The sequence below is a fragment of the Solanum lycopersicum genome, chromosome 7 (genome assembly GCF_036512215.1).
Source record: "Solanum lycopersicum chromosome 7, SLM_r2.1".
Classification (NCBI taxonomy): domain Eukaryota; kingdom Viridiplantae; phylum Streptophyta; class Magnoliopsida; order Solanales; family Solanaceae; genus Solanum; species Solanum lycopersicum.
Genome location: NC_090806.1, coordinates 8,934,902 through 9,079,080, shown reverse-complemented (window position 1 = coordinate 9,079,080; position 144,179 = coordinate 8,934,902). Strand labels below are relative to the sequence as shown.

The window sequence follows — 144,179 nt, the reverse complement described above, 5'->3', positions numbered from 1 at the left end:
TTTTTTAAGACAACACTCCTTAACTATTATATAAACCCTTTAATAAGTCCTTTAATTTAATTTTAACACATATCTATGCCCTCCAACTTTTAATAAGTATAAATAGATGATAAAATTGTATAAAATTAAATAAGTAAATATATATGTCCTATGTGACATAATATATGTGGACGCCACATAGAACATAAAATTGTCATGTAGGACGACACTTAAAAAGAATGTGTCTATTTGTTAATTTATAAAGTTTAGTATATATTTGTATAAATTAAAAGTTGAAGGACAAAAATATTAATTAAAGCCAAATTAAAAGACATATTTATTTATTACGATGGTAAACATACATTTGTGGCATTTTTTTTGTACTAGAATCTTCCTTTTAGATTGCTTAGTAGATTTGTATTTACTTTTTTTTTTGTCCTTTTTTGCTTTAATGCAATAAACAACTGATTAAGTTAAAAGCCATTTGCCAAAATATGAATTGTATATATCTATGATCTAACCATGATTTAGATAATTAATATCTAAGATATTTGCTTCAATTTTAGTAAATTCACAGTCATTCTTGCAGTCAAAGTATTCTAAAGATAAAATTTCCTTTTTCACATTTAGTCTCCATTCTGGATGTTGGTACTTGTTTTAATATTTTTATATTAGTTGTTACTTGTAATTATAAATAATTGTAGTTAAAAATTATATTTAGTTGGAAAAAAGAAATTTGTAGCAGATAATTTAATTATTTAGTATAAATTTTAAGTCGTTGCTATTTAAAATCTTACACATTTTGTGACAATTTTTTTTATTATTATTAAATCACAGATTGATTAAAGACGATAAAAATATCTGTCACAAAGTATTTATATTTTAGTGACGAAAGTAAATGTCTTAACTAAATCTAAATTTTTATTGCTAAAACTTAATATTTAACTACGAACTCTAATTTGTCAATATTGTAACAATATATTTTTTTAGATGAAATTTTTTTGAGTTCAAAAATTAATAAATTTAAGAAATTTTTTGTCATGAATTAGATACATTATTGTTGAGGAAATAATTTTTCACTCGTAACTTTAAATTCGTGACTAACACTATTTAACAAATAGCGCGAATTAATTTTTTTCGTGAAACACTTTAATGGACAAAACTTTGCGGTTTTTTTTGTTTCGTCACCAAAAGAATATGTCTCATATATTTGAGCACGAAAACTAAATTTTGTCACTAAAAACGAACAATTAGTGAAGAATTTAATGTCGTAACCGGGGTCATCAAATGGGCGGGTTGGGTCGAAATTGAGAATATTAAAATGGTTAAAAAAAAAGTCGGGTTGGGTCTTGACCCGCCCATTTTGACCCGATTAATCTCAATAATTTAACATATTGATATTTAACTTTTATAATCACAATTTTAGCTCAAGAGTCTTTTTAAAAAAATAACAAATAGATACATAAACCCTAAAAGAATGTTAAATAGATAATAATTCATACCTTAAATATAAGAACATATCTTAATAAAAAGTTTTAAAACTGGTTGAAATTGAAGATTGAATTGGGCTCAATTGAGGATTCTCTTCAAATGAGTTATGCTTGAATGGGTTGAGATTGAACCCAATTCAAATTATCTTGAGCCCAGCCCTTAAAATTCTGAGCAGATTGGACGGGTTACCTATGTTTGGGCTAATTTTTGAAACCCCTAGTCGTATTTAATAATTTCATAGCTATATATCATATTTAATTTTTTGTAGTGTGTATCCATGACTGTGGAATCTTAGAAGGTTGGGCAATCAAAGTTAGTAATCTATTCTACCATAGAATCAAACAACAAATAAGTGTGTTTGCAATAAATTTTAAAGTGATAGAAAATAAATTACAATCACAAATAAATAAGAAGAAAAGCGACTTTATTCAATACATTTATGTTCCTTCCTTGATTCTCTTCTGATAAGATTTTTATCCATGATTCGAGGATCGTTAGTGGCGTATTTCTCGAACTAGGATGATTTAGATTTGCCCTGTATATGAATATACCATTATAATTTATTATATTCAAGATCTTGTTCTCTTTAAAGAATTTCTGAGATGTATTTTAAGAGAATTCAGTATCTTTTATATAGGCATAAACTAGGGTTTAGCGTTGAATAACTTCCAAAATTCTATTTAAAAGTGATCACACCTTCTAAAGTCCCAATTCAAATTAAACACGTCCTATAGAATACTACAAAATTTCAATGTTTATAAAGTGATCCCTATAGTCATCAAAACATTTGCACAACACACAAATATAATCTACATTCATACAGGAGATAATACATTTTCCATTTATTCAGTCTCTCAGCATTCAACATATTTCCATGAAGTCATAAACACAAAGTGAATGTATCTTTTGGTCTATCTAACTGTTGCTAGATCTCCTAGTCATTGTAAATAAATACTCATGTCGTGATTTTCATATTTCTTGAGTAAGGAAATTTTACGTAAAATTATTGTGTTTTATTTACTTTAAATTTTTTATTTGTCATATTATTATTTTATTGGGAGATCTGATACAATTATCATAGGTGAACTCATAATACATTCTAACACAATCACTTTGCCATGAAAGTGCAAAGAGATTCAATAAAAATTCTAATAGATAATTAGTATTTTCTAAAATAAAGATAGAATATTTTTAAAGTAACTTGTATATTTTATTTAACGTGACAAATATGTTGTATGTAAGTAAAGCCTCAATCTGAATACAAATCTGAATATTAAGATTTGTGTTAAGATTCACGTGTTTTGGTCTGAATACACATCTGAATATTAAGATGTGATCTCTAAATCTAAACACTAAATAATTAATGTTCTTTGTTTTCAATATCTGAATGTGCTTGTGAAATTAATATTGAATTAATAAAATATCAAAATTTTATTTCAACAAAACATATCATTTTTTTAAAAAAATGTTTTAAAAGTTTTAATAATCATGATTTGGAGTACTATTTTTTCATCCAAAAACTTTGATAAACACCAATACACCAACTGTGTTCTTGACACAGTCAATATAAGAAAACTATTAATATAAAAAAAAGTATTTGAAAGGATTTATGTGCACTTACCAGTTCAAGAGGGAAAAAATAGTGTTTGATTGAGAAAAGAGAGAAAGAAATAGTTATGAGATAAAAACGCACGCTTAAAGCAGAAAAGTGATGATTTATTATTTGATAACTTATTAAATGAGTCTAGAAGTTGTTAAGAGTCTCCTACAAATCTGATTCATTCAGACCTCTTCAGACACATTAAGAAGTTTTTAAAAAAATAAAGTAAATGAACTTAATGGGCTGAATCTGAATCATTCAGATTTAGACCTAACAATCACATGTAACTTAATAGACTGAATCTGAATGATTATGATTCAGACCTCCATTAAGTGCAAACAAATGAGGCGTAAATGATTATCCTCTAACATGTTGATGATGATTTAATTATTAATAAATTTTAAATTTTACAACATACATATGGGTTGGATCTATAAACTTATCTATTTAGATTTTTATTTAATAAAAGAAAATATAAACTTCTTAAAATATAATTATTAAGTACTTGTAATTTTGGATATAAAAAGATTAATCACAAGTCTAATAAGATTTTTATGATTGTGCGAAGTGAGGACAAATTTACTACGACGAAGACATTTCACGTATCAATTTACAAGGAGTAACTGATTATAATTCACGATTCTTTTCATTTTCTACACTTAAAAGGTCGTTTGGTAGAGTGTATCAGTAAAAATAATACAGTAAAAAAATACATATATTAGTTTTGTATATTAACAATACCTTGCTTGCTACAATTTTTATGCTATGTATAGCTTGCATTAGTTAGACGCTATTGTGTATAAAGGTGTGTATTACTAAAGGGTCGTTTGGTAGAGTGTACAAGAATAATAATATGTTTTATTGCTAAAAATAGAATATCGATTCCTTAAACTAAATGAGTATACTTTCATTAATTACTTAAACTAAACGAGTATACTTACATTAATTACTATATTGAATGGGTTTCTTCAATCTTGATTAGGGATCTATTTTAATAAATGTGTTATTTTATAGATTTCTTAAATAAATTGTTATGCCCAAATTATTAAATCAGTTTATACTAGTGGCATTCTTTTTGACTAATGCTCTAAGTAATTAATAGTAATAATGAGTTATTACTATTATATAAGAATTTCTTACATAAAAGGTATCTTTGTCCTTAAATAGTCTAATTTTATGGTTATTCAGAAGAGGATTCATAATTTAAAGTTAATGAGTCCTTCATATCAATTTCTATAAAATTTTAAGTTTTTTAAAAATTATTTAAGATATATAATACAGAATTTCTCAAAGAAGTTATTGATTTCATCGGATTGATACCCTCTACTTTCTTCATATCTCATTGCGCATAAATAATACATAAATACCAACATAACCTAATACATACGTTATAAAATTGGAGCAACCCAAAATTGCATTAATTAAATATATATTATATATAGAATTTATGTTAAAATTAGTTTTACATATATAATAAAAAAAAAATAGTGGTGTCTTCATGATTTTGTACTGTCAAAATTCACTAAATAGATATGGAAAGAATAATTGTCTAGTTTAAATTTTCATAAAATTGTACTTAATTAAATTTAACTAGCACTTTAATTCATTTGATGTCAGTTTTGATTTGATTAAATTCAGAAGACCCTTTAATTCATTTAATGTCAATGTTGATGTACATAAAATTTTAGATCAAGAAAAAAAATACCCTATTTTGGAATGAAACATGTGTCATCACACTTTAAATTTACGATCGCGCACGTTTAACGAAAAAATAAGTACCTTCAAATTGAGAATACTTGAGTGACAATAGTTGTAAGATGACAATTGATATCATCCACAATCACAATTCTACCATTTTCACTATTTTCTACCTCCATTGATTTTAATTCCCAAAAACATAAATGATAACAATTGATTGCAAGGTGTTTTAGAGTATTTTCTAAAAGGGAAACACAAACTTAAACAGGTGAGCAAAATTCTTTTTTGAAGAGAACACTCCCTAACTATTATATAAAACGTTTAATAAGTCCTTTAATTTAATTTTAACACATATTTATGTCCTCCAATTTTTAATAAGTATAAATAGATACTAAAAATTGTATGAAATTAAACAAGTAAATACATATATGTCTTACGTGTCATAATACATGTGGGACGTCACATAGGACATAAAATTATCATGTAGGACGATACTTAAAAATAACATATTTATTTGTTTAATTTTATAAAATTCAGTATTTATTTATGTAAATTAAAAGTTGAAGGACAAATTAACTAAAGTCAAATCAAGGGACAAATTTATTTATTACAATGGTAACCATACATTTGTGGCATTCTTTCTGTACTATAATCTTCCTTTTGGATTGCTTTGTAGCTTTGTATTTACTTTTTTTTTATCCTTTTTTGCTCTAATGCAATAAATAACTGACTAAATTAAAAGCTATTTGCCAAATTATGATTTGTATATATCTATGATCTAACCATGATTTAGATAATTAATATCTAAGATATTTGCTTCAATTTTAGTAAATTTACAATCATTCTTGCATTCAATAGCATTCTAAAGATAAAATTTCCTTTTTCACATTTAGTCTCAATTCTAGGTGTTGGTACTTGTATTATTGTTGTCACTTGTAATTATATATAATTGTAATTAAAAAATTATATTTAGCTGTAAAAGAAATTTGTAGCAAAAAATTTAATTATTTATTATAAATTTTAAGTTGTCGTTATTGAAAATCTTACATATTTTATAACAATTTTTTTGCTATCACTAAATCACATATTGATTAGAGACGATAAAATATTTGTCAACCAATTATTTATATTATTAGTGACGAAAATAAATGTCTTAACTAATCTAAATTTTTATTGCTAAAACTTAATATTTAACTACGGGGTCTAATTTGTTGATATTGTAACAACATATTTTTGGAAGAAAATTTTTTGAGTACAAAAATCAATAAATTTAAGGCAAATTTTGTCATGAATCATATGCATTATTGGTAAGGAAATAATGATTCACTGGTAACTTTAAATTCGTTACTAACACTACATAACAAATGACGCGAGTTAATTTTTTTGTGAAAACTTTAATGGACAAAATTTTGCGAATTTTTATGTTTCGTCACCAAAATTATGTGTCTCATATATTTAATCACGAAAAGTAAATTTTATCATTAAAAATAAATAATTAGTGAAGAATTTAATGATGTATCTAACAATTTTGTAGTTATATATCATATTTGTGGTAGTGTGTATCCATGATTGTGGAGTGATAGAAGGTTGACCAATCAACATTAGTAATATATTCTACAATTGATTACCATAGAAACACACATCAACTAAGTGTATTTGCAATAAATTTTAAAGTGATAGAAACTAAACTGCAATCACAAATAAAATAAGAAGAAACATGATTTTATTCATTAAGATTGCAGTACAATTCTGTTCCTCCCTTTATTCTCCTCTCATAAGATTTATCCATTATTCGAGGGCCGTTAGTAGCGTATTTCTCGAACTGAGATGATTTAGACTTGATCTCTATATGAATATTCCATCAATTTGTGGAATACTCAATATTTTGATCTCTTTATGGAATTTTTGAGGTAACTTTTAAGAGAATTTAATGCCCGTTATATATGCATAAATTAGGGTTTAGTGTTGAGTAGCCTTCAAGAATTCTAATTTTAAAAACTGAATACACCTTCTAGAGTCTCAAATCAAATTAAACACGTCTTATAGAGTACTACAAAATTTCATTGTCCCTATATTCATAAAAACATTTGCACTAACACACAAGTAGAATCTACTTTCATACAGGAGATAACACATTTTCCATTTATTCAGTCTCTTAGCAATCAACATATTTCCATGAAAGCATAAACACAAAATGAATGTATATTTTGGTCAATGCTGGTTCTGAAATATCAACCCCTAACATCTAACTGTTGCTAAGATCTCTAAATAATTGTAGATAAATACTCACGTCGTGGTTTCATATTCCTTGAGTAAAGAGATTTCATGTAAAATTATTGTGTTTGATTTACTTTGAGTTATTATTTATTTTTCATATTATTATTTTATTGAGTGACCTGATTCAGTTATCACTGGTGAACTCATAATACATTCTAACATACTCATTTTGCCATGAAAGTTGAAAGAGCTTCAAAAAAGATCCTAATAGAATAGTTAGTATTTTTTAAAATAAAGATAAAATACTTTTAAAAATAAGTTGTATATTTTATTTAACGTGACAAATATTTTGTAGAGCAACTTGCACATATAACAAACACAAAATTCATATTTGTTTGCTATAGCAAAGTTTGCATAATTGCACTCCATAGCAAACAAAATATGTATAATTTGCCATACATATACAAAGAACCAATTGTATAATTCGTTATACATATACAAAAGAAAGCAGTTGTATATAAATAAATTATATAATTTGTGTATGTATTAAAATGAGAAAGAAAGAAAAACAAAAGAAAATTGCGCAGGGGAATTTTAATATTATATAATTATAAGAGTATAGGACAAAGATATACGTACTTTCATGTGTATATACAATTTTCTCTCGCTTTATACAAACAAAAACACAATTTATACATTTCCTTTCTGTTTGTATAAGCGATAGAGACGAGGGTGGCGAGCGAAAGAGGGAGTGTGGCGAGTGAGAGTTTGAGGGAGAGAGGTGACTGGCAAACAGTTCGCTACACGACACAATTAAATCAAAGTGTGATTAATAATATTTAATTTGATTTGTTAATTTGTCATTATATATAAAATGTTGATGATGATTTAATTGTTAATTTAATTTTTATATTTTATAAAATACATGTGGGTTGAATCTATAAACTTATTTGTTTAGTTTGTTTTTTTTTACAAAAGAAAATACAAATTTTTTAAAATATAATTAGTAAGTGTGGAGAAATGTACTACGGCAAAGACATTTTACATATCAATTTACAAGGAGTAATTGACTATAATACACACCTTTTTATTTTCTACACTTACAAGTCGTTTGGTAGAATGTATCAACAAAAATAATATATGTATTAGTTTTGTGTATGAACAATACCTTGCTTGCTACAATTTTTATGCTATGTATAGCTTGCATTAGTTAGACAATATTGTGTATAAAGGTGTGTATTACTAAGGGGTCATTTGGTAAAGTATATAAGAATAATATTAAATAGGGTAAATTAATAATGTTTGCATTAATAATGCTTGAATTAGTTATGTTTGCATTAAATTTATATAGGAGCGCAAGGCACTCCTTATAAGGTTCTAGAAAAAACTTTCAACAGACACTCCACTCAGAAAAGCAGAGCTCAGACTCAGACTCAAAGCCCTACGGGAAGAGAAGAACTCTCTTGCGAATTATACGTAAATTATTTTAATACATGGCTTGGTATGCATTAAAACAACATGTATTGCATAAAAATTATATACAAAGATACTCTACAATTATAGTGAAAAAGATGTAAAAGATATTGGAGGGACAATTGAGTCTTTAACCATGTTAATGCATTCATTTAAACCATCTCATTACTAATTGGCTAAAGTCATCTGCAGACCCTTAAAGTTGTCCGCATTTAGACACCTCAATTTAATAGTATACCTATTGAGCACCTTTACTATTTAAACATATACCTATTAAATACTTTTCAGTGAGATGACATCATGAATGTATTACAGGTCTAAGGCAACGCGTGAAGCCAGAAACTTATTTTGGCAGACCAATCAAAATGGAGATGTCAACATTAGAAAAAAATCAACTTTTTTTTCTAACAGAAAAATTTATAACTTAAACATATAAAAGAGAAATTAAAAAATTTCTGGCATCATCTTCCCCAATTTGTCTTCCCTTCTCAATTCAATATTTTCATCAGACAAATTCCTTTGCCACCATCCCTTGACATACCTCTTTCTCGTCTAATCCTTCATTCTTTTTTTTTGACTAAATATAAGAAATATTCACATTAATTTTTTACCCTAAGAAATAAATTAAATATTTGTATAGATCATTACATGCATGCAATTGACATTTCTATCTATCATTGCTATGTATAGGTTGTCACTATGTAAAAGTTTCAGTAAAAATAAGAGCAACATAACGATATACTGATATTAATCGAAAATACAACTAGATATAATAAATTTAATACTCATTTTATTCATTTTTAATTGTTATTTATTCCTAAAATATATTTTCATTTTACTTGTTATCATTTTTAACATATTAAGAAAATACAATTATCATTTTTCATATTTTTATCCTTATTATTGAATACAATTAATACTACACATCAATTAAGAGGGATTATAGTGTAATAAACATACTTATACCAATAATTATTTTCATAATAAGTATGCTATATTAAACAATAACAAATAAAAATAAACGGACAAAGTATTATTTGACTAGTAGTAATCAACCCATTAAAAGATTTATACAATTAAAAATCCTTTTTTGGTTGTTTTTTTTCCTTTAAATGTTCTTCTCTTCTTGTTTTATTCATGGGACCAACATTTCTATCTAAACGACTGAGATATATACCAACTAATGAAAAAGAAATATATTTCCAAAATAGGAAAATGAAATGATATATAGCTTTATTGGAGTCCCATTGTTTTAAAGTCAGCATTATGAAATTGTTTTTGTAAATGTATAATAATAACTTAAACATATAACATTAGTTTTACTTGTTATATTATCTATATAGATTTAGATTCCAAACAAATTAAAGATAAGTTTTTACCCAATTAATTTCTTTAATCGAATCCACTACAATCAATGGCTTCAATGTCTTTATATTTGTTAATTAAAACATATAGTCAACAAATCTAATAATAAAATTAACAAGTATTTTCTTCTTATAGTGACATATATTTTTTAAAAAATATATATCTATTGTTCTTCATGCATCATATAACAATTTTATTTATCTATAATTATTATAAAGATGGAAGTGGTTTTGCTAATTTATGTAACTATTCTTCAGAACCCTTTCTAAGGAAGATTTTAATCCATCTATTTTGAGAAATACTTAATTTTTTTAAAATAATAATTTTTTCTTTTAAAAAAATGACTTTTCTTATAAAAGTAGAAAAAATAAGTTTCGTAAGTACACACTCCAAGTTCTTTGTCTCCTCCTTACTCGTCCACCTTTTACCCTGAATCCCCACTCCTTATCTCATAGTGTTTTGCTATGCATAAACACTTTTGCGAAATTATTTTACTGCATACTTATCAGATATTATAAGAGTGATAGAATACTCTTTACGGATAAAAATACACAAATCTCGTAACAAATGCATACATTTGTATTCAAACTATTATCAATTGAAAGTTTCTTTAAATATATATTTATATGATAACATATTTTAGTGTTAACAGTTGAATTAATTTCTAGAAAGGTATTTTCAATTAAGAGTAATATTGATCGATTTCTTGTCTTTCGGAAAAAAAACAGAAGGGAATCAATGCTTTCTAATTTAAAAAGAGTGAAATTCAGTTTTATGAATTTGATTTTATTTTACATTATGACAAAAAATGTGTGATCATTTGGTAATGGCCATTGCTATTGCTCAAAGTTGTTCAACATTGAAATAAAATTATTACAATAATAATTTTAATATAACTTGCTAAAATATTCAAGATAGTAATTGAAAATGGTTACATTAAAACTAATACAATTTCTTACATATTTTTCAATACAATTAACCTCTAAAAAATTGAAAAATTTAAGTCATTATCTATTAAATTAATACTACTTTAATTAGAAAATAAATTTATTTATAAAAATTTTATTTTTAGTATTAAACTTAATTGAAAAAACAAAAATATTTTAAAAATTCATGCGGAGTAAAGCGGGTTGAAATGGCAAAGATTGTTGTGTGAACGGAGTGGGGTACGGTAAACATTTGTGCGGGTTAAGCTCAATCCACCCCACACCTACCCATCGCAAATAGTATTTGCAATCATTTTTCATCACAAATATGTATATTTTTTTAACCAAATTTTGATATCTATATAGTATGTAATTTTTTTAGGAAAGGGATGTTGCTTGACACCCCTCGGAGAAAGGTAGCTCTATCCATGCGAAATATGATAAATAACACATAATAAGAACTATAAGGGTACGACTAGTACTACGACATGCACTAATTAATAATAAGCCTATATATTCACAAAGCAAGATAACATTATACCCCTACTAACATTCTAACCTAATACACAACACTTCTTCCTATCTATGTTCTTGCTAATATTGACTTCAAGTTGACCCTAATTTTTTCCCAAGGTAGAATTAGGATTTCTAAATTTATATTTAAATTAGAGAAAAAGAAGCTAGAAGAATGAGTTATCAATAAGTTATTTATATGTATAGTTTGTTTTTTTTTTAAAAATAATATATAATACACAAAGTACACAAGAAGTTTTGGTAATCGAATGGGTATGGGGTACTATATAATGAATCTAATAGAATTACTAGAATGTAAAACTGTTAAGGGTAGTTAGGTAATTGTATAGTGAATTATTTAAACTTTTTGTTAGTCGGTTATGAGTGAATAGTGACGTGATTAGAAGTGTATAAATAAGTTTCACTGCTTCACTATAAACATACTTTTGATGCTTTTCAAATATATCTTTCATTCTCTTTTCTCTGTTATGGTTCTCCATTGATGAATAGTGCTAGCCTTTGTATATGAATTTTAACATGGTATCAGAGCATTGGTCATAATTGAATGATCATTGTATCCTGGATTATAGATCAACAATGGCAAAATTTGATCACAACCATGCTTTAGTTCATCATCCTTCAGATAATTCTGGAACTCCAATTATGCCGATGCAGTTATCAGGATTTGATAATTACTCTATGTGGAACAGGGCTATGAGGATTCAATTACTTGGAAAGAATAAACTAGGGATTATAGATGTAACCTGGAACAAAGAGGATTTTGGAGCAGATCTAGGTCATCAATGGGATCGATGTAATGCTATTGTAAGGGGATGTATCATGAGTTCAGTAACACCAGAATTACATACAGGAATTGTGTATGCTACTAGTGCAAAGGAAATTTGGGATGATCTTCGTGAACGCTTTGACAATGTAAATACTTCTCGAATTTATCAATTGCATAAAGACATAGCTAGTTTAGTGCAAGGAACTGATAATATTCCTGTTTACTTCTCAAAATTACGTAATCTTTGGGATGAATTCAACAGTATTGTTCCACCACCATGTGATTGCCCTAAATCTAAGGATTTTTGTGCTCATATTCTACGACAAAAGTTGATGCAATTTTTAATGGGGTTGAATGAGACGTATCATCAGTCGAGAAGTTAAATTTTGATAACTAAACCCACTCCCAGTTCGAACAAGGCATATGCAATGCTGGTTGAAAGAGAAAGTCAGCGAAGCCTGGGTAGTTCTTCTAGCAGTTCTGTTAATGGAGAGGGTACTGATTTAGCAGCACTTATGACTAGAAGAAGTGATAATTCTCAGTATCTTAAGGGAACATGTCAATAATTTTTGGGACAGGAGTTTCACAAAGGGAAGAAGAATTAGGATCTACAATGTAATTATTGCAAGAATAAAGGACATCTGAGAAGAAATTGTTTCAAGCTAATTGGATATCCAACTAACTGGAAATTTAAGAAGGATAACTTGAATACATCTTAGAATGCTCAAGCTGAGAATAAACATCAGAACATGTCATGTAGGATCAGAAACAAAGGAGAAATACTTGACAAAATGACAACTGAAGAAATTTCAAGGGCTCCTCATCTTACAAATGCACACATGACAACATACTGAGTATGATCAACAATGATACTTCACAACATGGTGTAATGGCTAATATGGCAAGTACGACAGGTCATAGACACACTTCTATAAAAATATAGGAGATTTTATGTGGAGAATTGATACTGGAGCAACTAATCGCAGGTCTTCTAGCTTGACCAATTTAACTGATGTGAAATTAGTTAAAACAGGCTATAATAGGAAAGTTCATTTTCCAAATGGAGGTGTTACATTAGTTACTCATACAGGAAGTAGCAGAATTACTGATACAAGAGAATTGAAAGATGTCATGTTTGTTCCTAATTTCCAATATAATTCGTTATCAGTATCACAGTTAACGAGAGAATTTCACTGTTTTGTGTCCTTCTATCCTGGATTTTTCTTATTCCGAGACCTTTTGAATGGGAAGCTGAAGGGGATAGTAAGGAACATGATGGCCTTTATTGGATGGTGTCACAGACTCAACACAAGAAGGCTCAAAATGTAGATCCAAGAGGGTCACAGTTTGTGATGATACAAGGGATATCATTTTATGACATAATAGATTAGCTCGTGCTTCAATAAAGTTGGTGAAGGAGGTTTATGATCATACAGTCGATGCTTGCAAGACTGTTATAGATAAATGTGAAATATGTCTAATGGTTAAACATACTAGAATTCTGTTTGCCAATAGTGATACTAGATCCGATAGAGCTTTTGCTTTACTGCATTTAGATGTATGGGGTCCCTATAATACTCAGACTTTTGATGGAAACAAGTATTTTCTTACAATTGTTGATATCACTTCTCAAGAATTACTTGGATTTTTTGGTTAAAGTTCAAGACTAATGTACTGGTAGTTCTCTAACAATTTTTCAGTTGGTACTTCCTCGATTTAATGCCTCAGTTCAGGGAATTAGAACAGATAATGGTGGAGAATTTGGTAACGATCAGATACAAGATCTACTTAAAGATCTAGGAATTGTGCATTATAAAACTTGTCCTAATACACCTCAGCAGAATGGTGTGGCTGAGAGGAAGCACATGTATCTACTAGAGGTTGCAAGGGCACTTAGATTTTAGAGTGGTGTTCCTCTCAAGTTCTGGGGTCATTGCATTCTTACGACAATATATATCATCAATAGACTTCCTTCTAAGGTACTTTTAAATAAATCACCTTGTGAAGTTTTCTTTCACAAAAAACATTATCTTACACATTTGAGGACCTTTGGTTGTTTATGCTATGGTAGCATTCTGCCTAAAGTTGATAAGTTTGCTTCTAGAGCAGTGAAAGCAGTTTTCATGGGATATTTCAGTGAAATTAAGGGTTACATACTATATGATCTTGCAAAACGAAAATTCTTTTTGAATAGGGATGTTATTTTTCATGAGAACCAATTTCCATTGAAAGCGGTTATTAACACAGATGTTTATACTGTGTATGATAGTTTTGCTTATCCTGATGTTTAATCTGATCCATATTCTTCTATAGCTTCTTATCCTCATCCTCCTATCACTACATCTCCACTTCCTGATCCATTACTACATGATCCTGTTGCTTCTGCTTCTACCTCCCCTAATTCAATTCATACTCCAGTCTCTCTTCCTACCAGAAAATCCACAAGAACTTCTAATCCTCCTCTATGGTTGGCTGGTTATGTCACCAAACCTATCTCCAATTCTACATTATATCCTTTATCTAACTATGTTTCTTATACAAATTTGTCATAATCTCATTAACACTATCTAGGTATTTTTTTCAGCAGTTCTTAAGCCTGCTTCCTATCAAGAGGCTATTAAAGACAACAGATGGGTTGAAGCCATGTAGTCTGAAATACAGGCTTTTCATGATAATCATACTTGGGACCTGGTGACCTTACTTCCAGGGAAAGTTCCCGTTGGATGTGGTTGGGTTTATAAGGTGATATACCGTGGTTTCACGGTATAATTAATACTTTTTCCTTAAGTTTAGTGTGTCCGAAAGCCTTTTTTGTGCTAATTTTGATATAAGTTTCTCTTTGTTTTGCGGGAAATCTGTCCAAAGCTGAATGCGGAGATTTTGAGCGAAAAATGCAGAAGAGACCACCTACGGAGCTTATGACGGTCCATCGTACCTGTGACGGTCCGTAGGTGGCAGCGTAGAGAAGCTGCTGAAGGAAGATGGGGAAGTCTGACCAAGTGTGGGATTACGAAGCTTGTGACGGTCCGTCATGGCTATGACGGTCCATCCTGCAGGTTCGTCGTGAAGATCAGAGAAGTGATCCCAGTATCCAGATTCCAAGAGTTGAAGTATTTTGAAACGAGACCCTCGACAGACCGTTGTGCTTATGACGGTCCGTCACACTTGCTGTCGAGGGGAATGAAGAAAGCAGCAGAAGAATTGCACCATGTATGAGATGACGGAGTCCACGACGGTCCATCATGACCACGACGGTCCGTCGCGTGGTCCGTCGACCCAACCGCGTTTTGGCAGATTTCCAGTAATTAGAGTCCTTGTTTAATTAGGTTTTTATTTTTTTTATAAATAGTTCGAAAAACCTCGTTTTTGAGGTTAGACTCTGTGAGATTAAACATCATATTGTGAGACTTTGTGTCTTGAGTGTTTGATTGTGAGAGATTCTTACAAGTGATTTTTTTTGGTGATTAATCAAGCAAATTTTCGGACTTTATTCTTTCTCGTTGAAGTAAGTACATGAATTCTTGTTTAACATATTTGAATATTGTGTTTATGGCTATGAGGAACTAAACTCCATAACTAGGGTTGTGGGAACCATAGGCAAATAATGAGATAAACCCTAGCTAAAATAACAATTCTAGAATCGTGTCTTGCATGTATTAATAATTCTTTTGCCTAAAAGTCTTTTTAACGGATGATCAACGTTAGAACTCGCCTTAATGCTACTTGCCGGACCAAGGAGGTAGATAATAGGAAAAGAATTATTAACGTAGATTTAGTGTATACTATCTAATAGGCTAGTATTGATTGGTACGAGGTAATAACTTAGTCAAATATCGAATACGATGCTTAATATGAGGTAAGGATAAGGGTTAGGAAAGCAACACACGTAGCCGGACCAAGGTGCGGAGTGAGATTTTCTAGATGCCGGACCAAAGATTTAGAAATACATAACTTATCACTTTGCATGCAAGATACTAGGAAAGAATTGTTATAGTTAGAATTATCAAGTTATGAACCTGTGGGGAACACATAAACCCTAGTTACTTTGATTACTTGATTAAAACCCAACATTAAAAGCTGTTAAGTGTCTCTTTCAAGTTCGTTAGTTATTTTTGCTCGTTAGGAAATACAAACCCCCCTTTTATCCTTTTACTTTTTAAGGAAGTCATCAACCGAACAATAGTAATAACAAGTTGAAGTTAAGTCTAGACTATTTTCCTCGTGGGAACGATCCCAACCTCACTAGTTGGGTTATTTACTTGACGCGACCGCTTTACTTCTCATTTGAGAAGTAAGTTTGAGCGTATCAAATTTTGGCGCCGTTGCCGGGGAATTTAGCTTTTAGATTAACTTGAACTTCTTACTATAGTTTAGTCGATATTTTCTTGATTTTACTTTGTTTTATTGTTTTTGATTTCTTTTCTGCACTATCCTCCTTGTATGCCAAATACACGGAGAGGAAGAGAACCGTTGTTTCCCTACGATCACGAGCTAGAGCGTACACTGCGAAACATGAATCGTAATTTGGGAATCAATGATGAGGATCCAAACCAGAACATCCCAGCTCCGGCTGATGTTCATGGTCAGATGTTACCCAATGCTCCGAGTGAACATAAATAGAGGGGACAGAATCCCGCTCCACGGCCCCAAGCATACTATAGAGGCTATGATAACATAGCAGATTCGGATGGGCCACTGGTTTTGCCTCCTCTACCCACAGGCCACACTTTTGTGGTAACTAGTAGTCTGATGCAAATGCTCACTGCCAGAGGTTTGTTTTCAGGGCTACCTTCTAAGGATCCACATGCCCATATAGCTAAAGTACGGGCAGTGTGTAAAAGTTGTGTGGGGAGGTCTGATTTGGATCTAGATGTAATAGGTCTCAGAGTGTTTCCTCTCTCACTAACGGGAGAGGCTGCTATGTGGTTTACTGAGCTTTCATACAACTCCATCTTCACTTGGAACCAACTACGGGATGTCTTCTTAGCACGCTACTATCTGGTATCCAAGAAATTAAACCACAAAGACAGGGTGAATAACTTTGTTGCACTACCAGGAGAATCAGTTAGTAGTTCTTGGGATAGATTCACCTCATTCTTGAGAAGTGTCCCAAATCACCGTATTAATGATGAGTCACTGAAGGAATACTTCTATCGGGGATAGGATGATAACAATAAAGCGGTGTTGGACACTATAGCAGGTGGATCTTATGGAGAATGCCCTTATGCTGAGATCGCTGAGAAATTTGAGAAAATCTCCCGTAACAACAAAGCTTGGAGTACTAGGAAGTTTGATACAGGGAGAAACACCTTCGCAGTGCAGTCCACTCACAACCCAGCCACAGATGATATTCATGAAGAAATGGTTCAGATGAGAACTGAGCTCGGGTTGGTACTAAAACATGTCACTGGGGGTGCAGAAAAGATTAATGCAGTCAACTACTTGGCTAAACCACCACCCCCTAACGGTGAATGTTACTATGAGGAGGACTCCTATGCAGTCAATGAACAAATGGGGGGTTCCGACCAAGTGCCCAAGGCTCAAATCAGGATAATTGGCGCCAAGGTCAAGGGAACCAAGGTCGGAACTAGGGTAACTACAACCGTGAGGGTCATTATGTCCGAGATGGTAACTACAACCGTGACAAAAACTTCAACAGAAGTAACTATGGTAATAGAAACGATAGGAGTGGACCCTATGTTCCTCCTCAAAATCATGAAGTTACTCCTAAGGATGGTGGATATAGTATGGCGCGAGTTGAGGATATGTTGCATAAAATGATGAGGAGGTTCGATGCTAGTGATGAGAAAAATAAAGAGTTGAGGAATGATCTAGCGGGTATTGGGCAAAAAGTTGATACCCATGCAATATCAATTAAGCAACTTGAGTTACAATTGGCCCAATTATCTGCAATTGTGAACACACGGCAACCGGGCACTCTTCCTAGAAACACTGTCCAAAATCCGAAAAATTATGGACATTGTATGGCAATTACTACTCGCGGTGGTAAGCAAACCATTGATCCACCTATGCCATCTGATGAGAATAAGGTGACAACAGAATCTGATAAAGTGGTAGAAGTTGATGCTGAATTAGAGGATAACACTGCAAAAGATGCTGAAGTTCCTAAAAAGGTAACTCCTATGCCTAGGCCACCACCCCCATTTCCTCAGAGATTAGTGAAAAAGACCGAGGATGGTAAATACCAGTGTTTTATAACAATGTTGAAGCAACTTTCTATCAAAGTCCCTTTGGTAGAAGCTTTAGAACAAATGCCCGGTTACGCCAAATTTATGAAAGATCTGGTTACAAAGAAAAGATCGGTCACTTTTGAGGATGATGATAGAATGCAGCATTGTAGTGCTATTGCTACAAGTCTCTGGTCCAAAAGAAAGAAGATCCGGGCGCATTTACTATTCCTTGTACAATCGGGCTATTACATTTTGAGAAAGCATTATGTGATCTGGGGGCAAGCATAAATCTCATGCCCCTCTCGATTTACAAGAAGTTGGGTTTGGGTGACCCAAAGCCCACTGCGATGCGGCTACTGATGGCTGATCGAACAATAAAACGACCTATAGGGATACTCCACGATGTGCTAGTAAAAGTGGAGTCATTCATTTTTCCAGCCGATTTTGTCATTCTTGATTGTGAGGTTGATTTTGAAGTGCCTATTATCCTTGGGAGGCCATTCCTAGCTACGGGAAGAGCCTTAGTAGACATGAAAAGGGGCAGATGAAATTTTGGTTGAACAGTGAGGAAGTGACCTTTAATATTTGTAGGTCCATGAGGCAGAGTGGTGAGCTCCAATCGGCATCTGCTATATCCTACAACATGGGTGAGACCTTTGAGACACAAATAGAAGAACGTCTAGGTGTCGAAGCATTAGCGGCAGTGATAATGAACTTTGATAGCGATTGCATTAAAGAGTATGAGTCATTAGTCGCGGCTCTTGACTAAGGTGATGTTCGGTTTGAACCGAAGAAATTTGAGCTTGATATGAAGAATCGCGAGTCCACACCCGCTAAACCATCTATAGAGGAAGCTCCAAAAGTTGAATTAAAAGCTCTCCCACCTCATCTTAGGTATGAATTCTTAGGAAATGGTGACACTTTGCCGGTAATCATTGCATCAGACCTAGATGAACAATAGGTTCAGAGTTTGGTGAAGGTACTAAAAAGGTTCAAAAGAGCTATTAGGTGGACCATTGCGGACATTATTGGGATCCCTCCTGGTATTTGCTCCCATAAAATCCAACTCATGCCTGATCATAAGCCGAGTATTGAGCACCAGAGACGCTTGAATTCTCCTATGCAAGAGGTTGTGAAGAAGGAAATTATCAAGTGGTTGGATGCTGGAGTAATCTATCCAATCGCCAATAGTAGTTGGGTATGCCCGGTTCAGTGTGTACCTAAGAAAGGGGGAATGACTGTGGTCCCCAACGAAAAGAATGAACTTGTTTCAATGAGACCGGTTACTGGATGGAGGGTGTGTATGGATTACCGTAAACTGAACTCATTGACTGAAAAAGACCATTTTCCTATGCCCTTCATGGATCAGATGTTGGATAGACTTGCCGGAAAAGGGTGGTATTGTTTTCTTGATGGGTATTCGGGGTATAATCAGATTTCTATTGCACTAGAAGATCAAGAGAAAACCATTTTCACTTGTCCATATGGGACTTTTGCGTTCAGAAGAATGTCGTTTGGGTTGTGCAATGTACCCGCAACCTTTCAGAGATGTATGATGTCAATATTTTCTGACATGGTGGAGGATACTATAGAGGTTTTTATGGATGATTTTTCTGTGGTTGGTGATTCATTTGAGCGATGCTTGACCAATTTATCTGAGGTTCTTAAGAGATGTGAAGACTGCAATCTGGTACTAAACTGGGAAAAGTGTAATTTCATGGTGAAAGAGGGTATTGTGTTGGGTCATCGCATTTCAGAAAAGGGCATAGAGGTTGATCGAGCTAAAGTTGAGGTAATAGAGAGACTTCCCCCGCCGATCTCTGTGAAAGGTGTGAGAAGCTTTCTTGGGCATAAAGGTTTTTATCGGAGATTCATCACAGACTTTTCAAAGATTGCACACCCATTGTGCAAATTACTGGAGAAAGAATGTAAATTTTGTTTTGATGAATCCTGTCTTAAAGCATTCGGTGAGCTAAAAGAGAAGTTAGTGTCTGCACCTATCATTATTTCTCCGGATTGGAACAGTCCATTTGAGGTAATGTGCGATGCTAGTGGGGTGGCTCTTGGTGTAGTATTGGGACAGAGAAGAAACAAAATCCTTCACCTAATTTACAATGCTAGTAAAGCCCTAAATGAAGCCCAGAAGAACTACACAGTTACTGAGCAAGAACTCCTCGCAATAGTCTTTACTTTTGAGAAATTTCGCTCCTATTTGCTAGGTACTAGAGTTATAGTGCATACTGACCATTCAGCACTGAGATATTTGATGGCGAAAAAGGATGCGAAACCAAGGCTGATTCGTTGGGTATTACTGCTGCAAGAATTTGACTTTGAAGTGCTGGATAGAAAAGGGACTGAAAATCAAGTTGCTGATCATTTGTCCCGTCTAGAGGATGAAGCTATGAGAGAGTTAGGGGATAAGACTGACATTGATGATACTTTCCCCGATGAACATGTATTGGCTGCTTCACAAGACTTGATTCCATGGTTCGCAGATTTTGCAAACTATCTGGCTAGTGATATTGTTCCATCAGACTTGTCCTTTCATCAAAGGAAAAAGTTCATGTACGATGTGAAGAAGTTCTTTTGGGATGAACCATACTTGTATAGGAGTTGTGCCGACGGGCTTATTCGGCGTTGTGTGCCAGAATGTGAAATGATGAGTGTATTGGAGGCATGCCATTCTTCACCTGTTGGCGGACATCACAGTGGTATCCGAACCGCTCACAAGATATTGCAATGTGGTTACTATTGGCCAACTCTTCATCAAGATGCTCATGGGTTTGATAAATCATGTGACAAATGTCAACGAGATGGTGGTATTTCAAGAAAGCAAGAGCTCCCTCTAAACCCCATTCTTGTGATTGAGTTATTTGATGTGTGGGGTATTGACTTTATGGGCCCTTTCGTGAGTTCTCATGGGATGAAGTACATTCTTGTAGCAGTTGATTATGTATCTAAATGGGTTGAAGCCATATCTCTCGCAAACAATGAAGGGAAGAGTGTCACTGCATTCTTGAAAAAGAATATATTCTCCCGTTTTGGCACTCCAAGGGCCATTACTAGTGATGGGGGTTCCCACTTCTGCAACAGATTGTTCAAGGGGTTATTGGAGAAATACGGTGTTCGCCATAATGTGGCCACTCCTTACCACCCTCAAACAAGTGGGCAAGTTGAGGTATCAAATCGGGAGATCAAATAGATATTGTCCAAAACAGTGAATGCTAGTAGAACAGATTGGTCAAGGAGGCTTGATGATGCTCTTTGGGCCTACCGGACAGCTTATAAGACTCCCATAGGTATGTCTCCATACCAACTTGTATATGGGAAAGCTTATCATCTTCCGGTTGAGTTAGAGCATAAAGCCATGTGGGCTATGAAGAAGTTAAAATTGGATTGGAGCGAAGCTGCAGAGCAACGGTTAAATGGGTTGAATAAACTTGATGAATTTCACTTGAAAGACTATGAAAGCTCAGCCCTATATAAAGAAAAGATGAAGAAGTATCATGACAACAAAATTGAAAAACGAGAATTTATGGTCGGGGATTTAGTGCTTCTATTCAATTCCAGATTGCGCTTGTTTCCAGGCAAACTCAAGTCCAAATGGACTGGTCCTTACACGGTTACCCAACTATTCCCTCATGGAGCAGTTGAGTTGGAAACTAAGGAGGGTGTGCGGTTCAAGGTGAATGGACAGCGCATAAAAATCTATCTAGGGCATGCTGAATCGGCGAATGAAGTGCTCGAGGCATACCATCTTGATGAAGTCTGAGTAATCAAGTGGTCCCAGTCGTGCCGCGACATTAAATCTGGCGCTTGTTGGGAGGCAACCCAATACTTATCGTCTTTTTAATAATGGTAGCATTTTTTCTATAAATGGGTTTTAAATTTGCAGGCACATCAGCAGGAAATTCTGCAGAAAACTACTCCGCAGTAGCCACTGACGGATACAACGACGAACCGTTGCACATGAAACGGACCGTCATAGGCATCCGTCACACCAGGTACGTATTTCTGTAATTTTGAATATTAGGGCACACACGACGGAACCTACGACGGGGCGTCGCACGTGCGACGGACCATCGTCGGGGAACCGTCGCGCGATTAATGAAATCTACCTGACCCGACCGGGCTGCACCCTTTTCAAAATTTGACGGTCCGTCCTGCATGACCGTCATGATGGTAAGAGACCCCTCTTCTAAGGGTCTCCCATCATTTTCTAAGTGTCCTACGACGGACTCTTATGACGGACCGTTATACCCACGACGGTCCGTCCTACTTGACCGTCATGAGGGTCAGAGACCCCACTGATAAGGGTCTCTCAACATTTTCTAAGTGTCCTACGACGGACTCTTACAATGGATCGTCGTACTCACGACGGTCGTTCCTGCTTGACCATCATGATGGTCAGAGAACCCTCCTTCAGGGTTCCTTATATATACATATACTAAGTATAACACGACGGACTGCACGACGGTCCGTCATAGTCACAACGAGCCGTCATTGGTCCCGTCGTGTAATACAGTTTCAATATTACTAACACACTATTTTCAAAGTTTAATGTCATATGAGCTTGCCTGTCTTGCTTGCCACTACTCATACTAATATTGCCCCTTTACAGGTACTATCGACTATGGCACCCAAGCAAGACCGCACTTATGCACACGGGCGATCTAAGTCTGTTGCCCCGTCTGGCCGCATGGTCATCGGCTCTGATGATGAGCGGGACCCTGAATACATGCCCCCAGGCACCTCCGCCCCTTCTCGTGCTACACGTGCTCCCAAAGCCACACCCAAGACGGTGGCGTCCGGCGTAGTCACTACCTCCCAGTCTAATGAGGAGCGCACACTAACCAGCACACCCTCTGGGTCGGCCACAAACGAGGAAGGAGCGTCTAACTCCTTACGAGTATCCTGGTCCGAGGAAGCTTCAGGATCTGCTAAGGTTCCTGCACCCGCCACTGCTGCAGCGTCGGCCGCGTCTGATGAGGCTGACAGTTCAGACTCTACATCCGGTGCACCAGCCCAGGTCCCCACCCCAGCCTCTGACCAGCCAAACCGGTGGTGCGTTGACGACCAGTTTCAAGTTTACTCCGACGCGAAGTTCTTGACCGATAAAGGAGTAATGACTCGAACACTCACCCTGAAGCGGCGGGTACTTACAGGGAGTCTCCCATCGATGCCGGAGATCCACAACCTATTCACCAGGCATCGCTTAGAGTGGACAGCCCGTCCGTTGGGATGATACAGCGAGGAGATGGTCCGAGAGTTCTACGCGTCCTACGTAGTGACTCTCCGATCACAGATCGACAGGCGGGCTGCTCCTGCTAAACAGGCCCCATTGGAGCAGGTTCTAGTCCGGGGCGTGCAGGTTGACATTTCCCTGCCCACCATCCACCGGTTCCTATATGGCGAGAGTGTAGATACTACTCGGACCCCCATCACTGCCGAGTTTGACTACCGCTGGCAGATAGTGAAGAATGGACAGTTCCTGCGAGAGCCAGCACTGAGGGAGACCACCAAGCGGTGGATGGCCCTGCACTTATCAGTCGACGGAGAGGGTGCCGATTGGGTCACCGAGCCGAAGGGGGCCATCAAGAAGGCCAACCTCACGTTCGTCGCAAAGTTCTTGTGGGTGCTCGTTCGTCACTGCCTTTCCCCCACAGCTGCTGATAACATAGTCACCTGGGATCGAGCAGTGCTAATGGCGGCGATGATAGCCGGCTTCGAGGTGGACTATGCATGGCTTCTTCAGGGAGTCATGCACGAGAGGGTATTCAAGGTCACTACCACCTACCCCTTTCCGTGCATGATTTTTGCCCTTTGCAGGTCTTCAGGTGTGCCCATATGGCACATAGATCAGTTGAGGACCCCGCCGGGTACCATTGATATCGACCTCATCAGAGACGAGGCCAATGAGTTGGCCCCACGTCGATGGCCCCATCCAGAGCTGCCACCACTATCTGATGATCTTGCGGATACGGTGCCCAGGCCCGCACAGCTACACAAGCATCCACAGACACTACCCCGGTCGAGTCTATCCCGGGTAGTAGCACAGCCCATCTACCGACACCGGCCCCGCTTGCTCGAGTCCAAAAACTGGAGGCACAAATTGCCACTCTTCTGCATCATATCCAGCCGTGGATGCAGAAGTCTATTGCTGAGTCTGAAGCGCGTATGGAGAGGCAGATGCAGCGGAAGATTGCTGAGGTTAACCAGCGCCTAGATGCCTTTGAATTGAGAGTATTAGCTCGACCAGCCCCTCCGGTAGATGTGTCGACTCTTCAGGTTGCAGTCGACAGTCTTCGTGCAGACATCGACACGATCCTAGAGGCAAGAGTGCCGGAGTCTGTCGAGCCTGCTGAGGATACTGTACTGGCGGCCCTGTTTCCTACTCCAGACATTCCCCCATCTTCCCCGAGAGAGAGTGCCAAGAGGCGGAGGGGTCGATCAGAGGATGAGGCGCGAGCAAGGAAGAAGGAGCGCCGTGAGATGTAGGCCGCGAGGAGAGCCTCCCTTGCTGAGGCGGAGGCACACCACATCAGAGCATCGCAGATAGCGGCTGGGGCGTCTAGCTCCCGCACTGTAGATACAGCAGGAGGCACTACTGAGGGTGCGGTTGTTGCTGAGGACATCACTGAGGGTGTCCAGATTGCTGAGGACACCACTGAAGGTGTCCAGATTGCAGAGGATGTGGGTTCTGGGAAACCAGACCCACCAGATTGTTGATCGACGGCGCTATGTGCCACAGGTTTGCTTCACCTACCCCTCTAATCTTTAGATTTTTTTTTGCATTGGGGACAATTGCATGCTTTTTTTATGGGGGTGGGGTAAATGGAAAGTGAGTGTTAGGGTGAAGTCTGAGTAGCCCAACTCACTATCCTCTTTTGGGGTTTTCTTGCCTGTGTTCTTTTTCCCCCAAAAGACTGACTATTTTTTCTGTTGAACCGGCACGTTATATCTTTTGTACATAGTTTAACTCTGAAGCATGATGGCTAAAATGATATCCCGATAAAACTGGAAAATGTTGCATGACTAGGCGTAGTAACTTATAATTGTGTGGCTCTAAACATGAAATAGAGTTACACCATTGCATTACCCTAAATCTTCAAGTCAAACTAGGTGTCTGATAATCTGGTATAGTGATGATATGTCAAGTGAGTGTGAGGAAAGTTGAATAGTCCACTATTGGTACTGAGCTAGAACTTGCCTGGTTAGTCCTGCTAAAAGTAAGCTGTAACAGACAATTAGGAAAGGATCATAGGCCCTTATTCAATACAGCCCATTTCTAGCCTAAATAAAAGAAACCAAATGAAAGTTATCCTTCTTTGATCCAAATAATTTGAGCTTAAAATTAGACCTTTCTTTTTCATCCCAACTGATCTTTTCTGGGAACAATATGTTGGCCCTGGTCCCTCCTTGGACATGTGCACCTCAGCTTATGCCAAAAGCATAAGTTGAGGGTGGCTAATGTATAAACAACCTTCGTTATGGCCCTGACCCGACTTTGGGTATTGTGTACCTTGACTCATGGCAAAGCCATGAGTTGAGGGTGGTTGTTTTGAGGAATGCTCTGGAAAGTGGGGTTGAAAGAACAAAAGTAAAGTGACTCAAGAACTCTTTGAAAAAAAAGAGAAATATTCAAGAATTACAAACGAGAAAAGAAAAGAGTTACTTACACAAATGAAGAAAGAAGGGAAACAACAAGGTGAAAGAATAGGAGAAACTGGGCGAGATAAAGTGATAGAAAGTGGGAAGGTTTAGCCGATATGTCAAGGAGGGCAAAAAGTCACTAAAGTATACCTAAATATACCCTACCTGACTCTGAGCCTACGTTACAAGCTAAAAAAGTCCTATCGTGATCCTAAGGGTTGTATAGCGAACTTAAGGTAGTGAAAATAAGGGCAAGCCTATGGCAATATGTATGAATGAGTGTGACTTTGTTCTGAGAGCGAGTGTTGAAATGTAATCCTTATACTCAAACTGAAATCATTGTGTGAAAAATGAGGATTTTGTTCTAAAGTGAGGATATACCGGAATTGTTAGCCTCTCGGTGAGAAATTGAAGAGGATAGGTGTTAGTGCGTGGTGAGTCTGTGTCATGTTCGAATCCCACAAAATTCAAGCCTAATAGTGATAGCATGCATAGATTTGATGAGATTAATCGGGATTGATAGCCAAATGATTGCAAAGGATAAAAACATGAATACTATTGTACAAAGATTGTGTAGTGAGTCATAGTGTGTCGCTTGAGGACAAACAACGAATTTAAGTTGAGGGTGTTGATATATCATGGTTTCACGGTATAATTAATACTTTTTCCTTAAGTTTACTGTGTCTGAAAGCCTTTTTTGTGCTAATTTTGATGTAAGTTTCTCTTTGTTTTGCAGGAAATCTGTCCAACGCTGAATGCGGAGATTTTGAGCGAAAAATGCAGAAGAGACCACCTACGGAGCTTATGACGGTCCGTCGTACCTGTGACGGTCCGTAGGTGGCAGCGTAGAGAAGCTGCTGAAGGAAGATGGGGAAGTCTGACCAAGTGTGGGATTACGAAGCTTGTGACGGTCCGTCATGGCTATGACGGTCCGTCCTGTAGGTTCGTCGTGAAGATCAGAGAAGTGATCCCAGTACCCAGATTCCAAGAGTTGAAGTATTTTGAAACGAGACCCTCGACGGACCGTTGTGCTTATGGCGGTCTGTCACACTTGCCGTCGAGGGGAATGAAGAAAGCAGAAGAAGAATTGCACCAAGTATGGGACGACGGAGTCCACGACGGTCCGTCATGACCACGATGGTCCGTCGCATGGTCCGTCGACCCAGCCGCGTTTTGGCAGATTTCTAGTAATTAGAATACTTGTTTAATTAGGTTTTTATTTTTTTTATAAATAGTTCAAAAAAACTCATTTTTGAGGTTAGACTCTGTGAGATTAAACATCATATTGTGAGACTTTGTGTCTTGAGTGTTTGATTGTGAGAGATTCTTACAAGTGATTTTTTTTGGTGATTAATCAAGCAAATTTTTGGACTTTATTCTTTCTCATTGAAGTAAGTACATGAATTCTTGTTTAACATATTTGAATATTGTGTTTATGGCTATGAGGAACTAAACTCCATAACTAGGGTTGTGGGAACCATAGGCAAATAATGAGATAAACCCTAGCTAAAATAACAATTCTAGAATCGTGTCTTGCATGTATTAATAATTCTTTTGCTTAAAAGTCTTTTTAATGGATGATCAACGTTAGAACTCGCCTTAATGCTACTTGCCGGACCAAGGAGGTAAATAATAGGAAAAGAATTATTAACGTAGATTTAGTGTATACTATCTAATAGGCTAGTATTGATTGGTACGAGGTAATAACTTAGTCAAATATCGAATACGATGCTTAATATGAGGTAAAGATAAGGGTTAGGAAAGCAACACATGTAGCCGAACCAAGGTGCGGAGTGAGATTTTCTAGATGCCGGACCAAGGATTTAGAAATACATAACTTATCACTTTGCATGCAAGATACTAGGAAAGAATTGTTATAGTTAGAATTATCAAGTTATGAACCTGTGGGGAACACATAAACCCTAGTTACTTTGATTACTTGATTAAAACCCAACATTAAAAGCTGTTAAGTGTCTCTTTCAAGTTCGTTAGTTATTTTTGCTCGTTAGGAAATACACTTTTATGCTTTTACTTTTTAAGGAAGTCATCAACCGAACAATAGTAATAACAAGTTAAAGTTAAGTCTAGACTATTTTCCTCGTGGGAACGATCCCAACCTCACTAGTTGAGTTATTTACTTGACGCGACCGCTTTACTTCTCATTTGAGAAGTAAGTTTGAGCGTATCATAAGGTCAAGCTCAAGTCAAATGGTGATGTTAAAAGGTCTAATCTCGACTTATAGAAAAGGGTTACTCTCAAAGAGAAGGTTTTGATTATCATGAGACTTTTTCCCTGTAGTCAAGATGACTACAGTAAGGACTGTTCTATCCTTGGATGCTCAACACAACCGGTTTATTCACTAGTTATATGTTTATAATGCTTTTTTACAAGGTCATTTACATGATGAGGTCTATATGCAGTTACCTGAGGGATTTTCAAGCCAGGGGGAGTCTAATGGGATGGTATGTACACTTGTAAAATCCCTCTATGGACTTAAACAAGCAACTAGACAGTGGGATTTAAAGTTGTTTGAAGAACTGTTAAACGCAAGTTTTATTCAAAGCAAGTTGGATCTTTCACTATTTATCAAGAAGCAAGGAACAAACATTGTGCTGATTTTAGTCTTTGTGGATGATAATGTTGGTAATAGGAAATATCTTGGCACTCATTGAACATAAAAAATCATCATTACACAAGGCTTTTAAGATTAAAGATATTAGTGATCTTAAAATTTTTCTTGGTATGGAGTTCAGCAGATCTGGAAAAGGTATTTTGATCAATCAAAGAAAGTACGCATTGGAGATTATTTCATAATTGGGATTAGGAAGTACAAAACCATCTTGGACACCACTAGAGATGAATATAAAGTTGACAATACATGAGTTGGATGAACTACAGGAAACTCATCAGATGAATATAAAGTTGACAATACATGAGTTGGATGAACTACAGGAAACTCGGATGATGAATTTCTTGACAATAAGGAACAATATTAAAGTTTGATAGGGAAAATGTTATACTTAACATTAACAAGGCCGGATATTGACTTCTCTATTCAGACCCTTAGCCAGTTCTTGTAGCAACCAAAGAGATCCCATTGGAAAGCAGCAATTAGAGTGATGAAATATGTTAAAAGAGAACTAGGTCTTGCTATATTATTAAGCAGTACTAGAGAAAACAAATTGAGTGTGTTATGTGATGCAGATTGGGCATCATGCCCCAATACTAGAAAGTCAGTTTCAGGTTTTTTGGTGAAGCATGGAAGTTCTTTAATATCATGGAAATCAAAGAAGCAAAAGGTTTCCAGGAGTTGAGCAGAAGCTAAATATAGAAGTATGGCCAATGTAATATCAGAAGTGGTATGGATCACAACATAGCTAAAGGAATTGGAAAATGAAGACAATGAACCAGTGATGATATTTAGTGATAGCAAAGTAGCGTTGAAAATAGCAGTCAATCCTGTGTTTCATGAGAGAACAAAACATTCAGACAAAAGATACAATAAGGGTTAATAAAGACAGAATATGTGAACTCTAAGGATCAACTCGCATATATATTAACTAAAGGTCTTCCTAGACAGCAACATGAATATTTGGTAGGCAATCTTGGTGTGTTGAATGTTTTTATACCCACCAGATTGAGGAGGAGTAATTAATCTAATGGAATTACTTGAATGTAAAACTGTTAGGGGTATTTAAGTAATTGTATAGTGAATTAGTTAGACTTCTTGTTAGTCAATTATGAGTGAATACGTGATTAGAAGTGTATAAATAAGCTTCACTACCTAACTGTAAACATACTTTTGATGCTTTTGAAATATATCTTTCATTCTCTTTTCTATGTTATGGTTCTCCATTGATGAATAGTGCTAGCCTCTGTATATGAATTTTAACAATATATGCTTGATTGTTGAAAATTATAAACCAAGAATCACTAGCATCACAGTAAATTGGACAAAACCTCAAAGAAACATATGGAAATTGAATATAGATGGTAGTCTCATACCTGGAAAAGGATTGGCTGGAATAGAAGGAATCGTTAGGGAAAAAATGGAAACATGGTCATGGCTTTTGCTAAATATACCCAATTTTCTACTAACAACTCTTGCAAATTGCAGGCAACTTTACGTGGAACTGAATGGTGCCAGGACAACTCAAATTCTTGCATAATTTTTTAGATGGATAGTCAAAATAGCAGTGAATATGATCAAGGGATTAACTCCAGTGACTTGGACTCTAAGGAAAACAGTGAGAAAAATCCAAAAGAAGATACAAAATATGAATAGCGAGATCATCCATTGCTTCAGGGAGGCAAATTGTGTAGTTGACGCTCTTGCAAGACATGCCACTACAAGGGACATGGATTATATATTCTCAAAGGAAGAAGACATGCCTGACTCAAATGTAAGACCAATGAGAATGGACACACTCAATCTTGCTTCATTTAGGTTTAAAAAAGAAAACACTCGGGATGGCACTACGAACCACCTTGAATGATAGTAATGGAAGGCTTATTCTATTTTATTGATAGAAAATGCCTTCCTTTCAGGAAACTCTCATATGAGATTCTTTACTTTCATTGAGTAAACTTCCTTTTTTTAGTGTTATTTGGGATGAGGTTTAAGCAATATGTCCCCCTCTCTCTTGTAAGTGATCTTAGTAATAAAAGGTCTATTATTGGACGTTTAAAAAAACATTTCTAAATAATTTAGTATAACATAAGTATCAACAAATATATATATATATATATATATATATATATATATATATATATATATATATATATATATACACTTGAATGTACATTTTATTTTGTAATTCATACTACCAAAAGTACTAGATCTTTTGAAATTAAATATTTAGAACATGAACTAATTGTTTAATAACAACGAAGTAGACAAGTATCATATTGGACCTATCATTTAAATTTAACAACACAAACACGACTTTGGGCCAGTAATAAATGAATTATTCCTACAAGTAAACTTTTATTTCAAACATTTTTTATTTTATTTCCTATGAGCATTTGATGTTGGTATGTAGATCTTGATTAATGTGAGATTATTCCACGTAAATTCATATAAGAAGAACAGAGCTTCCTAGGGGATTAGTTCAGGTATAGTGTAGAGAGATTCTTATACCATCACAATCCTTACGATTGATTCACACTACTCGTCCTTTCTTGACGGTTATGATTCTAAAGAAAAAGAAACCAAAATGCCAAAATAAAAAGTAGTGTCACTTTTTCGTCAAACGTTATCTTTTTTAAATGAGTCAAGGAAAAAAAGTAAAAAAGAAATTTGTGAGAAGAAGTTTCCATGTGATTGTACAGACAAGTTTCAAAGAGTAACAGTACTCAATTCAAGTTGGTGCCAAAATTTGCTTAATCAATAATAGAGAAAAAGAATGAAGAATTTCGGGATTTTCATTTCTAAGAGAGAGAGATAGAGTAACTCTTAGCCATGCAATCGTGATTGGAGCTAGGTAGGGTTAATGGATTTATCCTAATTTGTTTCAGCAAAAATAACTTACAATATTTAATTATGCAAGGTGAAAATATATGTATATAGTAATAAGTAGATAATCAACTTTCTCTTTCTCTGACTTTTTCATGTCTTTACTTCTTATTATTTGAACCTCTGCTGAAAATATTGCTTGTTGTGATGACCAAATAGAGCTGCACAAGAATAGGAAAAATTTAGTTTGATCATTTTGACGTTTTGATTCCTGTTGACCGTCGTCAACTTTTATTCCATATTATTTCAATTAGAAATTAACTCAATGGTTTGACTCACTCTCAAAACCCTTTGAGACTCATCTCGGCAAAAAATTAGACGCCTCATAAAATTATATTAAACGAAATATAATATTATTATATGGTTTGTCCAATTAGCCTACATATTTAAAAATACATAAAAATTGTATAGAGAGAATTTCTCCATAAACAAACTCTTTTAATGACTACATTGTGGATCTATTGTGTTTTTTTCCTTATGATCGAGAATTCTATTTATAGAGTTCGAAATTTTTCCTCTAAAGAAAGTATAACCAAATATGGAAGAGAACTATATTTTTTAAAAAAAATTAAAAACAATTATGGTAATGCTTTGACTTTCCTTCGGGGGAAAAGTAAAATTCGAATATGGTAAGAAAAATAAGAGCAAAACTCTAACAATTTACCCATTTTAATTGAATTTTTTTGATAAAACTCAATTTGCTTTATTCACTCAATCTTCATATATCACTGTTATTAACCATGATTAAATTGTGATATGAATTAACACTTGGAGTCATGTTCCCTAAAGTAAACAAAGGTTAACAATGCATGTATTCAATGTTATGAGCAGTATCGAGAGTAGAATTCATGCGCTAAAAGTAATATGCATTGAGTTAAAAAGTAGAGCCCAAGCCTTAAAAATTTAACACCCAAAGCAGCCACTCTCTTTCCCGTCATCATGTTGACTTAAGGGACAACCCGTTCTATGCAACTCCATCCCCACATCGCACTCAACACCATACGCATCGCTTTTCCCACCCTCTCTTTCCAACAACAACTTCAAGAGGCGATACTGCACCCTACACCCATACCAAGTGAACATGCAAGCTACCAAAACAAGGATCAGACCAACATTACCTAATAACATAGGGTGAACCTCCTAGGTAATGACTCAAATACGACTATCCCCTCCACCTGGGTAGTCCCAATCTAAGAAAAAAAATATAAATCTAGAAGAAATAAAAGTTGTCGTAGTTCTACTAAGGAAGAAGAGGACATATATGATGGAAGTTTAAGAGGACTTCAGGGTCATGATATTCAAAGAGAAATGCGTCAAGAACACATCTTTAATTGTCCCAACGATCTATCCAAAATCACAATTTGATGTAAGATTTTTTTGTAACTTTTAAATAGGAGTTACATAGTTGTGACGAATCTAACTTTGATGAATGGGAAACCCTTCAATGTGGAGAGGGGGATACAGGTGATTTGACCTACCCCGCCCCTTTAGTACAAAAGTCAACCCTCAACTGATCTAAAATCTTTAAATTTGAAACCATGTGGACGTACCATCCGCAAATAACCCATGTCATTTCAAAAGCTTGGAAGGAAAATAATAATATTCTCTGGGACATCTAACATTCATAGTACAATTTTTTTTTTTGAATGGAATAAAAATATCTTTGGAAATACTTTCTCTAGAAAAAGAAATATGTTCAAATGCATTAAAGGAAACCAAAAATCAGCAAAGTATACATCCGATAAAGACTTTGGGAAATATTTAGGTTTTTCAATCAGAAATAAAAGAAGCCCGATTAGGACCTCCAATTTATTATTGGCGTAAAACCAGTCACCTCCATGGCATCGATTCCATACTGCAATAAGCAGAAGAAGAAATCGGAAAGAAGAGCTGTAAAGAAGAAAGTCAAAGAGAAACAAGAGGCAGAGCAATCTGGACTCTTCATCACAAATGAGAAGGATTGAATTTTGTCCATCTGATTTAGTGACACCTATACATACTCATGCCATTCTAGAATACTTTGCTCACGTGATTAGCACACTGAAGAATATAAGTTTGTTAGATTAGTTATAGAGTAGGCAAATAAAGAAAGGACATGTGGATATTGAGTTTCTTTTTTTATTAGTTTTATTCTGTGTAAAACTTGTATATATGCAGGCTTGGAGATGAATGAAATTATAGAAAATTCCCAAACGTTTTCTTTTCATTCTTTCATTGTATCAGAGCAGTAGCTCAATCTAATCTATTTCTCACAGATTTACATCGTTCATTTTGATCTGTAATACAAAATGGATTAAGAAGAGGTTGTAACTCAGGTGTTGAACACGTCCAGTGTTTCAAAGACCAACACGATCGACATCAATCATCCCTATCATCTGCACTCTTCGGATTCGCCAGGAATGAATATCATCAGCTCTACCTTTGACGGGAAGGGATTTCCAGGATGGAGTAGGGCAGTGTTGATAGCACTCTCAGCCAAAAAAAAGCTTGGCTTCATCAATGAAGGATGCAAAGCTCCAGGTCTCGATACTGTAGAGTATGGCCAATGGATTTGTTGCAACGATATTGGTGATCTCATGGTTGAATTCACTTTCCGGGAAATTGGAGACAGCGTAATCTAATCCAAGACTGCCAAGGAGACCTGGGATAGCCTGGAAAGAAGATTCGAAAGATGCAACGAAGCAAAGATGTATCAACTGCAAAAAGAGGTATCAAGCTTTGTATAAGGTATGGGTGATATAGCAAATTACTTTACTAAACATAAGAGGTTGTGGGATGAATTGGATTCCCTTAGTGTCATTATATCTTGTTCTTATGTCTGTGTATGTGAGGGTAAGGGAAAGCTGGTTAAATCACTGTAACATCAGAAATTAATGCAGTTTCTGATGGTGTTGAATGACATCTACGCTCAGGCAAGAGAGAACATCCTGATGATGAGCCCTTTGCCGAGCATTGATGTTGTGTACTCTCTTTTGTTGCAAGATGAGAACCAACGAGAGTTTTATGTTAATGCAGACCCCTTAACCAACTCAGCAGCTTTTATGGCAACAACACAAGGCAAGTGGAATCACAGAAATGATAACCAAATGATGAGAGGAAATGCTCAATCACAGAAGTATGATAATGGGGAACAAAGGAATGGAAAACCAGTCCAAAGATTCAGGTCAAGGAAGTTTAAGTACAATCCTAATGTTACATACTCTGGAAAAACAGAATATGTACATGATAACTGCTACAGGTTCATTGGATACCCCAATGATTTTGAGTTCACTAAGACAAGGGAAAATCAAGGAACAGTGAAGGCAAATACAGTTGCAACAGAAGAAAAATCTAAAGCATATCAAAACACACAAGAGGATACAGCCTACAACAATTACAGCCAGTACATGAGCAAAGAATATACACAAATCTGGTGCAACAGGTTACAAAAGATGTCCTGAAGGAACATAGGGCAACACCAACGACTAGTTTTAGTGGAAATGCCATAGCTAGTACTATTGAGGAACTCAAGCTCATGTTTATCAGTTATTAATTCCTGTACATAGATTATTTATTTTAGTGCTTCTAAACATATCTGTTTTTACTCCAATTCTTTTCTGTTGCTCACTCCCCTTCCTGTGTCTTTAGCTCTGACTTTGCCTAATTCTTTCAGGATCACTGTGACTCATACAGGAAGTGTCTCTATTCTTCCAAATTTGACTCTGAAAAATGTCATGTATGTCCCTGCCTTCTATTCTTCCAAATTTGACTCTGAAAAATGTCATGTATGTCCCTGCCTTCAAGTATAATCTGATATCTGTGCATAGGTTGTCAAGTAAAATTAAATATAATGTGTTACTTACTCTTAGTGGTTGTGTGTTACAGGTTCCTTTAACGAGGAGCATTAAAGCTTTTGGTGAAGTAAATGAGGGATTGTACCTGTTGAAGTCTTCTACTATTAGCTATCAGTTTGTTTCTAATACTAATGTAGTTTCGATTCTACAAGGAAGTAGTTCCATTCCTAGTTCTTTCCTTTTTCTGCAAATGTAATCCCTCTGTTGATTTTTGGCATGTAAGGTTAGGGCATCTGTCCTTTTCTGCAATGAGAAAATTCAGTTTCATTGATTTCCCTTCTAAATCTGAACATGTTTGTGATATTTGTCCTAAAGCTAGGCAAACTAGACTCACTTTTCCAATAAGTGTTATTCATTATACAAAGCCTTTTGAATTGATTCACATTGATACTTGGGGACCGTACAAACCACCTACTTATAATGGTTTTAGATACTTTCTTACCATAGTTGATGATTATAGTAGAGGTACTTGGACTTTCTTGTTAATCTCTAATAGCAATGTTTTCCCTACTCATAAGGAGTTTCTAGCTATGATAGAGAGACAATTCCATGCCCAAGTCAAGTGCATTAGATCTGACAATGCACTGCAATTGGGAACAAGTATTCAGAAGACCGCTTTTCTTAAATCTCAAGGAATTTTGCATCAAACTTCATGTGTTGGAACTCCACAACAAAAGGTGTTGTGAAAAGGAAGCATAGACATCTATTGGAATTAGGAAGAGGACTGATGTTTCAATCTCACTTACCTATTGATTATTGGTGAGATTGCATATTAACATCTACATATTTGATTAATAGGTTGTCATCCAAGGTACTACATGGAAGAACACCATATGAAATTCTTTTTGATAAGCAACCTATCTATCAATTTTCGAGGAGCTTTGGATGTCTATGTTATGCTTCAACTCAATCTCAATAGAGAGGAAAGTTTGAACCAAGGGCAACAACTTGTGTCTTCCTAGGTTATCCACAAGGTAAAAAGGGTTACAAGTTGTTAGAGCTCAACACTAAGAAAGTTTTTGTTTCAAGGGATGTTCACTTTCATGAGCAGCAATTTCCTTTTGCCTTTGATAAATCTTATCACTCTCTTCCTCCCATTTTTCCATCTCATAATTCTACTATGGATATCCCAGAATCTGTCTCTTATCCTACATCCTCTCCACAAGCTCATGCACATCCTGATATTACATCCCCAGATACTGAGACATCCTCTCCTATCATTCCCAATGTCAGCAGTCCAACCCTTTCTTCCCTCTCTTCTTCATCTTCTCCCCACATCAATCAAGGGAGAACTCAAAGAATGCGACATAAACCTAGTTATCTAGAAGATTATTGTTGAAATAACATCCAACTGACTGATGTTACCAATGCATGTTTTGTCCACCCTAACCAGCCCACTACTTTCTCTTTAACTCTTTATCTCTTTCGAATCAGCATATGTTTCATTCTATTTCCGATGTAGTTGAGCCAAAGAAATATGCACATGCTTCTAAACATACTGGCTGGAAAGCAACAATGGATGCTGAATTAAAGGCTCTTGCATTGAATCACACTTGGGACATCCTAAAATTACCACCAGGAAAGACAACTTTGCCTTGTAAATGGGTTTACAAGGTAAAACACTGGTCAGATTGGTCTGTTGAGAGATTGATAGCTCGATTGGTAGAGAGGGTGGGTGTTCAACATGAAGGTGTTGATTTTCAGAAACATTCTCTCCGGTAATTAAAATGACAGCTATCAGGTGTCTACTCACGGTGGCTATCAAGAAAGCATGGCAGGTGCATCAATTGGATGTTAGCAATGCGTTTCTTCATGGTGAATTATAGGAAGAAGTATACATGAAGTGTCATGCAGGTCTACCCTCCATCATGCCCAACGACGTTTGTCTTCTCAGAAAGTCTTTATATGGGTTGCGACAGGCATCTAGACAATGGTATTCTAAGTTAGCTGGAGCTCTTGCTTTCAAAGGGTATACTAGTTCTATGAACGACTACCCACTATTCTTTGAGACATCTGGTTCTCTCACTCTATCATCGTTGTATATATTGATGACATCCTAATTACAGGAGAGGATATCTCAGAAATTAATCACATCATGCAGTTTCTTCATACAGAATTCAGAGTCAAGCATCTCGAAGACATTCACTATTTTTTAGGATTGGAAATCCTCCGAGAAAAACAGGGATTCATCATCAATCAACGCAAGTTTACCTTGGAGTTACTTGCTGAATTTGATTGTTCTAGTGCTGCTGTATCTTCACCGCTTGATCTATATTCCAAAATTCATGTCGATGACAGTCCCTCCATGGCTAATCCAACACTTTATCGACATTTAGTTGGGAAGCTCAACTATTTAATACACACTAGGCCTGATTTGTCTTTTGTTGTATTGACATTCAGTCAACATATGCAACATCCCTCTGAATCAGATTATCTTGCTGCGCTTCGAGTCTTGAGATACCTACGAAATGATCGAAGTCAAGGAATTTTTCTCTCCTCATATCCCACCTTTACTCTATTAGCTTTCTACGACGCCGATTGGGCCTCTTGTCGTAAAACTCGAAGATCTGTCAGTGGTTGCTTCATCACTTTTGGTGGTGCTCCCATTTCTTGGAAATCCAAGAAACAAGCTTCCATCTCCCTTTAATCCGCTGAAGCAGAGTATCGTTCTATGCACCATGTGACTGCTGAATTGGTTGGTACGTGTCCTTGCTGATCTCTCTGTTCCTCCATTCCTCCCTATCACAGTGAACTCCGATAGTAAAGCTGCCATTAGCATAGCCAAAAATCCAGTCTTTCACGAAAGGACGAAACATGTTAAGGTGGATTGTCACTTTGTGAGACAACTGCTGTCGCTGGTCTAATTACATTTCCCTTGGTTCTATCGAAGCATCAACTGGCTGATTTGTTTACCAAACCACTGTCTGGGGTTCCCAATCCCCATTTGTTGAACAAGTTGGGGGTCATTTCTTTACCCTCCAACTTGAGGGGGGTATTGGAGGGTGGACAAGCAAGGTTTGTCACTCTACTATGTATTGATGCATATTAATTAGCGATTAATATAATATACTTTATACCCATAATTAAAAAATATTACTTTGTTAAGCATGTTTGGATGAGGGTCAATGATAGAATCCTTCTTAATCTTTGAAGCTAAAACGAAGATAATATTAAAATTTAAAGATAACTACATTCAAACACTAACTAATTTTCTATATAGAGAACTCAGGGATGGATAGTACGAAAAAGGTAGTGAAATAGTACATGCTATTTTTTATATATATTAAATGGTTTTTTATTTTTCAATTGTTCTTAAAAATAAATGTTATTTTTTTATTAGTATTATTTATGTGATACTATTATTTACAAAAGTCAAACTGGATGAAAGAGTAAAATTTGAGGTAAGTATATTAATTTATATATAGGAATACGTATAACGTAAAACATTTTGGTAGATCACTTCATTTTTTTTTCATTGTAACTTTAGATCATTGTTATTTTGGACTTGACCATAATCCTTTTTGTTATTATTAATTTTAAAAAGTAGTTGTGTTGTATTGTGCTCATTTACAATGTGGTTTGTCTTTCCATTAACTTATTGTTTAGATGTGTTCTCTTACCAACATAATTTGAAATTTTAATATCAATGCCAAAATTTTGCTCACTATACTTAATTTTGTTCTTTAATTTTTAGTGTATAATTGTGGATTATCATGTTCTTTTTAACTACAATTTTCATTTTACAAATTTTACGTTTATTTTTTCAAATATTTGTACTAATAATATAACATTCACACTACTTTTTTTTATAGTATTATACATTTATTATTAATTAATACAATATTCACATGTAAACAACTGTAACGATCCGCTAGGTCGTTTTGAAAACTAGGACTAGTTTGACTCCTTTTGAAATTTTAAAGGAGTATTTTTAAACTATTAGATAACTATGAGTACCCAATTGATGAAACCTTTATTAAAAAAATAATTAGATAATAGGTTAGTGGAGTTTCACGGTTAATGATTTCTTATTTAGAAGAAAAGGAAAACGAAAAGTGGGGAGGCGAAACCTTACCACAGGCGACCAGCGAGAGGGAGAAAAATCGTAGCCTTTGTTCAGGTAAAGATATGAGATATTCATTCTTTTCAATTCAATATATAGTAATATATTGTCGGAGTGCTTGGGATTGTGTTATTATTTTATGTTATATTGATAATGGGTGATAAGAAATAATGGGTAAGTTGGTGATGATTACTAAATTATATTATATTGTTAGCAATTGGGTTAGTATTCAAAAAAATATATACATAAAAAAATCGATTGAATTCGAATAGTTAAATTGTTGCAGGTTATTGTTTTCTGGGATTTTGTCAATGATTGCCAATGATTGGAATTTGATAAATATTTTAGAAAATTGGCACTTATTTACAAATGGGTTTCTGCAAAAAAAAAAAATAATAATGTATATAATGATAATAGATTTTTTTTAATTGGAAATTTAATGGTGAAAGCTTTCTTTATTTATGTTTTATGGTTGAATTATGTAGTAGTGATGAAAGTGGATGCCAATCATTGGGCAGTCATATGCCAATGATTGGCATGGGGGATGCTTGAATTGGCATGGGGGATGCTTGAATTGGCAGTGCCAACGAAGGAAAAAAAAAACGTGAAAAGGGGGGAGGGGCATTCCACTTCTGCCAGTGGGTGGAAAGTTGGTTCATGTTTTATTCATATATTAAAATGCTAGTTTTTAATATATATTGGGATTGGTAATTAATTATTAGGTGTTATTTTATATGATCTAACATTGAATTTTAGTCCATTTGAAGAGGTTAGAGTTAAGTTCTTGGCTTGAAATTTAGCAAGTATGAAAAATTTAGCATACCAATATGTATCAAAATTTGGAGTTTGGTTGAAAATATGAGTGAGTTTTAGTGTCTATGATAGACATATAATAATTTGAATGTCTACAAAAAAAATTGCTTACTTACAGATATTGCAAAATTGGTAGATTGGGAACGTTCTGAAACCTTGCGAAAAGGAAAGGAAAAATCTTAAAAGATTCGTGGCACAAGTTCGGCATCTGAGGTATGTTAAGACTTTTAGACTTGTTGAAGGACGTTTTCCTAATTAAAGATTAAAAATGAAAATAGACAAAGGAGTAAGGGCGAAAGATGGGGTCTCGTATCAATGGTGTGACGGGCATTGGTACGAGTACCGGTGTTATAAAAAGGAAAATTTCTACTATAGAATGTGGATTTTTTATTTGAGAATGCCAAAGCATATGGGCATTACCTGATATATTATTGACTTGAAATTTTTGTGTGATTGTGTTTTCTTTATTACACCCGTATAGTTGTGATAATTGAGGTGGTTATGTATTATGTTGATATTGATTGAGTGAGATGCATCATTATCTCCTTATATTGAAATGATATTGTATACATGCATTGACATGAGATTGAGTATAAGTTGGGCACGTGGAGATCGTCCGTGCTGGGGATGGTGAGATGTTAAGATTGTAATTTGGGCACGTGGAAACCGTCCGTGCGGAAATTGTTTGATATTATGATAGTGCGTTGAGATTGTCCGTACAGACACGTGGAGATCGTCCGTGTCGGTATATGGATCTCGCGAGTCCCCCATGGGTCATGAACTCTCGATGTATTTCCGAAGAGTATCATGTATATACGGTTGAGTGTTTACTGGGTATTCTGAGACAATTCGTTACATAGTGTTATATTGCATTGCATTTCATCACATCATTTATTTTGATGATTATGTGTTTGTTTGGTGTTTGAAAAATACTTGATGTTTGATTACCTTTATTGATGGAACCTAAATAGTGAGTGTAATATATATATATATATATACTTATAAAATTTACAAATCTATTTTTTTTGTATAAACTCCCGTCACTACTTCTTCGTTGTCGGTCAATGAGACATACTGGATACACGTGGTTTCGTACTCATACTACGCTTGTTGCACTCCTTGTGGTGCAGATTTGATTCCGAGTAGGAGCACATCTCGTGGAGCAAATTGAGTCCGGCTTGAAGTTCTTGGAGTTGTGGTGAGCTGCTTGGCTATTCCGTGGCCCACGCCTCCCTCTGTCTTTACGTATTCTATTATTCAGTATTTAGACATGATATCCCTCAAGTTAGATCTGTCATTTTAGTTTCAGACTTGCATCGTATTCTAGAAGCTCTTGTACTTATGACACCAATTCTTGGGTAGTATTTTTTCAGTTTTCCGCATTCGTACTTATAAAGAACTCAGTGTTGGAGATTTGGAAATTTGTTGTCTTTTCACTTATTAACTAGTTAAGTTTGTTAAAATATGTTGGTTGGCTTACCTATTAGTTAGGAATATAGGTGCCATCACGACTCGTGATTTTGGGTCGTGACAAATTTGGTATCAGAGCCCTAGGTTCATCGGTCTCAAGAGTACAAGAGCAATGTCTAGTAGAGTCTTGTGGATTTGTATGAAGACGTCCATACCTATCTTCGAGAGGCTATAGGACATTTAGGAAATATTCTGTTCTTTTATTCCTTATCATGCACACTTGACCTTGTAGAAATTATAATCTTGATATCTCATTCTCTCTCAGATGGCGAGGAATCGTACATCGGTAAATGGTGGTCAGGATCCTATTCATGCGCATGCTTCTGGGAACACTGTCCGAGGTAGAGGTAGGAGACGAGCTCGAGGTCGGGGTAGGGGCCGTATTGCAGCACCTGTGGATGGTCAAGTACCAGTAGCTACTCAGGGTCGTGGTAGGACCGTACCTCCTGATGCAGAGGTTGTCATGGGGATGTGCAAGATCGTGTCGAGGGGATGGCCCAGGCAGGAGCTTTGCCTGTCACTTCTGATGGCTCACAGACCCGTGTTGGGGGTCAAACTCCAAATTCGATAGTTTCTCCAGATTCTCAGACTCCTAGGACTCAGCCAGCTGCCGCTATAGCTCCTCGTTTGGATAGTATGGAGTTTCCAGATATGACATCACATTTGGTGAACAGGCCTTCTATGACTATTGATGAGCAAAAGATGTTTGGGAGGTTCAGATTAATGAATCCTCCTACTTATACTGGTGACTTAGCTGAGGATGCATATGAATTCATAGTTAGTTGTCATGAGAGGTTGCATAATCTTGGATTAGTGGAGTCTCATGGAGTTGACTACACAGCGTTTCAGATGAATGGCTCTGCTAAGCAGTGGTGGAGTGATTATATTAGTAGTAGGCCAACTGGATCCCATCCACTATCCTGGACTCAGTTTACTCAGGTATTTCTATCCAAATTTGTTTCACGCAGTGAGAGGGAGCGCAAGAGGGCCGAGTTTGAGGGTTTGCAGCAAAATGGTATGTCAGTTGCAGAGTATGAGGGAAAATTTCATGCTTTGGCTAGGCATGCTTCGATGATACTTCCCACAGAGGCTGAGAGTGAGGAGGTTTGTTAAGGGGTTGATTATTCCAATTCGTCTAGGAGTTTCTCAAGTTGCTGCTTCCGGTGTTCCCTTCCAGAAAGTGATAGATGCTGCTAAGGAGTTGGAAATGATTCGGCGTGAGGGATTTGAGCAGCGAGAGGGCAAGATGACTCGTTATTCAGGTGATTATGGTGGTGCTCCGTCTAGGAGTCGGGGTTACTTGGGCAGAGGTTATCACCCTCAGTCCAGTAGACCCATTCATGCTGCTATACCAGCGTCTGAAGCTGGTTACGCTGGGCATAACTCTTCGAGCTCGGTGCATACTTCGTAGGGTTCATCTTCTAGACCTGTAGTTCGTGGAGGGCATTCTGGTCATTCAGGTTCCTCTCATCAGCCTGCGTCTCGTAGGGGCTGTTTTGAGTGTGGTGATATGGGACACTTTGTGAGAGACTGCCCTAGGACCAGACGTGGTGGCTTACATCAGGGTTCTCAGGCTTCGACCTCCAGGGCTGCACAACCACCTGCTAGGGGTGGTGCACAGAATGGTAGAGGTGGTTCTCATTCAGGTAGAGGTGGTTCTCCCTCTAGTCGAGGTGGTGGTCGTGGAGGTTCACAATCTGATGGAGGTCGTTCTCACTGTTATGCTTTTCCAGGTAGGTCAGAGGCTGAGGCTTCAGATGCTGTTATCACAGGTATTATTCCGGTTTGTCATCGATCAGCTACTGTATTATTTGATCCAGGATCTACTTATTCTTATGTGTCCACATATTTTGCTCCTAGTCTGGATATATTGTGTGAGTCTCTTGATTTGCCGATATGTGTTTCTACTCCTGTCGGGGATTCTGTAGTTGTAGATCGGGTGTATCGTCTATGTACTGTTACTTTGATGGGGTGTGACACTCATGCAGATTTAAAGGTCTTAGATATGATAGATTTTGATGTGATTCTTGGTATGGATTGGTTATCTTCTTACCACGCAATTTTAAATTGTCATGCCAAGACCATCACTTTAGCTATGCCTGAAATTCCTATAGTAGAATGGAGAGGTACTCTTAGTCATCCTTCTAAGGGTGTGATATCATTCCTTAAGGCTCGTCAGTTGGTACAGAGAGGATGTTTGGCTTACTTGGCCCATATTCGAGATACTAGTATTGAGACTCATATGCTTGAGTCTATTCCAGTGGTGAGTGAATTTTCAAAGGTATTCCCGACCGATTTGCCAGGTCTTCCACCAGATCATGATATTGATTTTTGTATCGATGTGGAGCCAGGCACTCGACCTATTTCTATTCCTCCTTATTGTATGGCACCGGCTGAATTGAAAGAGTTGAAGGAGCAGTTGCAGGATTTGTTGAAGAAAGGTTTTATTAGACCAAGTGTTTCTCCTTGGGGTGCTCCAGAGTTATTTGTGAAGAAGAAGGATGGATCTATGTGTATGTGTATTGACTATCGGCAGTTGAAAAAGGTAACCATCAGAAACAAGTATCTGATACCTCGTATTGATGATTTATTTGATCAGTTGCAGGGTGCTTCAGTTTTCTCCAAAATTGACTTGAGATCTGGCTATCATCAGCTGAAGGTTAGGGCGGAGGATATACCTAAGACGGCTGTTCGAACACGCTATGGTCATTACGAGTTTTTGGTGATGTCTTTCGGATTGACTAATGCCCCAGCAGCTTTTATGGACTTGATGAATGGAGTGTTCGGACCGTATTTAGATTCCTTTGTTATTGTCTTCATAGATGATATATTGATATACTCACGCACTAAGGAGGAACACGAGCATCATTTGAGGATTGTTCTTGGGATTCTAAAGGAGAAGAAGCTTTATGCAAAGTTTTCAAAGTGTGAGTTTTGGCTTAGTTCGGTAGCATTCTTGGGACATGTAGTGTCCAAGGAGGGTATCATGGTGGATCCTAAAAAGATTGATGCGGTTAGAGATTGGGTCAGACCTGCTTCAGTTACTGAGATTCGGAGTTTCTTGGTCCTTGCAGGTTATTATCGACGGTTTGTTGAGGGTTTCTCATCCATTGCATCTCCATTAACTAGATTGACACAGAAGGAGGTGACTTTTCAGTGGTCTGACGAATGTGAGGTTAGATTCCAAAAGCTCAAGACTTTATTGACTACTGCTCCGATTTTGACCATACCCCTGGAGGGAGAGGGTTTTGTCATATATTGTGATGCTTCTCGGGTTGGTCTTGGTTGTGTGTTGATGCATAAGGGAAGGGTGATAGCTTATGCTTCGAGGCAGTTAAAGGTTCATGAGAAGAACTACCCTATTCATGATTTAGAGTTGGCGGCTGTTGTGTTTGCATTAAAGATTTGGAGGCATTATCTTTATGGTGTGCATTGTGAGGTGTTAACGGATCATCGTAGTCTCCAGTATATATTCAATCAGAGGGATCTAAATTTGAGGCAGAGGAGATGGTTGGAGTTGCTCAAAGACTACGACATGACTATTCTTTATCACCCAGGCAAAGCAAATGTTGTAGCAGATGCCTTGAGTCGGAAGGCGGTAAGTATGGGTAGTCTAGCCATGTTATAGGTTGGCGAGCGTCCTTTAGCTAGGGATGTCCAATCCCTGGCCAATAGCTTTGTGAGAATTGATATATCAGAATCTGGTAAGGTGTTGGCTTATATGGAGGCCAGGTCATCCTTGTTGGAGCAGATGTGGGCTCAACAGTTTGATGATGGTGATTTATGTAAGATTAGGGATAAGGTTTTAAAAGGAGAAGCCAAGGCTGCAATTCTTGATAGTGAGGGAGTTTTGAGGATTAAGGGTCGTATATGTGTTCCTCGTACAGGTGATTTGACTAGATTGATCATGGAGAAGGCTCATAGTTCGAGGTACTCTATTCATCTGGGGGCTACTAAGATGTATCGTGAACTGAAGCAACACTATTGGTGGTGTCGTATGAAGAGGGACATAGTAGATTTTGTATCTCGATGTTTGAATTGTCAGCAAGTGAAGTATGAACACCAAAAGCCTGGAGGTATGACTCAGAGGATGCCTATACCTGAGTGGAAGTGCGAGCGCATTGCTATGGACTTTGTGGTAGGGTTGCCACGTACCTTGGGTAAGTTTGATGCTATATGGGTCATCGTGGATCGACTGACTAAGTCTGCACACTTTGTACCAGTTCAAACTACCTATAACTCAGAGAAGTTAGCCAAGATCTATATTCAAGAGATAGTTCGTTTGCATGGGGTTCGTATATCTATTATTTCAGATCGTGGCACCCAATTTACATCTCATTTCTGGCGGTCTATGCAGAAAGAGTTGGGCACTCGAGTGGATCTTAGTACAGCCTTTCACCCTCAGACTGATGGTCAATCTGAGTGGACTATTCAGGTTCTTAAGGATATGTTGCGGCATGTGTGATTGACTTTGGTGGTCAGTGGTACCAGTTCTTGCCTCTAGCGGAGTTTGCTTACAATAATAGTTATCACTCGAGCATTGAGATGGCACCATTTGAGGCTCTGTATGGTAGGAGATGTCGATCTCCAATTGGCTGGTTTGATGCATTTGAGGTTAGACCATGGGGTACAGATTTGTTGAGGGAGTCCTTGGACAAGGTCAAGTTGATCCAAGATAGACTTCTCATGGCTCAGAGTAGGCAAAAGAGTTATGCAGATCGAAAGATTCGTGATTTAGAGTTTATGGTTAGGGAGAGGGTTTTATTGAAGGTTTCACCCATGAAGGGGGTGATGAGGTTTGAAAAGAAGGGCAAGTTGAGCCCAAGGTATATTGGTCCTTTCGAGATTGTTGAGCGTATTGGTGAGGTGGCGTATCAGTTGGCTTTGCCACCTGGTTTGTCAGGTATTCATCCTGTATTTCATATTTCAATGCTTAAGAAGTATCATCAGGGTGGTGATCATGTGATTCAATGGGATTCAGTGTTACTTGATCAGAATTTGACTTTTGAGGAAGAGCCGATCATCATTTTGGATAGGCAAATTCGAAAGCTGAGGTCCAAGGAGATTGCTTCAGTAAAGGTTCAGTGGAAGCATCGTCCAGTGGAGGAGGCTACATGGGAGACAGAGTCAGACATGAGGAGTAAATATACTCACCTTTTTGAGCGTTCAGGTTAGCTCTTTTCTTTTCGCGTTCGAGGACGAACATTTGTTTAAGTGGTAGGTGATGTAACGACCCGCTAGGTCGTTTTGAAAACTAGGACTAGTTTGACTCCTTTTGAAATTTTAAAGGGGTATTTTTAAACTATTAGATAACTATGAGTACCCAATTGATGAAACCTTTATTAAAAAATAATTAGATAATAGGTTGGTGGAGTTTCACGGTTAATGATTTCTTATTTAGAAGAAAAGGAAAACGAAAAGTGGGGAGGCGAAACCTTACCACAGGCGACCAGCGAGAGGGAGAAAAATCGTAGCCTTTGTTCAGGTAAAGATATGAGATATTCATTCTTTTCAATTCAATATATAGTAATATATTATCGGAGTGCTTGGGATTGTGTTATTATTTTATGTTATATTGATAATGGGTGATAAGAAATAATGGGTAAGTTGGTGATGATTACTAAATTATATTATATTGTTAGCAATTGGGTTAGTATTCAAAAAAATATATACATAAAAAAATCGATTGAATTCGAATAGTTAAATTGTTGCAGGTTATTGTTTTCTGGGATTTTGTCAATGATTGCCAATGATTGGAATTTGATAAATATTTTAGAAAATTGGCACTTATTTACAAATGGGTTTCTGCAAAAAAAAATAAATAATAATATATATAATGATAATAGATTTTTTTTAATTGGAAATTTAATGGTGAAAGTTTTCTTTATTTATGTTTTATGGTTGAATTATGTAGTAGTGATGAAAGTGGATGTCAATCATTGGGCAGTCATATGCCAATGATTGGCATGGGGGATGCTTGAATTGGCACGGGGGATGCTTGAATTGGCAGTGCCAACGAAGGAAAAAAAAACGTGAAAAGGGGGGAGGGGCATTCCACTTCTGCCAGTGGGTGGAAAGTTGGTTCATGTTTTATTCATATATTAAAATGCTAGTTTTTAATATATATTGGGATTGGTAATTAATTATTAGGTGTTATTTTATATGATCTAACATTGAATTTTAGTCCATTTGAAGAGGTTAGAGTTAAGTTCTTGGCTTGAAATTTAGCAAGTATGAAAATTTTGGCATATCAATATGTCTCAAAATTTGGAGTTTGGTTGAAAATATGAGTGAGTTTTAGTGTCTATGATAGACATATAATAATTTGAATGTCTACAAAAAAATTGCTTACTTACAAATATTGCAAAATTGGTAGATTGGGAACGTTCTGAAACCTTGCGAAAAGGAAAGGAAAAATCTTAAAAGATTCGTGGCACAAGTTCGGCATCTGAGGTATGTTAAGACTTTTTAGACTTGTTGAAGGACGTTTTCCTAATTAAAGATTAAAAAATGAAAATAGACAAAGGAGTAAGGGCGAAAGATGGGGTCTCGTATCAATGGTGTGACGGGCATTGGTACGAGTACCGTTGTTATAAAAAGGAAAATTTCTACTATAGAATGTGGATTTTTTATTTGAGAATGCCAAAGCATATGGGCATTACCTGATATATTATTGACTTGAAATTTTTGTGTGATTGTGTTTTCTTTATTACACCCGTATAGTTGTGATAATTGAGGTGGTTATGTATTATGTTGATATTGATTGAGTGAGATCCATCATTATCCCCTTATATTGAAATGATATTGTATACATGCATTGACATGAGATTGAGTATAAGTTGGGCACGTGGAGATCGTCCGTGCTGGGGATGGTGAGATGTTAAGATTGTAATTTGGACACGTGGAAACCGTCCGTGTGGAAATTGTTTGATATTATGATAGTGCGTTGAGATTGTCCGCACAGACACGTGGAGATCGTCCGTGTCGGTATATGGACCTCGCGAGTCCCCCATGGGTCATGAACTCTCGATGTATTTTTGAGGAGTATCATGTATATACGGTTGAGTGTGTACTGGGTATTCTGAGACAATTCGTTACATGGTGTTATATTGCATTGCATTTCATCACATCATTTATTTTGATGATTATGTGTTTGTTTGGTGTTTGGAAAATACATGATGTTTGATTACCTTTATTGATGGAACCTAAATAGTGAGTGTAATATATATATACACTTATAAAATTTACAAATCTATTTTTTTTGTATAAACTCCCGTCACTACTTTTTCGTTGTCGGTCAATGAGACATACTGGATACACGTGGTTTCGTACTCATACTACGCTTGTTGCACTCCTTGTTGTGCAGATTCGATTCCGAGTAGGAGCACATCTCGTGGAGCAAATTGAGTCCGGCTTGAAGTTCTTGGAGTTGTGGTGAGCTGCTTGGCTGTTCCGTGGCCCACGCCTCCCTCTGTCTTTACGTATTCTGTTATTCAGTATTTAGACAGGATATCCCTCAAGTTAGATTTGTCATTTTAGTTTCAGACTTGCATCGTATTCTAGAAGCTCTTGTACTTATGACACCAATTCTTGGGTAGTATTTTTTCAGTTTTCCGCATTCGTACTTATAAAGAACTCAGTATTGGAGATTTGGAAATTTGTTGTCTTTTTACTTATTAACTAGTTAAGTTTGTTAAAATATGTTGGTTGGCTTACCTATTGGTTGGGAACATAGGTGCCATCACGACTCGTGATTTTTGGTCGCGACATAAACACATAGACTTAAATAATATTATCTGAATATGAATTCATAATTATGATAATTTAACTTTTAATAACAAAAGTCACACGACCATTTCTGAATTAGGTTGACCAACTTTGTTTATTTATTTCATATTTGACTTTATTAGCCTTTTGCCCTTATAAATTAGCTACTTTGGAGCCTCCTCTTTCAGTCATTGTAACTTTCACACACTTCACACAATACTCTAAGTTGTTGTTCCTTTCAAGGGAGAGAAGAGACTCCCCTGAATAAACTTCAAGATGGGTAGAAGAATTAAGATAAAGAAAATAGTAGACAAGAAGAGACGTCAAGTCGCATTTTCTAAGAGGTGTACTTATTTACTAAAGCAGGTGAAAGAGATTGCAATTTGTTGTGACGTGGACGTGGTGTTTATCGCGTTCTCGTCTTCTAATCGGCTCAGTAAATTCTGTAGCCAAAAAAGTTATTATATTTACGATCAATACCTATAGAAATTGTTGTTACATCTTGCTAGGTATTAATCAATAAAACTATTAGCTAGATTAAGTTTCTTACTAAATTGTTAGTTTTGTAGAATTAAAGACATGCTTCAGCGCTATATTGAGCTTCCGGTTGAGAGGAGATTGACGTACATGGACTAATCTTAAATTTATAGAATTTATTATTATTTTATACCGTAGTACTAACTTATGAGTTCTTTTATTTTTTCTCTTGTTTGGGTTAGTCACATGGCTGATGTTCAGGTACTTTACTCTTTCGCAAATTTAATCTACTCATTTACATATTTATTATCGATATCTATTTGTAGGAATTTTTATTTTTCTAAAATTATGTCTTACTTCTATTAAATTGAATTAATTCGTATAATCTTTAAATAAATGTGAAATTATTAAAGTTTGAATTTAAATTGTGTTCTCGCTCGTTTCAATTTGTTTAAATTTCTTAAATTGCTTTGAAAGAATTAGTCAACTTAGGTTTTGAGTCTAATTCATACCACAAAATCCAAAGGAATGAGGATTGCTCAAATCTTATTACGATTATCACCCCCACCCCCTTACACGACCATATCTGGTCATTGCTTATTCGTGATTTCCTTTATCACCTCTCTTCATCCGAACATTCTTTATGTGGCATTTCATTTACTCTCCCCCACCCCACCCCCACCCCAGTACCACCTCACCCCATCACCACCACCACACCCAGATACATATACCTTTTATCTCGCATTTCACTATCCGATCTAGAGTGTGATTTTCACCCCGCAACTATTCCATTTCCTAGGGGCCACATCGGTTTTGGCATTGATCATGTCAAGTTAGTCATGTGCCTAATTCACACTCAAAATTTATTTCAAAGGGAGAAGATTGTATAAGTTTTATAAGTAGATCGGGATTACATTTATTTAGTGACGTGGAACATTCAATTCATCCAACAGAGTCTATTTTTCTTTTTCAACAACTCTTTTGTTTTAACTTTCTGCATAACATGTTTATGACCACAAAATAAAAAATATATTCACATATTCCATAAAATTGAAAAATAGTTTTTTAATTTATTATATTTTATGTCAATACAAAATCAAACAAATAAATTAAAATGAAGTCAATATTAATTAAAAGGTTCTGCAAATGACATCATTAGTATTAATGAAATACTAATTGATTTGTAATTTGTTAAAACAGCATTTTTTACTTTCAAATTAAGAAGTGTGTAATTAATAGAGTTTCTATGAAACTTAATTATCGGGACAATTTTAACCACCATTATTTATAATATATATTTTTTGGTATATTATTGAAGGAAAAGATGACAAAACTGAGGCAATTGAACCACATCAAGGGAGATGCTCGAAAGCTACAATTTCTTGATAAAAAGTTTGATCTCTTATCTTTCTCGTACTCCTTAATTTTTGGATTGATTTATTTTCTCTCTCTAATTACATATTGTTTAATGGTTTTTTTTTACTTAACATGTAAATTAAAAAAGAATATGCATAAGGAGATTAACGAACGATGAAAATGGAACCAAATAGAAGCTCTGTTTTAAAAGGAATACTTTGAGGATTAGAAAAGATATTATGGCTAAATGAGTGAAATATTCAATCAAATAAAAATGCTTACTAAATGAAATCTATTAATGGAGAGGGGTAATAACTTCATATTTTTTAATTAATTTTAAATTTTAGACGCTTAGTTTATAAGTGATTTGACTAATAATTATAAAATATGGAGATAAAGGTTAAATTGACAAAATTATAAACTTATATAATCATATATATATATATATATATATATATAGGAACTTGCTTCTTAGCGCTACGTGGGAAGAGAATTTCTCTATTCAGCCCCCCCGACTTCAATTACAAACTCTTACTTCTCGGTCTAACTTGGACTAATCCATTAGCAGGCAAGAAATTATATATATATATATATATATATATATATATATATATATATAACAATTAACGGAGAGGGTAATAACTTCATATTTTTTAATTGATTTTAAATTTAGACGCTTAGCTATAAGTGATTTGACTAATAATTATAAAATATGGATATAAAAATTAATTTGAACAACTTATAAACTTGTATAATCATAAACATATTATTATTATTTTTATATTTTAGCACACTTATTAAAGAAAAGAGATCAAAAGGTCAGTCAAAGCATAATTAACAAAATCTATTTTGACAAGAGAAAATTATAGACTTGCTACTTATTTTGTAGTATAGTGTCCATTAGCTTTAACCATTAAAAACACACTTACTTGCAAGAGCATATATATGTGTTACACTAACAACAACAATCTTATATTTAATTTGACAATTAAGATGTAAAAAGATTAAGATGTATGTAATTTTATTTTTATTTTTATGGAGTAGAAAAATTAATTTTATTTGAATCTTGGTAATCATACTTTATTATTCCATGATTCAAACTGAAAATGTAAGAGAGCTCACACTGATGATGTAAATAAGTGTTACATTGTTTTTAATTTATCGAAATGTTCGATACTACTACCTAGTGCCTCATACTTGATTTCTTTTGTATTAAGTAATATTGACTATCATTAATGAATTAAACTATCTCATGATGGCTTCCTTTGGATGTTTCAACCTATTGATGGTGTTCTAATTTCTACAGGATTGAGGTGAGCACAATTTTATTTGATGTCTTATATGTTGTTTTTTTCCAATCTATCCATATAATTCTAATTAGTACTCCCTTGCCTCACATTAATTGATCATTTATCTTTTTATACGTACATTAAGAAATCATAAGTAAGAAGATAATTTTACTAATTTCCCCATTTAAAAATTTCTTGAAAATTTTTAAATCAAATGTGAACACTTTCAAAGAATTAATTGAAAGGGTAATATAAAAAAATCTAATTAATGATTTCTTGATTTAGTAAAGTGGACAACTATTTTGTAAGGATGATTAACTATTATGCGACGAAGGGAGTAGTTTGTTAGTTAAGTGAGACATTGAAATAAAAATTAAGAGTTTTCTTAATAAATAAATGTTAATTAATCATTTTAGAGCCAATGAGGAAAGTTATAAAATCATTTGAACTTGAAATTCTTTGATCCAGAATTTGGAGCTACAAATCAAGAAGAGTACATTGAAATCGCAGATTTTGGATGCTAACATAAGGTCATTTTATTCGGTATTACAAGTGTTTTTCTTTATATTTCATCTTAATTATAACATCAAGGTTGAATACAACAGTGTCACCATAAATTTTCATTGACATTTAAATTATAGTATACTTCAATCGTCTAAATATGATTCCACAGGGATTTCGAACCAGGACAAGGGCAAGAGCCTTCTCTTCATCAACTCAATTTAGTGTGAGAGAAACATACAACTCTCTCTCGAAAGAGTCAAGGCTAGAAAATTTAGTTCTTTCACCAATTATTTTATCTTAATTAATTATTTAAAAATAAAGGGAAATCACAAATTTCAAGAAAATAATTATTTTTCTTAGAAATAGTTCATCAAATCAACTCATATATTTATATTAATGTCTAAGAAACTTTGATCAGATGGATTTTGGAGAAACAAGAAAAGATGGATGTTCACTTTGTTGCAAAACAAACAGCTCCTCACCAGTTTAATACTAATAATTGGATTAAACCATACAGGTCATTATTTTTTTCCAAATAATATTTCTTTACAAAAAAATGTCTTTATTTTCCTTTGTAAAGTAATTATTTTGTTATTATTACAGTTCAGGTATCCGGGAGAGCATATATCATAATTGGATGAATGAGGGGAAGGGAATAGCAAATAGTTCTGGCAATTACGCACATACCCCTTCCTTTGCAAGTTCTTCACAAAATGGGAATACCATTTTTTCAAAGCCAAAACTCATCGCCTTATATCCCGTTGCAGGTAATACTATTTGAATATGCATTAACTAGAATCTCTAAAAAGAGATATTTTTTTAAAAAAATTTGATATTATTATTTTTTATCCGCGAAAATAGAATCAACAACAAAACATAATGGTAGATGTCCAGCAGATTCCTAGAGAAATATTTGGACAATTACAGGTACATTAACATTCTTAAAACATTATTCCTCGTAAAGATCTCATTAAGAACTTGAGCTATTTTTTTCAAAATAAATTTATATAATTATTTTTATTTGTGCAATAGTCAGGAACAAAACATGATTGTAGGTTTCCAGCAGAATCCAACACAAATATTTGGACAATCACAAGTACATTTATATTCATGAAATATTATTCCTTTTTAAATCCTTACCCCCCCTCTCGTACTATACTAAATAGTTCATACATATTTGCAGGCACAAATAACTTTTGGTGAAAGTAATGACAACTCTCTCTTCAACTTCTGGCAAAGTATTTGTGATTCTACAAGGTTTCTTTTGATACTATTGATTCGCGAACTTATATTGTTCACAAGATAATATTTCTTATATTTGAAAAAGAATAATAATATTAGAATTATAACGATCAATGTATCTTAACTCTATATAAGATCAAAATATCATTGTAAATGATACTACTAATATAGTAATAATATTATATTAAACCCGTCAAAAACAATATATTTTATTATTGATGTTTGTATTGTTTTTGTTTAACATGATATGATAGCTAAGAACATGTTCTTTTTGTATTTCAGGTCTATCTCCTGCACACAATTGAACAATACCTTCCAATCAGGGTTGGCGAATGACAATATAACTTGGAACAACAATTTGAATAATTCCTCCTCGTTTGGTTTGGAGAATGCCCATTCAAATTGTAATAATAACATGAGTAACAACAACAATTACATCAATGAATCTAATGATCCTCCTTCAGTTCAAAGTGATCCAATAACTCCTAATGTTAATGGATTTAACTATTCCATGGAGGTTAATCCAAAGTTCTATTTTATTATTATCGATCAAAATAACTCTATTTTTTATATTATTCACAAAAACAACTCACTTTAAATGTTTGTAACAATGATTAGGAGAATACTATGGGAAATATTGCTGAAAGTACTACACATGAGAATGATGCATGTGAATGGGAAGTTTTCCTCAGTGAAGCTTTCAATGGAGAAGACTTCTAAAATTTAGATTGATCCATCAATAACTCAGAAAAAAAACTTTTTTTATATAGTTCCTTTATGTTTGGTCCATCTTAAAATTCACAAACTCTTGAAATTTTAGTATTTTATTTACTTATTTAAGTATGCAAAATATCATCTTCAATGTATGTTGGGTGGCCTATAAATGTTGAAGTGAATAATAATGACATATGAATGTTAGAAATAAATTGTGTGTTTGCTACATCATATGTAGTAGTACTAATTATTAAGTTGTCCATTTAGATTATAGGCTACTTCAAAATTGATTTTAAGCATGTTTAATTTGGACTGACTTATTATAAGTGTTTTGTTGGAATTTTGACCCCCAAAATTGCCTAAGGAACATATTTATTCTATATGTTTCTTTGTAGATAACAGGAGTTACGTTTTGTGAGGTAAATAAAATAATAACACAATATTTTATCCCGAAAAACTCCAACTCTTAAGGATAAAAATCATGTCCTACACCTCTGTAAGATTTAACTCCAATTTATTAAACTTCAAGTCTCAACAAAAAATTACAAAGCTATGTAACCTATGGAATTATAAACTCTAATTCCTAGAGGAATTAGAAACTCTAATTCCTAGAGGAATTATAAACTTTAATTCCTAGTTAAGAAATTATGAACTTTAATTCCTAGCTACCCAAAGATACAAAATCCCCCGATTTTATTTCTTCTACCATCCATCAAGTTTCTAAAACTTGTTAGGCGAATCCTATACACACAGACACTCGATTGCAATCAAAACTCTTAATTACAATGTTACATTTTTTCCTCACAAATTGCAACACTCCCAATAAATCTCAAAAATTTCTCAAACCTCTTGATCGTGTTTTGATCTTCTCTCTATGTAAGTGCGCAATTTTTCTCAAGCGAAACTATCGCCCAATTTATAGATTCGGATTTGAAATCCAAAACCTATTTCAACTAGAAATCCTACTTCATGTAGGACTCCTCTTTTGTGTGGAACTCCTAGTTCAACTCAAACTTGTCTTCGGTTTTCTTTCTTGACTTTAATTTGAATTCCTTATCTGATTATGCTTTCTACTTCATTCAAGATTCGAAACCACATTCACATCATTATACTTCCTTTTTTCCTTCGGCTTTCTAGTTTGTCTAGTTTTCCTATTTGATTAAGAAAAGTATCTAGCCCGCGAGCTCCTTTATGAAAGGAAACTTTTTGTACTGGTTTCTTGTCAAAAAAACAATACTTTTATTAGAACACCTGGTCTAGGACGCCAGTTAGTAGTTTAGTCGTATTAGGATTGTCTTACTAGTTCAGTAGTTATTATTCAATTAGACTACTTTAGTTCAGTTCGTTTAGGAGTCTTATTACTTTCGTTGTAACTCTATTTAAGAACTTGCTGCCTTCATTAATAAAACACATTCAGTTCATATGGTATTAGAGCTCTTCACGCTCTAAAGAGTACGATCCAATTTTTTTTTCTTCTTTTTCCTCTCCTCATGCAGATCAGCAACAATGACCAACAACAATGGCAACAATCCGAGAGTTGTCAATGCTGATAACACGACAAGAACCAATACTATCATTCAATTCAATCCCGCATCCCAATTACCCATCAAACTAAGTGGTGGTCACAACTTCGCCACCAGGAAAGCCCAATTTTCCATGCTTATGTATGGCTACAACCTCTTTGGCCATCTCGATGGAACCAGTCCGTCCCCTAGTCGCACGATTACCCTCGGCACGAATATCTCTCCCAATCTTGCCTTCTTAACTTGGTTCCGTCAGGATCAACTCATCCAGAATGCTCTCATGGCTTCTGTCGAACCTACTATTTCCCCTACTGTTGCAGCCGCTGACTCGGCTAAATCAGCTTGGGATGCCTTGCGTACCACTTATGCGAACAAATCTCAAACTCGAGTCTTCAGTCTGCGTGATCAGCTTGCCCGTGTCACTAACGACTCTTGCTCCATTACTGAATATATTCATACTATTTGGTCCTTTTCGGATGAGTTAGCCACTGCTGGTGCTCCTGTTTCCAATCCTGAACTCATTGTCAAAATACTTAGTGGTCTAGGTCCTGAATTTCGTGAAATATCTGCTGCCATTCGTGCACGCGATACGCCTATCTCCTATGAGGAACTGTTTGAAAAGTTACTAGACTTTGAACTCTTCCTCCGCCACGAGGATGCTAAGAAACTATCTAGTACCATCACTGCTGAAGTTGCTACTCCCACTAAATTCAACTCCAATAATCGCAACAACCGTAGACAAACCAACAACTCTCAACAATGGCGCCAGAACTTGCGTCCAAGCGCTCCACCACAAGGGCAATCCAATTCAAATCCAAACGGTATTATTCGTTGTCAACTGTGTAACAGAATTGGCCACACTGCCAATGTTTGCCGCTCGAGATCTCATAATCACTTTGAAGCAAAAGCCAACTATGCCGCTGGGCTTACAACGGAGACCAATCCCTAGATAGTTGACTCAGGAGCCACCCATCACATCACGACAGAGCCTCACAACCTGCAACCATACCACGGTAACGAAGATGTCTCCATGGGTGATGGTAACAAAATTCCTATCTCTCGCACTGGTTCTACTAAATTAAATGCATCAAATAATGTTTTTAAGCTAACTCACACTGGTTTAATGTTCTCCTTATCCAGTTTTAATGTTCTTAGTATTGTTACCTAGATGGGTTACTATCATGGAGGATTTTGTCCACTTATTAGCTCTTTCCAGATCAGTTTTTATCCTATACAATTCAAGATTCATTCTCCTAGAATTTTCCTTTTCAGAAGATAGTTCATTGTTTAACCTTATTAGATCTTGGTCACATCTGATTGGTCACCACTAATTTTTTATTTTTCATTCCAGTAACACTTCGTTTGAAAATTTCAGATTTGAGAGCCAAAGTGCAGGAATCAAGTTTTTGTACATGTTCCTTTAGGAGTTGAATTTCTTTCTTGAGATCAAAATTAACTTTGTTAAGATCAATATACTCAAACTTTAAACTAGAGGTGCAAGAAAGCAATTGATTCTTGGTTTTAACTAGTTCTTGAATTGTATCCATGGAAGTGAGTAATAAGAAGGATAGCTTTTTCTTCGAGAACTTTAATAGTTTATCTTTGGGATAATGTACAAGTACCCCCTCAACCAATGCCCGAAATCTTAGAGACACACTTATACTATACTAAGGTCCTATTACCCCCCTGAACTTATTTTATTAATAATTTTCTACCCCTTTTCGGCCTACGTGGCACTATCTTGTGGGCCCAGTGCTGGTTGACTTTTTTTTCAAACTAGTGCCACATAAGCTAAAAAGGGGTAGTAAATTACGTATAAAATAAGTTCAGGGAGGTAATAGGACCTTAGTATAGTATAAGTGTGTCTCTGGAATTTCGGGTATAGGTTGAGGGGGTACTTGCGCATTTTTCCTTTATCTTTTAAATAAAAAAGATTTACCTCCATTACTTCAGAGTCTGGTTCAGGTTCAGAACCTGATTCTTCTATGGCCATCAAAGAGAGATCCTCATCATCTTCGTCATATATGTCTGAACATGTTGTGCAAGTTGTATACATTGCTTGTTCCTTCTATTTATTTTTTTCATTTGTTTAAAAGTTCTCTCTTCTCCTTTTCAGCTCTTTTTTTCTCCATTCTACCTCCCACATAGGACAATTCTTAATTCGATAATTAGTTTTTTCACATTTGAAGCATCCTTCACCTTGTGGTTTCTCTGTATTCTTTTTTTAGTGTGTTTTACCCTTTTTCAGAATTTAAGCCCCTTTTGAAGAATTTCTTGAAATTTCTACTTATTAGTGTCAATCCATCATCATCCAAATTTTATTCATCACTTTTAAATGCTTTAAATCCAAGATTTTTCACATTCCTTCATCTCTTTTGTCAACATTCATCTCATTAGTTTTGAGATTTCCTACTAATTCATCCAACGTTATATTTGTTTGATCCTTGGCCTCTCTGATTGCAGTAACTTTTATTTCCCATGATCTAGATAGAATCCTTAGTACTTTGTCTACCTGTTCCTCAGTGGTGTATACATTGCCCAAAGATATTAACTCGTTTACAACAGTGGTAAATCTGGTGATCATATCTTGAAGTGGTTCTCCTAATTTCATCTTGAAGGCTTTATATTCAGAACAAAGTCTGGCAATTCTGAATTTACGAACTTGAGTTGTACCTTCCTGAGCGTTTTGTAAAGTGTCCCATATTTGTTTTGCAGAGGTACAACTAGAGATGCGGTTAAACTCATCAGGTCCTAATCCACATACGTGAATGCACTTAGCTTTTGCATTTTTCCCTACCATCTTGTGGTCAGCTTCTCCATATTTTTCCCTTCACTATCAGTAATAGTAGTAATTAATGGTTCATTAGTAATTCTAACTCATAGTTCGTAATCTTCAGCTTGAATAAAGTCTTTCATCCTTGTCTTCCACCAAGAATAATATTCTCTATTAAATAATGGTGGTCTGTTGATGTGTTGCCCTTAAGAGTTAGGGTTTTTTGCGATAAAATATTGTGTTATTATTTTATTTGCTTCACAAAACGTAACTCATGCAATCTGCAAAGGAACATATAGAATAAACATGTTCCTTAAGCGATTTTAGGGGTCAGAAATCCAACAATTGGTATCAGAGCAGGTGATCTTTGAAGAGTCTAATAACTCAATATAAGATCATTATGAATTCTGCACCTCCTCTTGGGCATGGTCAAGGACAACACATCAATAGACCACATTTATTGAATGAAGTCTTTCATCATTGTCTTCCACCAAGAGTAGTATTCTCCATTAAGTATAATATTAAAAGAAATATAATATTATTATATGGTTTGACCAATTAGCCTAAATATTTAAAAAGACATAAAAATTGTATTGATAAAATTTGCCCATAAACAAACTTTTTGAATGACTATACTATCGATGTTATTGTGTTTTTTTCTTATGATCGAGAAGAGGCATCGTCAATTTATAAAGTTCCAAATTTTTCCTCTAAAGTAATAATAACCAAGTATGAAAGAGAATTATATTTATTTTTTTAAAAAAAATTAAAAACAATTATGGAATGCTCAAACACCCAGTAGACAAGGATAAATACGAGACATTCGGTCCTCCCTCAAACACCCAGAGCAACCACTCTCTTTCCCGTCATCATGTATTCTAGTAAACTTAAGGGACAACCCGTTCTATGCAACTCCATCCCCACATCGGACTCAACACCAAACTCATCGCTTTTCTCACTCTTCCTTTTCTAGCAATAAGTTCAAGAGGTGATACTGCATCGATGGAGCACCCTACACCCATAACAAGTGAACATGCAAGCTACCAAAACAAGGATCAGACCAACGTGGGGGAAAACCTAGGACTAATATTGCCTAACAACATAGAGTCAAACCTCCTAGGTATTGACTCGAATACGACTATCCCCTCCTCCTTTGGTAGTTCCAATCTTAGAACAAAAATGTAAATCTACAAGAAATAGAGGATGTTGTAGTTCTACTAAGGAAGAAGAGGACAGAGATGGAAGTTTAAGAGGACTTAAGGGTCATGATATTTAAAGAGAAATGTGTCAAAAACACATAATTAGTTATACCAACGATCTATCCAAAATCACGATCAATGTAAGATTTTTTTTGTAACTCGGAAATAGGGAGTTACATTGTTGTGATGAATCCAACTTTGATGAATGGTAAACCGTTCAACGTGGAGATGGGGATACCGGTGATTCAACCTCTCCCCCCCCCCCCCCTTAGTACAAAGTCAACCCTAAACCGATCTAAAATCTTTAAATTTGAAACCATGTGGACGTACCATCTGCAAATAACCCATATCATTTCAAAAGATTGGAAGGAATATATTAGTACTCTCCGAGACATCTAACCTTCACGAAAAATGTTCTTGAATGAAATTAAATATATCTTTGGAATATCCAAAAAATTAAGAAAAATGTTTAAATGCATTAAAGGAAGCAAAAAATCCCCAAAGTATACATTTGATAAAGACTTAGATTGATCATTAAATTTATTTTATATTTGACCTTAATAGCTTTTTGCCCTTATAAATTAGCTACTTTGAAGCCTCCTCTTTCGGTCATTGTAACTTTCATACACTTCACACAACACTCTAATTTGTTGTTCCTTTCAAAGGAGAGAAGAGACTCCCATGAAAAAACTTCAAGATGGGTAGGAGAATTGAGATAAAGAAAATACTAGAGACAACGAGACGTCAAGTCGCATTTTATAAGCGGCATACTTGTTTACTAAAGAAGGTGAAAGAGATTGCAATTTGTTGTGATGTGGACCTGTTTTTTTCTCGTTCTCGTCTGATGATCGGCTCAGTATATTCTGTAGCCAAAAGAGGTGTTATATTTACGATCAATACCTACAGAAATTGTCGTTACATCGTGCTAGGTATTAATTTATAAAACGATTAGCTAGATTAACTTTCTTACTAAATTGTTACTTTTGTAGAATTAAAGACATGCTTCAGCGCTATATTGAGCTTCCGGTTGATAGGAGATTGGCGTACATGGACTATACTTAAATTTGTAGAATTGATTTTTTTTACCGCACCACTAATTGAGTTTTTTTACTTTTTTTTCTCTTGTTTGGGTTAGTCACATGGCTGATGTTCAAGTACTTTACTCTTTTGCAAATTTACTCTACTCATTTACGTATTTATTATCGATATCTATTTGTAGGAATTATTATTTTTATAAAATTATGTCTTATTTCTATTAATGTGACGTAATTCGTATAATATTTAAATAATGTGAAATTAATAATGTTTGAATTTGAATTTTGTACTCGCACGTTTCAATTTGTTTAATTTTTTAAGTTTGTTTTGAAAGAATTTGTCAAGTTAGGTTTTGAGTGTAATTCATACCACAAAGTAAAAGGAATGAGGATTGCTCAAATCTTATTAATATTATCACCCCCACCCCCTTCCACGCCCAGATTTGGACATTGCTTATTCGGGATTTCGTTTATCACCCCTCTTCATCCGAACATTCTTTATCTGGCATTTCATTTACTCCCCCCACCCCACCCCACTCCATCACCACCACCACCACATCCATATATCTTTTATCTTTAATTTTACTATCCGATCTAGAGTGTGATTTTCACCCTGCAACTATTCCATTTCTTAGGGGCCACATCAGTTTTGGCACTGATCATGTCAATTTAGGTCATGTGCATAATTCACACTCCAAAAAAAATTCAAAGAGGGGAAGATTCCATAAGTTTTATAAGTAGATCGAGATTCCATTATTTAGTGACGTGGAACATTCAGCTCATCCATCAGTGTGTTTTTTTCTTTTTCAACAACTCTTTTGTTTTAACTTTCTGTATAACATGTTTATGACTACAAAATAAAGGATATATTCAAACATTCTATCTATCTTTAGTTTAAGACCCTAAAATTGAAAAAAAAATTAAATTTATTATACTTTATGTCAATACAAAATCAAACAAACAAATTAAAATGAAACCAATATAAATTAAAAGGTTCTGCAAATGACATCATCAATATTAATGAAATACTAATTGATATGTAATTTGTTAAAACAACATTTTTTACTTTCAAGTCAAGATGTGAGTAGTTAATAGAGTTGCTATGAAATTTAATTGGTATATTAATGAAGGAAAAGATGACAAAACTGAGGCAATTGAACCACATCAAGGGAGATGCTCGAAAGCTACAATTTCTTGATAAAAAGTTTGATCTCTTATCTTCCTCGCACTCCTTAATTTTTGGATTAATTTATTTTCTCTCTCTAATTACATATTGTTCAATGGTTTTTTCTTGCTAAACATGTAAATTAAAAAAGAATATGCATAAGGAGATTAACGAACGATGAAAATGGAACCAAATAGAAGCTCTGTTTTAAAAGGAATACTTTGAGGAATAGAAAAGATATTATGGCTAAATGAGTGAAATATTCAATCAAATAAAAATGCTTACTAAATGAAATCTATTAATGGAGAGGGGTAATAACTTCATATTTTTTAATTAATTTTAAATTTTAGACGCTTAGTTTATAAGTGATTTGACTAATAATTATAAAATATGATGATAAAGGTTAAATTGACAAACTTATAAACTTATATAATCATATATATATATATATATATATATATATATATATATATATTTGTTGGGTTTTAGCAAGTGTGAATGGGAAAAGAAAAGAGAGAATATCAAAAGTGAGGGAACTACTTTGGAGGAAAAATGAAAAGTCATTTGCAAAGTGCAAATGAAAAGTCATTTCTTTGGATTTGGATTTGGATTTGGAAAATGATGTGATTGATTGATAAATTTTTTGGACAAAATTTATTTAATCAATTTTTGTTAAATCAAATAAATCGTGTTAATATTTTCTCTTATAAATTTGCGGGTAACGATAACATTCCGAAAAGTCGTTACTTTTCCGAAAATTCGTTACTTTCCAAAAAGTAGTTATTTTCCTAACAGACACAATTTTTTGAAAAGTTGTTGTTTTTTCCAAAAGACACAACTTTCTGGATAAAATGGGTCTGAATAGATTTCACTGAACAGACATGTTCCTTGCTGAAAATGGCTATAAAAGGAAGTCAATTTTTGATTTTTTAAATACAGGAAAAAAAAATTTCTTTATCTGCATTTATTTTTCTTTCAAATAAAAATCAAAGTGTCGATCGACTGAGTCTGTGTGACTTGTTGTTGTTCTTCAGTTCGTTGAAGTTAAAGAAGTTTGAGGTACCGCTATTTCTTTAACAGGTTTAATCCGTTTTATCATGGGAGAAATTAATCCATAACCTTGGGTACAGTGAGGGGATTAAATTTCTTAAGGACACACAATAGTTTCTGTGGACTCGGATTAATTCTTGTATTCTATATTATTTTCTGCTTCATCATATTTCTGTTTCTGTTTATTAACTTTATAAATAAAAGTTATAATAAGAAAATAACAATCTTAAGAAAATTTAATAGTTTCTGTATTTGAGGTTTCTGGAGATTAAAACCTTTATGGTTTTCTACTCTGCTTGAATTTTTAAAATTCATTCGATTAACGATTAAAAGAACATAAAAACTTTATCGCTAAATCAAAAACAGTTTGTGTAAAGATTTGTTCTTTACTGATAGTATTTTAAATACTTAATTTATCTTCCATTTGTGACAGAAAAAAATCACTAATTCAAGTCAAACAAATTCTGGAACAGTAGGTGCTGCAACAACAACGGTTGCACATAATCGTTCAAATGCTGCCTTAGCACCGGTTGAGAAACCTGCAAAGTTTTCTGGAGTCAACTTTAAGAGATGACAGCAAAAGATGTTCTTCTATCTCACTACGTTGAGTCTGCAGAAGTTCATCAATGAGAATGTTCCTGTTATGTCAGATGAAACTTCGGCTGATGAACGATTCTTGGTAACAGAAGCATGGACACACTCAGATTTTTTGTGTAAAAATTATATTTTTGAGTGGTCTGCAAGATGATCTGTACAATGTGTACAGCAATGCAAAAACCTCAAAAGAACTCTGGGATGCTTTAGAAAAGAAGTACAAAACAGAAGATGCCGGAATGAAGAAATTCATTGTGGCAAAATTTCTGGACTTTAAGATGATAGACAGTAAGACTGTCATCACCCAAGTTCAAGAATTGCAGGTTATAATCCATGATCTCCTTGCTGAAGGTATAAATTTATTTAATGCCTATGTTAGAAATATTAAGTTTTCCCTTAATACTCACATACCCTTTAATGTAGGATTGATTGTGAATGATGCTTTTCAAGTGGCTGCAATTATTGAAAAGTTACCTCCATTGTGGAAAGACTTTAAAAACTACTTGAAACACAAACGCAAGGAGATGACTGTTGAAGATCTCATAGTAAGGTTGAGAATCGAAGAGGATAATAAGGCTGCAGAAAAGAGGTCACGTGGTAATTCAGCAATATCTGGAGTAAATTTTGTTGAAGAAGATTCCACAAAATGAAAGAAAAGAAAGAAAGCATCTGGTCCAAAAAGCAATCCTCCTAAGAAGAAATTCAATGGAAACTGCTTTAATTGTGGTAAACATGGTCATAGGGCTAATGAATGCCGGGGTCCTAAGAAGGACAAGAAAAAGAAGGATCAAGCAAACTTGGCTGAATCCAAAGGAGAAATGGACGATCTCTGTGCAATGCTTTCAGAATGTAACTTGGTTGGAAATCCAAGAGAATGGTGGATAGATTCTGGTGCCTCATGTCATGTTTGTGCCAACAAAGAATTATTTTCATCATATACTCCAGCACTTACAGATGAAAAATTGTTTATGGCAAACTCCGATGTTGCAAAGGTGGAAGGAACTGGCAAAGTCCTATTAAAGATGACATCAGGCAAGGTGGTGACTTTGAATAGGGTCTCATATGTTCTAGAATTGAGAAAGAATTTAGTTTCAATTCCAGTTCTGACCAAGAATGGATTTAAATGTGTATTTGTTTCTGATAAAGTAGTAGTAAGCAAAAATGATATGTATGTAGGAAAAGGCTACCTTAGTGATGGTCTTTTCAAACTCAATGTAATTGCAGTTGATATGAATAAAGATTTTGCTTCTTCTTACTTGCTTGAGTCTAAATGTTTATGACATGAACGTTTGGGACACGTTAATAATAAAACTTTGCAAAAACTGATTAACTTAAATATTTTGCAAAAATTTGAGTGCAATAAATCAAAATGTCAAATTTGTGTTGAATCTAAGTATGCTAAGCATTCTTATAAATCTTTTGAAAGGAATTCAAATCCTTTAGAATTGATTCACACTGATATTTGTGACATGAAGTCAACACCATCATGTGGTGGGAAAAAGTATTTCATAACTTTTATTGACGATTGCACTAGATATTGTTATGTCTATTTGCTAAATAGTAAGGGTGAAGCCATAGATGCATTTAGGCAATATAAAACTGAAGTTGAAAATCAGTTAGATAAAAGATCAAAATGATCAGAAGTGATAGAGGTGAAGAATATGAATCTCCATTTGCAGAAATATGTTTAGAAAATGGAATAATCCATCAAACTACTGCTCCCTACACTCCTCAGTCTAATGGAATTGCAGAAACAAAAAATCGAACTTTAAAAGAAATGATGAATGCATTACTTATAAGTTCAGGTTTACCACAGAACTTGTGGGGGGAAGCTATCATTACAGCAAATCAGATACTTAATAGAGTGCCTCACTCAAAGACAAATGTAATTCCATATGAAAAATGGAAAGGTAAAAAATCCAATTTGAAATATTTCAAAGTGTGGGGTTGTCTAGCCAAAGTCCAAGTTCCTATACCTAAGAGGGTAAAAATAGGACCTAAGACTGTGGATTGTGTATTCATTGGATATGCCACAAACAGTAAGGCATGTCATTTTTTAGTTCATAAGTCCGAACATCCGGATATTCATGATAATACGGTAATGGAATCAGATAGTGCTAAATTTTTTGAACATATCTATCCGTATAAAACTAGACTTGAGTCATCTGTGGGGGATCTAAACAACCCAGAGAAGAACCAAAAGAGAATGAACAAAATGAAGAAAGTCCAAGATGCAGTAAACGTCAAAAGACATTTACTTTATTTGGATTAGATTTTGTAACATTTCTTTTTGAAAGTGAGCCTCAAACATTCAAGGAAGCAATGTTGTCTAGCGACTCAACCTCTTGGAAGGAGGCTGTTAATAGTGAAATTGAATCAATCTTAAGCAATCATACTTGGGAGTTGGTTGATCTTTCTCCAGGGAACAAACCCTTGGGTTCAAAATGGATCTTTAAAAGGAAGATGAAAGACGATGGAACTATTGACAAATATAAAGCAAGACTTGTTGTCAAAGGTTTTAGACAAAAAGAAGGTCTTGATTATTTTGACACATATTCGCCAGTGACTAGGACTACATCAATTCGGATGTTAATTGCACTAGCTGCAGTATACGGTCTTGAAATTCATCAAATGGATGTGAAAACAGCCTTCTTAAATGGAGAGCTTGAAGAGGAAATTTACATAGAACAACCTGAGGGTTTTGTAGTTCCTAGTAAAGAAAAGAAAGTGTGCAAACTTATTAAGTCATTTTATGGGCTAAAACAAGCACCAAAACAATGGCATGCAAAGTTTGATCAAACCATGTTGTCAAATGGATTTAAGATAAATGAATGTGATAAATGTGTTTACATAAAAGATACTCCAAATCAGGAAGTTATTTTATGCCTATATGTAGATGATATGCTTATAATGAGCAAAGACATTGCTAATATAAAAGCTACAAAGCGTATGCTTGCTAGTAAGTTTGATATGAAAGATTTAGGAGTTGCTGATGTGATATTAGGAATTAAAATTCATAAAACTCCTAACGGTCTAGCATTGTCTCAAACTCATTATATTCAAAAGATACTTGAAAAATTCAAATTTTTGAATTTTAAAAGGGCAAAGACTCCAATTGATGTAAATATCCATCTTGTAAAGAATAAAGGCGAAAGTCAGTCTCAATTGGACTATGCTAGCGTATTGGGAAACTTAATGTATGTCATGAATTGTACATGACCAGACATAGCTTGCGCTATCAGTAAACTGAGTCGATACATAAGTAATCCTAATCATAATCATTGGTTGGCAATGAAGAGAGTTTTGGGATACTTAGATGACACTCAAAACTATGCTTTACATTACAACAGATATCCAGCCATTCTTGAAGGATATAGTGATGCAAATTGGATTACTGGGTCAACTGAAACAAAATCCACAAGTGGATACGTTTTTACTGTTGGTGGAGGAGCAATATCTTGGAAATCATCCAAACAAACATGTATAGCTTGCTCTACAATGGAGTCTGAATTCATTGCATTAGACAAGGCAGGTGAAGAAGCTGAATGGCTCCGGGATTTCTTAGAAGATATTCCATTTTGGCCCAAACCAATGGCCCCTATATGCATACATTGTGATAGTCAAGCTGCAATAAGAAGGGCTGGAAGTATTATGTATAACGGCAAGTCTCGTCACATAAGACGAAGACATAACTCTGTGAGACAACTACTCTCTAGTGGAATTATCACAATTGACTATGTAAAGTCAAAAGATAATGTGTCGGATCCACTTACAAAAGGCCTAAATAGAGATGGAGTTGAGAAATCATCGACGGGAATGGGACTATGGCCGAGAACAAGTCATCGTGGCGGTAACTCTACCTAGAAGAGTGGAGATCCCAAGATCTAGGTTCAAGGAGATAAACAAAGTCATTGATGACGGTTCAACATTGTCAAAGAAAAAAAATATTATTATTATTATTTTATGGTTCATTCTCATGATGAGACAATGTTTAGTAACCAGGATAAAGACATAAGGACTTTTTAATGGTTTCTAAGTTTGATACAGGGAATATCAAATGGTGTATCTATGGGATAACACATTTAGAAATCACCTATGTAAGTGTGAAGTGTAAGCCGCTTCAAGGAGAATCCGGTAAGGCCAATTCTTTAAGCACTTACTATCCAAGATGTGTTCATGGCTGAAACGAACAAAACAATGAGAACTAAGAACAGTTCAAGGGTTGATTGTGTGACATATATTGTCTAGGTATACATCAAAGCTCGACGGTTCAAAGATATCAAATCTACCGATTGACCGAGTATATCCGATATATGTTCACTACGGAAAGTTTAAAGGGAAACCTACTTATCCAGGTGCAATTAACCTTTACCTACAAGACACACAAGTTTTTTCATGCATATGTTTTAACAATAGCCTTCCCCATTCATGTGGGGGATTGTTGGGTTTTAGCAAGTTTGAATGGGAAAAGAAAAGAGAGAATATCAAAAGTGAGGGAACTACTTTGGAGGAAAAATGAAAAGTCATTTGCAAAGTGCAAATGAAAAGTCATTTATTTGGATTTGGATTTGGCAAATGATGTGATTGATTGATAAAATTTTTGGACAAAATTTATTTAATCAATTTTTGTTAAATCAAATAAATCGTGTTAATATTTTCTCTTATAAATTTGCGGGTAACGGTAACATTCCAAAAAGTCGTTACTTTTCCGAAAAGTCGTTACTTTTCAAAAAGTAGTTATTTTCCTAACAGACACAATTTTTCGAAAAGTTGTTATTTTTTCCAAAAGACACAACTTTCTGGATAAAATGGGTCTGAACAGATTTCACTGAACAGACATGTTCCTTGCTGAAAATGGCTATAAAAGGAAGTCAATTTTTGATTTTTTAAATACTGAAAAAAAAAATTCTTTCTCTGCATTTATTTTTCTCTCAAATAAAAATCAAAGTGTCGATCGACTGAGTCTGTGTGACTTGTTGTTGTTCTTCAGTTCGTTGAAGTTAAAGAAGTTTGAGGTACCGCTATTTCTTTAACATGTTTAATCCATTTTATTTTGGGAGAAATTAATCCATAACCTTGGGTACAGTGAGGGGATTAAATTTCTTAAGGACACACAGTAATTTCTGTGGACTCGGATTAATTCTTGTATTCTATATTATTTTCTGCTTCATCTTATTTCTGTTTCTGTTTATTAACTTTATAAATACAAGTTATTGTAAGAAAATAACAATATTATTATATTTTAGTACACTTATTAAAGAAAAGAGATCAAAAGGTTAGTCAAAACATAATTAACAAAATCTATTTTGATCAGAGAAAATTATAGTACAGTGTCCATTAGCCTTAAACATTAAAAACGTACTTACTTGGAAGAGCATATATATAAGTGTTACACCAACAAAAGCAAGCTTAGATTTAATTTGATAATTAAGGGGTGAAAAGAGTAAGATGTACGTAATTTTACTTTTATCTTTATCGAGTAGAAAAATTATTTTTAATTGAATTTTGATAATCCTCCTTCATTATTCTGTGATTCAAACTGAAAATATAAGAGAGCTCACACGGGTGATGTAATATAAGTGTTACACTGTTTTTTAATTTATCGAAATGTTCAATACTACTACCTAGTGCCTCATACTTGATTTCTTTTGTATTAAGTGAAATTGACTATCACTAATGAATTAAACTATCTCATGATGGCTTCCTTTGGATGTTTCAACCTATTGCTGGTGTTCTAATTTCTACAGGATTGAGATGAACACAACTTTATTTGATGTCTTATATGTTGTTGTTTTTTCAATCTATCCGTACAATTCTAATTAGTACTTCCTCCACCTCACATTAGTTGATCATTTATCTTTTTACACGTACATTAAGAAATCATAAGAATATAATTTTGCTAATTTACCCATTTAAAAATTTCTTGAAAATTTTATAAACAAATGTGAACACTTTCAAAAAGAATTAATTAAAAGGGTAATGTAAGAAAAATTTAATAAATGATCTCTTGATTTAGTAAAGTGAACAACTATTTTTGTAAGATGATTAACTATTATGCGACGAAGGGAGTAGTTTGTTAGTTAACTGAGACATTGAAATAAAAATTAAGAGTTGTCTTAATAAATAAATGTTAATTAATCATTTTAGAGCCAATGAGGAAAGTAATAAAATCATTTGAACTTGAAATTCTTTGATCCAGAATTTGGAGCTACAAATCAAGAAGAGCACATTGAAATCGCAGATTTTGGATGCTAGCATAAGGTCATTTTATTTAGTATCACAAGTGCTTTTCTTTATATTTCAGCTTAATTATAAATTCAAAGTTGACTACAACAGTATCAACATAAACTTTCAATTAGACATTTAAGTTATGGTATATTTCAATCGTCTAAATATTATTCCATAGGGATTTCGAACCAGGACAAAGGCAAGAGCCTTCTCTTCATCAACTCATTTGGTGTGAGAGAAACTTACAATTATCTCTCGAAAGAGTTAAGGCTAGAAAAGTTAATTCTTTCACCAATTATTTTTTCTTGATTTATCATTGAAAAATAATGTGAAATCACAAATTTCAAGAAAATAATTATTTTTCTTAGAAATAGTTCATCAAATCAACTCATATATATAATCAATAAGATTTTGATTAATGTCTAAGAAATTTTGATTAGATGGAATTGGAGAAACAAGAAAAGATGGATGGTCACTTTGTTGCACAGCGAACAACTCCTCACCAGTTTGATACTAATAATTGGATTAATCCATACATGTTATTATTTTTTTCAAATATATCTTTACCAAAAAAAAATATTATCTCATTATTTTCCTTTTAGAGTCATTATTTTGTTATTATTACAGTTCAGGTATCCAGGAGAGCATATATCATGATTGGATGAATGAAGGGAAGGGAATAGCAAATAGTTCTAGCAATTACACATATACCCCTTCCTTTGCAAATTCTTCACAAAATTGAAATATAACATTTTTTCAAAGCCAAAATTCATCGCCTTATATCCCGTTGCACGTAATACTTTTTAAAATGTAGTCACTAGGATCTCCAAAAAAAAGGATATTTTTTTTAAAAAAATTGATATTATTATTATTTTATCCGCGGAGTAGAATCAACAACAAAACATAATGATAGATGTCCAGAAGAATCCTACCCAAACATTTGGACAATTACGGGTACATTAACATTCTTAAAATATTATTCCTCATAAATATCTCATTAAGAACTCGAGCTATTTTTTTCAAAATAAGTTAATATAATTATTTGTATTTGTGCAATAGAGTCAGAACAAAATATGATGGTAGTTTTCCAGCAGAATCAAACACAAATATTTGGACAATCACAAGTACATTTATATTCATGAAATATTATTCCTTGTTAAATCCTACCCCCCCCCCCCACCTTCTCGTACTATACTAAATAGTTCATACATTTTTGCAAGCACAAATGACTTTTGGTGAAGATAATGACAATTCTCTCTTCAACTTCTGACAAAATATTTGTGACTCTACAAGGTTTCTTTTGATTCGAGAACTTATGTTGCTCACAAGATAATATTTCTTATATTTAAAAAAGAATAATAATATTAGATTTATAGTTCAATGTATCTTAACTCTATATAAGATCAAAATGTCATTGTAAATGATACTACTAAAATAGTAATAATATCATATAAAACTCGTCAAAAACAATATATTTTGTTATTGATGTTTGTATTGTGTTTGTTTAACATGATATGATAGCTAAGAACATGTTCTCTTTGTATTTCAGGTCTGTCTCGTGTACACAATTAAACAATACCTTCCAATTAGGGTTGGAGAATGACAATTCAACTTGGAACAACAATTTGAATAATTCCTCCTCGTTTGGTTTGGAGAATGCCCATTCAAATTGGAATAATAACATGAGTAACAACAACAATTACATCAATGAATATTAATGATCCTCCTTCAGTTTAAAGTGATGCAATAACTCCTAATGTTAATGGATTTAACTATTCCATGGAGGTTAGTCCAAAGTTCTATTCTTATTATTATCGATCAAAATAACTTTATTTTTTATATTATTCACACAAAAAACTCACTCTAAATTTTTGTAACATTAATTAGGAAAATACTATGGGAAACATTGCTGAAAGTACTACACATGAGAATGATGCATGTGAATGGGATGTTTTCCTCAATGAAGCTTTCAATGGAAAAGACTTTTGAAATTTAGATTGATCTATCAATGACTCAGAAAAAAACTTTTTTTATGTAGTTCCTTTATGTTTTGTTCATCTTTAAAATCACAGATTCCTGAAATTTTAGCATTTTATTTTCTTATTTTAATATGCAAGATATCATCTTCAATGTATGTTGGGTGGCCTATATATGTTGAAGTGAATAATAATAAGGAACTATGAATGTTAAAAATAAATTGTGAGTTGGCTACATCATATGTAGTAGTACTAATTATTAAGTTGTCCATTTAGATTATATGGCTACTTCAAAATTGCTTTAGAGCATGTTTAATTTGAATTGACTTATTATAAGTGTTTCAAGTTGAAATAGCTTTTAAGCACTTAATATGATATTCTGACTTTTTACATAATGATTTTGAAAGATATTACTCATCTTTAAGTCATTTATAATTCATATCTCTTAAGAAATCTGAATTCTTCAAAAAAAAAATCTCAAGACATACAAGAAACCCCAAAATAGGTTAACGATGTTTACTTAATTAAAATTATGTTTGGAGAAAGAGTTAAATAACTTCTATATTCTTAATGTCAAAGTGATACTGTCATGCTTGTAATTACCCAACACTTGTTCCTACTTCATGAGCACGATTAGATGGAAATAAATTTTAAGTCATAGTAAGAGAAATTGAAATAGTTATTTGGCATATATAGGACGTGTTTAATACATTTTTCATGTTTTCTTTGTTTGGTCCAAACATTTGAAAATGATTTTTCTAATGAAAGTAGAGAAAACAAGTTGTATAAATGACTTTCCAAGTTTATTGTCTCATCGCACCCACCCAATCTTCCCCCGCCAACTCAAAACCCCCAGTCTCATCCCTACCCGCCTTCACATAACGCTTTGCCAGATAACATTTTTTGTTTACTTACCAAATACTAAAAAAAAGTAAGAGAGTCAGTTATTTTCCAAAAAAAAAAAAATCCTTCGTACCAAACACAGAATGGAAAATATTTGATGTATTAATGAATAAAGCTGTAGTTAATATCTGAATATATTGCCTGTTAAATAAAAGACGAGGTTTTTTCACTTCTTCACAAATCACAAGGATTGAAATAGGTAGGGAGATCCTTATTTATCTAATTCTAAGCAGCTGAAACACTTTCTAGATTCCTAAATAATTTAGTAATTAAGTATAACATAAGTATCAACAAATAAATATATATACTTTAATGTACATTTTATTTTGTCAATCATACTAGATCTTGTGAAATTAAATATTTAGAACATGAACTAATTGTTTAATTGACAACTAAGAAGACAAGTACCATATTGGACCTATCATTTAAATTTAGCAACACAAACGCGACTTTGGGCCATTGATAAATGAATTATCCCTAAATAGTAAACTTTTCTTCCAACCATTTTTTATTTTATTTCCTATCAAGCATTTGATATTGGTATGTAGATCTTGATTGATGTGAGATTATTCTGCATAAAATTCATATAACAAGAAAAACGCTTCCTAGGGGGTTAGTTCTAGGAAAGTGTGGAGAGATTCTAATTTATATTTATACCATCACAATCCTTACGATTGATTCACACTACTTGTCCCTTATTGACGGTTATTATTCTAAAGTTAGAAAAACCAAAATGCCAAAATATAAAATAATGTCACTTTTTCGTCAAACATTATCTTTTTTAAATGTATCAAGTAAAAAAGAAAAAAAGAATTAGTGAGAAGAAGTTTTCATGTGATTTGCAGAAAAGTTTCAAAGAGTAATAAGTACTCAATTCAATTTGGTGCCAAATGCCAAATTTGCTAAATCAATAATAGAGAAAAAGAACGAAGAATTTCGGCATTTTAATTTCAGAGAGAGGGAGAGATAGAGTAACTCTTAGCCACACATTAATAGTGATTGGAGCTAGGTAGAGTTAAAGGGATTTATTCGAATTCTTTTCAGCAGAATAAACTTACAATATTTAATTATGTATTGTAAAAAATATATATTTTTTATGTGTATGCAGTAATTAGTAGATATTGAATTTTTTCTTTCTCTGACTTTTTCATGTCTTTACTTTTTATATTTTGAAGATATGCTAAAAATATTGGTTGGTGCGATGACCAAATAGAGTTGCACAAAGAATAGGAAAAATTTAGTTTGATCATTTTGACGTTTTTGATGCCTGGTACCCCTTAGTCATTAATTATATATACAAATGAATAATAGTTTAAACACACTATGAACATGATGGAATGCTTAACACAATGATCCACAATATCGTCTTCACCAAGGGTGTGTTTGGTATGGAGGAAAATGTTTTCCATGGAAAACGATTTCCTAGAAAATGTTTTCCTGGAAAACAAGTAGATTTTTGACTTATTTTCTCATGTTTGGTTGATGAGTAAAAAATATTTTCTGGAAATGATTTTTAGTGTTTTATGAACGAAAAATATTTTTGAGAGACATCTTTTATTTTTACTAGAGTAAAAAAAGATCAAATACACGTGATGCCTTGTAATTATTAATGACAATTGTATGTGATAAGTTTCGAATTGACCTTTTATCTAACCCAACTTTCTGTTAAGTGTTCCACACCTGTGAAGAATATATCATGTTCTCTCTGAATTTGGTCTTAGATAATTCTCACATCATGAATTTAATTTTTGAGGTTCGAGTTTTAGGTACAAGATCTCTTCTTTTATTGAACTTAAAAGCCGTAAAATGAAGTCATGTGAAAACTGAGTTTATACAGAATTGGAATTGGCTTTGGAGATCAATGTAGATTCAAAAGAGGGTTCTAAGTAATGTTAAATTCTGAATATGCTAAATATTTTAACCTATTTTTATTTTATTGCATATTCCTCATTTGTTCCTTAATTAGGGAGGCCAACTGATTGGCTGAAATGGGCAGCAGACATTACGAAACTGAAGGCTTTTTGCTTTTTTTTATTAGACTATCTCCATTTAGACTTGTAATTTGTAGCACGATGCAGTAACATTAGTTATAACCCTAGCTTTTCATAAAAACTAGAAAAGGGAAAGTATGTGCTTGTTCGGGTCCAATTATCATTATTTAAAATTAGTAGTTTCAGTTACAACTATTAAATGATGAGGTACAGTGGAAGGTATTCCTCCTCTTTTAACTAGAGGTTATGCCCCCATTAGGGTCCTTAATGGCACGAATCTGAATATAGTTAGGCTCCAATGCAGATATTAGACATCGGATGCGAGATTGAAAAAATTAAAATAGTGTTAATGTTATTCTTACAATAACTTGTATTTATAAAGTTAATAAACAGAAACAGAAACAGAATTTAGATGAAGTAGAAAATAATATAAAATACAAGAATTAATCCGAGTCCAAAGGAACTACTGTGTGTCCTTAAGAAATTTAATCCCCTCACTGTACCCAAGGTTATGGATTAATTTCTCCCAAGATAAAACGGATTAAACCTGTTAAAGAAATAGCGGTACCTCAAACTTCTTTAACTTCAACGAACTTAAGAATAACAACAAGTCACACAGACTCAATCGATAGACACTTTGATTTTATTTGAGAGAAAAATAAATGTAGAGAAAGGAAAAATTTTCAGTGTTCAAAAAATCAAAAATTGACTTCCTTTTATAGCCATTTTCAGCAAGGAACATGTTTGTTCAGTGAAATCTGTTCAGACCCATTTTATCCAGAAAGTTGTGTCTTTTGAAAAAAAATAACAACTTTTCAAAAAATTGTGTCTGTTAGGAAAATAACTACTTTTTGGAAAAGTAACGACTTTTCATATTCTCTCTTTTCTTTTCCAATTCACACTTGCTAAAACCCAACAATCCCCCACATGAATGGGGAAGGCTATTGTTAAAACATATGCATGAAAAAACTTGTGTATCTTGTAGGTAAAGGTTAATCGCATCTGGATAAGTAGGTTTCCCTTTAAACTTTCCGTAGTAAACATATATCGAATATACTCGGTCAATCAGTAGATTTGATATCTTTGAACCGTCGAGCTTTGGTGTATACCTAGACAACATATGTCACAATCAACCCTTAAACTGTTCTTAGTTCTCATTGTTTTGTTCATTTCAGCCATGAACACATCTTGGATAGTAAGTGCCTAAAGAACTGGTCTTACCGGATTCTCCTTGAAGCGGCTTACATTTCACACTTACATAGGTGATTTCTAAATGTGTTATCCCATAGATACACCATTTGATATTCCCTGTATCAAATTTAGAAACCATTAAAAAGTCCTTATGTCTTTATCCTGGTTACTAAACATTGTCTCATCATGAGAATGGACCATAAAATAATAATAATATTTTTTTTTCTTTGACAATGTTGAACCGTCATCAATGACTTTGTTTTATCTCCTTGAACCTAGATCTTGGGATCTCCACTCTTCTAGGTAGAGTTACCGCCACGATGACTTGTTCTCGGCCATAGTCCCATTCCCGTCGATGATTTCTCAACTCCCTCTCTATTTAGGCCTTTTGTAAGTGGATCCGACACATTATCTTTTGACTTCACATAGTCAATTGTGATAATTCCACTAGAGAGTAGTTGTCTCACAGAGTTATGTCTTCGTCGTATGTGACGAGACTTGGCGTTATACATAATGCTTTCAGCCCTTTCTATTGCAGCTTGACTATCACAATGTATGCATATAGGGGCAATTGGTTTGGGCCAAAATGGAATATCTTCTAAGAAATTCCTGAGTCATTCAGCTTCTTTACCTGCCTTGTCTAAAGCAATGAATTCAGACTCCATTGTAGAGCGAGCTATACATGTTTGTTTGGATGATTTCCAAGATATTGCTCCTCCACCAATAGTAAAAACATATCCACTTGTGGATTTTGTTTCAGTTGACCCAGTAATCCAATTTGCATCACTATATCCTTAAAGAAAGGCTGGATATATGTTGTAATGTAAAGCATAGTTTTGAGTGTCATCTAAGTATCCCAAAACTCTCTTCATTGCCAACCAATGATTATGATTAGGATTACTTGTGTATCGACTCAATTTACTGATAGCGCAAGCTATGTCTGGTCGTGTATAATTCATGACATACATTAAGCTTCCCAATACGCTAGCATAGTCCAATTGAGACTGACTTTCGCCTTTATTCTTTGCAAGATGAAGATTTACATCAATTGGAGTCTTTGCCCTTTTAAAATTCAAAAATTTAAATTTTTCAAGTATCTTTTGAATATAATGAGTTTGAGACAATGCTAGACCATTAGGAGTTTTAAGAATTTTAATTCCTAATATCACATCATCAACTCCTAAATCTTTCATATCAAACTTACTAGCAAGCATACGCTTTGTAGCTTTTATATTAGCAATGTGTTTGCTCATTATAAGCATATCATCTACATATAGGCATAAAATAACTTCCTGATTTGGAGTATCTTTAATGTAAACACATTTATCACATTCATTGATCTTAAATCCATTTGACAACATGGTTTGATCAAACTTTGCATGCCATTGTTTTGGTGCTTGTTTTAGCCCATAATGTGACTTAATAAGTTTGCACACTTTCTTTTCTTTACCAGGAACTACAAAACCCTCAGGCTGTTCCATGTAAATTTCCTCTTCAAGCTCTCCATTTAAGAAGGCTGTTTTCACATCCATTTGATGAATTTCAAGACCGTATACTGCAGCTAGTGCAATTAACATCCGAATTGATGTAATCCTAGTCACTGGCGAGTATGTGTCAAAATAATCAAGACCTTCTTTTTGTCTAAAACCTTTGACAACAATTCTTGCTTTATATTTGTCAATAGTTCCATAGTCTTTCATTTTCCTTTTAAAGATCCATTTTGAACCCAAGTTTTTGTTCCCTGGAGGAAGATCAACCAACTCCCAAGTATGATTGCTTAAGATTGATTCAATTTCACTATTAACAGTCTCCTTCCAAGAGGTTGAGTCGCTAGACAACATTGCTTCCTCGAATGTTTGAGGCTCACTTTCAAGAAGAAATGTTACAAAATCTGATCCAAATGAAGTAGATGTCTTTTGACGTTTACTGTGTCTTGGACTTTCTTCATTTTGTTCATTCTCTTTTGGTTCTTCTCTGGGTTGTTTAAATCCCCCACTAGATGACTTAAATCTAATTTTATACGGATAGATTTGTTCAAAAAATTCAACACTATCTGATTTAATTACCGTATTATCATGAATATCCGGATGTTCGGACTTATGAACCAAAAATCGACATGCCTTACTGTTTGTGGCATATCCAATGAATACACAATCCACAGTCTTAGGTCCTATTTTTACCCTCTTAGGTATAGGAACTTGGACTTTGGCTAGACACCCGCACACTTTGAAATATTTCAAATTGGGTTTTCTACCTTTCCATTTCTCATATGGAATTACATTTGTCTTTGAGTGAGACACTCTGTTAAGTATCTGATTTGCTGTAAGGATAGCTTCCCCCCACAAGTTCTGTGGTAAACCTGAACTTATAAGTAATACATTCATCATTTCTTTTAAAGTTCGGTTTTTTCTTTCTGCAATTCCATTAGACTGAGGAGTGTAGGGAGCAGTAGTTTAATGGATTATTCCATTTTCTAAACATATTTCTGCAAATGGAGATTCATATTCTCCACCTCTATCACTTTTGATCATTTTGATCTTTTTATCTAACTGATTTTCAACTTCAGTTTTATATGGACTAAATGCATCTTTTGCTTCATCCTTACTATTTAGCAAATAGACATAACAATATCTAGTGCAATCGTCAATAAAAGTTATGAAATACTTTTTCCCACCACGTGATGGTGTTGACTTCATGTCACAAATATCAGTGTGAATCAATTCTAAAGGATTTGAATTCCTTTCAACAGATTTATAAGAATGCTTAGCATACTTAGATTCAACACAAATTTGACATTTTGATTTATTGCACTCAAATTTTGGCAAAATATTTAAGTTAATCAGTTTTCACAAGGTTTTATTATTAACGTGTCCCAAACGTTCATGTCATAAACATTTAAACTCAAACAAGTAAGAAGAAGCAAAATCTTTATTCATATCATCTGCAATTACATTGAGTTTTGCTTACTACTACTTAATCAGAAACAAATACACATTTAAATCCATTCTTGGTCAGAACTGGAATTGAAACTAAATTCTTTCTCAATTCTGGAACATATGAAACCCTATTCAAAGTCACCACCTTGCATGAGGTCATCTTTAATAGGACTTTGCCAGTTCCTTCCACCTTTGCAATAGCGGAGTTTGTCATAAATAATTTTTCATCTGTAAGTGTTGGAGTATATGATGAAAATAATTCTTTGTTGGCACAAACATGACATGAGGCACCAGAATCTATCCACCATTCTCTTGGATTTCCAACCAAGTTACATTCTGAAAGCATTGCACAGAGATCGTCCATTTCTCCTTTAGATTCAGCCAAGTTTGCTTGATCCTTCTTTTCTTGTCTTTCTCAGGACCCCGACATTCATTAGCCCTATGACCATGTTTACTACAATTAACAGTTTCCATTGAATTTCTTCTTAGGAGGATTGCTTTTTGGACCAGATGCTTTCTTTCTTTTCTTTAATTTTGTGGAATCTTCTTCAACAAAATTTACTCCAGATATTGCTGAATTACCACGTGATCTCTTTTCCGCAGCCTTATTATCCTCTTCGATTCTCAACCTTACTATGAGATCTTCAACAGTCATCTCCTTGCGTTTGTGTTTCAAGTAGTTTTTAAAGTCCTTCCACAATTGAGGTAACTTTTCAATAATTGCAGCCACTTGAAAAGCATCATTCACAATCAATCCTTCAGCAAGGAGATCATGGATTATGACCTGCAATTCTTGAACTTGGGTGACGACAGTCTTACTGTCTATCATCTTAAAGTCCAGAAATTTTGCCACAATGAATTTCTTCATTCCGGCATCTTCTGTTTTGTACTTCTTTTCTAAAGCATCCCAGAGTTCTTTTGAGGCTTTTGCATTGTTGTAAACGTTGTACAGATCATCTTGCAGACCGCTCAAAATATAATTTTTACACAAAAAATCTGAGTGTGTCCATGCTTTTGTTACCAAGAATCGTTCATCAGCCAGAGTTTCATCTAACATAACAGGAGCATTCTCATTAATGAACTTCTGCAGACTCAACGTAGTGAGATAGAAGAACATCTTTTGCTGCCATCTCTTAAAGTCGACTCCAGAAAACTTTGCAGGTTTCTCAGTCGGTGCTAAGGCAGCATTTGAACGATTATGTGCAACCGTTGTTGTTGCAGCACTTACTGTTCCAGCATTTGTTTGACTTGAATTAGTCATTTTTTGTCACAAAGGGCAGATAAATTAAGTATTTAAAATACTAACAGTAAAGAACAAATCTTTACACCAACTGTTTCTGATTTAACGATAAAGTTTTTATGTTCTTTTAATCGTTAATCGAATGAATTTTAAAAAATTCAAGCAGAGTAGAAAACCATAAAGGTTTTAATCTCCAGAAACCTCAAATACAGAAACTGTTTAAATTTCTTAAGATTATTATTCTTACAATAACTTGTATTTATAAAGTTAATAAACAGAAACAGAAATTAGATGAAGCAGAAAATAATATAGAATACAAGAATTAATCCGAGTCTACAGAAACTAATGTGTGTCCTTAAGAAATTTAATCCCCTCACTGTACCCAAGGTTATGGATTAATTTCTCCCAAGATAAAACGGATTAAACCTGTTAAAGAAATAGTGGTACCTCAAACTTCTTTAACTTCAACGAACTTAAGAACAGCAACAAGTCACACAGCCTCAGTCGATAGACACTTTGATTTTATTTGACAGAAAAATAAATGAAGAGAAAGGAAAAATTTTCAGTGTTCAAAAAATCAAAAATAGACTTCCTTTTATAGCCATTTTCAGCAAGGAATATGTCTGTTCAGTGAAATCTGTTCAGACCCATTTTATCACGAAAGTTGTGTCTTTTGAAAAAAAATAACAACTTTTCAAAAAATTGTGTCTGTTAGGAAAATAACTACTTTTTGGAAAAGTAACGACTTTTCATATTCTCTCTTTTCTTTTCCCATTCACACTTGCTAAAACCCAACAAAGTTAGTTCCAGCAGTATTAATTTTTACAATACAGTGATATTTACATTTTTTCGTTCTCTACTAATTATATTAATAGTTTAATATTAGAAAACAAAGGTCATTTTTTATAACAATAAAGATCATGAAAAAATATAACAAAGAATGAATTAGTACTTAGTTAATAACTACTTCCTCTGTTCTTAGTTACTTGTTCACATTTTATTTTTTAATTGTTTATATTTACTTGTCTATTTTGACAAATCAAGTAAAGATAAATATTTTTACCTATTATATGCTCAATTAATTATTTTGAATATCTTAAATTTTTAATTCATCTACTTTATATTTAATAGGGATAAAATGGTAAACTAACACTATGTGTTTTCTTAATAGGTGTATCAAATCAAAAGTGAATAAGTAATTAGATACAGAGGGAGTACATAATAAGATAGAATTTTGAATAATAAAACATAAGGTATCTTAAACACCCGGTACGAATAAGTTTTATCCGTTTTAATTTAAAGCTTCAGAGATATCTTCTGCTTTTTCCTAATCATATTATACGATGTTTTCTGCTTGTACTTGTCACATAAATTTTCTTATTCTTAAAAGTTAAATATATTTCAACAAAATTAACATAAATTACTATAATACCCTATTTAAAACACCTATGCATATCTATTTGAGTAGAGCATAAACTCTATTGAACTGTTGTAATTTTTCTGATAAGTTTACTTTTTTTGGAAGGATTCTGACTTTTTAGATGAGTTGTGACTTTTTCAAAAGGTTGTGACTTCGATAAGCTGTGACTTTTTCAAAGATTGTCACTGTTCCATATCCTTTATTGACTATAAATAGAAGGATTTTCTTTCATTTTTAAAAATCTTTTACTTTTCTTCTTGTTTATCGTCGTTGAGTGAGTTTGATGATAACTGAAATTTTCTGATGAAGTAAAACATTTTATATTCTAGTACGTCGGATACTTGAGAAAAATAACTTTTGGCGATATAATAATCGGGTTTTTTTTTGCTAATATACAGTAAGTATGTAATGTTCCACTATATGAAGTTAATGTGGAATGATATAAATTCATTTGTTTTGGTTTACAGTTTTTCATGTGATGCAGATATGTGCTTTGAATATTTCTTTAAAAAATTATTGAACTTCTCATGAGTTAGAGAATTGTCACAAGTTCGAGTTGTTTTAGTGATGCTCAAGACATAAAAGTGACTTTTTTTACAGTGATATTTAGTGAGATTGTCATTAAGTTTTACTTTCTTTTTTTTTTAGTATTTCTATATTTTAACCGAATGAAAATTCATTACATTTATATTTTATAACGACGCCGGGTTGAAGGGTGTGTTGGTTTAATTTTTAATTTCTTATTTAACTTCTATTTTTTGAAACAAATATTTCTATTATGTCCAAATATAAATATACATATATATATAATTGGGTAGGTGTTTGTATTTAAATTAAAGTTATATATGTCATGAAAGTATCATCAAGTTAACAAAATCTTTGAACTTCAGAAAATATTATTTTTGAAAGTCTTGATTTCTTTTTTTCAAAATTTTAAAAGAATCATAGAAAATAGGAAAATATGTGAATCACTTAAAAAGTATCATTTGCAAAACAAATTTTATATTAAGTAATATGAAATAAACATGCAAGTTGCAATGTGATGGAAAGCTTTAAGGTGGAAACATGGATTGTCATTTTTCCCCTACACTATATTAAAATCTAATTAACTATCTAAATAAACAATAAAATTAATTAGAAGTCCTATATATTTAAGTAAATACAAAAATTAATAAGAAATTCAAGTATTGCACTTTAATTCTTTAGTTTTGATATTATAAGTTTTCTTAGTTATTACTAACTAGGTAACTTGTCCGCGCTTTGTTCGATGGTGAACCATGTCAATAGTTTACTTTTGAAGATTTGATAATATAAGTGTTTTCGAGTGTGTACAACAAAGATAAATTGTCCAAAATATTTTATCCAAAGATGAAATGAAATATTTCTTTAATTTTAAAAGAAAAAAGAATTGATTCTAAGTGTTTATAGATTTTGTTAGTAATCATTTTACTGTAGTTATTCTTCACTAAAGTCTTTAGAAAAGATAGGTAATTGTTTTATTGTTTATATTTATATTTTTTAAAAGTGGTACAAACATTTTATTCATCAATTGCGAGAGTATTTCTCCTATTCAAGACCTCTACGCATATAATTTAAATATTATACATCTTATATAATTAGTTAAGTACTTGATAAGTTAATTAAAATTTTATAAAACATCTCTTGGAGTTCAATAAAATAACGTATGTCGCTCTAATAATTTTGATTAAATGATAGCCAAAAGACATATTTTGTTGTTTATGTTTCGATCAATATGGTTAAAACTTTTTTTTGAGACTTTTAATCTAATCTTAATATTCGATTAATATGGATTCATCCTACTTTGAGGGGTAGTTCATTGACTCCAATCTAACATTTGAATCCCAAACTTTTAATTGAGGTTGAGTATAGTACTTACCGTTCCACTACATTCCTATAACTTTTTTATGCCACTAATCGATTGAATACCTTGATAAAATAAAAAATTGAATAAATAAAACTCTAAGGTAGTGTGGAACCATCATAACTTCTGAGCACTCAAAAGTCCTTGGACATTCCATGAATCTTTTGGCCACTGAAAAACTCTACAAAGATCTATCATTTATTTTACAAGCTTAAGAATTTTAATAGACATCAATAGTCTAATGATTTCATCAAACTCTTGATTAACAAATCTTTACAAAACATAAACATAAACAACAAAGTTTAGAACACTCAAAAACAACAATTATTATTATAAGTATAAATTAATGTCCGTAAAAAACATACCAGGATCTGTAACAAAAGAATGAAATAGAAAGGAAATCCCTCTATTTATAGACAACAAAGGGTAGTGTGAATAAATGTGTATTGTGCCTTATCAGAAAGGTCACAACTTTTTGGAAAAGTCACAAACCTTTCATAAAAGTCGCAACTCTTCTTAAAAATCGGAACTCTTCAAAAAAGTTGCAACTCTTCATAAAAGTTGCAACTCTTCGTAAAAGTCGCAACTCTTCGTAAAAATCGCAACTTTTTAAAATAGTCACAATTTTTCATGAAAGATAATGATAATTTTGGAAATAAATAAATTAAAAGGGAATCCTAGTTTGTGGTGGCACCACCACAGTGTGTGTGTGTGTGTGTGTGTGTGTGTGTGTGTGTGTGTGTGTGTGTGTGTATTAGTTAATTTATACTTGATATTATTAGTATTAAACTAGCTAATCCTAATTTTTATTGTCACGTCTCGAGCCTACACCTTAGGCACACGAAAACAATTGCTAGCCCAAAGCGAACCCTTGATCTAAGTTAACTTATAGCAGATGAATTTAAACATTATTACAATGATCAAATGTGCTTATAAAATAACTGTCTCAAATAAAACTCAAACGTTTAAGGATAAACATTCAAACTACCCAAAGTGGCAACTCAAATTTGAACTAGCCAATAACAAGATAATGACGAATGATATATTGATTTAGTTCTTTCCCCAGACACTTAGGATCAACTATACTATCAATATATGAATTATTTTATTCGAATTCAGATCAACAACTCCTTAGCAATTTCAACGAATCAAGAATTCAAAGAAACTTCAACAATTCCATCAAGAACTCAATTTCTAAATTTCAACGACTTAAATTCGCTAAAATAAATCATGATTGGTGCGTGGATAAACTAACCCAATTCTATGTGATCTCGTATGCCTCGTAGGAATCACCCCTCGACAAAAAGCGATTTTTGAAGATCTTGACGATTGTTACTCCTTCACCTCTTTCTCCTCTTATTTTCTCTTCTCTCTAAAACCTAATTTAGTTTTCAGAAGTGTAAAGTGAATCTGATCAGTTTAGATTTCAATTAATTACCAAAAATAAAATTAAGTCATGGGGTATGGAAGAGACTATAATGCCCTTAAAAAATCTGGATTAGAATTTTCTTAATTGAACGATCCTACTTCAAATGCGCACATCTCACTCATACAAACTTGAAATCGCGCAAACTCGACTGCTTTGAAAAGATTAGTCCGAGATATCTTCTACTATATATGGAAACACACCTAACTCATTCTGAGCTAGGAATAATGATCGTCTGAAGTTGACCAAAATCTCAACTTAAAATACTTAACAAATTTCCAGATTTTTTCATTCTTTCCAAAAATGGCTATTTTCAATTCTTAACTTCTTTCTACTTATTTCAACTTGCAAGATTTTACATTTATACCGAATTTTGAAGAAGAAACTAGAAACTGTAAGAAATTACAAGCCCTAAAGTTGAATAAAGAGAAAAAAATTGAAAAAAAATAAAAAAATCAAGGAAGGTATGTGATGATCAATAATAAACTTCTTTATAAGAGTATATAACGAAAGTATTAATAAAAATATGTGGATTGCTACATGATAAATAGAGATAAGTCTATATAACTTTACCATTGCGTGGAACATATTCGCGTGTTCACTCGTTAATTCAGTTTTTATCTTTGGATATTAAAGATAATTTTTATATATAATCAAACGATTATGGTCTATAACCATTACATTTTCACCACAGTTTGTGATTACAGATGGATTCACAAAACATGTTAACCTATTACAAAGAGTCCTTAGTACTAGTTTTGTAGTTTCTATTCTTGACCGGTCCACTTGGATTAGAGCTACAACTGGATCTGGTGGAGTGAACATGATAGTAGGTTGTGAGGACGGTGTTAGCTTGATACTCGTTTTGCACATCCGCTACTTTGTTGGCTTGGTGAAAGTTATGGCGGACCACTGAATTCCCCAACTTCTGTTGTCAATCTGTGTTATGAAAATCAGAAATTACTGGTTGTAATAAATCATTCAGAAACACGAAGTAACTGAGATTCTTAGAACCAGTAAATAAGATGAACATAAATTTATTTGTAAAAAGTAATTGAATCTGTAAAACTTACCAGAATCTGTAATACTCTTTTTGATAATTTAGGAAGAAAATCAAGTCCACTGAATTCACAGTGTCCCCTTAAGGAAATTATTCCCCTCTAGTATCCGAGGTTTGATTTGGAATATAACCTCCCAGGCTAAAATGATCTTAATCAGTAGAATATAGATACAAAAAACTCTATTGTAAGCGAATCAATCCACAGCAGGAAAGTACACGAAGAAATATGTATTTTTAAGAAGAAGGGAGATCAGAAAATTCGTTAGTAAATATTCTAAAGATTGAATGATATTTATAGGCAAGAAGAATATATTCTGACAGGTTGCAACCTTTCAAAATTGACACGACCATTAATGAAAGGTTGCAAACTTTCAAATGGTATTGACTGTTGCTGAAAGTTGCAACCTTTCAGAAAAGTGGCGGGAATTTTTAAATATAATGGAATTTAAAATGGGTCACGCGCGCGGATCCAAGTCGGGTCGGGTTAACTTTGTTGAAAATATTTCGGTTAACTTTTGTTATCAACTAATTAATTGAAAATAATTTTTGGCCATTTAATTAATTAAATAAATAAATAAAATAAATTTGTCCAAAAAATTATCTCTCGATCGATCATTTGCCAAAGCCAAAGTCAAAGCGGAAGCCGAAGCCGAAGCCGAAGCGAGCGAGCGACGACGACGACGGCGCGAGGGGGGTCCCTCTTTCCAACCCTTTCAACAATTAATAGGAGTGTTTATTTATTTAAATTCTCCTATTTTTATTTCCATTACCAATGAGGGACTATTGCCTTTTTCATTAAAGCATAAGAGGACTTTTCAAGTTCCCAACCTTTCAAGTTCTAAACTTTTCAAATTCCTCTCCTTCCCTCTATTTCCCATCAATTCTTGCTACATACCCAACAATCCCCCACATTGATGGGGAATAGTTATAACATAGGAATGTACGGACAATTGTTTACTTTACAAGCAAGGATTAATTGCATCTGGATAAGTAGGTTTCCCCTTGGACTTTCCATAGTGAACATATGTCGGATATACTCGGTCAATCGGTAGATGTGATATCTTTGAACCGTCGAACTTTGGTGTATACCTAGACAACCATATGTCACACAATTAACCCTTTACTGTTTATGATTCTTATGGTTGTGTCCGTTTCAGCCATGAACACCTCCTGGTTTCATGAGTGTATAGAGAATAGGCTTTTGACATAAAATTCTCTTTGAAGCGGCTTCCACTTCACACTCACATAGGTGATTTCTAACCGTGTCATCTCATAGATATACTATTTGGTCAAATCTACCAAACTTAGCAAATCATTAAAAACTTTAAGCTTTATTACCTTATTAACAAGTCTTAAAGTCTTAATATTTTCCTGAACATTGTCTTCATCATGAGAATGGATTGAGTTAATTGACAATGTCGAACCGTCAGCCACAACTTTATTTTTTCTCCTTGAATCTAGCTCTTGGGATCTCCAGTCTGCTAGATAGAGTTACCGTCATGCTGACTTGTCCTAAGCCGTAAACCCATTCCCTTAGATGATCTTTCAACTGCCTCTCTCACTAGGCCTTTCGTTAGTGGATCTGTCACATTATCGCTTGACTTTACATAGTCAATTGTGATAATTCCACTAGAGAGCAGTTGTCTTATGGTGTTATGTCTACGTCGTATATGACGAGACTTCCCGTCGTACATAACGCTCCCTGCCCTACCTATTGCTGCTTGACTATCGCAATGTATGCAAATTGGTCCAACAGGTTTGGGCCAGAATGGAATATCCTCTAGGAAATTCCAGAGTCATTCCGCTTCTTCACCAGCCTTATCCAAAGCAATGAATTCAGATTCCATTGTGGAGAGAGCAATACATGTCTATTTGGAAGATTTCCAAGAGACAACTCCTCCACCAAGTATGAATACATAACCACTTGTGGATTTTACATCATTTGACCCGGTGATCCAATTTGCATCACTATATTCTTCAATCACAGTAGGATATTTATTATAATGCAAAGCATAATGTTGTGCCCATTTTAGATAACCCGACACACGTTTCATAGCCATCCAGTGAGTTTGATTCGGATTACTAGTGTACCGACTCAGTTTACTAATAACACATGCTATATCTGGTCGCGTGCAATTCATAATATACATCAAACTTCCCAACACTCTGGCATATTCCAATTGAGAGTCACTTTGACCTTCATTCTTTTTTAATGTACAACTTAAATCAATTGGAGTTTCGACTACATTGAAATTCAAGTAATTGAACTTATCCAATACATTTTCAATATAATGAGATTGAGATAATGCTAGTCCCTGGGGAGTTTTGATAATCCTGACCCCTAAGATCAAATCAGCAACTCCTAAGTCTTTCATATCGAACTTGCTGGACAACATGCGCTTAGTAGCATTTATATCGTCAATTTATTTACTCATTATTAACATGTCATTAACATATAAACAAACAATGACTTCATGATTCATAACGTTTTTAATGTAAACACATTTTTCACATTCGTTAATCTTGAATCCATTTGCCAACATTATTTGATCAAATTTAGCATGCCATTGTTTGGGTGCTTGCTTGAGTCCATAAAGTGACTTCACAAGTCAGCACACTTTCTTTTCTTTACTAGGAACTATAAACCCTTCAGGTTGTTCCATGTAAATTTCTTCCTCTAACACTCCATTTAAGAAGGCTGTCTTTACATCCATTTGGTGGATTTTAAGATCATGCACTGCTGCTAGTGCTATTAACATCCTAATTGATGTTATCCTTGTTACTGGAGAGTATGTGTCAAAGTAGTCTAGACCTTCCTTTTGTCTGTACCCTTTGACTATCAGACTAGCCTTATATTTGTCAATAGTCCCATCAGGTTTCATTTTCCTTTTAAAGATCCATTTTGATCCTAAAGGTTTATTTCTTGGAAGAAGATCAGTCAATTCCCAAGTGTGATTGCTTAAAATTGATTCAATCTCACTATTGACTGCTTCTTTCCAATAAGTTGACTCTGACGAAGGCATAGCTGCTTTAAATGTTTGAGGCTCATTTTCAAGCAATAGTGCTACAAAATCTGGTCCGAAAGAAACAGATTTTCGTTGTCGAGTACTTCGCCTAGGTTCCTCCTTAGTTAGAATATTTTCCATTGATTCTTCTCGTGGTCGTTTAGGTCTTTCACTTGTTGACTAACTTTCAGTTTTATACGGATAAATGTTTTCAAAAAATTCTGACTTATCTGATTCAATTATCGTATTAACATGAATCTCAGGATTATCAGATTTGTGAACCAAAAATCGACAGGCTTTACTATTCACAGCATACCCAATAAAGACACAATCTATTGTTTTGGGTCCAATTTTAACCCTCTTAGGTAAAGGAACCTCTACCTTGGCTAAACACCCCCACACTTTGAAATATTTCAAGTTGGGTTTTCTTCCTTTCCACAACTCATATGGAATTGATTGTGTTTTTCGATGGGGTACTCTATTGAGTATTTTATTAGCTGTAAGGATGGCTTCCCCACAAAGATTTCGCGGTGAACTAGAATTGATCATTAAGACATTCATCATTTCCTTTAATGTTCTGTTCTTCTGTTCTGCCAAAATTTGACTGCACCTTGCAAAAGGAGATTCATATTCTCCACCCCTATCACTCTGGATTATTTTTTATCTTTAGATTCAATTGGTTTTCCACTTCATTTTTGTATTGCTTAAATGCATCAATTGCTTCATCCTTACTATTAAGCAAATATACATAACAAAATTGAGTGCAATCATCAATAAAAGTTATAAAATACTTTTTCCCACCACGAGATGGTGTTGACTTCATATCGCATATATCTGTGTAAATTAAGTCTAAAGTTTTAGAATTTCTTTCAATAGACTTGTAAGGATGTTTAACAAACTTACTTTCCACACAAATTTCATATTTCGACTTATCTAATTTAAAATCAGGCAATACTTCTAGATTAACCAATTTTCGCAAGGCTTTTGTAATTTACATGTCCCAAACGGGCATGCCATAAATCACTTAACTCCAATAAGTAAACAGAAGCAGAATTTTTATTAATATTGTCAATAACCATTACATTTAGTTTGAAAAGACTCTCATTGAGGTAGCCCTTTCCTATGAACATTTCATTCATACTTATTACAGTTTTATCACTAACTAGGACACACTTAAACCCGTTCTTAACGAGTAGTGCAGCAGAAACTAAATTCTTCCTAATAGTAGGGACATGCTGAACATTGTTTAAAGTCAACACTTTGTCGGATGTCATTTTCAACATTACTTTCCCAGTTCCTGCAATCATTGTTGTTGCTGTGTTTCCCATGAATAAATCTTCATCGTACTCAGCAGGAGTGTATGTAGCAAAGGCTTCTTTTGCAGAGCAAATATGTCTAGTAGCAAATGAGTCGAGAAATCACTCCTTGGGATTTCTAACTATGTTACACTCTGATATCATTACACACAAGTCATCTGCATCTTCTATCTTTTCCACGATGTTTGCTTGACTTTTGTCTTTGCCTTTGTTTTTGTCCTTTCTTGGAGCATGACAATCAGAAGATCTATGACAAGCCTTGCCACAATTATAACAGTTGTCTTTGAATTTCTTCTTGGCCTGTTCTGACTTCTGCCCGTTGGACTTCTTTCTCTTTTTGTCTTCGGTAGGAGCTTCTTCAACAATATTAACTCCAATGGTTGTTGAACTCTTACGCAACTTCTTTTCGGTATTTATGTTATCTTCCTCAATCTTGAGACGAATCACAAGATCTTCAAGCTTCATTTCTTTACGCTTGTGCTTAAGATAATTCTTGAAATCATTCCACGAAGGAGACAACTTCTCGATCATTGCAGCCACTTGAAAAGCTTCATTTACTACCATATCTTCAGCAATCATATCATGGAGAATAAGTTGAAGTTCCTGCACTTGTGATCCAACAGTACTATCTACCATTTTATAGTCTAAAAACTTTGTGACCACAAACTTTTTCAAGCATGCATCTTCTGTCTTATATTTCTTCTCAAGTGCATTCCACAACTCTTTTGAAGTTGTTATTGCACTATAGACATTTTATAAGTCATCCTCTAAAGCACTTAAAAATGTAACCTTTACATAGGAAGTCTGACTGTTTCCATGCTTCAACAATCACAAATTTTTCCCTGTCTGACATATCATCAGCAGGTACTGGAGTATCTTCACTTGTAAATTTCTGCAGACCAAGAGTGGTAAGCCAGAAAAATACTCGTTGCTGCCATCCTTTGAAATTCACACCTGTGAATTTACCCGGTTTCTCTGCTTGTGACACAAGAGTTCGGGTTGGTGCAGTAACAGCCACTGTAACACCAGTGTTTTCCATTTCTGATAAACAAAATCGATACAATATAAGTAAGCAATAAATTATAATTGCAAACTTAAAGGAGTATAAAATCACAAAGATTTTTGTCTCCACCAGAAACACAGATTTAAATAATTTCCTTAAGATTCTTGTCAATCTGTGTTATGAAAATAAAAAATTACTGGTTGTAATAAATCATTCAGAAACACAAAGTAACTGAGATTTTTAGAACCAGTAAATAAGATGAACAGAAATTTATTTATAAAAAATAATTGAATCTGTAAAACTTACCAGAATCTGGAATACTCTTTTTGATAATTTAGGAAGAAAATCAAGTCCAGTGAATTCACAGTGTCCCCTTAAGGAAATTATTCCCCTCTAGTATCCGAGGTTTGATTTGGAATATAACCTCCCAGGGTAAAATGATCTTAATCAGTAGAATATAGATACAAAAAACTCTACTGTCAGCGAATCAATCCATAGCAGGAAAGTACACGAAGAAATATGTGTTTTTAAGAAGAAGGAAGATCAGATAATTCGTTAGTAAATATTCTGAAGATTGAATGGTATTTATAGGCAAGAAGAATATATTCTGAAAGGTTGCAACCCTTTCAAAATTGACACGACCATTAATGAAAGGTTGCAAACTTTCAAATGGTATTGACTGTTCCTGAAAGTTGCAACCTTTCAGAACAGTGGCGGGAATTTTTAACTATAACGGAATTTAAAATGGGTCACGCGCGCGGATCCGAGTCGGGTCGGGTTAACTTTGTTGAAAACATTTCGGTTAACTTCTGTTATCAACTAATTAATTGAAAATAATTTTTGGATCATTTTTTTTTTCAAAGCCAAAGCCAAAGCCGTAGCCGTAGCCGTAGCCGAAGCCAAAGCGAGCGAGCGACGACGACGATGGCGCGAGGGGTGTCCCTCTTTCCAACCCTTTTAACAATTAATAGGAGTGTTTATTTATTTAAACTCTCCTATTTTCATTTCCATTACCGATGAGGAACTATTGCCTTTTTCATTAAAGTATAAGAGGACTTTTCAAGTTCCCAACCTTTCAAGTTCTAAATTTTTCAAATTTCTCTCCTTCCCTCTATTTCCCATCAATAATTCTTGCTACATACCCAACAACTTCTTCATAAGCAACCTGCAAGAAGTGATACAGGATACCTAAATAAATTGCGCGTGATTCAGCTGAGGTATTATTATCTTATAGAATTTATACAAAGTTAAAGAGGATAACAATAATTTTTGCCATAATTTGTGCGATTTGAATCATTATTAAAAAAAAGTACCCTTACTGAAATAAGTAAATTGACATAATAAGAAAATCATATAAAATAGGTACAATTTTATTAAGGACTAGTTATTCCAACTTAATAGTATAAATATATTAAAAGTATTTGAATTAAACTTTTTAGATGTGATATGAACAGATTTAGAAAACAACTACATTGCATTTTTAGAACTATTTTTTATGTACATTAATTTTTATTTTATAACATGCATAATAAATGATGTTCTTGTTGTCGATTCTCATATTTAACTTCTCGATTGAATGAGTACGTAAATCAAATATGATTATTTGACTTTTAATTTTTTTTCATTGATAAACTAAAATTAAACATAAAAATATATTCAATCTGTGAAATTATATATATAATAACATGTTTACCTTACGCCAACAAAAATATTGTTCATATGCCATCTATTAAGAACTGATTTTGTAATAAATATTTGGCTCAAGTCATATGCGGCCCCTTAAAGTTGTTCGCATAATTCACTTAGACACCTCAACTAAGACTATTACCTATTAGACACTTTAATATTAAAGAATATGTATCTATTGAACATAAAATGAAATTTTTTTAAAAAATATTTTGCGTGTAATTCATGCGCATTGACTTAAAAAATGATAAATAAAATTATGAAACTTGGCACATGGACCCAATCTAGCAATAAAATATAATTTTTTTTAATTTAAAAAAATGAAAAATAGTTTCCTTTTATTTATTAATCACAAAAGTATTTATAAAAATCTCCCCCATCACACCTAACCCTTTGACCTTTCTTCTTCCTCTATCCATTCCTCCACCCAGTAACCCCGGCAGCCACCATAACAAAAATAAAAACCTCCCGTTCAAATTTAATCTCCTATCATCTGTTATTCTCCATTTGTTTTGAGATTTTTGTGAAAATAAATAAACGTTAATAAATTGTTTTTAAGATTCATGACCAAAAAAAATTTAAAGTATGTTGAATTTTTTAATATCATCTTTAATAAATTAATGAGTGGCAGATGTTTGTTCAATCGGAGTGATCGAAATAGAGATAGACGAATATTGATCAATTTTTAACTCCAATGTTCGAATTTTTCTTCTTCTCACATATTAAATTAGCAGATTTTTTTACAAAAAATGAAAAAAAAAAGAATGAAACAAAATGCTAAGAATTTTGAAACCATTAGAATGGTGGGGGAAGAAGATAACCACTGATGCTAAGAATTTTGAAATCATTAGAATGATGGGAAAGAAGATAACCATTGGTGCATGGGTATGGTGGTTGGGTTGGGTTGGGGTTGATAGAAATAGGGAAGAAGAAGAACATATCTTCTTTTTTGTTAATTATTTTTTTTAAAATTAACTTAGGGGTATAAATTAAGAAAAAAAGGGAAAATATTATTTTTAATTAATTAACGCGCTCAAGGAAAGTGAAATACACGTTTTTTGCCATGTCAGCATTTTGTGTCTAACAGGAATGACTTTTGAACAAATAAAGTGTTCAATTGGCATAAGAAATAGTTGAGGTGTCTAAATGAATTATGCGGACAACTTTGAGTGGGTAGAGATGACTTAGGCCTAAATATTTCGAGCAACATCGTAATTTGTGTATGAGATCATAGAGATAAGGAGATGACATATAATGAATAAAGAAGAAAGAATGATAGATATTTGTGGAAAAGATGAAAACTTAGAAAAGTATAGCAAAATGCTAGAGAAACTTTGAATAGTAGAAAAGATTTGATGCTTTCTTGATGTTCCATTTCATGTGTGCTTTCTTTTATCTTCTTGTTGCACTAAAATTGTCATATTATTCATTGATGGGATTCAAGTAGAAAGTAGCTTGGGAAAGAAGAAAAAGGTAGGAAAGGAGGCAAAATTGGAGTGAGTAGTTTTGCGTAAAAGGTAGCTTGGAGAAGAAGCCAACAAATGAGGCAAACTTGACGTGAATAGTTCTGCCCTAAATTATTAAAAAAATATATAAATATAATGAGATATGAGCTTTGTGTTATAAATCAATTGAATAGTGGATGTCCATTCTGGTTTAAATATGATGCAAATGTAATTGAGAATTCATGTGGTTTGTATGATGAAGAAATAAAAGATTCTTTAAGAATTCTCTTGTGTTGCTTGTTCTCTTGTAAATGATCATTGTACCAGCTATAGTTGGAATTGTAATCTCCTGAAGTTTTTGGAACATATAAAAAGGTGAATATGACACATTCACCTGTCATGTGGGTCATTTTCAACTATATGATCGATGCATCTATGAGATGGTCACATATGCTTTATTGTCAACTTACAAATTGATTTTTGTAAGATTGTTTGCTCAAATTTCTAATTAAGAGCACAATTCTAAATTATGAAATTCTATTGATAATGCTGGATGGTTTAACAGAAATTGTATGTCTCCAAATTATAGCTAAACCATGGGTATGAGAGCAAAACTCCCAAATATGATTTGATATGAGATATTTTTTATTTAACATGTAGAAACACATGTATGCATCATGCCAACAATGTTTTTCCATCATAATTGATTCAGGGTCAGGAATCAAACAATTTCTATCTAAAATTTGAATATTTGGTACGTGATTTAATTGCTCCACCATGTACCAGATGGATTTCAAATGATATGGGGTTGAATGTTAGATATCTAACATTACGGGGAGAGATGACTCACAACTAAAACTTATTATAAGGTTAATTATGAATTATTTAGATCCTCGTTAAAAGAAAATGTGAACTTGAAGTTCAAGTGATAATTCATTTGCATAATGTTGCAAATCTATTGTCGGAACCCTATGTTATAATTCAGATGCAAATGCTCCAATAAAAAGTCTTTAAAGGATAGAGTTTATGATACGTCTAAAGCATAATAAACCAATCGATTTCAAGCGTAAAATTCTTTGAAGAAGGAGATGAGCAAATAATAAATATGGTCATGATAATGAGAAAAGTGCTATAAAAGAGCCCATTGACATAATACTCCATAAAACCTTGAAAAAGGTTCACATACCTGAAAAATGAAGAGATCTCGATAATTTATGTTATATTGGAATCATTTATAAAATAACCGTTGACAGTATATTTGATATAAAGTAGCGCCCAATGATATAAATTATGATGAGGATTTTTAATTCAAATCTGTCATAGAGTGTGAACAAATAAATTATTGTCCAAGTAAAATGTATAATTCAAGTATATTTTGTTTGGCTTAAAAAAGTGACTCTTTGGATTGTTAGTTCATAAATCAAGGTATAATGTCAGTGGGTACAAATAAATTATTATGCGATAACATAACTGTAAGATATCAAGTACGACTTGTGCCTTGGGGCATAAAGGTTTGTCGCAAAAAAAAATTGACATTATTGGAGATGTTTTCTCCCATGGTGGATGCAATGAGATTTGCTTTGATTTGAAAATATATAAAAAATTGAATACATGTAATGAATAATTATCATGTCTAGCTAAACAATATTGGGGGTTATATGAAAATCCTTAAAGCAATCAAGGTGTTCGGAGCATATAAAAGTTTGAAAGAAAAGATTCAAGAATTCTTATATGGATTGATATAATCAAGGAGGAAAAGGGTACAAAAAGAATTACTCTAATTGTCCTTACATTTTCATGAAAATGTCAAGATCTGAATTTGTTATAATAGTTGTGTATATTGATGACTTGAACATTATTAACACTCCTAAAGAACTTTTGAAAGCTAATGAGTGTTCGAGAAGGAAATTTAAAATGAAATGATCCTAGAAAGACAAAAAAAAAAAATTTGACCAACAGAATGAGAATTTGACGAATTTAATATTTATCCATCAATCAACATAACACAGAAACATTTTGATGCAATTTTATGTGGATAAATCACATTCATTGAGTACCACAATGATTGTGAGATCGCCTGGCATAAATAAATCATTGAGTATCTGAATGATTATGAGATCAATTTGACATAAATAAAGATTCACTTTGATCCCAAAAGAAGGATGAAGAGCTTCTTGTAAATTTACTGGCAACAGTTCCTCCTCAACAAAAAGGACTTGAAATGGTGTTACAACACATACTTGGATATCTTCGAAGGACCATAGACATGAGTTTATTCTATCTCGAAGAATTCAAGTCGAAATTGATTGATTACACAAATGTAGTATATTTATGTGATCCGCAAATAGTTCGATCTGAAACACATGACAATCACTAAAACAAACGGTGATAACCACATCTTCAAACCATACAAAAATAAATGCCCTCATGAAGTAAGTTGAGAGTGCGTCTGATTGAGATCAATAACACACCACATTAAGGAAATGTGTGATTTTTCTTTGAAAAAAATACCAACTAGTATATACGATGATAATCAACTGCAAATGAAAGTGCTCACAAGATGATTGTTGCAATGAATAAGTTGAATGATCAATTTACTTACAATTACGAGGTCATGACGAATAGAATAATATTCAAGAATGTATTCGGCTAAGGTCAAAACCTCATCATATCCATGAAATCAGACAATGATATATCATGATGGGTTCAACCATGCAACATCTTCGTGAATGCGATTTGATCACAAAGCCATAGTCACTATCAATACTTGAGAAGTTACTATATAATATTTGAGGACATCATCACAAGGAATTAAGTGATATTTTGATTCGAGGGAGTATAATACGCGTTACGTTCTTTTTTTCTTGATCGAGGCTTTGTCCCACTGAATTTTCCTGTCAAAGTTTTTAATGAGACAACAAATAATGCGGATCAAGAGATATTTGTACTATTTTTCCTTCACCCCACAGAGTTTTTCCTAGCAAGATTTTAACGAGATACATCATCAATGAACATCCAAGGGGGAGCGTTATAAATCCATTGAATAGTGGATGTCCATTAGGTTTATTCAAGAACAACAAATCAAATTTATGTATGTGCATTCCCTACATGATATATGAATCTCTCCTTTTGGATAACAATGTAGATACCTATGTATCTATTAGATAGATGATTTTTGTGAGCGATATCTCAACATTATGAATAGAAAATTTCATTCATCATTTAAATAACACACTTGAATAAAAGAAATTTTTTTTTCTTTATCTACTTTTGTTATATTTATATAATTTTGAGCTTAAATTTTATAATTTATAAATAATTTTACTTTTTGAATTGCAAATATTATTTTTTCTTTTGATCAGTATTTCTTTTTATATTTCTCAATCATATTTTTAGATTATCTTAAAAGCTTCAATTAAATTGAACTTACTCTATCTTACCATTCGATAACTTACTCCATCGTATCATTTGAGATGGCACTCCCAATAAATATACAAACATCTTTGTCTGTGCACCTACCTTACGAAACAATAAACCTCTTATCGCCTTCTTCCTTCCTCCGATCACCGATCACCGACCAAACAACATCTGGTAAGTTTACTCCTTTTTTTCTCTCGAATTTCTTCCGCCAAAATTGATTATTTTCTCTTGAATCTTCAGTTTTGTCTCTGGCTATGTGTATGAGTTTTTTTTTTCTGTTTGTATAGAAGGTAACCCTAGGTATAGAGAAAAGTAAAATTGGAATATTGAGTTTTTCGTCTAGAATTTTGATCAGATCATGTAAGTTGATGTTTTGTGGCTAACGAGTAAACTTCTCACTTTAAAACCCTACATTTTGTTTCTCCAAGTAAACTTTTTTATATTGCGGTTTGCTATTTGGGTATCTTTCTCTTTAATTGGGTATGTTTTGCTATAAAACTGCATGCTTTTGGTATTTTCCATTGTGTCACTTAATTTTTCATTTTTAAGATTCTCAACAATGCTTAAGTTCTCATTATTGGCTGGAAGGAATTCTCCTTTGGTAAATAAGTTCATTTATATTCTAGTACTGGAATTGGAGCTGAACCCGTTTAGTTTGGGGTTGAGGCTTAGTTGGTTTGATTGTATATTGGATTAGTTTCCTCCATATTTTCTTGTAGGCTTTTGGCCTCCTACAATTTTTAAGAGAATTTTTAGTAACACATCTGGCTATATTTTTTTTTTGTAGAAGTGTATAAAGAACAGAATAGAGGAAAAATCTTTGTGAGCGCACCTTACGAAACTACAAATACTGATTATTTTTTTAAAAAAAAATAGCCCCAAACCGGACGCTTGATTACCTGGAAGAGAGATGTCTATGGAGGGTGCACCATCTTTTCTGACTTGGGATGAAATTGAGCTTTCAGAAAGGTACTCTTTTCTTCTTTTTTTTGGGCCAGTTACCCAGCAAAGAATTGTCTTTTTCTTTTTTGGGGTTTATTCTTGATTCATTAAGCAACAATTTGGTCAAAATTGCTTTCTAATTGTCATGTTCAATTTTGTAGTTATCTGGTGTGTTGTATGTTCCAAGAAGCAGCAACTTTGTCTTCCTCAATTATTGAGCAATTAATTGAGAAAAATGGTAAAATGAATGAAGACAATTGCGAATTGGGTGATATGTTGGAATCAGCTGCCATGATTTTGGTGCAGTCCTACAAAGAGCTGGGGAGGTACTTGTTTATGCCACTTCTATTCATTTATGTATTACCTGCATTTTCTTATTCTATTACAAGACTTTTGAAAATATCGTTTGCCTGAGTTAGGGTTAAATGACAATCTTACTTGAGCATTGAGAGTTGCTTCATTATTAGCTGTTACAAACTGTACTGCAGAGGGCCATTACCCATTTCAAAAAAAAAAACTGTACTGCAGAGGAATATGTTTGTCCCCATCTGCGTTGAATTGATAGAGTCTCGGTTGTTAGGTAGGAAGAAAAATGTTTTTAGGAAAATAAGAGGGTTTCTTACTTATTTTCTTGTGATCGGTATGTAAGAGAATTTTTTACACTAAAAGCATTTGTATATAACACTACGGGAGGTGGGGTTGGAGATGAAGATGAGGTGTATTGGGGGCAGGAGCACACAACTAATATAGAATGCCACTTGTGAACTTGTTTTTCCCTCCTACTAGGGAAGTCATTATTTCCTAATTTTAAGGAACTTGTTTTCCTCGAGAAAATGCTTTCCAAAAGTGTTGACTAACCGAACATGGCAAAACTGGAAACTAAATGTTTTCCTCCAAATAGAACACATATATTCTGATCTATGTTGCTTGGACTCTTCAAAAATGTCAATGGTGCATGTCAGATTCTCCACAACTAGTATATTATTGGAGAATCCAACGCTGTTACAGCATCGGAAGTGAAGAGTCCACACAACTAAGATTCTGATATTGCTTGGATTTATGAGTACATCTGAAATGCTTTGTATGGAGTGGCTCTGATGTATCTGTCTTATTGGTCAGACTAGTGAACTGCTTTCTCATCTTTTACTGTTTCTCGATGTGGTAATCCTGCTGCTTTCTTTTGTAGAAAAAAACGCTTGTGTGCTTTCATTCGGACACTAATATGGTTTATATGTTTGACAGGACATCAGAAATACTGAAGCAGCTGAAAATGCTATTTGGATCAGTCAGTGCTGTTCCTGCCCAAGTTTTCCTTACTGGGTACCTCATTTCTTGGACATGCTATTTCCCTAATAATTGCACATCTTCGTTTAGCACAGATAATTGTCCACATGAGTTTGATGTTTCTCAGCTTGGTGGTCTAGTGAGATGATTTTTCCTTTTAATAAGGTTGGGCGTCATTGTTGGAATACAACTTTAATTACCATTCTCAATTTTATGCTGCAATTGATTTATCATTCACTTTTTTTCATACTAGATCTCTATAACTTGAATTGTTTTAATCGCATAAAATAGAAGAGTGCCTTTAAAAATCGAGACACACTCTTTGCATTGTTATTCTTTTGGTTTTGAGATCCTGAATCTGAAATCATGTACTCCCTGGTATCCCATGTATCCAAAGTGAACAGGAAAAAGTTTCATGATCCCTCTTCCGAGCTTGAAATGTTCTTATTATTGCAAGGTTGCTCCTCATAACTTCCTTTTCCTTCACCATTTTTAGATAGGCTCCCTTCTTTGATATGGAAATGATTCTACACTTTTTCTCCAGGGTGTGTCTCCAGATACCAGATGGCCCTTCTGCTGAAGTTCAAGAAATTCTAGAGGAATTCCTTATGAAGTGGCGATATGTTGATGGAAAGTATTATACTGTTGCAAGCATGGAAGAATTTAGCAATCAGATTTCCCTTGGAGTTGATAAGTACCTGGAAATTGTTGAGCTCTATGTGATAACCTTTTTGGGGAGGATTCTAGGAAATTTGGATCTTGCTATCTCTTGGGTTGAGAAATTCCCTCTACCTGAGGAGAAGAGGCAGGTAAACAATAATCTTTCTTGCTTCATTTTATTAAAATGGTGGTCTCATGTTATTTTTTTTCTTTTGTCCCCTACACTCTTCCAGTTTTTTTTGTGCAGGGCATCAAATTGGAGTAACTGTGTTGTTTTCCTTGTATAAGTATGTTGTTGGAATTTATATTCTTGAGGTTCTTAGCACTATGAGTTGAACTTCCTTGGTGATTTATGGTTGAATATATAGTCTAATACGCCCTAATTTTTTGAGATTAAACTTTGTTGAAAGAGAAATATGCTTATAGGAACTGTACAGTGCAGTCTGACTGAGACACCTTTGTTGTGTTTTGATATGCCGTTGGTGGTTTGGCTATTTTGTGACAGAGTAACTTATAGCTTGGGAATTTTCTAATTATTTCTCTGTATTCCAGGACCTTTTGAGGCAGTTGCACTCCATGAATACTTTAAAGCTGGTCAGCACTTCGCAGTCCTCAGCTTTACCGCTCCAAATAGATGAATGCACAACTGATTCCACTTCCCTGATTGAAGAAAAATCATGCAATGGAACAGCAAATATTTTGGAACACAGAGACCTGTCTAAGGGAGAGAACACCAAGAAACAATCAATTCTGGAGTTCCCTAGACGGAGAACTCCATTGTGGTGGTTTCGTACAGTCACTTTGAAGTTCGGAAGTAGTCGCTTGGTCTTATCAAATGGAAGTATCTCTCTTGGTTTTTTGGCGGCACTATTTTACTATATCGTGCGGAGAAAACAAGCCTCTTTATGGAGGTAATATAGTCTCTCTGCCACTTCTCTTCTAGAGAAAGAAGAATTTACTCTTATTATGATTTTCTTCATCTTATAGCTGTGGGATACACATATTGTTGTGTAAAATCTACCAAATTTTCTCATGACATGGTCACTGTATAGGATAAAGAGAATTAGAGCACAACTTCTGAATTGAAAGATGTTTTTCCCTTATCAACTTAAGTTGCATAGTATTAGCACATGGTTTAGTGGACATATCAAATTGACAAATTCCCTCCGTTATCTTGAAACACTAAAACTGATTCTTGATCTTTCATTTATTGTTTTTGCTGGATCAAAGTCAAATTCAACTTACTGTAGACAGTGGATGGAAATGCACTTTATATTTGATTACTGCGGCTGTGTGGCACTAATGTGAAGCTGTGTATAAAGATACATCATATTTGAACCTAGACTTGTTAACAGTAAACATCTCTAAAGTATACCCTAAAGTTCAAGGACATCCCAAATGCATCTCAATTACAAGAAACATTTGTGATGTATCAAAAAATGAACAACTTTGATCCAAAGTTTAACTTTCCATCCAAACACTAAGTGAAAAACAAATAAAAAATGCAATGCTCACGATACACTTTTGAAACAGAAAAAATAGAATATGCTCTCTCCTCACCATTTGAGTAACTACTCTATCTTCTTCCTCAAATTCCATAGAAATGTTAGGGAAGAATCACATGCTCAACTTTATTCAATCATTGAATTCTATCCCGATCAACCTTACAGACAGCTCACAAAAGACTCAACACTATTGATTCGTTAATGATAAATGGTGAACAATCTAATGATCCCGTTGCTATTAAGGATGCAATAGTTGCTTTCTATCAAAACCTGTACAAGGAAGATGAATGTTGGAGGCGAAATCTCAACATTCTAGATGTACAGGGCATAACATTAGAAGAGCATGAGGGGTTAGAAAGGGCTTTTGAAGAGGAGGAGGCGCTGGAAGGGATTAAGATGTGTAGCAGGCAAAGCCCCTGGGCTAGATGGGTGTACATTATGGCTTTCTTCCAAGCTTTCTGGGACACGGTAAAAAGAGATCTGATGCGAACCTTCCATAAGTTCCACTGCATGCAGAGGTTTGAAAAAAGCTTCAATGCCACTTTCATGGCCTTGTATCCAAAGAAATTGAGGGCAAATAACTTAAGAGGACTTCAGGCCTATTAGCCTTCATGAGGGGTATACAAAATAATAGCTAAAATATTGTCTGAGAGATCAAAGAAGGCGATGAGTTGGTTCATTAACAATCATCAGATGACTTTTGTCGAAGGGAGACAGATAATGGATGCTGCACTTATTACTGGTGAACTAATTGATACCAGAATTAGAGATGATGTGCCAGGGGTGATGTGCAAGTTGGACATAGAAAAGGCTTATGATTACCTAAATTGGAACTATCTAATCAACACTCTTAGACAGATGGGATTTGGGGTTAGATGGCTCAAATGGACTGAATTTTGCATAAAACCGCCACGTTCTCTATTTTGATAAATGGAAAACCTGTAAGTTCTTTTCCAGCAGAAAGGGGTCTTAGGCAAGGAGACCATCGTCACCCTTTTTGTTTTATTATTGCGATGGAGGGACTGGAAAGTTTGTTGAGAATCAGCCCTTATGGAGTGATATCCCATAAAATATGGATAGGAGGGGCAGTGGTGCACAAATGAAGTGATTACTACCTATGAAGTGTGAGTTTGGAGGTCCATTAGAAATCTCTTATTGACAAGGCAAACACAAAGGTAAAAATTGGAAGGGGGGGGGGGGGGGGGGGGCACAAAATCTCTTTCTGGAAAGAGGATTGGAGTGGCGATGGAACCTTGCTATCTTTATTTCCTGGGCTCTTCTCTATATGTGTAAGCCCTGAACGTAGCATACAGGAAATGTGTCACCATAAGGATGGAACTTGGTTTTTATGAGGTTTCTTAATGATTGGGAAATAACCTGGGTGATAGATTTGCTGAATAAGATTACTGGATTCCCTGAGACCAACATGGAATAAGAAAAATTGATATGGCGTGTTCTCTGCTAATAGAGTTTACGAATGAGAATAAGCTAAAAATTCAGGCAGAGCAGCAGGCCCTTGGATACCATTTGGAAGAGCGTGGCTCCACCAATGGTGAAGAGCTTACTTGGTTAGTGGCTAAGAGAGCTTGCTTGACATATGAGTCTATGCAGAAAAAGGGTATTAACATTGCCTTAAGATGTATACTATGCAAAAAGGCACTTGAGACCAGCAAGCACTTTTTCCTTCTGTGCGAAGCAACTGCCCAAGTGTGGGAACTCTTCAGCCTAGCTAATATGAACTGGAGCATGCCAGAGAACAAAGTAGACCTCCTGAGTTGCTGGATTATCTGGAAGGAGAGAAATCAGAGGATCTTTCAAGGAAAAGAATGCTCTGTACAGAATATTAAATGGAAACTTATTACTACTTTAGGCTTTTGGTGTAAAGAATAGAATATAAGAAAGAAATCCAATTAGTGGATTTTATAGGTTCCTTGTAACTAATTATGACTATTTTGTAATTTTCGGAGGTGGCCTGCATAGCCCTAAATGCTGATCAATCCAAAATTTTCCCATTTTTTTTTAAAAAAGCTTGCTTCTTACAAGTATTCCCCAGTATAAAAATGTGTTACTATCTGTTAACTCACTTAAGCATTCTTTCTTGACTTGCCTGCAAAAATCGGCAGTACAAAGTGCAAAAAAGAAGAACTTATTTCTGTTCATCTGTTTTAACCTATACTCATTGGGAATTACTGCTCTAGTAATGCTGCCAAATTATCAAGAAAGTTTGTCAGCTCTTTTCAAATTTCAATTTTCTGATACTCCTTCGACTGTGTCTTTTTTTTTTTTTTTTGGTTTTGCCTAGAGAAATCTTCTACTGCAATAGTCCAGATGACTGAAAGTTTCTATCAATGCTCGATGTTTTTGGCAAATTTTTGCTCATCAATGTTATCTTCTTCCTGGAGTCAAAACTATGTAATTAATCTGATTAGCATAAACTATCATGGAGAACGTTTAGCAGATGCAATTTCACACAAAAGATACACGCATATTTAAGTGCCTTGTTGAAGCAAAAACATTTTCGGTTTTCAGAAAGCTTGATCAAATATACTACTAGCTAGCTTCCAGTGACTTCACATTTTTTTAGACTGTATACTGCTGAAATTATTATTGACCGTATGAGAAAATAGAAAGACTTGAGAAGCATGGGCTTCTGCACTTACTTTTTTGCTCGGATTTAGGTAAGAAGATAGTTCTACTCTCAAATGGGGACGAAAGAATATTTTCAGCTTCCATTTGGTGAATCATGTGCTATGCATGTGTTTTTGAAATATTTGTTAGTTTTTGGATGTAAAGTTGACTCTGGATTAAAATTTGTTAATTTTTTGAATACATCAGGATGTTTCTTGTTTATTGAGAAACATAAAGGATGTACATGCTTTAGGACTCGTTTGGTTGGGAACAAGTTATCCTGGGATTAGTTATCCAAGAATTGTTATCCCACCCTCAATGTGGATAAAAATAACACTACAATCCTGGGAGTAGGATAAGTTATCCAGCGACTTTATCCCAACCAAACATGGGATAAACTCATCCTAAAACTGATCCTGGGATTAGTGAGCCCTTATCCCTCCTGCCAACTGAGCCCTTAGAATATATTTTAAGGCGTTTTCCATCAAAAACCTTTGGAGAACTAACTTGTCAGGAAATGGAATCAGGTTTAGAAGATATAAAACATTGTTTAGCACGTGAAATAAGTCTATTTATCTATTGGGTTGGCTCTATAATTCTAGCTTTTTGTATTGCACGTAGTCATGAGAAACCTTTGATGTTAAGGGCATAAACTCTTGTAGTAGTTGCATCAGTTAAGAGTCGCCTGGTTTTGTTGCCGTATGCACATAGGTAGCAAGTAAACCTCATTCAAGCACATGATGCAACTGAGCCTCTTTAGCAGTGTTTCATGTTATACCTGTGGGTGTATGAGAATCTCATATCATAGTCAGAATCACTTATATCTGTCTTTTAAGTTTGCTGCCAATCCAAAACTCTAATGGAATTATAGAATGATGTGAAGATGTCCAGTTAAGCATATTGTTTTTGTATCGGTTCGTTCTGCCATCTTTTCTGGCATTGTTAAGTTTGCAAATGCTAGGCTATTACGTACTTGGACTTGGCTTATGTTAGACATGTATTGTTTGTGAATTAAGTGAGATCTCTCTGGGCTTATTGTCTTGACTGACTTTTCCCCATTTGGTATTACAGTGTTCTTAAGAGACAAGCTTCATCTACGAAGAAAGCTTTGGTTGACTTCTGGCAACTTGCATTCTCTTATCAAGTGAATCCTCTTGCTGCTGTTCAACCACTCCCGCCTGCTACACTTGGAAGCCGGTGATGCTCAATTTTGTTCCTCATAGTTGCTCAAAACCAGAGCTGTTGTAGATGAATAAAAGATCACTGAAGATATTGCTGCTATCTTCAAGATAAATAAAAGTTGGAGCGGAACATCCAGAAATACAATATAAATCACTTACATCAAGATCACATTCTTTGCCAATAGAGTGCTTCTTTCATAACTTTGTCTTGCCTATATTCTATGGCATTAATTTATTCTCTTAGCAAAGAGGAAGTCTCAGATTTCTCAATGTTAAATTTCATGCAGTGGTAGTGTGGTACCATTCAATTTATGTCGAGTTTTTAACTGTTGAACATCACTCTGAAGTTGTTTTTCATTCATTGAATGAAAATTTAAGCTGAAGATTTTGGATGTGCATACAGTGAGTGCCTTGTGTATTCCTTAGGTCTGTTGAACCCTCCCACAATGTGGAGATGTCATAAATAAAGTGTTGATAATTGACAAAGATGGTTCTTTGCCAATTATTCGAGCTCAACCAAGACAGTTGCTCGAACCATCATGTTGCCTTTTTATTATAATTTATTTTAAATGATTTTTTGGGCCCTTGGAGTCCAAATGTTAATTAATTAAGAGTAAGTTTTAGAAATAACAAATATAATAATTATAGTAGCGTTCTATAGCTACAGTTTGTTGTTTGTGCTCAATAGACATTATGTTTGCTATTGAACATTTGATTTGTATAAATTAGGCGCTAATTCGTGTGTCTCTTAAAATTAAATTTGTATATGTATATGTTTTCTGTGCTTGCTGATTGTATATGTATACATAAATACACGTGAAATCTTTATATAGATACAAATTTATATAACAGTGGCGAGCGAGATTGAAAGAAAGCGAGAGAGGTGAGCGACAGAGGGCATTTACATAAAATTTGAATTCGTATGCAATTGAATTGAGTTAAAACATTTGCATCTGCATATATATATATATATATATATATATATATATATATATATATATCCTTGTTCAGATTATATCATTGCTTAGTTTGTATTGTTCAACCATGTACTTTATTCGACTTAGTATCTATATCTTGCATGCTCAGTACATTTCTAGTACTGACGCATACTTTGCGCTACATTATTTCATGATATAGGTTTAGGTACTCAACATCCAGATCATGCATCGATCAATTTTCGATCCCCATTCAGTAGCTTCAGTGGTGAGTTTTCATATTTCGAGGACAATAGACATGTGTTCTATTTTAGACTTTATATCCCGTTTTCAGTTTTGTTAAGTTAGATGTGGCATGTCCCAACAACTCAACTCAATTAGAGGCTTTCCAGACATATTAGTAAATGCAGCTTGAGCTGTTAAGTGGTGTTTCATTCATCACTGTATTTTCATTATATTTTATAGCTCAAACTAGTTGGATTTTCCCCATATTTAGTTATCCATTGTTTGAGTTTCCTCATAGTTCATGTCTTATTCAATTATTCTAAGTATGCTTGATATATGCCAGACACAAGGTTAGCTTGGGGTCGCTCGTGATCATGTCCCGTGTTATAGCAAGGGGATAGCCTCGGGGTGTGACAAGTTCTAGGAGTACTTATGCATAATCCCTAATAATAAATACCTTTATAAAATAGTGATAATTAAATTTAAATATTTAAATTAGTCTGGATGTAAATTTTATAAGACTATGAAATAGTCGTGAGACATGACCCAACAAACAATTAAAATACATTAGCTACCTTACAACAAATTGAACAACTAAACAAGAAAAAAAAGATTGTGTCGTGGATGAATTAGTGTAATGAATCTCAAAGTCATTTTTTCTATTTAAATATTTTTTACGTTTAGAGCTTTTTTATATCCATCTCAAGTCATTTATGACTTGTTCGGGCTAACAGTTAGGTCACCTGATCATTCGATTGGGCTTTATACAAGTTTTCTTTAGATTTTTCGAAGTTTAGATATTTGGCCGCGGTCAGACTTAAAATAAACGACCTCATAATGCAATTTTAATGGCTTAGTTAGCCCCAAAATGTCGAGTTTAGTTATGGTTTTTTGGCTCAGGTTTCAGGACTTCATGATTAATTTCAAACAATCATGTGGCTTATGGCTAAAATAAAGCCTTGGTGTGGAATTCACTTTTTGTCGAGACAACCCTCGTTAGAAGTTTCAGCATCTCTGTTGACTCCAGAATATCAATTTTAGTGGGGGTAATATAATTTGCTTATGTTCACGGGATTCCAAACCAATCTTGAGCACCCGATCTAAGTCAAGAGAGACTTGGCAGGCTTGGGCTAGTGTCTGTGCTGGTGTAGGTGCTTAAGCGGCCCTAGATCGCTTACGCAGTATCCTCTTTAGTGACCAAGAACTGCTTTAATAGTCATTGCACATAGTTATATTCTTCTTCTCTATCATTTTATTCTTAGAAAGATTAGATGTTGGAGCTCGAGTTACGGCGATTCTCTTGGGAATTGAAGTGTTTGAGTTAGGCTTAGCATGGGATCATTATTCTCTCTGCCAAACTTGTAAGTTTTGTTATTTTTTTCTTTTTAAGCTTAATTTTAGTGTTCTTGATCATTTTTTTGTAAGTCTGAATTGGCGAGGCTTTCGAGCTTGAATTGTGTCCAATTTAGGAGCACAAGTTTCTTGAGTTGTTGGGGGACCTAATGATGGGTTCAATTTCAGAATTCTAATAACAGGTTCTAGGAAGCTATTTTATTATTTGATTTGCAATGCGAATATTATATTTCTCATAGTTACATGTAGTTTACCATGTTGATAGTGGTGTGACATTTTGCAAATATGAAGAGGAGTCAAGTAGTCCATGGACGGTTCAAAATTGTAGCTTGGTTTCCAACAAGGCTACGATTTACTTTCCTTTAGAGTGTGCTTCATGATAATGCTTTGCATAGATCTCATGTGGAATAGGAATATGTGTGACTAGTTTTGGTTTACTTTCTTATTCCTATTTTCTTGATTCTTGTATGAGCCTCAGGCTGGTTTTAGCTTGTGGAATCCTTAGCTTAGGTTGGTAATTTCTTACTTATGTATTAGTTTGATGTTGATAGGCTCTTCGGAGTTGATACACGAGGCTTTAATATAAGGTGGTGAACTAAGTACCGTAGGATAAATCTTAATGATACTTTAGTGAATATCGATCATTATTATGGATTGATGCCCTCGATTGGTGTGGGACCCTTGTGTTCGCTTTGACATTGTGGGAAATCAGCATGAATAGACTCTTAGGATTGATTTTTGTATCCCTATCTAATATTGGGCTATGTAACCTGAATTTCTTTATATAGTCGTAGGTTGACACTAATTGTGCTTAACATTCACTTGCGTAGTACTTTTGCGTTAAGGTTGAGATCCTTTAGTGACCCTTTTTTAGTTGCTGGATTCCTTATAAATTTATTTGTTTCCTGATTTACGGTAATTATATTATGATATTATTGTAGTGTATGTTGGCACATGATAGGGTCGAGGACCAACTGGATTTTTCAAGTTAGTTTAAGAGAATGATGATGTCAATTATATGCTTTAAGTTGTGTAAATGATCTTGTTTGGATGTTGGTGATGACATGCATTAAATTAGTACTCACTTTCACGTATTTTGTGGTTCGATCCCAAAAAATGTATTGATTTTCACAACCATTTTTGAGAAAGTATGATTTTGTACTTTTTAATCTTAAAACTGGTTTAGACGAGTTACATACCACCTTTACCACTTTTATGAATGGATTTTTTTGATATGAAAAAGCATAAAAAATGCATTTACTATTTTGATTGTGTAACACCCCGTAGCCAAAACAGATCAAAAATTAGTTTTTCAGAAAAATCTGCAGGTGCTACCAACGGTGGCATCGATGGAGCGTAGCCTGAACCACGATCCGTCCTGCACAACCGTCGATGGGATCAGAAACTCCCAAAAATTCAGCCTAGAAAAATTGGTCAAGTCTTGGACGACAGACGAACTTACGGTCCGTAGGTCAAAGGACGATCCGTAGTCCGTAACCATCAATCAAGACTCCCTTCAACCACTCTCTGACAAGAGCTGTGGATGACCATCATGGTTCGTAGGTGGACCTACGGTCCGTAGGTGGAAAATTTGCAGCCAGTTAAGGTGAAATGCAGTTGGGTCAACTTAAAATGATCATAATTCTTAGCACAAAATGAATTAGGTCTCCCATTACCTACCCACAGATAGATAATTTAATTATCTTTTCATAGCCACCGGCCTTTCTAAAATCAGACCTCCGAGAAAAAAGTTATGCCCATTTTAGTAAAGGCCTGTCCAACAGGCCCTCACGACGGACCCAAAGACGGGGCGTCAGGCGCACGACGGACCGTCAGTCCTGGACATCGTGAGGCCAGACAACAACCTTCCCAGGGGTCTTTTTGACCTTTCCCACTCCGTTTAAACCCTAAGTTACATCATTTTGACCCTAAATTATCAGATTTTACTCAGTTTAAGCCTAGAAACAAAATTATAACATATCCAAGTCAAATCATTAAATCAAAACATAGAAGATTAGAAACAAGAGAGGAGAAAAAATCTCAAGAACCCTACTTCAAGAACGCCAAGCTCCAGCAGTTCCATCCCCGAAACTTAAGTATTTTTTTGTGGATTTAATCACCAGGTATGTGGGATTTCACTAGTGGGTTCCTTTCACTCATTGGGTCCTTAGTTTCAGTGAGTTCTTGATTCTCTTATCATGATTAAACCTAGGGTGTCTAGAACTTTGATATAACTTCATGAATTTATTAAATACATGTTCCAAAACAGATTATCATATTATTACTCAGATTATCGCATGAATTTTCAGAACCCTAGCTTTGTATTTCTTTAGTTCTTGAAATACACATGCTAGGTCATATACTTCAGACACTTCAGATATACATGCCTCAGTTATAAATGCATAATTACCAGATTAATTGTTCCATTCTCAGTTTGCATGTTCAGTTTCGAGCTATCCAGTATTTACAGAAATTCAGACATATACAGTAAATTTACAAAATTCATTGGGAGTAGCATAATACAAGTTGGACTAGGGTTTAGCGTACCCAATAAACCAAGAACTACTAGCCAAGTAGGTTGTGAGTCCCCTCTATGGGCAATCAGTTTTGTGATCACGCCAGTATGCCTTTATACCTTTGGCAGGGTATATTGGGTCCTCTCGATGGGGTGTATACATCGGACTCCACATTTAGCCCATGTGGTTTAATTATCGTATATTAGTAGCTCCCACAGTTTAGTCAGACTCTTTGCATTGACCATTTATCAGTATATTCAGTATTCAGTTTCAGCATGTTATAAATTGGTCATTGCATCCAGTTAGCTCAGAAATCAGCACATCACGTTCAGATTATTATACTTGTTTTTGTACTTGTTCAGTTATGTTTTTTTCAGCTTTACTCTACATGCTCAGTACCTTTCAATACGTGCGCTATATTTTCTCGTGGTGTAGGTTCAGGTTCTCAGCATCTAGATCACACATAGATCGATTTCCCGATCTCCAGTTCAGTAGATTCAGTGGTGAGTCCTCATTCTCCGAGGACAACAATCATGAGTTTAGTATATGTGGGTTTTAGTTGCAATCCGTTGCTTTCCTTGGTCACGTTGTATCTAGCAAAGGGATCCGTGTAGATCCACAAAAGATAGAAGCAGTGAAACAATGTCCCAAACCTACATCTGCTATAGATATCAGAAGTTTCTTAGGTCTAGCAGCTTATTACAGAAGGTTCGTGGAAGGATTTTCATCCATAGCCTCACCATTGACTAGGTTGACTCAAAAGATGGTCAAGTTCAAATGGTAAGATGATTGTGAGAAAAGCGTCACAGAATTGAAAACTAGATTGACTACAGCTCCTGTCTTGACTCCACCAGAGGGTTCAGATTGTTATGTGATCATTGCGATGCATCTAGAGTTGGCCTTGGTTGTGTGTTGATGCAAAGAGATAATGTTATATCTTATGCCTCTCTATAAAGCTTAAGGTGCATGAGAAGAACTATCCAACTCATGACCTCGAGCTTGAAGCAGTGCTGTTTGCACTCAAGATATGGAGACACTACTTGTATGGTATTCATGTACACATGTTCACCGATCATAAGAGCCTTCAGTATGTGTTCACCCAGAAAGAGTTGAATCTTCTCCAGAGGAGATGGCTTGAGTTCCTTAAGGATTATGATATGAGTGTGCATTATCATCATGGAAAGGCAAATGTAGTGGCCGATGCTCTTAGTAGATTATCTATGGGTAGTACCCGATGTCGAAGAAAAAAGAAAGAAGCTAGTGAAGGATGTTCACAGGCTTGCTCGCTTGGGAGTTCTCCTTAAGAGCATATCATACAGCGGTGTAACAGTTCAGAATGGGGAAGAATCGTCTTTGGTAATGGAAATTAAGGAAAAGCAAGAGAGTGATCCGATCTTGCTTGAACTAAACGGTGCAGTCAACAATCAGAGTGGAGGTTTTCTACCAAGGGGGAGATGGTGTACTTTGCTACTAAGGTAGATTGTGTGTTCTTGATGTGGGAGAGTTGAGGCAGCATATTCTTGCAGAAGCTCATAACTCCAGGTATTCTATTCATCCAGGTTCCACTAAGATGTACCGCGATCTGCGGGAAGTCTATTGGTGGAATGACATGAAGAGGGATATAGCAGACTATATGAGTAAGTGCCCTAATTGCAAGCAAGTCAAGGTAGAACATCAGAAACCAGGAGGTTTGACTCAAGAGATCGATATTCCTACTTGTAAGTGAGATGTGATCAATATGGATTTCATCACAGGGTTACCTCGTACTCGCAGACAACATGACTCAATTTGGGTGAGAGTTGATAGGATGACTAAGTTTTCTCGCTTTTTGGCGGTCAAGACTACATATTCTACATAAGACTATGACAAGCTTTACCTTACTGAAATTGTGAGGTTGCATGGGGTTCCTTTGTCTATCATCTCAGATAGAGATCCTCAGTTTACCTCTCATTTCAGGAAGTCCTTCCAAAAAGGTCCTGGTGCTCAAGTTAACCTTAGTAAAACATTTCATCTACAGACGGATGGGCAGGCAGAGCGTACCATTCAGATCTTAAAGTATATGTTGAGAGCTTGTGTGATCGATTTCAAAGGTAGTTAGGAATATCACCTTCCTCTTATTGAGTTTGCCTACAATAATAGCTACCATTCCAGCATTCAGATGACCCTTTATGAGGCTTTATATAGCGTAGATGCCTGTTGGTTGGTTTGAAGTAGGTAAAGCAGCTTTGATAGGGCCAGATTCAGTCCTTTATGCTATGGAGAAAGTGCAGCTCATTAGAGGTAGACATAAGACAGCCCAAAGTCGTCAGAATTCTTATGCAGATGTAAGGAGAAGGGAACTAGAGTTCCAAATTGATGATTGGGTTTTTCTGAAAGTCTCACCTATGAAAGGGGTGATGAGATTTGGAAAGAAAGGGAAGATCAATCCTAAATATATAGGCCCTTTCAAGATCTTGAAAAGGATTGGCAAGGTGACATATGAGTTAGAGTTGCCAGCAAAATTAGCAGCAGTGCATCCGGTCTCCCACATCTCACTCTTGAAGAAGTGCGTGGGTGACCCAGCATCTATAGTGCCATTAGAGAGTGTGGCGGTAAAAGATAGTCTTTCTTATGAGGATGTACCAGTTGAGATTCTTGACCGTCAGGTTAGAAGGTTGAGAAACGAAGTATTCGCTTCATTCAAGGTGTTGTGGAGGAGTCAGTCCGTAGAGGGAGCTACTTGGGAAGCAGAAGCAGCCATGAAAGCCAAGTATCCTTACCTTCTTCCTTCCAATTCCACTCCATCTTGAGGTAATAGTTCCTTTTCAGTTTTATAGTCATTCATGCGTAAATTCAGTTTTTGAATCATGCTCCCTGAGTTTGTACTTTTATTTTTAGCGTAATTTCATGTACTCAGAACTCAATTCAGCCAGAACTCAGTTCTCCGTGTTTAGTAGTGGGGTTTGCATCTCTCTCCCTCCATTTCAGCTACTTTAGTCTTCATTCGAGGACAAATGTTCCCAAGGGGGAGATAATGTAACACACCATAGCCAAAGCAGACCAAAAATTAGTTTTTCACAAAAATCTGCAAGTGCTACCAACGGTGGCATCAACGGACCGTAGACTGAACCACAGTCCGTCCTGCACAACCGTCGATGAGATCAAAAACTCCCAAAAATTTCAGCCTAGAAAAATTGGTTAAGTCTTGGAAGACGGATAGACTTACGGTTCGTAGGTCAAACAAAGGTCCGTAGTCCATGAACGTCGATCAAGAATCCCTTCAACCACTCTTTGACAAGAGCTATGGATGACCAGTATGGTTCGTAGGTGTACCTACGGTCCCTAGGTGGAAAATTTGCAGTCAATTAAGGGGAAATGCAGTTGGATCAACTTAAAATGATCATAATTCTTAGCACAAAATGAATTAGGTCTCCTATTACCTACCCACATATAGATAATTGAATTATTTTTTCATATCCATCGACCTTGCTAAAATCAGACCTCCGAGTAAAAAATTATGCCCATTTTAGTAAAGGCCTGTCGAACAGGCCCTCAGGACGGACCCAAAGATGGGGCGTCAGGCGCACGACGGACCGTCAGTCCTGGCCATCGTGAGGCACGACAACAACCTTCCCAGGGGTCTTTTTGACCTTTCCCACTTCGTTTAAACCCTAAGTTACATCGTTTTGACCCTAAATCATCAGATTTTAGTCAATTTAAGCCTAGAAACAGAATTATAACATATCCAATTCAAATCATTAAATCAAAACTTAGAAAATTAGAAGCAAGAGAAGAGAAAAAAGCTCAAGAACCCTAGTTCAAGAACGCCAAGCTCCAGCCCCGAAACATAAATATTTTTCCGTAGATTTAATCACTAGGTATGTGGGATTTCACTAGTGGGTTCCTTTCACCCATTGGGTCCTTAGTTTTAGTCAGTTCTTCATTCTCTTGTCATGATTAAACCTAGGGTGTCTAGAACTTTGATATAACTTCATGAATTTATTAAATATATGTTCCAAATCAGATTATCGTGTTATTACTCAGATTATCGCATGAATTTCAGAACCCTAGGTTTGTATTTCTTTAGTTCTTGAAATACACATGCTAGGTCATATACTTCAGACAATTCAAATATACCTCAGTTATAAATGCATAATTACCAGATTAATTGTTGCATTCTCAGTTTGCATGTTCAGTTTCGAGCTATCCAGTATTTACAGAAATTTAGACATAAACAGTAAATTTACAAAATTCACTGGGAGTAGCATAATACGAGTTGGACTAGGGTTTAGCATACCCAATGGTCCCAGAACTACTAGCCAAGTAGGTTGTAAGTCCCCTCTGTGGGCAATCAGTTTAGTGATCACGCCAGTATGCCTTTATACCTTTGGCAGGGTATATTGGGTCCTTTCGATGGGGTGTATACATCGGACTCCACATTTAGCCCATGTGGTTTAATTATCGGTTATTAGTAGCTCCCACAGTTTAGTCAGACTCTTTGCATTGACCATTTATCAGTATATTCAGTATTCAGTTTCAGCATGTTATAAATTGGTCATTGCATCCAGTTAGCTCAGAAATCAGCACATCACGTTCAGATTATTATACTTGTTTTTGTGCTTGTTCAGTTATGTTTTATTTCAACTTTGCTCTATCCTACATGCTCACTACCTTTCAATACGTGCACTACATTTTCTTGTGGTGTAGGTTCAGGTTCTCAGCATCCAGATCATGCATAGATCAATTTCCCGATCTCCAGTTCAGCAGATTCAGTGGTGAGTCCTCATTCTCCGAGGAAAACAATCATGAGTTTTATTTCAGTCTTTAGTCATTTAGTTTCAGTTTTTGCTAGATATAGTTGGGGTTTGTCCCAGTATTTCTAGTCTAGTTTAGAGGCTATTTTCAGTCATAGTTAGATTCTGCTTAGTATTGAGTTAATATTTATTTTGTATTAAACTCATTGTTTTCAAATATCCCAGTTATAGAATATGGGTATTCCCCATCTTTTCATTTTAAGTATGATTTAGCTTCCGCAACAATTTATTATCTTTAGTATGCTCATGATCATGCCAGCAGGGTTAGCTTGGGATCACTTGTGGTCCTAGGTTTCATGTCCGCGTCTCGGTGGTTGCTCGGGGCGTGACAGATTTATTGCTCGATGAGATTATCGATCCTTTTTATACATATGTGGTTTTCATATGTATCCCTGGTAAAATGAAAAAGTAGATATTGCATTATGACAGATAGGTTGTAGAAGTACTAGATCGGAACGAGACAATATGCAGACTATCTAAGTCCCCTATAGGTCTCTATGTTTGTGTACCAATTTGAAGACCTATTAATTTTAACAACTGATTGTAGAGTTGATCATACGGACCTTTCAATTCTTCACCATTGAATGATAAAAAAATTATTTCCACTTAGACAATTTCAGCTATTCAAGGATTGCGCTGATCTTCCTCAACAGCTCACATCAACGGAAGGTTTGGCACCTCGATGTCAACTCTTCACTACCTGGGGAATTTGACTTTTCTATTGATTCCTACGGATTGGATAAAAAACAATTCTTGAATGAGGCCAGGGATGAATCAAAAAAGAGAAGAGGATGATCTCCTCTCTCGTAGCAAAAAGAAGTGTCAACGCCGCTCATCGGGATTTTTTTGGATGAGTCGGTGGGTTGGTCCGGGTGAAGAGAAAAAAAATGAACTAAAATGAAAATCTTTTCTAGAGATATCCATTTTCCTGGAGAGACGAATAAGATATCCAGGCATACCGGCGTTTTGATACCACCATGTCTTCTACTTCTCGATTTGTGGCAATCATCTTGGTCTTTTTCTGAGCCCTATAGATCAGAAGCATTGGCTGCTACTGTTCTGTGTCTCATTCGTTTGTCAACCGGTGGGCTCATCCTTAATGCCGTTTAGGCTCTCCAGTTAAGTCAGTTGTCCGCCGCCTTTCTTTCCCATTCCCGAGATGGCCTTATGAGTAACAACCTCCCACAGAGATAACCTTGTGGTCAACTTCTATTCTTCTTGTTGGAAGTTTCGGGGGTTTCGGGGGAAACCCATGTAGGCCACCTTTTGGGTGTGGGTTGTCTGCAGGGTATGTGGCACCCCACAAGTTGACTATTGCTGAGCCAGGAGATTTTCCCTCCTGTTCATTCTTCCAATAATTTATACGGCTTGATGAGGCGTGGATTCTTATTTTTACAAATGGTACTTTGAGCTTACAACGAGCATGAAAAGACCAACAATACTTTTTTATCTTTTGAGTTGTTCTGTCAGATCCGTCGCTCAAGATGAGCACAACCTGTGTTGCCCCGAATAGAACATAAAATGACAATAAAATAATAAAAGAGAATAAAGACGGATATTATAGATATCTCAACACGCCAAAAGAGGATCTTTTTTATGTAATCCTGCATAATCTCGAATGTTATCAATTCTGGTAGGTGGCCGTTTAGTCCATGGTCCATTGGATGGTCGGTGCAAGGCCAGAAATCGGAACACATTGATTCCGACAGATATATAATTTTTATATATGTTCCCGATGTAGAATTATCATATATCAGAAAAGTATCATACTTCAGTTTGAATTTTGAATTGAATAGAAAATTGAAATTATGTTTTCGGAGAGCACAACCTGTGTTGCCTCGAATAGAACATAAAACGATAATAAAACAATAAAAGAGAAACAAGACAGATATTATAGATATCTCCACACGTGTTTAAGCGTCTGAAGAAAATTTTGGGAAAACGTCAACGACTAGTAGCTTATTTGGCAAAAAAAATAGAGTACGTTCTAAAGAATTAATTAATCAGTTGGTGCTTTGAATGATCCACATCTTAGGGTCAGGCTCCAATGATCACATTGAACTATCCATGTGGCCAAGATGTTATGGAATTTTAAAGATGCCTCCAAAGAGAATATGTAGCCCCTTTATTTCATATAGGCATTGATTAGGGTTTTAGGGTAGCCTCCAAGTAATCCTAATGGACCCTTGGGCTTGAAATATGTGGGGGGGGGGGGATTTTGTAGAGACCCAACCTAGACCAATGTAGTTGGATTTTACTTAAGGCAATCTTGACTTTAATAATTAATCTGGCTTTATTAACCCAAAATGTTGACTTGGGTCAATATATTTTAAATTTAGAACTTAGTCCATACAAAATTTGAACTTAATCCCGCTTCCACTGGTGGCGGGCGGGCGAAGGGTCCAAAGGACACGTAGCCGAGGGCGATTCCACAAGTTTTCTCTAATGCCATACCAAACCAAGACCTTTCCTACAAGGAAAGAAATAACCCGAGACTCCCCTTTTTGAATACCCCCCACTCCCCCCGGTTTTCTCGTGTTTTCTCACGCTTTTGATAAAACCCTCTCGTAAAACTATTATGTCAATGACACCAAAGGGATATTAAATGAATGGAATTAGGATATGGATGGACACATTAAACATGATAAGGCATTGGTCCTACCTAGCGTGCTAGGGGCATGAAGTAGGTGTATATACTTGTTACGTGACACTTGGTATTGAAGACACTATTAGTTCCTATTGCATAACTTGTATGCATATGTGTGTTGGCTATCACCAATATAATTGGTTGGTGTTTTCACCTGTTGGTATCATTAGGGAATATTGGGTTATGTTTGTTGATGTGTACCTTCCGGGTTTATTTGGATTCAATTAGTTTATTATTTAGTGATTGTATAGTTGTATCAATATGATGATTGACTTGAACGATTGATTTAGATTCGACTTAGTTTCCCTCTATTTTGATGCTTTCAGACTAAATTGGATTGAATTGACATATTGGCTTTTAGGATGTTTCATAGTGGATATTATCATATTATCATAGGTTAATCAACTTATAAAGTATAATCTTTTTGTGCCTAGGTATTTGTACTAGAGCCTCCATGTATGTTCCTTTGTCTGAGTTAACTACTTTTTTCTATCCTATTCCTTTGTTGCGTGATATATTTTCTTTAGTTGTTTGTACTGTATATTACTTCTTTACTTGCTATATATACTTGTTTTTTCTTTGGAGCTCAGTCGTCCTATGCCTAAGCGTACAGCTTGTTGGTACACATATGACACTCCTACACCCTGTAAATAATAATACGAGTTTTTTCCATTGAAGTGTTCCTTGTTGAAGTAGTTGTGGATCATAGAATTGGGGTGAGTTCTTGACGTGCAAAGTTGTCCATCTCCTTCTATATTGATTGGACTATTCTTAAATTTGTATTAAAAATGGTTCTATATATTTGTATTTACCTTGTACTTCTATTTTAATTGGTATCTTATCTGCCTATTGATATTCCAGTCTCGGGGTGTTGTATGTACATAATGATTATCTATCTATCTTCTATTTCAATATTTGTTTCCTTGTGTTCTGCATTCTTCCCTTTTGCGTGATAGTCCGTTGCTTGTGGTTCTGAACTATGGGTTCTACTTACCTATTTGTGGAATGTTAGTAGAAATCACCATGACCTAAGATTTTGAAACGTGCTAGTCATTTTTTTTTGAAAAAGGGCCTAAAATACTCTTAAAGTATTAAAAATATAACAAAATTACCCTTCATCCACCCATTGACTCCAAAATGCCCTTTTCATCCACCTGTTGGCTCCAAAAAACCCTTGTCATCCACCTTTAGGTTCAAATTTGACCACTTCTTCAATTGTTTTAAAATTAAACTCTTTAAATATTTTTTAAATACTTGGCATTCAACTATTGGTTATAATTTAATTTATTATGTAATTTAAATCAACCAACTACCCACTCATTACTAACTGAACCCCTCCCAATTAATAATCCAATTATATATCAAAATCGTCATAAACACTACTAAAACACGATGAAATTATAGATTCCTGAAAATGACATCCAAAATTAACTGAGTCCGAATAGAAGTCCCTATTAAATTTAGGTTGAGCCCCTTATTTAGGAGGACACTTTCAATAGGATTCTCTATCAAGATTGAATTAGAAATTTATGGTTAAAGGTAAAGATATAATACATTCTGAATTAATTCATGCACTTTTTAAAAATATAATTCTATAAATATTATGATTTGTTTTAAAATCTTTAATATATTATTTTGAAAAAAGAAAAGTTATCTATGAAGTAACATCACATAATTGAGACAAAAGAATAATTAAGATGAACATAGTCAGAGTTTTAAGTTTATCGGTAATTTTTATTTAGACATTTGAAGTCTTGAATGTATGATAATTTATTTCTATAGATATTTTTACCTTAAATTTTTAAAAACAGTCAATTGACAGTAGCTTTTCTGTTGTTGCATTAATAATGTGACGGATTTATTAATTTGGAGGGGTTTAATTAGTAATGGATGGATAATGGATTAAATTATAAATAATACTAACAAGTTAAATTATAACAAATAGTTGAGCGTCGTGTATTTAAAAAAAATATTTAAATAGTTTAAATATAAAATCGTTAAATAAGTGATCAATTTTGAACCAAAAGGTGGATGACACGGGTATTTTGGACCCAATAGGTGGGTGGGAAGGGTATTTTGGAGCCAATAGGTGGATCGAGGGTAATTTTGTACCATTTTCAATACTTTGAGGGTATTTTAGGCCCTTTTCCATTTTTTTTCGTAAAAAGTAGAACTTCAAAACTACAGTCTTGGCCTATTTCGACAGCCAACCATACAAAAACCAAGGAAAAAGAAGAAGAATATGAACTTGTCATGTCGAAACAAGTGACAAACCAAATGAAATAAAAACAAACTTAAATGGACAAATTGGCCATTTGTGTCCTTCCATTTTGAAAAAAAAAATTCGCTCAGAGATGAGCGTTTTGATATTTTTCAAAAATAGTTGTCTAAATATGAAAAACAATTATTTTCTGATCAACATACGTGACTCGATGAGAAACTAGAAAAATACATTTTCCATTCAAATCAACAAGAAATTCTTTTGGTCCCTTGACCGTTATATGACTCGTAGAGTCAAATCATGGAACCCAAGTTCAAACTCAAAATTTCGCTTAGTCTATATCACTTTTACGAATCCCACCTACGACCTATAGACCATAGGACCACTTTTCGACCCCCTTCATGGAATTGTGGTCTCAAATCCATTCTTTGAATCGCTTCTACAGGAATTTCCTATAGCTCATAGAGCCCTTACGAATCATCCTGCTTATAGGTAGGTCAAACATTACAGACTTTACATTGCCAAAATTCAAACCAAGTTCTACGACTTCCTTCTTATTGTCCATAGGTTCGACTACTTGATCACTGCATAATTTTCAAAAACTGAACTTTTCCTTTCCAATCCATTTTTCCAAATTCCTAGATGTTACACTAGACTTACAACCTAATCACACCAACATTCTAAAATGGAAGTCATACCAAAGATGTACTAATAGTAATCACCACTACACACCATAACAACCAAAAGGCCATTCCTATAAACCCACTATTCATTAACAAAAAATACCCAGTAATAACAACACAATAACCTAACTAGATCATATAGGCCTAGAAGGTACACAAAAACAAACATAACCCAACCTACTCCGATAAGACTGGCACGTTCAAAAAACAACTAATAATGTTGGTGATAGGTGATACTTTTAAATGTTAGTATTCAAAGAAAGTTATAATACCATCGGTGCAAAGTTCCATGTAGCCAAGTATATACACATACCTCCTCCTCCCCCCCACCCCGACACACCAGGTTGGATCTATGTGGACACCCTACTTTCATGTTCATTGGTTCACATGGACTTAGGGACCCATAGGGACTTGGGAAGTCCATATATATTGCCTAGTAGTGAAGATGTATTTAAATAAATTAGCGCAGGAAGTGTCGGCATTGTTCCTAACCTATCAAGTAAAAAATGAGCACATTAACGATGCCTCATTTATCTCAAAAGCCTATTTATCAAAGTGGCAAATATGGTACGAGTCCTATCAAAACTTGTTTTAAAGAGTAAAGTGTGGAATCATACTTTCTCGAAAATAGTAGTGAAATTCACTATATTTACTAGAATCATACCACAAAACATGAGAAAACGAGTATCAACGTAATGCATGTCATCACTAGCATCAAAACAAATAGTAGCTAATCAATCAATGTACATTACCATTACAACCTTGCTCATAAAGCATAGAAAACTAACCTGAAATACAGTTGGTCCTCGACCAAGACATTGGGTCCAACAATGAACCAGCAATGATACCCAAACATTATTACACCATAACTCAGGAAATGAACAAATTTATATAAAATCTAACAACAAAAAAGGGTAACTCAAAAATCATATCCTTAACGTGAAAGTAGTAATAGAGTGACACCAAAACACAATTAATGCCAACATATGGCTAATAACAGGCAACTAAGGTTCCATGCAATAATGGAGGGCACCGAACCATAACAATTCCTTTATAGTGCAGTCAAACTAACTATAGGGTCACTAAACACACAATTTGAGGCACTTTGATCACAAAATATTCTAACGCTTCAAAAAACTCTAAAGAGGATGAAAACACTACTATAAGTCATAGAAAGGACTTACCAACCTAATCTAAGGATATCACAATGCTAAACTAGCTTGAGGCTCTTACGAGAATGATATAAATGGGATAAAAAGGTAATTTTAAGACCATTAGCTATAATCCTAATCCACATGCAATCTATACTTATCATTATCTTAGGAGCAAAATCTAAAACAAAGTGGATCGCAACCTACCTGAAAGTTGAACAACTATCTCAAATCATCCACAACTTTCATGTCTCATCTCTATGTCCTCCAAATTTCATGATACTATTTACATCACAAAGTACACATTACTATGAGAACTATGATACCCATATTGGTATAGAAAAACTCAGGCCCAAATCGGGTAAAAAAATAGGCATGTTTGACTTGTTAATTGAATTACAAAATTAAACCTATTACTAGGTCCCCAATATCTCAAGTAACTTGTGCCCAAAAGTTGGGCACAATCCATCTAAAACCCCAAACAAAATAGTATTACTAGATCAAAATTCAAGAATCACTATTAAAGGACAAAGAAAGGCTTAGGGGACAAGATTTACCTTATTTAATATCTCCCCCAACTCAATCCAAATTACCCGAGTGCAAAGTCTAGTAAATACCAAAATATGCACAAAAAATCAGCTCAAACGTACCTCTAAAGATCAACATATTGAATTTAGAATGTTGAACAATGAACTAATTTAAGGATTTAACTACAATAGATGATAGCTGATGCGGCACCCCTACCACTAAAGAGGAAAGGCTCACACTATAAGCCTTTTAAAAAGGATCCATGACTACTTTAGTTGCCACCGCCTAAGCTAACCCAGGTCCTCTAAAGCAGCAATCCCTTAACTGGTAGGCCTCGCTTGAGTGGCACCTTCCATTAAAGCGGCTACAACTTAAGTGGTGCCAAAGCTGCATGAGCAGCTGCACCAACATAGTGCTCCTGCTAAATGAGCCAAGTCCCAATAAACTTTGCTTAGGATCTCAGGATTGGTTGAAAACTTGTGCACAAAAATCAAATATGTCACGCGCACTAAAAAATCAATATTTTGGACTCAATGAAATGTCAAAACTTCCAAAGAAGGTCGTCTCAACAAAAAGTGGGCCCACACTTAAGCTCCAATTTAAGCCAAAATCTAAAAGATAACTCGAAATAAACTTGGAAGCATCATATCCCACACCAAAAGTCCTTGCATAGTAAACTTGACATTCTAGAGCTCTATGAACCATTAGAATTGCATTCCGAGGTCTTCCACATAAAATTTTGGTTGGAGTCAGTCGTTCTAACTTTATAAGATAAAAAATAGGAAAACTTGCATAATAAGATTAAGAGAAAAGACATAAAGTCACCACTAAAGTTGTCTCGGATTTTCAAAAACACATTAAGTTTGTGGGTATCCTATTCCTCATTGAACATTTAAAAGTGTTATAAATATCCCACTTTTCACCCAACCCCAATTGCAAGAAAAGAGGTGCAATCACACACCAATTGTTGTTTGACATGTAATAAATTCTTTTAATTTTTAATTTTTAGTTTCATTTTCATTTTCATTTTTATGTTTTCTATTTTTATTAACTTTATTTTCATTTTTTCCCTTTTTCTTCTTAAATCTTTATTACTCAAATCCTTTGTTCTTTATTGAAAATTCTTTTAAAAGAAGCAGCCATAGTCACCTTCAACGTAGCCTCCATGTTACAATATTATTTCCGTCAACAAAACATCACTAAGTAAAATCAATTCAACTCTTAAGTTACTAAAACAATGCAATATGACCAAAAAAATATGGAGTTTCATAGTACTCTCTAATCAATGGACTTCATTTTTTTGAAAAAAAAAGCATAAAAGGAGAATAAGAAACAAAGAAAAGGAAGAGAGAAGAAAAAAAGGTGATAAAAATGGATGACGTAAATGGATCTTCTAAGTTGAAGAAGAAGAAGAAAAGGTAATTGGATTTTTGAATTTGGGTGAAGAAGAAAATGGGGAAGATGATTTAAATTAATTAAATTATTAATAAAGAAATAAAATAATGTGTGATACTTTATAGCTGGTTATGACAGTGAAAAGACTGGGTCACACACCTCATTTACGTGGCAACAAACCAGACAAGAAAATGGGTCAAAATGGCTCATTTACAAAGATAATAAATAGTTCCATGGGGTGATAGGACACCTAAGTTAAGGTGTCTTTATGCAATTACGGGAAAAATTTAGAGGTGACTTTATGTCTTTTCTCTAAGATTAAAATGAACTGTATGATGTCCAAACTATTAGTCTCGGCAAGTTATAAATTACTTGAGGTCACTATAAAAGAGCTCTTAACGCTGAATACGCTGGAAAACGAGGGAAATGACTTGAAGAATCATTAAATTAACGCTAAAATAAAGGGTTGCAAGTTATATGATTATAACTAAGATTACAAATAGTCTTACAATAGAAAGTCGACTGGATTGACTATATTAAATGAATTTCCACCATTATCAACCTTGGCAGATCCATAATCATCATGACGTGGTACATTCAGATTATAATCATGTCTTAATTTTAGAGTATATCTAATTGAATTTAGAGTATATCTAATTGAATAATATACTATAATTAATGTCCCTTAAATAAGTCTTTTTGAAGTTTGTTTGTCTCGTAATCAACATTTGATTCCTCAAACACATGCCTCTCAAAGTTGTGATATGTGTTTGATTTGTAAATACACTTATCTCACTGAATTAGAATTGATTAACTATGGTTGCCGAAACCAAAAATCCAAAAGTTCTACTCATTTCAAGGGAGATTAAAAAGGAAGAAAAATATCCAATATAACTATTATGGACCTTGCAAATGTGATTATGGTGGAATTTTTTCATGATCGTCAATCAAGCCCGTTTTCTAATATAAGTGTGTTTGGAAACTTCGGTATCATCTTTTAAATTCTGAATCTTTATTTTTTAACATGTATCACACAACATCACCTAATTTTACCTAATTATGGTTTCAAAAAGTTATTACAACCCTTGGCTTCTAGAACTTAAAGCAAATTATGATTATTATTCTTGCTCAAGTAACAGAGTCATTGAGTTGAGGCATAAGTAGAACCCCCTACGGTGGAATCGACAATGTATTTAATTGGTTCACACAATGGGTTCATTTGTTCATTGAATAGTCATTTAGTAGTTTACATAGTCAATCCTCCTTTGGGTGAGTATTTCATAAGTACATCTCCATTTACCTTATATTAACGACTAGTTAGACTTTCATTAATTACTAAATATTAAGAAGGTGTAAGAATTATTATTAGAAAAAAAATTAATATTATCTAACGGTTAGTTAGACTTCAATAATTACTTTAAATCAATGACACCGCCTAGTTACTTGTGGAAATTAGAGAAGCCCCTATAGTCATTTTAGCTTAAAATAAATTTCCAAAATTTTGGAGCATACTATAGATGAAAGTTCATCCATTCCATAAGACCAAAACCCCCAAAACTAGCTATCTTCCTTTTTGTTAAACTAACTGACAACCATGAATGCCAAAAGCTTCTAGATTTTCAAGGGACAATGCAAAGGATTAAACATATCTCATATTAGGTAGATTATGGACCTTCCAATGGTGATTATGGTCGAAATTCTTTCATGATTGTCAATAAGTCCATTTTCTATTTTAAGATTGTTTGTAACTTTGGTATCATCTTATAACCTCCAACCGTTTTTACATGTTAACGAATAAATGGTCGGAAGTAAAAAAAATTTACAAGATTTTAGAGACAGTTTTACAACATAAAACAGACTTGATTGTCAATCTTGAAAGAATTTTGATCATAATTACCATTGGAAGGTTCATAATCCCCGTGAAACAAGAGATGCTTTATCCTTTGCAATATCCTTTAAAATTCTCAAAGCTTTTGGCGTTCATGGTTGTCATTTAGTTTGAACAAAACGAAAGGTAGCTACTTTTTGGGGTTTTGGTCTTATGGAATATATGTCTTTTATATAGGCGCTCTATCATGATGTGGTACATTGAGATTCAATGCTTTAATCCATGAGAGGGTGATAAATATAATGTTAATTGAATAAGGGATGATAATTAGTAGCCCTTATAAAAGTGGTTATTGTGATTTATTTGCCTCTGAATCAACATTTAATTCCTCAAACACATTTCCCTCCATGTTGTAATATGTGTTTTATTTATAAGGAAAATCATCTTACTAAATTATAATTAATTAATCATGAACTCCATGAACTATAATAAAAAAATCTCTAAGATTTTTTAGGGAGATTGAAAAGGAAGAAGATTATCAGATATAACCATTTTGGAACTTCCGAATATGATTATTCTAGAAATTTTATCGTCAATCAAGCCAAACATTTCTAAGTAATACTTTTTGCAAGCTCTGGAATAATTTATTAACGTCCGACCCTTTATTTGCTATGATGTATCACACTAAATCCCCTAATTTTTCCAACATCTTTCATTTCAATTAACACTCGAACGCTTCGCTTCTAGAACTCAAACCAATTTATGATTTTCCCCCTAGTAGTAGACTCATTAATTTGAGCCCTAAATTGCACGTCTCTCCAATGACAATGAACATGTATTTAATCATTTTCTGTAATGGGTTCATTTGTTTGTTCTGCCATCATGCTTACATGATTAATCCCTTTTTGGGTGACTATTCTATGGAAATATACTATAATATTGATATAGGACAAGAATTAAAAGTAGCATCTAAATTATCACAAATACCGTGTCGTAGCAAGCCACTTCCTTGAAAGCGATTTCAGCCCGTCTCTGATGCAAATCGTTAAGGCGGGTCACTCCCCAGGGTTTCACAACTCTTCCAAGAACATGAACTCATGGCTATAATACTGGAGTTTCACAACTACAATTGTCGAGATATTGACAATAGAAATGATGACTATTGAGATAATAAGAGAATTGGTGAATGAGAGTGTAGATGAAAGAGAGGCTTTTGTTTCTCTTATGTATATTTAACTCACAAATCATACTACTACATATCATTGAAGTTTTTATCCATTAGTGACTCTTTTTTAGTTGTCAGATTCCTTATAAATTCATTTATTTTTTGTTTTATGGTAATTATATTATGATATTATTGTAGTGTATGTTGATACAAGATAGGGTCAAGGACCAGATGGATTTTTCAAGTTAGTTTAAGAGCACGATGATGTCAATTATGTGCCTTAAGTTGAGTAAATTCTCTTGTTTGGATGTTGGTGATGGCATGCATTACATTAGTACTCACTTTCACATGTTTGGTTACACAATCCGAATAAATGCATTGATTTTGACAAGCACTTCTGAGAGAGTATGATTTTGTACTTTTTAATCTTAAAACTGGTTTTAACAGGAGTCGTACCACCTTTACCACTTTGGTGAATGGGTTTTTTGAGATAAAGAGGCATCAAAAATGCTTTCACTATTTAATTAATTGGCCGAGGAGATTACTGAACCTTTCTATACATATGTGGTTTTCGTATGCATCCCTGGTATCATGACAAAGTAGGTTTGACATTATGACGGATAGGATGTAGAAGTACTAGATCGGGACAAGACAATATATACCAACTTTCTAAGTCCCCTATGGGTCTTTATGTTCGTGTGACACATTAAACATGACAAGGCATGGGTCCCACCTAGCGTGCTAGGCAGGATGTAGGTGTATATACTTGTTATGTGATACTTGGTATTGAGGAAACTACTAGTTGTTATTGCATAACTTTCACCCATATGTCGCCTATCACCAGTATAATTGGTTGGTGTTTTCACCTGTTGGTCTCATTGGGGGGAAGTTTGGGTTGTGCTTGCTGACGAGTACCTTCCGGGCTTATTTGGGTTCAATTAGTTTATTGTTTGACTATGATTGTATAATTGTATCAGCATGATGATTGGCTTGCATGATTGGTTTAGATTCAATTAGTTTATTGTTTGACTATGATTGTATAATTGTATCAGCATGATGATTGTCTTGCATGATTGGTTTAGATTCGCCTTAGTTTCCCTCTATTTTGATTCTTTCACACTAAGTAGGATTGAATTGGCATATTGGCTTTTATGATGTTTCGTGGTGGATACTATCATATTATCTTAGCTTAATTAAATTATAGAGTAGATACTTTTTGTGCTTAGGTTATTGAACTAGCGCCTCCAGCATGTTCATTTGTCTCAGTTAACTACTTTTTTTATACTATTCCTTTGTCTCTATTTCCTATGTTGCGTGATATCTTTTCTTTGGTTTCTTGTTGTCATGACCTGAGTCTAGGACCCGGATATGAAACGACATACAAGACTCCGAAGATCCTCATATTAGCCTCATAACATTTGATATATAAAAATTAAAGAACTAAAACTCATTTAAATTAAAAAAAACATCATTTTGTAGTAAAACTTGAAATACAGCGGAATTCTAAATCTCACATGGGCATCTTAGACACAATATCAAAACATTCTAGGAACACTAACCTTTACAATCTAAATGACTATTAAATGTCTATTACATGAAAAAAGGAATCTTAAAAGTCTTATCTCTAATCCATGAGGATATACCAAGTCTTGGAGGAATAGCAATCCAAGCACTTCAAACTAGATAGAAAGAATCACTTGCCGGAATCTAAACTTGTAGTAAAACATTAAGAAATATGGGTTAGTACAAAGAAATGTACTAAATATGATGACCATGCAAAAACATGCTTAAAAGGGGACATTTTGGTTGGAAACCATGCATTATTTTTGAAACATCATGAAGCATAACATAAGAGACATCATATGCAAGTATAATCATCAGATAAGTCATAACTTCACATTTAAACAATATGAACAACTAACCCATTACCTTTACCTTAGACCTTCACCTATACAACCCTCATGCTATACCTTGTGCAATGTATTAATAGTAATAAAGCACCATATTAAGGTCACCAATAGTGAACTTGCCATTCATTTATTTTCACTTTTACGCCATAATCATACATAAGAGACATAACATTTTATAAGGCATGACAAGGGAAAATAACTCATATTTTTTTGTCCAAGTATATCATGCATATCACATTAATCATTTGAGAGTCAACATTTTTCAATTACATCACTTAGAGGATTTTCATACATTAGTCATTTAGACTTAGAGAACTCATCATAATTCTACCAAAGCCAACTTATGCAATGTATGCATAGCATCAAATACTACTACCCATACTTTGTAGAACCTCTCAAGTAACCATAGTTCACATCTCACATGATGGGAATAAGCATTTAACTGACATAGACCAGGAGATCTAGATCATGAAATCCGGTGTCATAATGCTTCACACCGTAAAGAGGTGGTCTCCTTGCCTGAGGTAAACTAGTAATTTAGCTTAAGTGGATCTACTCACTATCCTATGCTGGAACATAGTTATGTGATAAGAAGGATGCGACTAGATACCCCACATCAACTAACGGATGGGCATCCACCCCAAGAGATTGCGACTAGATATCCTGCCTCAACTCATGAATGAGTATCCATCTCACAATATCCAGTCAGTGCTTAGCCTACATTCCCATAGAGTATTCATTCTTTAGTTCATCATTAAATGACAAAAGATTATTACTAGATTCCCCACCTCAACTCATGGATGAGTATCCATCCCCTTCCAACACACATTCATTAGATGTCTCAAAGGAGATATTGAGATTGCTACTAGACACTCCGCTTCATCTTACGGATGAGAATCCATATCAAACTCCACATTTCGTTCATTAGAAAGGGATATAGAGATTGTTAATAGACACTTTACCTCAACTTACGAATAAGCATCCATATGTAATTCTACATTCATTCATTCTCCATTCATAAGACCATTACATTCTAGACATAATCATAACATATTCATAGATACCTCACACACATATACTACAATATATGCATTAAGTAAACACCTCCACCTTTCAAGTGGATCAAACACATTGTACTAACAATGTAACCTTAGTCATAATTTGCCTTCAAGGCCACAAATCTCAAATACCAATACACCAATAATTACTATAAACAAGGAATGGGTAATGAAATACTTCAATAATCTAAAGCAAATTAAACAAGTTTTATTCACATGCATTCTTTATTAACTAAACAACTTCATGAAGGCATAAATTAGGAATAGAGAGAAATCATAGGTTCATAGAGTAATTTCATCATAAATCATCAATTGAACAACAATATAACCATAATATGCCATTAGAAACCTTTTAAAACCATTTGGTGAAACAACCCATGAAATTGAATAAACTCTAAGTTTTTCATAAACTTGAAAACCTTGAAGATTTACTTTGAAGTTAACTGTAAAGAAAAAGCTAACCCTAGATGATGGATCACCATACCTTCCTTAGGATTTCTTAAGAAATTTGAAGAAGAAAACACCTTGAAACCAAACCCTAGCCCCTACTTCTTCTTAAATCAACCCCAATTAATAAAACATTAAAATGAAATTACTTAATTACCTTAATTTTGGGCAGCTTCGTCAGGGGCTACGGCCAACTTCATGGCTCGTGAAGGGGGACCACATCTCGTAAAGGGGGAACCACGGACTATGGAGGTGCCCGTGGTACTTAGGCAATGTGATCCCCTATTCTTGCCAACCTTCAAGTGGATAAGGCATCTCCACTGCCAACTCTACGGACCGTGGTCATGAGCACTGACCATGGAGTGGCCCGTGGAGTTGAGGCAGGACATTGGCCTCAAGGACTTCGCTCTATTATGTCTAAGTGCCTTTCACGGACTTTTACAGACCGTGGTCAAGTCCACTGACCGTGAAAAGGTTCATAAATCCTTGGGGCAGTGCTTAGCCAAGGTTGGAAACTTTGTCCCTTGGCTTAGGCCTTTCCTTCCTTGGCATGGCACAAGCCCTTGAACCCTTAACCAACACACAAAAGTTCCTTTAACATAGAGTCTAACACGTACCTTGACGTTGACTCACTAAGCTTTTAGCTGGAGCAATATTACACAACAAGAACCCTCATCACAAATTCAACACAATGTTGTTAGGATCTAGTTTTCACTTATTCATTTTACTGGTCGTTACATTATTCCCCACTTAGGAACATTCATCCTCGAATGGAATTTTTAAACACATTAAAGGGAAACGATTAAAGACTATAAACCCAACTATCATAACACATCAATATAAGGCATAAACCATAGGATGAAAATATCAACTCCACATCAATAAGCTCAATGCAACACAAGAAAGTAGGGACTACATCTACAAACCCATTATGCATCAAACTTCAATATTTTTCATAATCTTGGAGGAACTACCTTCTCCAACTCAATTCATGCTCATCATATCATCATAAGACAAGTTATGCAACTCTTCAGAAAATACCATATGAGCATGTTCCACATTTCAACTCATAAAACATATAGACAACTCAAACAAGATGCATATTAACATGAGGAACACAACAATGAAAACTTTTCTCATTTAAAAAATAATTCAAGTAGAACATGCATATCATAAAGATATAATGTAAGCATTTAATCATACAAGACTCCAATCATGAAATAAGATACAAGGAATTCTACATCTTATGCTTGAATAAGAATAGAAGGAAAGAGATAAAGGAGAAAGGAACTCTCACAACCTTACTATTCCAAATACTATCCTCCACTTATGTGGTTAACTCATTCTAAGGAAAACGTGGCAACAACTTATAAACCTTGACAAAAGCCTTCACATTTATAAGAAACTATCACTTATCAATGCCTTCATTTGAAAGGGCTTCTTTGTCCTTGATAGCTTGAAGAGCATATAAGCGACCATAATTTGGAGGGATAGGAACCGTACCATCATTACAAGCCTGCTTGGCATTGCTTCCTTTTGTCGAGTGTGTTAGGCAATCTCTCATCTTATGACATCTCTTCCCAAACCCAAAGCATCCATCTAGGCCGGCTAGGAACTTCCCCAAATGTTGATTTTCCACACTTGGCACACCTAAATATTTCAAAAGAAGAACCACTTCGATTTCCTTTTTGAGAATTAGGGTTAGACACCCCATCTTTATTCACCATTGGGGCGTCTTGGTTGAAGAACCTCTTTTTAGACTTAGGCTGACTTTGTTTATCGGACCTAGACCTCTTCACCTCTTTGCTCATCCTCTCAAATTTAAACTCCTCCATAGATTAAGCATGCACCATGAGTCTAGATATCTTTATGTCACCACGAAGTATTGCCGAACGACATTCTTTCTTTACTAAGTCGGATACCCCGGTCACAAACCTACTCATCTCATGCTTAGGGTTTGACACAAAAGATGGAGCAGACTTAGACAATTGGGTAACCTTCAAAGAGTACTCTTGTACATTCATATTACCTTGCTTATACTTCTCTTTTCTCACGGGGGAAAAACCTACCAAGTAAAGCTTCCTTAAACTCCTTCCATTCTATAGGATCGGCTCCCACCAGCTCATTGGTCTTCCATTGATTGAACCAATCTTAGGAATCATCTTTTGATTAGGAGTCATGATTTACTTTCTCTTTAGAAGTCACTCCCATAACACTCACACCTTATACACCTCATTCAAGTATTCTTAGGGATCCGCTCCTACCTTAGAACCTAGAAACACCAAAGGATTCATCCTCACAAAAAGTCTCTCAACCTAGAAGCCATGGTAACCTTATTAATATTCACTCTAGGCCCCACATCTCTAGTCTCTTGAGTCGTCATGGCTTGGTTAAAGGTTGAGAAAGCCTACTTAATTTCTTCATTGGCCATATTAGGAGCCTTTACCTGAATTTGGTTGCCTTGGTTGACTTGATCACCTTGAAGACCTTGGGGAGGAACTCCCTCATTCACATTTTCTTCTACTACTCTCCTTGCAGGTCTCCCTGTTGTATTCATATAATATAAACAAAAGAGAAAGGATTAGGAAAAGAACACTTAAGGAACTAAGCTCTAAGGCATGACTTCAAGAATAATGAAAAAAAGTGTAATTTTTTAACGTCTGATACCTCTCACTCAAAGATGTGCCGCGACTCACACTGGTGAACAAAACTCTACTAGACGTGCCTTGTAAGACATCAACCTAAAAACTATTTCCAAAACCTTGTGCTATGATACTATGTTGGTCACGACTCGAGTCTAGGACCCTGATGTGATACAACGTATAAGACTACGAAAAGCCTCATAGCATTCATAACATTTGATATATAAATAATGTGGAATTAGAACTCATTTAAATCCAAATAAGAAAACTTCATTTGATAGAAAAACTTGAAATACAGTGGAAGTCTAAATCTACATGGCCATCTTAGACACAATATCAAAACACACTAGAGACACGACCCTTTACAATCGAAATGACTACAAATGTCTATTACATGAATAAAGGAAACTTAAAAGTCTTGTACTCGAATCCATGAGGACATACCAAGTCTTTTAGGAATAGAAATCCAAGAACTTCAAACTATCTTGAAGAAATCACTTTTCGAAACCTACACTTGTAGTAAAATACGAAGAAATATGGATTAGTATACAGAAATGTACTTAGTATGATGACTATGCAAAAACATGCTTAAAAGGGGTTATTTTTGTTGGAAACCATACATTAATCAACTTTTGAAACATCATGAACCATAACATAATGGACAACATATGCAAGTATAATCACCATATAAGTCATAACTTCACATTTAGATAATATCAACAAGTAAACCATTACATTTACCTTAGACCTTCACCTCAAGCAACCCTCATGCTATACCTTGTGTAATGCATGGATAGCTTCCCATACAACCCTTCATATAAGGCACCACATTAAGGTCACCAATTGTAAACTTACCATTTATTCTTTTTCACCTTTAGACCATAATCATACATCAGAAACATACATTTTATAAGGCATGACAAGGGAAAATAACTCATAATTTAATCCAAGTATAGCAAGCATATCACATTAAGCATTTGAGAGTCAACATTCTTCAATTACACCACTTACATGACTTCCATACATTAGTCATTTAGACTTAAAGAACTCACGATAATCATATCGAAGCCTACTCGTGCAATGTATGGATAAAATCCCATACTACTACCTATACTTTGTAGAACCTCTGAAGTAACCATAGTGCACATCTCACATCATGGAAAAAAACGTTTAGCCTACATACACCATGAGAGGTAGATCATGGAATCCAATGTCATTAAGCCCCACATCGTAAAGAGGTTATCTACTTTCCTAACAAAAACTAGTACTTTAGCTTAAGTGGATCGACTAGTTATCCTATGCGTGCACATAGTTATGGTATAAGGAGGATGCTACTAGATACCCGGCTTGAACTCACGGATGGGCATACACCCAAAAAGATTGCTACTAGATACCCCGCCTCAACTAATGGATGAGTATTCATCTCATTCAATATCCACTCGGTGCTTAGACTACATTCCCATATAGTATTCATTTTTTAGTTCATCATTAAAGGACAAGAGAACGTTATTAGATACCCCACCTTAATTCAGGGATGAGTATCCATCCCCTTTTAACATACATTCATTAGATAGCTCAAAATAGATATTGATATTGCTATTAGACATTCCGTCTCATATTACAGATGAGAATCCATCACAAACTCCACATTTCATTCATTAGGAAGGGATATGAAAATTGTTACTAGACACTCCACCTCAACTTACAGATTAGCATCCATCTCCAATCCCACATTCATTAATTCTCCATTCATAAGACCATTACATTCTAGACAGAATCATAATACATTCATAGAGACCTCACACGCATATACTAAAATAGATGCATTAAGTAAACGCCCCCACCTTTCAAGTGGACCAAACACATTCTGCCAACAATGTAACCTTAGTCATAACTTGCCTTCAAGGCTACGAATCTCAAATACCAAGTACACCAACAATTTACTATAGACAAGGCATGTGTAATGACATACTTTAATAATCTAAAGCAAATTAAACAAATACTATTCACATGCATTCTTTATTAACTAATCCACTTCATGAAGGCATAAATTAGGAATAGAGAGAAATCATGGGTTCATAGAGTATTTGCATCATAAATCATCAATTGAAAAATAATATAACCATAATATGCTATTAGAACCCCTCTAAAACCATTTGGTGAAAGAACCCATGAGATTGAGTAAAACCCTAAGTTTTTCATAATCTTGAGAACCTTGAAGATGTACTTTGAAGTTGACTGCAGGGTGAAAGCTAACCCTAGATGAAGATAACCATACCTTTCTTCAGATTTCCCATGAAATTTGAAGAAGAAAGCACCTTGAATACAAACCCTAGCTCAAGAAATCTCCTTGAATCCAAACCCTAACTCCCACTTCTTCCTTTAGTTAGAGAGAAGTATATATAGAGAAAGAACTTCAGGGTTTTGATTTGGGAGTATGAAAATAATGAGTTAAAGAAATGTTTTAAGACTTGAAATTTTATATATATATATATATATATATATATATATATATGATATAAACCATTTAAAATCAACCCTACTTAATAAAACATTAAAGCAAAATTACTTAATCACCCCAATTTTGGGAAGACTCGTCAGGGACCACACCCAACTTCACAGCTCATGAAGGGGGACCACGGGTCGTGGAGGTGCTCGTGGTCCCTAGGAAGTTCTCTACTCTAGGATTGGCAACCTTTATGTTGCTAAGGTATATCCGTGGAAAACTTTATGAACCATGGTCATGACTACTGACCGTGGAGTGTCCTGTGGAGTTAAGGCAGAATGTTGGCCTCAAGGTCGTGGCTTCCTCATGCCCATGTGACTTTCACGGCCACTTCAACATATCGTAGTCAAGGCCACTGACTGTGAAGTGGTCTGTGAATCCTTCGGGCAGTGCTTAGACAACGTTGGAAGCCTTGGCCTCTGGCTTAGGCTTTTCCTTCCTTGGCTTGGCACAAGCCCTTGCACCCGTAACCAACATACAAAAAGTCCTTTAACAAGGAGTCTAACACGTACCTTGATGTTGACTCACTAAAATTATTACATCCTAACAACATTACACAACATGAACCTTCATCACAAACTCAAAACAAGGTCGTAGGCTCTAGTTTCACTTATTCATTTCACTGGTCGTTACACTTCTACTGTATATTACATCTTTACTTACTATGTATATTTGCTTTGTATTTGGAGCTCAGTAAACCTATGCCTAATGATTACCACTTGTTGGTACTCATACGACACTTCTAAACCCTGTAGATTATAATACGAGTTTTTTATAATGAAGTGTTCCTCGTGTGAAGTAGTTATGGGTCGTAAAATTAGGGTGAGCTCCTAACTTGCATAGTTATCCATCTCCTTCTGTTTTGATTAGACTAGTCTTAAATTTGTATCCAAAGACGGTTATGCATATTTGTAGTTACGTTGTACTGCTCTTTTGATTAGTATCTCAACTACCTATTGATATTCCAAGTCTCGGGGTGTTTTATGTATATAACAATTATCTCTATTTCTTTTATTTTAATATTTGTTTCCTTATGTTCTTCATTCTGCCCTTCTGTGTGATAGTCCATTGATTCTGGTTCTGAACTATGGGTTTTACTTACCAACTTGTGGGATGTTAGTAGATGTCATCATGACCTAAGATTTTGAAATATGACAGTTAAATATTTTTTTAAAAAAATAGAACTTTTAAACTACAGTTGTTGTCTATTTCAACAACCAACCAAACAAAAACCAATAAGAAAAGAATTTGAACTTATCATGTTGAAACAAGCGACAAACCAAATTAAATAAAAACTAACTTAAAATGGCAAAATTGGTCATTTGTGTTCTTTCGTTTTGAAAAAAGTCTTTCGCTCAAAGATGAGCATTTTTATATATTTCAAAAATGTTGTCCCATTTCATATTTTGGCTTGAAAAATGATTCTTTTCTGATCAACATAAGTGACTCGATAAGAAACTAGAAAAATACATTTTCTAATCAAATCCACGAGACCTTCTCATGGTCCCTTGACCATTCTACAGTTCAAAGAGTCAACTCATGGAACCCAAGTTCAAACTCAAAATTTTACTAAGTTTAGATCAATTCTGCGCATACCATCTCAGATGTTAGATCATAGGACATTTGTTGACTCCCTTCATAGAATTGTGGTCTCAAATAAATTCTCTGAATCACTTTTACGTGCACTTCCTATTGCTCGTACACCTCCCTACAAATTGTCCTGCTCATATGTAGGTCAAACACCATAGACTTGACATTGACAAAATTCAAATGAAGTAGTAGATCACTGCATCTGTTCCAAAAACTTAACTTTTCCTTTCCAATCTGACTTTCCGATTTGAACTTTTCCTTTCCAATCTGACTTTCCGATTTGAACTTTTCCTTTCCAATCTGACTTTCCAATTTCTGAGATGTTACACTAGCCCTACAACCTAATCACAACAACATTTTTCATGGAACTCAAACCGAAGATATACTAATAGTAACCACCACTACACACCATAACAACAAAAAGGCCACTCCATAGACCCAACATCCGTTTACACAAACCCAATTGTAATAAAACAATAACCTAACTAGACCCTATAATCCTAGAAGGTACACAACAACAAGCATAACCCAACATACACCTTATATGACTGGCACATGCAAACAACAACTAATGATGCTGGTGATAAATGATACTTTTAAATGTTAGTATGCAAAGAAATTTATCATACCATAGGTTCCAAGTGACATGTAGCCAAGTATATATACATAACTCCTAACCCCCGACACACTAGGTTGGACCCAAGTGTAAACCCCTCCTTCATGTTCGGTGGTTCACATGGACGTAGGGACCCAAACGTGGCTTAGAAAGTCCATATACACTGCCTGGTGCCTATCAAAGACCTCCATAATATATCAATCACAGAACCGGATCTGCACTGTCATGGTACCGAAGATGTATTTAACTAAATTAGCATAGAAAGTGTCAGCATTGTTCTTGACCGATCAAGTAAAAAATGAGCACATCCTCGATGCCTCTTTTATCTCAAAAGCATATTAATCAAAGTGGCAAAGATGGTATGAGTCCTATCAAAACTAGTTTTAAAAAGTAAAGTGTAACATTACACTTTCTCGAAAATAGTAGTGAAATTTAATGCTTTTACAAGGATAATACTACAAAACATGAGAAAATAAATATGAACGTAATGCATGTCATCATTAGCATCAAAATAAATACTAGGTAAACAACCTATGTATATTACCAATACTACCTTGCTCATAGAGCATACATAACTAACCTAAAATACAGTTGGTCCTCGACCAAGGCCTTGGGTCCAACAATGTACCAACAATGATACCCAAACATGATTACCATAACTCAGGAAATGAAGAAATTTATATAAAATCTAACAACAAAAAAGGGTAACTAAAAAATCACAGCCTTAACCTGAAAGTAGTAATCAAGTGACACCAAAGCACAACTAATGACAACATAGAGCTGAAAAAAAGGAACTAAGGTTCCCTGCAGTAATGGAGGGTACCAAACTATAACAATTTCTATACAACGCAACCAAACTAATTATATGTCACTAAACACACGTTCTAAGGAACTTTGATCACAAAATATTCTATCGCTTCAAAAATCAACTCTAAAGAGGATGAAAACACTAAACTAAGTCATAACAAGGACTTACCGACCTAATCTAAGGATTTCGCAATACTAAACTAGTCTAAGGCTCTTATGAGAATGATCAAAATGGGATAAGGAAGTAATTCAAAACCCATTAGATATAATCCTAATCCATATGCAATCGATACTAATCATTATCTCATGGAGCGAAATCTAAAACAAAGTGGATTTGTACCCTACCTTAAAGTTGAACTGCAATCTCGAATCATCCACAAGTTTAATATATCATCTCTATGTCCTCCAAATTCCTTGATACTATTAACACCATAAAGTACATGTTACTATGAGAACAATGATACCCATATTGGTAAAGCATAACTCAGGCTCAAATCAGGTAAAAAAAATAGGCATGCTTGACTTGTTAATGATATTACAAAATTAAACATACTACTAGGTCTTGAATATCTCAAGTAACTTGTGTCCAAAAGTTGAGCATAATTCACTCAAACCCCAAACAAAATAGTCCCACAAGATCAGAACTAAAAAATCACCATATAAGGCCAAAGAAAGGTTTAGGGGACAAGATTTACCTTATCTATGATCCCCTTAACTCAATCTCAATGACCCAAGTGCAAAGCTCTAGAAATTCCCAACAATATGCACCAAAAAAGAGCTCAAACGAAGCTCTACAGATCAAGATATTGAATTTACAATGTTGAAAAATAAACTGATTTTGAGATTTAACTACAAATAATGACAATTGACGTGGCACCCCTAGCACTAAAGAGGAAAGGCTCACACTAGAAGCATGTTAAAGAGCATCCCTGACAGGTTAAGTGGTGACCGCCTAAGCTAATCCAGCTCCGCTAAAGCGACATGCCCTTAATTGGTAGGCCTTGCTTAAGTGGTACCTTTTCCGTTAAAGCGGCTATAAATTAAGCAGTGCCATAGCCACATGAGCAGCTGCACCAACATAGTGCTCCAGCTAAATGAGCTAAGTCCCAATAAACTCTGTTTGGGTTCTCGAGATTGGTTTGAAAACTAATGCATGGAAATAAAATATGTCAACCTCACAAAAATCAATATTTTGGACTCAATGGAAATGTGAAAACTTTTAAAGAAGGCCGTCTTAACAAAAAGTGGGTCCTACACCTAAGCTCTATTTTAAGCAAAAATCTAAAAGATAGCTTGAAATAAACCTGGAAGCCTCATAGCCCACACTAAAAGTCCTTGCAGACTAAAAAGAAAAGCCATAAAATCACCACTGAAGCTGGTACAAATTTTCAAAAAGACACCTTAGCTTTGAAGACGTCCTATTACCCTACAAAAGTATTGAATATTTTTGTAAAAGGACCATTTTGACCCATTTTCTCATTATTTTTGAGAACACGCACATGGTGCGCGTGAAGATCTGTTTTTAATGCCAAAAACAATTAAAAGCTGCCACATCTAAGTTATTTTCTTTATTAATTATTTATTCCATTTCAATTCATCATCTTCCTCAACAAAAGAGTCACATGTACTCTATGATGCACTGATGAAATCAACTCAATTAGGTAAGAATCAGTTTAATTTCCAATCGAAAAATCTAGTTTAAAGTTCTACGAAGTTTCATTTCTTCTTAATTTCATTTAGCTTTGAGAACCCAAAAATCAAACAAAATTCTAATTAGTTGTTTTTTAGGGAGAATCAACATCGATCTGGAACTTGCCAACTTTTGAACTTTTATCGGCAGCGTCATCGTCGGGGTCGCAAGATGTTTTCGGGACTTGTCCATGAAAGCTTGGGTTATATCAAGCCATGGTTTGAAAATAAGCTCAATCTTTAGTCACTCAAAAGGCATAGATGCGAAAACCACTACTATTGATTTCAATGAATTATTCTTCGTCATTAAAACCACAAGCAACTTTTCTGATTTACATGCTGATGAGGGTTTTAGTTTGCAGCTGAAGTGATTTGCTATTGTTACTATTCTAACTTGTTAATCTTCAATTCATTGTTTACTCCACTAATTCTATTAGAATTTTGACCAACAAACATCAAAATTGTTGGAGATGATCTTCAACAATGCCTATGAATGAAGAAAATAATGAGAGAAACTATGAAATGAACAATGGAGAACAAGAGTTTTTTTTTTATTGAAACGATTTGGTTTAGTCGGGTTTGTAGAATTTAATTTTAATTAAATTAATAAAAAAAGTGAGCACCACGCGTCTGTTTGTGATAGAGAAAATGGGTCACAATGGTTTTTTGACAAAGATATTTGATACTTTTATGGGGTAATAGGACGCCCTCTAAGTTAAGGTGTCTTTATGAAATTCAGAACAACTTTAGGGGTGACTTTATGTCGTTTCTCCAGACTAAACTTGACATTATAAAGCTAATAGAACCATTGAAATTGCATTCCGAGGTCGTTCTCATAAAATCTTGACTAGAGTCAACCATTCAAACTTTATAAAATAAAAATAGGAAAACTTGCATCATAAGATTAAAATGAACTGTCTGATGACCGGACCATTAGTCTGTGCAAGTCATAAATGACTTGGGGTCACTATAAAAAAGCTCTTATCGCTGAATACGCTGGAAAACAACGGAAATAACTTGAAAAGTTATTACATATATGCTAACAAATAAAGGGTATCAAGTTAAATTATTATACCTAAGTTCACAAATAGTTTTACAATAGAAAATGGATTGGATTAACTATATTGAATGAATTTCCACAATTATCGTCCTTGGAAGGTCCTTAATCATCATGACGTGGTACACTCAGGTTCTAGTCATGTCTTAATTTTAGAGTATATCGAATTGAATAATATACTATAATGAATGACCCTTAAAATAAGTCTTATTGCAATTTGATTGTCTGTAATCAACATTTGATTTCTCAAAACACGTCTCTCAAAGTTGTGATATATGTTTTGTTTGTAAATACACTCATCTTATTGAATCATAATTAATTAACTATGATCGCCAAGAACCAAAAACCCAAAATCTCTAAGCATTTCAAGGGAGATCACAAAGGAAGAGAATATCCAATGAGACATTTATGGACCTTCCAGATTCGATTATGGTGGAAATTTTTTCATGATCGTCAATCAAGCTATTTTTTCGATGTAAGGCTGTTTGGAAACATTAGTATCATCTCTTAATTTCCGACCCTTTATTTTTTAACATATATCACACAACATTACCTACTTTTCCCTAATTATGGTTTCAAATAGTCATTCCAACCCTTGGCTTCTAGAACTTAAAGTAAATTATGATTATTATTCTTGCTCAAGTAACAGAGTCATCGGGTTGAGGCCTTATTAGAACCTTCCCACGGTGGAATCGACAATGCATTTAATTGGTTCACACAATGGGTTCATTTGTTTGTTGAATAGTCATTTAGTAGTTTACATAAACAATCCTCTTTTGGCTGTGTATTTCATAAGTACATCTTCATTTACATTATATATAGGTTCACTCCAACGGCTAGCAAACGACTAGTTAGACTTTCATTAATTACTAAATATTAAGTAGGTGTAAGAAATAATAATAGAAAAAAATTAATATTATCTAACGGCTAGTTAGACTTCAATAATTACATTTATTAATGAATATGCCTAGTTACTTGTGGATCAGAGTAGCCCCTATTGTCATTTTAGCTTTAAATAAATTTTCACAATCTTGGAGCACACTATATATGAAAGTCCAATAATTCCATAAGACCAAAACCCCAAAAACTACCGAGCTTCGTTTTCTCTCAAACTAACTAGCAGCTATGGACGAAAAAGGCTTTGAGATTTTCAAGGGACGTTGCAAAGGATTAAGCATCTCTCATGTCACAAGGATTATGAACCTTCCAATGGTGATTATGGTCGAAATTCTTTCATGATTGTGAATAAGTCCATTTTTTCTTTAAGATTGTTTGTAACTTTGGGGGATAACGCACAACTAACCCCTCAACCTATGCCCGAAATCCCAGAGACACACTTATATTATACTAAGGTCCTATTAACCCTTAAACTTATTTTATAAATATTTTTCTACCCCTTTTCGTCCTATGTAAAACTATCTTGTGAGCCCAGCGTGTATTTACATTTTTTTTGTCAAACTAGTGTTACGTAGGCCGAAAAGGGTAGAAAATTATTAATAAAATAAGTTCGGGGGGGGGGGGTAATAGGACATTAGTATAGTATAAGTGTGTCTTTGAGATTTCAGCATAGGTTGAGGGGCTACTTATGCATTTTTCCTAACTTTGATTTTATCTTTTAACTTCCGACCCTTTGCTTGTTAACATTTATCATATGTTAACAAATAAATTATCGAAAGTTTAAAAAATTTACCTAATTCTAGAGACAGTTTTACAACATAAAATAGAATTGGTTGGCAATCTTGAAAGAATTTTGATCATAATCACCATTGGAAGGGTTCAAAATCCCCGTGAAATGAGAAATGCTTTATTCTTTG

The 144,179-nt window shown here is 34.5% G+C and overlaps 3 protein-coding genes and 1 long non-coding RNA gene across 10 annotated transcripts; 3 read left to right on the top strand and 1 right to left on the bottom strand.

The window, feature by feature from the left end:
* Positions 1 to 33,584: 33,584 nt before the first annotated feature.
* On the bottom strand, positions 33,585 to 38,271 carry LOC104648183 (uncharacterized). The gene is made up of 2 exons (XR_742257.4): positions 37,454 to 38,271; positions 33,585 to 34,105 (listed from the first exon to the last, which is right to left on the bottom strand). It is a non-coding gene; the product is annotated as an uncharacterized lncRNA (long non-coding RNA).
* On the top strand, positions 33,996 to 35,513 carry LOC104648182 (uncharacterized). Of its 3 annotated transcripts, none has more exons than XR_011210580.1 (4): positions 33,996 to 34,136; positions 34,425 to 34,933; positions 35,062 to 35,124; positions 35,274 to 35,513. XR_011210580.1 is itself a non-coding variant. In XM_010325078.4 (3 exons), exons 1-3 carry the CDS (start codon positions 34,081 to 34,083, stop codon positions 35,436 to 35,438), a joined length of 333 nt encoding a protein of 110 aa, XP_010323380.1. In that variant the 5' UTR covers positions 33,996 to 34,080; the 3' UTR covers positions 35,439 to 35,513. The 3 variants fall into 3 exon arrangements, 1 of the variants encoding a protein (XP_010323380.1); XR_011210579.1 differs by having other exon boundaries at positions 35,062 to 35,173; XM_010325078.4 differs by lacking the exon at positions 34,425 to 34,933 and having other exon boundaries at positions 35,062 to 35,173.
* A 3,582-nt stretch (positions 38,272 to 41,853) lies between the features above and the next one.
* LOC138337152 (uncharacterized) lies at positions 41,854 to 116,613 on the top strand. Of its 4 annotated transcripts, XM_069286726.1 has the most exons (4): positions 44,572 to 46,758; positions 47,965 to 48,041; positions 48,955 to 49,022; positions 116,319 to 116,613. In XM_069286726.1, the coding sequence occupies exons 1-2, from the start codon at positions 46,134 to 46,136 to the stop codon at positions 48,009 to 48,011; spliced, it is 672 nt and encodes a 223-aa protein (XP_069142827.1). In that variant the 5' UTR covers positions 44,572 to 46,133; the 3' UTR covers positions 48,012 to 48,041; positions 48,955 to 49,022; positions 116,319 to 116,613. The 4 variants fall into 4 exon arrangements, 3 of the variants coding, with proteins under 3 accessions (XP_069142828.1, XP_069142829.1, XP_069142827.1); XM_069286728.1 differs by lacking the exons at positions 44,572 to 46,758; positions 47,965 to 48,041 and adding an exon at positions 42,962 to 43,360; XR_011210578.1 differs by lacking the exons at positions 44,572 to 46,758; positions 47,965 to 48,041 and adding an exon at positions 112,068 to 112,135.
* Positions 98,417 to 107,210, top strand: LOC101257874 (protein APEM9). 2 transcript variants are annotated; one of them, XM_004242842.4, is made up of 7 exons: positions 98,417 to 98,574; positions 99,191 to 99,372; positions 99,507 to 99,671; positions 100,588 to 100,665; positions 101,174 to 101,438; positions 101,842 to 102,200; positions 106,494 to 107,210. In XM_004242842.4, exons 2-7 carry the CDS (start codon positions 99,314 to 99,316, stop codon positions 106,621 to 106,623), a joined length of 1,056 nt encoding a protein of 351 aa, XP_004242890.1. In that variant the 5' UTR covers positions 98,417 to 98,574; positions 99,191 to 99,313; the 3' UTR covers positions 106,624 to 107,210. The 2 variants fall into 2 exon arrangements, with proteins under 2 accessions (XP_004242890.1, XP_004242891.1); XM_004242843.4 differs by having other exon boundaries at positions 98,432 to 98,574; positions 99,280 to 99,372.
* Positions 116,614 to 144,179: the final 27,566 nt, after the last annotated feature.

What these genes read in the sequence shown, in the direction of transcription:
- LOC104648182 (XM_010325078.4), top strand. Translation starts at nt 34,081, where the DNA reads ATGCAACGAAGCAAAGATGTATCAACTGCAAAAAGAGGTATCAAGCTT. An exon ending in GGTATCAAGCTTTGTATAAG is followed by an intron (nt 34,137 to 35,061) that starts GTATGGGTGATA and finishes TAATTCTTTCAG; the next exon opens with GATCACTGTGACTCATACAG. An exon ending in TTGACTCTGAAAAATGTCAT is followed by an intron (nt 35,174 to 35,273) that starts GTATGTCCCTGC and finishes TGTGTGTTACAG; the next exon opens with GTTCCTTTAACGAGGAGCAT.
- LOC138337152 (XM_069286726.1), top strand. Translation starts at nt 46,134, where the DNA reads ATGGCACCATTTGAGGCTCTGTATGGTAGGAGATGTCGATCTCCAATT. An exon ending in TCACCTTTTTGAGCGTTCAG is followed by an intron (nt 46,759 to 47,964) that starts GTTAGCTCTTTT and finishes CAAAATTGGTAG; the next exon opens with ATTGGGAACGTTCTGAAACC.
- LOC101257874 (XM_004242842.4), top strand. Translation starts at nt 99,314, where the DNA reads ATGTCTATGGAGGGTGCACCATCTTTTCTGACTTGGGATGAAATTGAG. An exon ending in GAAATTGAGCTTTCAGAAAG is followed by an intron (nt 99,373 to 99,506) that starts GTACTCTTTTCT and finishes TCAATTTTGTAG; the next exon opens with TTATCTGGTGTGTTGTATGT. An exon ending in AAACAAGCCTCTTTATGGAG is followed by an intron (nt 102,201 to 106,493) that starts GTAATATAGTCT and finishes TTGGTATTACAG; the next exon opens with TGTTCTTAAGAGACAAGCTT.